A 136,471-nucleotide genomic window follows, 5' to 3' on the forward strand; every position below is an offset into this window, starting at 1 on the left:
CGAGAAATACTCGTCGACTGTTTTGTTGAACCCATCGAACTCCAAAACCGAGAATTCGGGCTTCCCTTCAAACTGTCGAGGCTTGAAGGGATGAAAGTCCTCGTACAGCAATTTCTTCTGCTTTGAGGGATCCTCCGACGCTGACTCCTTTGCCACGATATACCCTGGATGCCTATCGCCTACGGAAAGCTGTTTCCTGACTAGATCAGCTTCCTGCAAGACTTCCATGACCTTTTCGAGAAGCTGATCATCTTGCAGGACCTGCTCGGGGCGTATGCCCGAATCGAACTCTCTGACCGCAATCGCATGGTCCAGCAGGAGCGGCGGAAACTCAGGGAAGCCATGCGTCAATGCCTTCCTCAAATGATCGGCCTGCTTCTTTTTCGCCTTCTTCGGCGCAGTCTCCGCAGCTTCCGCCTCAATCGCCTTCTGCAGCGTCTGCTTCAGCCTGTCGAGCGATAACTCGGGAACCCCATTGTAATTCTGCTTATTCGTCACCGTATACTTCAGCCCGACTTTGACCTCCTCCTGATCGCCGCCCGCAGGCACCTGACGGAACAGTGCGATAATCTTGTATTCACCGTCCGTGAGGATGATGTTACCGCCGGCGAAAAATTCCAGGAACAGGTGGTAGAGGCCGTCGCTGAAGACGATGTCAATGATTCTGTCGGTCCCGATCTGCGAAACGGAGGTCACTCGTCTCGACTTGAGGAACTTGCGCAAGCGCGACACGAAGCCGGAGGGCGCGCTCGCGGTGGTGCGCGAATACTCGGTGAGATGACATCGGAAGCCGGAGTCGACAATGAACTGTTTGCGATGGTCTGGTTTGGCGAGTTTAAAGAGGAAGATGCGCTAGATGAGCCGGGGCAAGTCAGTAGTCGTCAAACCCGGTGAACGCAGCAGCAAATGCAGATGACTAGGGAGTGCCCTACCGAAGAAAGATCGTATATATTTGAGACGCGCAGGCTGGTCAGCGCGGCGTTGAGCTCCTGGGAGATGACCTTGACATCCAAAGATGAAAACCTCTGCTTCATCCTGGAGTCTTCTTTCCTCCCAATCCGTCCCTTTTCTCTGTCTTTTGCTTTTTTCTTTCCCGCAGAAATTCTTTTCCGAAAGACGCGACAGTTAAAGCTTCCGCGCAGGAAGAAAAAGGTCAGTCCCAATGCCAGAGAAAAGGAAAATTGTCCTTTCTATTCCCCTGTCGGCTTGAAATTAATTGGCAAGAGAGGGAAAGACAGAGCTATTCATTGACGCGCAAAGAGGAGGGGAGCTGACCCTCAGCAGTTTGTTCCTCCGTGACGTATGCGGGGCGGACTTTTTGGTGGGCGGATTTGGTTATGGATCAGACGACCGTCTGACTAATTCTATACAACGCAGGAGTTACCACGCATGGAATAATTATGGTGCAAATATCATTTTCAATTTTCATTTTCACGATTTCTATTGTTCAAGTGGAAAGTTTAGAGGTAGCCTTCTCCATGATCCATGAAAAATTCGATATCACAGAATGCGCAACTGGCTTGATTTTTGCAGGCTCAATAGAGCAGGCATGCTGTAGGAAGGACAAATGATTATAAAGGTTGTATCTTTGATTTCGACCTGGTATGCTTGTCTAGCATAGTAAGAGAGACAACACACACACATCGTAATTCTATAGATCATGAAATAGGCCTCTTTCACTGGCAAGAGAACATAGAAAACGCTCACAACGCAATCGGGCTATCAGAATGAAAAATGACAGCAAACAGACAGACAAACGGAAAAAAAAATAATCGCGCCAAGCCCAGCTTTTCTTGCCCAAAAGAATATAAAAAAGGGAATTAATGGAGTCTCATCAATCAACACGGAATGAAACCAACACAGAACTCTCCCTGGTGCCCCGAACAGAGAAACTGGCACAAGACGCTACAGTCCCTGCCGTAACCCCTCGGCCAGCCTCCGCTTTCCAAACTCCCATGCATTCAGCAGACCCTGCTCAGACAGGTCGATGCTCTTCATATTGGGCACGTCAGGGGGAGGAGCGCGGCTGACGCGCGAGGCGATGAGGACGGGGTCAGTTTCGAGGATGATGCCGTCGTCGATGATCTCGTCGACGCAGAGGGCGACAAGGTCGTAGTTTTCCACGATCGTGCGTTTGTCTGTTGCGCCTCTGTTTGCGAACTCGAGTCAGTGAGGATTCACACAGATAGATAGAGAGATATATATAAGAACAAATGGGGAGACGCACTTGAACAAAATCCCCAACGCATCCCGCAACGACAGCACAACATTGTACAGCAAAACCTCATTCTCCTCCGCGCTGCCCACCACATACAGCATCACATCGCTCTCGACCTTGAACACGACCACGCGGTTGTCGTACAGGATCACGTCGCTCGTCTGCTTGTTCGTCTTCTCCATCAGGCCCTTCTCGAAGGCCTTCTGCTCCTTCAGCGTCGGATAGGGGTTCGCGCCGGGGTAATTGGTCGCGTTGCCCGCCGGCGGGTGCGGTGGTGAGTAGTATTTGGCGAAGATGCGCGAGTGGTCGTCGGTGGACATGATCAGCACCGCATTGACGGCGAAGAGGGAGAGTGGGCCGGGCATGGTGGGCAAAATATGTTTTTCGTCCTAAATCTTCTTTTTTTTTTTCCTTGTTGATATGGCTTGACTGAACGCCCGGCTGATTGTTGTAGCTGGGGGTGTCTGATGTCTGTCTCCGCAGCGTGGCCGATCCCGCTTGAGCGAAGATGGTTGGTCGGTTGATTGGCTGTCTGCGGATGCGCCCCAACGTTGTTCCGGACAGCAAGACGACTTCAACTGTTAAATGATTCAATCTACACACATGACATGAAGACTACGGCTGACGTATCTAATAAACATGGATGCTATTTTGAAAGCCAATTTATATAATCGCACTCTCTGGAAACTACTCCAACAGAAACAACCCACGAAGAACAGGCTACCTCGAGCAATGACGGTTGCAGGTCCTCATGAGTAGAGTCAATTGAAAGAACAGCAGACAGCTGTAGGCAACCAAGGCAACCAACTGCCAGCCTTATCACGGCTGCAGCCCAAGATGCATTGGCTTGAGCGGGATTCCCGGCGCAAGAGGCTTCCAAACAAGGAGTAAGCAGGAGTAAAAAAAGCTATCATACATCACAGAAGGGGAACAAAGGAAATATATGAACATTACAAACAGTATCACATCAGATGGGTGGGTATTTAGCAGATAGAGTTTGGGAAAAAAAATCTCAACTCGCACATTCAGAGAGATAGATCAGATAGATCAGACAGACAATGGTGACATCACACGTAAGCTAAACGATTGTCGTGACATGCCAAGGAAAGTATATAAAAAAGAAAGTCAGTCGTGCGCAGAAATAGGAAATATATCAAAATCAACGTCAGCTTTGGACACTTTCCTCGTCTTTAGGACGGTAAAACCAGGAGATTATGCTGTTGCGATTAGCCTTTTTCTTGGTAGACTCATCATCTAATTCGTTCTCCTGGACGAGTCGCAGGGGCCGCAGCTTGTTCTGCTGCATCACAGCACCCGGATAGTTGGTCATTCCACTGCTGTTGCGGCTGGGAGGAGTCGATACAGCCCCCGTTGAGCTGACCTCAGCATTGGCATCGCTGGAGAGACTGTCCGAGCTACTGTGCCTTTTGCGCTCTGTCTGGCTACCGCTGCCCTGGGATGGAGCACGCCGGCCAGCACTCATGCTGGGAATGTAGCTGGAGCTAAAGATGCCGCTTTGTCGGGAGCCGGGTCCCATGGTGGTCGGACTCATGGGTCCGCCAGAAGAGCTGCGACTGCCTGCAGGCCCACGATACATCTGACCGACAACCGCGGCCGCCGTGCCGTCGGCGGGTTGGTCGGAGCGAGTCCTTCGGTGAGCGCGCACGGATTGGGAGCGAGCCAAAGGAATGCTAGGAGCCGTCTCCGGATTCTCATGGGGCGTGGGACCAGAGCTAGGTGGTGGCATGTAGCTGGTAGGACGGGGTCTAGGCTGAGGGCGGTTTGCTTGGCCGGTCACCACCGACTTGGCTCGTTGCAGAAGACCGGCAGGTTGGTCATCTTTCTTTGGAGGAGTTGGTGGAAGTTCCTTGTCTGTCTTTGCGGTCTTGGTGGTGGGCACCGGATTGTCACTCTTGTCCAGAATCGTTTCGAAGCCCTCATGCTGCAGGAGGCGGCCAATGATTCTCTCAATGTACAGGGTAAGGGCCTTGTTTTGGTCCTTGAGAGCCCTGATCTCTGCCTCCAGTTTGCGGATCTCCGCTGCGCTGCCTTCACCCACGGATTCGAGCTCCTCTGCCAGGGAACCCGGCCCGTTGCGAGATTGGGAACCTCCCGGAGAAGAGTGTAGGAAATCGCTTTTCGTAAAGTCACCATTCAACGTCTTTTCGCTCAGAAGCAGCTGGTAGCTCTCGTTGTCTTCCATCAAACGGGCATTGGCCATCCGGGCCTCCAGGAGTTCTCGTTCCAGCTCCTGCTGGCGACCACCGCCCTTGTTCTCCATCTCCACAAGCTTGATCTGCGATTCTGCCAGTTCCAGCCGTAGAGATTCAATCAATTTATCTTTTTGCAAGAGCAACTGCGAGTTACTCCGGGACGGGCTGCGCTCCAGCTGGGAGGAAGGCGCAAACTGTCCGTTATCGACATCCGGAGAGGATCGATTGCGAAAGCTTGCTACCCAGAGAATCAGCATCGGAGAGGGTAGTCTGAGAAGGCTATATAGACAAACTTACATGATCGAGAAACGTTTTTATCCCCCTCTGTGTTCGCCCTTTCTTTCTGGGCAAGAGACTCCTTCAGACGCTGGATGGTCGCCTGCAGCTCTTCCTCCCGACTCGCCTGCTGTTCCTTGTCCTGTAACATGGCATTGCGCTCCTGCTCGTGCGCTTGCTCGAGTTCACGCAGCTGGCGAGCGTGTTCACGGATTTCCGCATTCAAGGCTTCAATCTTGCTGTCCTTCTCGTGAGCCAGGTCCTCGAGCTTTCCTTGTTCGGCAATCGCCTCATCCAGGCGCATTTGGAGGACCCCGAGCTGCTTTCGATACTGCTCAGAAGCATCTTCGGCCTTCTGCAACTGCTCCTTCAGCTCCTCGATGAGGGCAGCGTTCTGTGCCCGCGCCTCCTCGTCGGACGAGTCCGTATTCGAGATCTTGGGAATACTAGACACGCTGAGTGTCGATCGACCGGGCTTGCGAACGGCAGCGCGTGCCGACACTGGCGAAGCGCGACCGGATGGCGTTCGTTGAAGGCCGTTGGGGGACTTGGATGGATTTCGGGCGTGCCCGACAGCAGGACTGTCGGTCGTTGAAGACCGGGGGCTGGCCCCGCTCCCGGTCCCAGTCGTCCCATTCCCGGGTTTCCTGGGTGTCGCAGACATGTCAAGAGACACCGAGGGTGGTTGATCTCGCTGGGATGCGTTCGAACGATCACAGGCTGCGTATCTGGGGGGTTGCAGGAGATGATCTGGAACTATGTGGTTCGATTTAAGTCTTGTGGCAATGATCGACCCTGTGGCTCAAAGCGGTGAGAAGGGCCGAGTTACGGCTCAACGCAACAATTGGTCGAGGGGTGCGTGAGATGGCAGAATGACTCTTGACTGCTGGACACACGCCGACCAGCTTGGAGACGATGAAAGGGGATCTGAAAGGTATATGATGATAAAGGGGCGGTTTATAATTTTATTATTCGGGGCCGCTGAGGTGGCCGGCAGCAGCGTCTAGTGATAGTCAAACGCGCTGTTTCCGTACGCACGGGCTTGACAGGCATACCTCCAGGAGGGAGTCCCTTTGCTGCATCTGTGGCTAGATTCTTCTGGGAGATGTCCTTATTGGACGGGAGTCTTAAATAACTCCTTGTCTGTCTTACGGGATACTCTGCGGTAGTATTATTATGATTATTATTAGCAAACTCCAATAACGCAAGTTATGATATGATGCATTCTTCCCCTGGGAATGGTGTCCCGGGGGCCGAAGTCCGCCCCAGGCCGTCAGCTTGGGATCAACCATGGACAGCAGGACAGACAACATTCCGCACTCCGCCACCTGGCAGACATGGCAGTGCTTTTTTCCTATTATTATTTTCCTTCCCTCTCACTGGTGGTAATGACAAGGAGGATCATGTCCCCGCCCCTTGTGTTCTGAAACAGGCAGTGTTTCTCTTGAGCCTTGCTTATCTCAATGACGCACTAAACCTAAATAAGAAGAGATTGCTTATCTAAGATCAGCATGCATCTGTTGCAAACAACACAAACAGCACAACCGAAAACGGCCGCTGAGAGCGGAACGGAGAAATATCCCGCCGGGCTCCCACGCCAAGCCCACACACCACTCGTCAAAAAAAACTCCGGAATTATGACTTCTTGATCCCACCTCCATCCAAACAACAACCCGGCCGGAGCGCACCCTTTTCCTGTCAAAAGTCTGGAAGTCTACTCAAGACTTTAATCGCGTCGAGATGGCCCCCAAGAAGACCAAGAAGTCCTCCGACAACATCAACGCCCGTCTGGCGTTGGTGATGAAGTCCGGAAAAGGTACGCTATAATCTGATGCAAATAATCGATTTATCGCTTAATGGCACGTTCTGATATCGAATAGTCACCCTGGGCTACAAGTCTACCATCAAGTCCCTCCGTTCTGGCAAGGCCAAGCTGGTCATCATCGCGGCCAATGCTCCTCCGCTGCGCAAGAGTGAGCTCGAATACTATGCCATGCTCAGCAAGACCCCGGTTCACCACTTTGCCGGCAACAACGTAAGTAGTTTCCCTGGTTTTTCTATTGAAATATCCCCCGCAGTGCTTTAATAGCCTCTACGGCTTCCCTGCTGCTGGGGCACCCTGCGAAGAAGCCGCGATGGTGGCTTTGGAGGGTAACACTCATGGCTGACTGTCTTGTGCAGATTGAGCTCGGTACCGCCTGCGGTAAGCTGTTCCGCTGCTCGTCCATGGCTATCCTTGATGCTGGTGACTCGGACATTCTCAGCGGAACCCAGTGAGGGGTGATGATTTATCGCTTGATAGCGTAATCCTACTGGAGAGGTTCATGTTAGATAAAAGAAAGCAATATATACCCCTGCGTGTTGGGCAGTATCTAATTGTGTCTGCTTTTCTTTGAATTATTTTCGCAAATCGTAGAATTGTAATGCGCAATGCGCCTCGACTTTCTTGATAACTGATTGAGGCTTAATAATTGTAATCCTGATGTAGTGATTGCTGAATAAGCAGACCGGAAAAAACTTGCCGGTGGAGTCGCTTAGGGTTTAGGGCTTTGCCACAAATGACTCGACTAGCGTCTTGCTTGGAAATCAAACCGGGACGGAACGGCCAGTGACTTCAAACCTCTCGACCGCCGTCCAACTTTCCATCTCCAACTCCCCATCTCATCGTTCGCAGGAAGTGCAGTTCCCATTTCCAGCAGTCAAGATGGCCCGTCGTCCTGCGAGATGCTACCGCTACTGCAAGAACAAGGTGCGTTTGGATCCTCTCTGAGTTGGATTGTGGGGTGCGACACGTCCAGACGACTTCTCGCTGAATTTTCTGAACAAATATACTCCGTACTTGGTCGAACAACATACTGACCTCGTCTAGCCTTACCCTAAGTCGCGGTTCAACCGTGGTGTTCCCGACCCGAAGATCCGTATCTTCGACCTGGGACGTAAGAAGGCCAACGTCGATGACTTCCCTCTGTGCGTGCACATGGTCTCGAACGAGTACGAGCAGCTGTCCTCTGAGGCTCTCGAAGCTGCCCGTATCTGTGCCAACAAGTATGTGCAGGAAGCCTGATTTCGATGTCGCATTACTAATACTTCGTAGGTACCTCGTCAAGATGGCCGGTAAGGAAGGTTTTCACCTTCGTGTCCGTGCCCACCCCTTCCACGTCGTCCGTATCAACAAGATGTTGTCGTGCGCCGGTGCCGATCGTCTCCAGACCGGTATGCGTGGTGCCTTCGGCAAGCCCAACGGCTCCGTGGCTCGTGTGAACATTGGCCAGATCCTTCTGTCGGTCCGCACCCGTGACTCCAACCGTGCGATCGCCGTCGAGGCTCTGCGCCGCTCCATGTACAAGTTCCCTGGTCGCCAAAAGATCATTGTCTCCAAGAACTGGGGCTTCACTCCTCTGCGCCGTGAGGAGTACGTCAAGCTGCGCCAGGAGGGCCGTGTCAAGATCGACGGTGCCTACGTGCAGTTCCACCGCGAGCACGGCCGCATCGAGGAGAACATCAAGCGCTTCCCGGAGGCGTACGAGAGTGTTTCGCAGGAGGCATGAAGATTGACGACCTTGACCTTTTTATCCGTTTGATGTCTTTTCGCCGGGCGGAGTTAACTGGTTCGGTCTGAGGTAGTTGTATTAAGATATTCCAAGAATATTTCAAGGATATTCCGACGGAGGTATCCGTCTGCAGGGTTCTACTCAGGAATGATAGAATCTGCTTGTATCTACTATTGAATAAAACATCTACCCAGGCAATCATCCGGACGCTACCTATATAAAGTATTGCAGATTAGTTCGTAGGCGGGTTATATGTAGAGAACATTCCTGACTCAGATTTCATAGAATGTGCTCTATGGTCCGTCAAGAGTTTAGCTGAAAGACATGACATGACATTCCCTTTGTCAATATATAGCGCATGGCCTAGTAACACAAGTACTATCAACAGCGTTAGACATCCTGCATAGTGATGTATTATACTACTATACTGTATATAAGTCAGCTACATCAGGTATGAATTCATCAGCAGCAGCATGAGATACATTTATCTGCAATGTACTCTATATAATCTCTTACAGTTGGATCACTAACGTTTGTACAGCACGTATATAAATAATCTCAAAGTATCTGACAACATAACATTACATACTTGGTACTCTCTAAATAGGCACAGTCACAGTCAGAATGAACAGATAATGTAATTCAATGTCTGTAAATATATCCATACTCCTTCTCTTGTAGGATAAACACGCTCCTACTCCTATCCCTTGTGTCCCTCTACTCGTCAATCTCTCCTCCTGCTGCTCCTACTACTACTATTACTACTCAACTATGCTATCATCCCCGCCCAGACACCCGAAATCAGCACACTCACGGTGACAGCTAGCCAGTTCCTGCCACTGCTCAACTCATCGGCTGAGGCATTCACTGACGGACTCGCGGACGACGACGTCGTCGTTGACGTCGAGCTGGACGATGACGACGATCCTGGGGCAGTATTCTTGCTAATAACGCCTCCTTCAACACTCGCCGGCGAGACACTCGTGCCAGTGTTCGCGGCAGCAGCTTTGTATGCGGCAAGGGTGTTACCGGATGAGCTGGGTGATCCATTAGCAACATGTTCGAATTGAATGGGTAAAAAAAAGGGGAAGGGAAGAGAAGAGGAGAGGGGATGGAAAAACTTACGGCGGATTGATCACCATCGCCATCCCAGCCTGGCAGTGCGACAGCTCCGTCTGCGAACAGTACAGCCAGATGGGGTTTGTGTCGTTGATGGTGATGGTGAACATGTTGTCCTAGAAGCAACACAATCAGTATCTATCTTATCATATATGTACGTAGTTAGAGACCAGGCAGTGGTCATGACATGACCCAATCCAATCCGATATATACAGGATCCATGATGTGTATGGGTATATATGTATACGTACAGCAACGCCCCCACTACTCGGCACAAACCCACTAAAAATCCCTCCACCAGTGATAGGTTTGCACGGAGTATCAAAACTCGACTGCACGACGGAATGATTGACCGGGTAGAAGTGGAAGTTGACTTTGTCGCCCACGGCAGCCGTCAGCGTGTCCGGTGAGAAGACAAGGCCGTTTTGGCCGACGTTGACGTCGTGGACATTTGTCGACGACGAGGAGGATGCAGCTGCGGAGGTGGTTGTGGCTGTTGCGGAATTGCCACTGTAGTCGTATTGGGCGTAGATAGTTGGTGAAAGGGAGAGGAGAGAGAGGAGGAAGAAGGAGGTGGATTTGAGGGTGGGCATAGGCATGGCCGGTGATATCAATTAGTGTATCGATTCAATTCAATTGAGTTTTCTGTCCGTGTCTTGCTGATATTGTCTTTTCTTTGTTGAATTTATATATGTAGGTATAAATAAAGATATAGTTTTATATATAGATCAAATGAGACAGTTCTCCGTGTGAGGAAAGAAAAGACACGAAAAGACAAGACAAAGGATAACGAGCTGCTTGAACGAGCTGACTATAAATAATAATAGATAATAATAAAAATAAACTGTATTTATATGCAGCATACAGTCTATACTCTGATCCGTCTACGTCAGGAAGTTTCTATTCTATACTACCTCAAAATGGTATATCGAGTATACCTAATCGAGAAATCTCTTCGTGGTTCCGATAGTCGGAACAATTACCTAGGTAGGCACTGCAATACAAGTTACCCCTCCTGTGATGCTGACAGTCTCTAGTTCGATATGTCTGTGCGCACAGCGTCGAGTATAGATCGTATAATTTCATTTGTATACGGCTGGATAGAGTCTAGATATCTAGTGAGTAGTCCCAGCATACAGCATAGCATATATGCCATACCTACCTAGGCAGGTAGGTAGTTGGTTGGGATATTATCACATCAGATAAAACGAAACGTCTTTCCAAATCTAGATCCTGGGGCTGTGCTTTATCCCCCACAGGATCAGCATAGCACCAGCACCAGCGTTAGCCCAGCATCCTACCTAGGTAGGCAGGTACCTAGCGGAGAGTCCATACGCTTTCATACTGGAAGACGGACCTCTTACTCGTTTAGGGAAATAAGCAAACAAATGATAAAAATAAACTGATGCTGGCTGTCTGTCTGCTGTGTAGGTAGGTACTGACCTGTGTTGAGTTGACAGCGGATGCATACTTCCGACTATTCTCTGCTGTTCTACTGTATGGAATGGTCACAACATAAGCTTACTTACTAAATTACTGTCTATGACATATTCTGGCAGCCAGACAGATAGAAACACGAGGAGAGAAAATCCCCGGCAGGTAATACATGTGCAATGTATAAAATCAAGTATAATAGTTCGTTAGTTACATCTAGTAAGTTAATATGGTATATACATACCTGTAAGTAAGTAAGGTTCTAAGGTTCTCTCGTTTCGTTCCGTTCCGTGTTGTGTCGTTTCCCCATTTCCAGTATATGCATTTCTTGGCTTACTGTTCTTATTTGGTGTGGTACACAGTATTGATATATTATTGATACTGATAATACTGATGGTGATCTTATTGGAGTCAATACTTTCTGTTGAATATTAATTAGGTAAAATATGAATTAGACACTGTCTCTTTCTCTGTTCTATTGACTATAGTGAATTTTCGCTCATTTGTGCAGAAGTCGACTTCAATTGCATATCTTTCCTTTTCTTTTTCTTTTTAATTTTTTTAATTTTTTTTTAACAGTGGAACGCTGATCCATCCATTTATTCAATACGTTAGCCATACATAGTGATTATCTGGCTCATCTAGAGATAGATAGATAGATAGAGATAATCATCAGCATTTTGTCCTGTTTGTTAAGTAAGCACACGTATGTATGTAAGTACAGTAGGTCCGGTATCAAATATGACCATACTATAATGACGACATTTGCAAAGCAAACAGTGGGGGATATTATTAACCCTCAAAATTTATTGAAGTCCCTGTCAAAGTCAAATAATCACACAGACTGCTGACACACAGACAGCTAGCCAGTCTAGACGGAGTCCGAGTCCGTCCCCAATGTGGCTGTGCAGGCAGACAGGCAGTTCCAGCGCACCCTGGTGATAACTTAAATCGGGAGGAACTCTATCTAGATAATCTATCTACCATGCATCAGGCATCGTAGTGTTGTGATGTAGTCAGTACTAGCACCGCTTATGTATGAGACTAGATACCTCTAAGTGCTTGATGAAAATCCACTTCAATTCATCCCATTAGTCACATATGTAATTTTACGTAATAATTTCCTTATTTCAAGATAATTAATTAATTAATTAATTAATCAATTGATCACTCAGTAAAGTTGATCTGGCAGCAGCCATACTTGAGTTCTTCACGTAATACCTAAAATGGAAAGATCGCTGACGGTTGGGGCCAGACGAGGTACCTAAGTTACCAAAACTAACCTTAGGTAAATGCTTACACTTACCTAATTGGGTAGTGTCCGAGCTACACAGTCCTGTATCTGGATAAGGAGTCGTGGAGATACCTAACTTACTGAGCTTCTACCTAATACCTAGGTATGTGCGTACCTAGGTAGTGAGTTAAGCAGCAGCTTAGTTAGGCAGGTAGATACAGATACCTACCTAGGGGACTATGTGAAGTAAGCTTATTATCATCCCACACACTATCCTAATATAGGTATCTCCTACTCTGATCAGATACATGTAGGACGGAGTAACTACGCAAGTTAGGTATGTACATTACATACATTACATGTAGTTAGGCAGTACTGGAGGTATCCATTCATATCGACACAGCACATGCACTCGGTAAATGCAGATGACTTTACTTATTTACGTACTTACCTCCAGTGATTTATCCTCTAGGAGTCAGTACTAGTAGATGAACAAGTCAAACACTGTCCTCTATACAAAGTATGTACTGTACTGTAGAAAACCCACCTTATATAAGCTCCGAACTGCCCTTGTCAGTTTAGTCAGTTAATGATTATCCACCTAGGTAGGTTAGGTAGCTATCAAGTTGTCGAGTTACAAACTTACCAACTAGATAGATAGTAGTATATATGACAAAGATCTTTACATAATGAACGTCACTATATATATCCTGCTTACTACCTATCCAACTCGCTAGTACCTACCTATGCACTTACTTACAGTATCGTACACTATTCCTGATTCCTGTACTCAGGAGAGCATCAGGGCCAGTGTCAGAATTCAGACACGTCAATAAGGTCACTTATGTATTGTCAAGACTGCTAGTATTCTTGACAGATCGACAGACCGATCTATCCCCATGATGATTAATTGGATTGGTGAAAGAGATACCCTTGTCTTCTCTTCTTGTATTCTATCATCTGTCTGCATTGCGGGTAGTAATCGACAACAGGCTGTGCATGCGCATGTCGTAGCCCATGTCCACTCATAATGCATAATACTGGATCGGGATAGATCATGCCTTGGCATTTTATTTCGCTTCGTTTCATCTTGTATTCTCTTGTTCTCGTTTCAATTTTTATTTCATTTCAATTCTCCTCTCCTCTTCTTCCGTGGCTGTGTCTGTCCCCCTCTCTCTGGCCTACCTACTGAATTAGTACCTAGATGCCTATTTATTATCATTATTCTTTAATTGATTGATCGACTGATTGACAGATCAAAAGGGAAGTTCGTGATTTCAATCAATCAATCGATCGATTGATTAATCACTTAATCACGTAGTATCCTGCACATCATCACCTCATATTTGCATCCCATCCAATCCCATCTTCATAGTCTACATAATTTAGGTACCTAATGAGGCGCAGCTTTCTAGAAATATTTGCTAGCACCTGCAAGGGAAGGAAGGAAAGGCATAAGCTATTATTACCTGTTCAGGAAGTTAGTCAGGGTTCCAAGTTCATAAGAGGAGAGAGTGTGTTTTATTTAATATAGTTATTTATAAATAGAGATCCCCTGTTCTGTGGGGAGATATCGGACATAAACACCAGACACAAGTACACATCGACCTACCTGTCTCCCCTTCCTACCTATACATCTATCTATCTACCTACCTACCTATCTCCCTACTTACTTACCGAATGGAGTTTTGATGCTTCACTAGTTGACTGGCTATTCTTCAACTAGCTTACTTGCTTACTTTTTTTTTCACTTGTTTTACTTTTCCTTCTTCCTTCCCCGCTGACGCGAAAGTTGTTCATCATCTCATTATTCTTTGTCCCTCTGTCATATATCGTCTGCTATTCTTCACTTCTTCTTTTCTCTTCTTTGCCTTGTGCCAATTCTTCGGAAAAAAAAGAAAAGGGATAATATCTACCTAACCTAGGTAAGTGTATAGACAGCCTATCTACCTGCTTACCATACTCAATTCAATAGTAAATACTGATGGTTTAAATAGCAGTGTTTATTCTTTTTTTTTTTTCCATTTCTCCTGAGGAATATTCGCATTTACTTGTCTATCGATTCACCTGTCTATTTGACTGTTCATTTATTTATTTATTTCCTGTCGATTCTTCCGATATAGTAAACCTAATAGATTGAGATTGCAAAAATGGGTATACTCAGCTCAGGTACGTACTTGCAACAGCGCCAGCACCAGCAGTAGCACCGGAATAGCACAAGAGATATATATGAGATAAAGACTGTACCGATGAACTGACCATCTTTCTGCTTACCAGCACAACGCACGCTGATGGCCCTCGCCGCGCTCATCATCCCACTGGCAACAGCATCATCATCGTCATCGTCATCATCAATACCAACAACCACACAATCCAGCACAATACACCTTCACAAACGCCTCCCCTTCCCCACCCTCAACACCTACCGCAAAGCCCACGGCATCCTCATGTCCATCTCCTTCCTCGTCCTCTTCCCCGCCTTCGCATTAACACTCTACCTGGTGCCGTACTCCAAGACAGCCTCACGCATCCACGCCCCGCTACAAGTAGCCACGCTAGTCCTCGTCGTGGCCGGTTTTGGCCTCGGGATCCAAGTCGAGCGCTCCTTCGAGCTGGCGAGGCAGCACCACCCGGTCATTGGCACGGTGGTGGTCGTCTACCTCCTTGTCTGTCAGCCGGTGATGGGGTATCTGCAGCATCGGTATTTCGTCCGGAGACGGAAACAGCAAGGCCAGGGGGAGGAGGTGACTGAAGGCACCACCAGCGTCTTTGGATACCTGCATCGCTGGGTAGGGCGTGCGATGCTCGTCCTCGGCATCGTCAATGGAGGGTTGGGCCTGCAGTTGGCGAGGAAGGAGGCTGGTGATCAGGGCGCGCCTAGGGGGGTGGAGATTGCGTATGGGGTTGTGGCGGGTGTGGTTGGGGTTGTTTATTTGGTGGTTGTGGTGGGTAGTGCGTTTGTCAAGTTGAGGAGGGGGAGGTCGAGGTCTGCCGATGGCAGGGAGAAGGGCCAATCGTCAGCTACTTCGAATGCTTCATCGGCGTGAGACGAAACTTCCATACCATATGGAGATTGGTTGTAGGGATATGTCATGACGACATGAGATTGCAAGACTGTCTGTCGGCAAATAAAGGTATAGGAGGATGGTGATACTGATGATAATCTTCTTGACTGTTTTATTTCCTGAGCGAGATCTTTCAATTCTGATTCATGACAATGTTGAAATATAACACTGATCAAATAACAACCTTTATGTTCGTGTATCATACCGCATTTACATCATGCAGAACATCTAGAACAGGCATCATACAGAGCCATGATTCTGAGAACTCCAGCAGGAAGAAACATAAACAAGGCTGTAGTAAAAGTAATGGGCAAGATATAGAGAGAAAAAAAAAGAAAGAAAGAAAGAAAGAGAAGGGAACAAAGAGGGGAAAAAGACGAATGGAATAGCGATGAAGAAAATAACAGTAGCAGGCTCCCAGGCCAGCAGAGAAAATATGCAACAAATAATATGCAACAAATCAAAATATAGATAAATATTAGACGATAAACATGAATAAAGATATGGGAGAGCCATAACCGCTCTAGCAATCATCTATACAATGAGACGCCCGGTCGTCACCAACAAGCCATGCAATCGTTGGAAACAATTGACCACTTGACAATGATAACTCCGTCCACTTCATCTGTAATAGTCCTAACGCCGAGAATGAATCGTGATATAACTCGACAATATAATCGTCATTCGTCATGTCATCCAGTGCATATATCAGACTTCACCCCATGCCCCCACACCAGCTGGCCCGCCTACAGACACCACTGCGCTGCCACTTCCGACACTCCCCCCGATGTCCCAGTAATTGCGACTCGAGCCGCTTCCAACAAGTGTCCGCTTTGCCGAGACCTTGGTGCTCTGGCTCGCGCAGCTTGAACTTGGCCGGCGGAAGTGATAGCGGGCGATCGGTGAGGAGGGACTCCCGCCCGAAATGATACCATGGGACTGTGTCCGCAGTTGCAGCTGGCGCTCGAACTGGGCCTGGTTTCGAGCTTGCGATCGGGCATAGGCACGCGCGACCAGGGGATGATGCTGGCGGATGACGGCCGCGCGGTGTGATGCGTCCTGGTCGACAGACAGCGTCGAATTGGTACGGTGGCCACCTGCACCTGCATTACTGTCTCCCCGTCGGAAGCGATTGCGGAGGTATCGGAAGACCATCCGCACATCCAGTTCACGCTCCCAGTACTCATGCTCCCGCTGCAGACGTGCAGACTCCGAGAGCGGCTCTTCAGTGGCATTCTCACAGACCACGGATTCGACAGGCTCCGAACCAACAACGGCATCTGGAGCAATGTCATCCTCTTCGATGCCCCATTGGGATGCGTGCTTGGCCGTCGCAGGGTCCCGCAACGTAGGAGTGAAGTGCGGAGAGAAAGTCGATGAGAAGATGTTGCTGCTGTCTGACGTGAACTGGACTGGTGTCCTAGGCTGGGGTTCGGTTTCAGATCGCGACACGGGAATACCAGCGTAAAAGTCCGCTGGAGACTCGCCGCTCCGCATGTACGTGCTAAACGCACTGGGGTGCTCCCAGATCTGGTGAACCAAACTGCCCAGTTCGCGAGCAATTCGCTGCAGCAACCGGTCTTTCCAGATGTCGTTGTCACCCGGCATGGTCTTCATATCTTTCATCTCACGGTCTATATCTTCGGGTTGAGCAGCCTCTGGTTCGTGTTCAGGGGTTGTAGTATCTCCCGTCTCGACTAGTGACTCTCCCAGGATGACAGACAGCAAAGAGTCATCAATCCCAATCAAGTCTCGAATGACCCTGCGCGTGATTCGGCGCCAGAAGGACTCTTCAGAGTTCGAATCTCCTTCGACCGACGGAGTTTCTGATGATGCCGTCGTATCCATGGCCCTCGTTTCAGAAATACTGTCCAGGACCTCCGTCCCAGAGCGCCAGGTTGCCAAGCTAGAACGACTATTCCGTCGCTGGTGTCGTCTCGTCTCCCGCTCGAGTTCTTGTAATAGAATCCTGCCCTGCTCCATCCGCCATTTCTCAATGCGTTGCCATCGCTCGTGCTCGGCATCATCTATCTCACGCTCCTGTACGGTTTCCAAATGCCATTGCGCGCTGGAGCGGCGTCGATGCGTGATGCTTCCCCGACGGTGCGGATTGTACTGTTCATACCGCCACAGCTGGTCCTGGACGAGCTGGTTTGACACGTGAAACGAGCCCAGGCCGTCATGGGTGGGCAGCACCGGGGGAGAGAGATCGGTCAGGTTGGAGTCGCTGAAGGCATGGAGGCCGTCATCCAGGCTATCTAATTCGGTAGCATCTTCCTCCAAGGCCTCGTCTAAATCCTCATCACCCACATTCTCCGATTGATTCCAGGACCCAAAATCGCTCAGTCGAGACAGGCCAGCTGTCCGGGGAGTGTGGTCGGTCGAGTCGGTGCGGGTGTGGGTGTGGGTGGTGGAGGGCGGTTGCAATGGGGAGAACAGAACCCACTCCTTCGAATCATCATCCTGCTGCTGGCGGGATTCTGCAAACGGGACCTCAAGAGCGGATGGCTGTGTTGGCTGCGAGTAGGATGCCTGGCGAGGGGGAGCCTGAGCGGGCAGGCGGAAGGCCATGGCGATAAGGCCGATCGATCAGCAGTGGATGAGATCGCGTTTCTCCAGCCGCAACAGAAAATGAAGACTGGAGAAGAAGAATCAAGGATGAGAAGAAGTCGATTTCACAGGAAGTCAAGACAGGAAGTAACGACGAGACGATGACCAGGTCAGGCAGTGGAGGTCATGTCGTTATTGTATGTCGATGTCGATCACTGACGATGATGCGGGAGCGGGTCCCGTGATGGGGCGATAAGGTTGAATCCGGATTAGGACCCAACTTTATGTAACCAGACAAATAACCTGGTGATAAGAATAATATCGAGATCTTCTACTGGAGAATCCTCAGCGTCTTTCTAGGAGTCGTTTCGAAGTAAACGACAATAATAAATAAATGGTACTTGGTTGATTGTGGATGATGTTTTCTCGCTCGCGTGCCAAGAATAAGATCACGGTGGAGAGCGGGACAATGATAAAGGTCTGTGATACTAACAATAAGACAAAAGTTCTGTTCAATAAAGCAGCTATCAGACAATATTAATAAAGAACCTTAATTTATATAAAAATAAAAAAAAAGACACGAAGCCCTTGGCCACCCCTGCTAGTGCATACCCCAAGAGTCCAGACAAGCTGAGGTGATCAGTCTGGACACTGACGTGACAGGATGGATGACTTCATTAAATCTGCAGGTGGTGTGACTCACCTGGATCGCTTTTCGATCGGAAGAATACGGATCAGCTTGTATATACCTCTGTTGGATTTATGGTAGTAGCCATTATATATATTCATCAATATGGCATTCAGACTCATCTGCTTAAGAATATTTGCCTGGCTGAGGGTGCTTACTGATGATGACTGCATGCTGAAGTCATGAAATAGCCGATTAGGTAATCAGGGTCCCTCAAGCGATTGGCTGTGGTTATCTTTGACAAGATGCCAGTAGAAAATCATTTATAATCCTGGCTGTATCCCGACCGACATGTCAGGTGGAGTGACAACTGGACAACACAACCAACGTCAGTCCAGAGTGAGGCAAGAGCCCGCTAAATTGTCGGATATGCCATCCGCCGAGCAAATCAGGTGATTCGTGTTCCTTTTTTCGGGATAGGGTGGATTATTAGGCGCGTCGATCTGGAGGCGGATCACTCCTGAAATAGGCTAAAAGTGAGGGGAGGATCCCGATATCGTCTAGCTGAAGGAAAGAAATACTGATCTACCATGCCCACACTCAGTGCTGACTGCATGAGGACGGTGATATTCAACAATATAATCAAGCTTGTCCAGATATTAATATTTCCACTCCATGAGGTCATTATTATTGTACTGTGGCGAAATTCCAGTCTCATTTGTATCGGTGTTATCACCGCCTGCCCTGCATTATCTTTATCCTTATGATGATTTCTTGACCTTTTTGAATCGAAAATACCTCCAGCAACTTTTTTTTATTTTTTTTTTAAAAAAAAAACATGAAAAAGAGGAAACTCTCCCCATAAATCGTACAGTACAAAAATTGATAAGCTTAACGATCTTCCAGCTTACCCCAGTATAGCATATAAAGAAGGATCTATTTAAGAAAGACCAAGGCTCTCTCTTCTCCACGTTCATGGAGGTACTATGATCTTCCATTCTATTTTATATTGCTCTTTTTCTCTTTAGGTAGTTAATATAAATGTTTATCTATAGTTCTTACAATGGTGTTATTAACCTTTTAAAAGAAAATCTACCATCTTCGTTGCACTCCTTACTATCAATACCAGCAATTGCCAGACTATCAATTCCTCCTATCTTCTACCAAATGAGGAAAGAGAAAGCAATCCCTTCCATCTATAATTCAATGCTCAAATTCACCCTAAGATACCCCTAAGTTTACTAATTCCCTTAGCCTTAGTACCGAGTAAACTTCTTTAGAATATGGATCATGAACTTACTTATACCTATTTCTAGCTAGTTAGAATATAAATAGCCCCTACTTACCTTCCCTTGTTTAGACTATGTAGTCAGATTAAGTGGAAGAATGTTACACACGTCTTCTCCTCCCATTCCTGGATCTTCCTGGAATTTTCTAACATCAATACAGCTCCGGTTCTCTCCGTCTGACTTTCATCAATTCCACCGCGATTCGCCTAGAGTTGTTCAGTTCAATAATGTCGCCTTTCTCTCAGACTTTCATTGGTAGCAGTTCTCTAGTCTTCTTATCTCTCAGCAGAGTCTATTCTCAACAAGGGCTGAGGGTGAGGCTGTCGGCTGCATCAGGTGCCTTCCTTCCTGCCTATTATAAGAAGCACCACGTCTCCCCCACGACATCAGTCAGTCAGCCAGTCTCTCTGACCAAGCACCACCCAATTTGCGAAGCTTCTCAAGCCAAGCACCTTTCTTTCTTTCCTTGTCACAGGCTTCTTTTCCCTCGCCTTCATGCTATATGAGCAAATTTACATTTACCGGCCAGCACTCGTGAAGAGCCGCCGGGGGAAGACAATTCCCCAATTCGTCATATATATATATATGATACAATAGCGAAAGAATAGAGGAAGGAAACCCTTCCAAAAACGCTGATGTAAGTCTTAAACCGCCTCTGAAAAAGTCCGCACAGGTGGCTAACCATTCGCGAATATTGACGAGGCATTAATATAATGATTTGCATGATGTCTGTCTCCACACTCGGCACTGCAGTCTGTCGAAGATGACGGAAAGAAAGATCCTATAAGAGAGTCACGGACCCAGTAAGTCTAGAAGAAAATGTCACTACATGGGAAGGAAGATACTAATAGTTAATTTGATCTTCAACAGTCACGTTTCTTGATCAAGTAATGCAAATCCTTCGGAGAGGGGGTGCAAGAGACGCTCTTAATAACAACAGAATGATGATTTTTAGCAGCACTGGGACCCTCCAACTGGAAAACCATGATCTAAACAAAGCAGTTGGAGACGAAACAGCAAACTCGCGAACGAGAGTCACCATACAAAGGCAACTCCAGAAGCAGGAGACCCAATGGGAGAGGAAATTTGAGAACCAGGAAGGAGGCTAAACGGAGAAGGAATTCGAGAAACAGGAGGACCAATGGCGAGAACGCAAAGCAGATCCGGGATTGTATAGGGAGGATTTGAGGGATGATTTCCAAGTTCAAATGGATCAGCGGAAGAAACAAGAAATTTGAGAAATACTTCTGGGGAAAGGTTCTCGAGAAAGAGTGATAAGGAAATGATCAACGAGACTGCAAACTTGCGAGAAGTTTGTCAATGTCTAGGAACAAGGCCATCTCTATCTTACCGTTGAAGCCAGCACTTCGCCCAAGAGGATGAAGGGGATGGATATGGATTGACATCGACTTTGGCAGAGTTTTGGTTATAATCAGCCTGGATTCTCATGATTCTAACCTTCTCTAACCATCATATTTATTTAGTCTCGACAAGCTAAGAGTTCAAGATCTTCGTTAATCATCTCCCTCGACAAAATATTGCATGAGATACTGCGTAGGAAATACAACAAGGAATGCAGGTAGTAAAGAATAAGCGTATTGGCAAGAAATATAGGTCGGGAGCCCGCCTGAAATGCACATGAAGAGCTATTATATATCATAGGTATAGGCCTGGGGCCAAAAGTCTGTCGACGAAAATGAAGACGATAAAACGATTGAACTTTTAGACTAGAACTCCTACCTGGTATGACATGAAGAAACAGTGATGAATAGAAAAGATCAAGAAAATACCTCCAAGAGAATAAGAGGAACAGGGCTGTTTTTTTTTTCACGCCCCAAAACTACTATAGCTAATTAGTGACTATTTCCTTTCTTTACTCTAGTAGGTATTTGCTTGGTTTACGGGTGAGATCACTACGACCTAGGACTTGACTTGTAGACGCTGACAAACAATTTCCAGACCATAACCCTGCTATCTTATACCAAACCAATTGGGGAGGAGAAGCAGGAGGCAAGATCTATAAATAATGGTGAAATACTTTAAATATTATTCTATTCTTAAATATGTCTCTTAGCTATAGTATTACTATAATAAGTTCTCACTTGGATTATGTAGTCAGATTAAGAGATCGTCATATATATCCTCTCCTCCTATTGCTGGATCTCTCTGGACTTTTCTAATGGCAATACAGCTGAGTTCATCCCTCGACGGAGTTACATTGACTCGGCTTTCCTGCCAGAGTCTAGACCCAGCCCAGGGCTTAGGGCCTAGGGACTACGATCAGGGCTTCCTGCCTGACCGTAAGAGGCACCACATCTCACCCATTGAGCCAGTCTCTCTGACCAAAGCACCAAATACCCGAAAGCTGCTCAAGCACCTTCTTCCTCATGCTTCTTTTTTTCCCCCCCTTGGCCTTGATGCTATATAAGAAAATTATGTTTACCGGCGGATTCTGATCGATCACTATCGTTGAGACCATTATATCCCCCTCATTACTGGCTCTTGTTTTCTGTCTCTAATTTTTGCAACGTTCTTTCTAACTCCGGCGAGTCTAGGTTTTTCTCTCAATGTTGTCTTGTTCCCAAGATCCGATCGTTTGTCTTGCAAATATTAAAGGAGAGAAGGACAGCAAAAAAAAATACTGGTTGTCTATAATCAGCATCTAAACAGACATATAAGGCCAGTTCATTTATTAATACTCTCTATAGATGTTCTAAAGCCTTTCTTTTATAAAGGAAAATATATTACTGCCCACCTATTAATCTTATTATATTCATTAATACTCATTTATTAAGGCATGTACAATATTGCAATAATTAACTGGCCATTGAATATGTACAAGCAAGGGTCAAAAGGTAAAAAATAACTGAATAGTTAGTTAGCTCATGGGATAATAACAAGCCCAGCCCCTCTTTATTTGGCAATGATCTAATTACTATATTTGAAAGAAGCTAGTAAGGCAAGAACTTCCATAGGAAGAAGTTGAGAAAATACGGAGTACTTGGGAAGTATTTTTGCTAGAAGAAGTTTAAGATCTTTATATACCTACCTTATGTAAAAGGTAGGTAGCTAACTAAGCTAAAGTTTTTTTCTGCTAATACAACCTATAAGATGTGAGATCTTGCCAGACTTAAGCCAGAGATGTACTGTACGATACGTGTTATTATAATATACAGGACTTTGTTATTGGTAATATGTAGGACCTTAGGTATGCATGTAGATCTACTATTTTGTCTTTTTTTTTGAAAAAAAATTTACTGCTTTCTTTCTTTTCTTTTTGGTTTTTTTTCCCCTTCTCTCTTTTTTCTCCGTTTATTCTTTCTATCTCTTTTTCTAAATAAGAAAGAAATGGAATCACTTGTTTCCAAAAAGAAAAAAAAAACCTACACAGTTATCTATCCCTCCACTCATTCGACTTCCACTTCGAAGTCCTCTACTCTAATATCTGACCAGTTAGTTCATGACCCTGCTCGCTCAACCAATATTAATACATATAATACTGGTCGGAAGAAACTACTCACAAACTACAATGTTTTCGGAGTCACTAATACCTCGTCATTCAGAGGTCAGGTCAACATTCCTTTACTACTTAGTCCCCCAGAAGGACGGATCACTAGTAAATTTGACCGTGATTTTTTTTTTATGTTCAAAGCTGTATGTACTATGTACTGATTTTTATTGCTACTACTAGTACTACGCCTAACTAGGAAATACATAGATGCCCATTTGAAAAGACTGGATTTGAGTAATTTCGGCTTGAGATGCACTCCCTGCTGCTAAGCTTGCTGCTTGTCTATATAAGGACCTAGGTAGTTAGACTAGTAAGAACTAGGCTGCAAATGCTGCCTTTACTAAAATCAATGACCGATTGGGGTAAATCCGAAGCTGAAGTTGCCTACCCAGTAAATAAAAGCTGCTTGCATATTTTGAACTAAACTAGTGATGAACTCAGCTCGAGGGCTTAAAAAAAGTGTGAAGTTGGGTAGTTAGGTCGCTGATCAGTTACAAGCTTACAACCGTGCCTGCCTGACTCGGACTGAGAGGCTGAGACATCCTTTCAGCTCAGCTACTGACAGCTAGCGCCGCATAGCCTTTAAATAGGCATATTCCCCTGCAGCTGAGCTACTACCTTCCGCCTCACCCTCTGAATAAATTGTTTCTAGTAATAAGGGAATGTCCTGTTCTTATGTCAGACCTTCCTCTGACCAATGCTCTAACTATGCACCAACATATTGAGAATACAAGTGTTATATATAGTTCATGTAATTCCTGGGAATGGAGTCTACTTTCAAGGCTGTTATATGAGTTCGGCCCGAACCCTAGCTGAAAACACCCCCAACTGATCCACTGGATGCAACGTTGCATCCAGCCAATTAGAAACCAACGATTCTGTAGCTGTTATCGAATTACGTACCACAGTCTGTTGGATGTATGTATGTATGTATTTAGGCAACCAGCTTGCGTCGTCAGGGACATGCTAGTCAGCAGCAGCTGGTGTAATGTTGTCCCTGGACTACCTCAAGTCAACTCAACAAAAAAAAAATTCTATCTCTCAAAGTCAAATGCTGATTTCATCATGTCAAGAGAATACGAACTCGTCGCCCGCTCATCGATCGATTTCGAAGAGTCCTTCAATGGAGCCCACTTTGACCATCACAAGCCCAACTATCTGCGATACCTGCTGTCGGCTCCCTTCGTCGGATACCGTCGTACAAGAAGTGCAGTCCGACGGAGATCCGTCTGCTCTGTTGTCTTTGCACTCGCCGGCATCTTGGTCACTGTGATCATCCTCACATTCATTTTCCTGCCGTCATATACACACTTGCCACCGCATTATATCGCTCTTCGGAATGCGGTGCGACAGTCGACAGCGCCCGGTAGGGGAAACCCCCGGGACGAGAAAGTGTTCATCGCTGTCAGCCTGTATGACAAAAAGGGAGATCTGGCAGGCGGACAGTGGGGGCAGACAGTTCTGGACTTGATCGACATGCTTGGCCCCAACAATGTGTTTCTGAGCATCTATGAAAACGACAGTGGACAGGCCGGCGAACGTGCCCTCGACCAGCTCGCCAAGCGTGTTGCGTGCAACAAATCAATTGTCTATGAAGAGCACTTCAACTTCACCAATTTCCCTACAGTCACCCTCCCTGACGGGTCGAAGCGCATCAGACGTGTCGAATATCTGGCCGAGGTCCGGAACCGTGCCCTACGCCCCCTTGACGAGCATCATCCTGAGATCATCCGCTACGATAGACTCCTCTTTCTGAACGACGTCTACTTCGATCCGCTAGATGCGGTGCACCTCTTATTTTCGACCAATGCGAACAACGCGGATGGGATTGCCACGTATCGAGCGGCGTGTGCGGTCGACTTCATCAACGCCTTCAAGTTTTATGATACCTTTGCATCGCGCGATTTGCAGGGTTATGGCATGGGACTGCCCTTCTTCCCCTGGTTCACCACCGCCGGACAGGGTCAAAGCCGGCGAGATGTGCTAGAGGGGAAAGATGCGGTCCGGGTGCGCAGCTGCTGGGGGGGTATGGTGGCATTTGATGCGGCTTTTTTCCAACGTCCTGAGCCAGCGAACGCAACGAGTCAGAAATATATGGGCCGGAACATCCCCGTGCGATTTCGCGCGGAACAAGATCTGTTCTGGGAATCATCGGAGTGTTGCCTGATACACGCAGATATCCAACGTCTGCCGGCGAACCCTGACAATGAAAAAGACACCGACACCGGCACATACATGAATCCTTTCATCCGCGTCGCGTATGATCGCCGATCATTCTCATGGCTCGGGATCACCCGTCGGTTTGAGAGGCTTTATCCCCTGGCCCACAACATCGCGAATCATGTTGCCGGTCGACCGCGTCACAACCCACGTCGAGCAGAAATTGCCGGGGAGGAGGTGCAGGAGAGGGTTTGGACGGGCAGTTCGTTCGCAACAGTCACGCGGATTGCCAGCAGCGATGGCTTTTGCGGGCAATTGGATCTGCAGGTTCTCGCTCCGCGGGAAGAGAATGGGGATGGTTGGGAATCAGTTCCTGTGCCGGACTAGTTGCATATGCGGTGGAGAAGGATTCTTGCCATTAGACTGTAGGTTCAAGTTGGTGGCATAAGGACAGAAACAGTATAAAGATAGTTCTTCTTCTTCTTCTTCTTCTTGTTGTTGTTGTTGTTGTTGTTGTTGTTGTTGTTGTTAGAGAATCTGTATATATTCATGATTTATGATTTGATAGAGAATACAATCAATCTAAAACAGGAAAATGCTCGTTCAGCACCGACATTGAAGGAAAATAAGGACCTTAGAGGAGGAATGTTAGCAGTTAGTTTACACTTTTATTATTGTACCGAAAAGCAGAAAGCTAAATAGTTGTTTTGATCTTTAACAATTACTTTCTTTTTGATTTTTTTTTTTTTTGATTTGATTGAGTGACACAAATCCTTCAGGGAGGTACAAATCCTTCACAGAGGGGAGCAAGAAATGCTCTTTAATAATAACAAAATGACGATTCTTAAGCAGTAGATCATAACCTTCTAAATTAACTAGAAAACCACGATCTAAATAAAGTATTAGACATGAAGAACAGAAAGCTAAACTTTGCAAATAGAGTACTACCACCTCCTCCCTCAAAGAGTATAATAATATATACTTAATTATGATTACAAAAAAGGAGTTCGAGAAAAGGGACGATGAAATGCGAGCATATAGTGTCGAAACAAAACAAATACTAATTGATTGCATAGATCAGAAGACAGATTTAAGTAAGGGATGGCTTCCAACAGACGGAGCAGCAGAAGAAATGAGAAATATGTACAGTATAGTACTGTACTTCTGTAGGGAAAAAAAAAAAGAGAAAAAGAAAGGGTTCTTAAAAATTAATTTATGACAATTCAGACAAAGCGACATGGGAGAGTGACAAGTGAGTCAGTTAACTGAGATGAGTAGTCAACGACTAGAAACAAACAAAGTGATCCATCTCACACCGTGAAAGCTAGCCAGCTTATCCAATAATTAATATTAAACTTATGGACGAAGGAGATGAATATTGATTCGACCTTGGCGGAATTTTGGGCTTATTATTAAATAATCAGCCTGATTTCTCACTATTTCTAAGCCTTTTAGCCATCTCATCCCTTTATTTATTTTAGACTTGTCAAGCTAGGAGTTCCAGTTCTTCTGTCAAAATAGATTGATTGAATTCATCGTCTCTACCGATAGAATGTTGCTGGAGAGATATATGGTGTAGGTAGGGTAGTTGAATGAATAAATGCATGTTGGGAAAATAAGAAAAAAAATATATAGGTCGGGAGCCCACCTGGAACGCAGATAAAAAGCTATCTATATAGCTGGTCCGTCCCTGGCATCATATATACATACATAGACAAGGTTAAAGATTTTTCTCTTCAAGCCAGTTGACCAAGGTACATACCTACCTAGGTAACAAGACCTGCGAGGTTTGTTTGTCCATGAGAATGTCATAATATATAAAATATACAATGATGGCTCTCAGGATCTCGCTGAGAGTTGTAAGAACGGATTAATTTCTGTAACTGCCTGACGGCCGATCTAATACTCAGTGTGCGGTCACGTGAGCCGAGGCAACCGGAGCCTCAGGCTCCAACATAAAATAATAAAAATCAAAATAAAATAATAATAACCCACCTGATGAGGAGCGGATTTCCTTTTTGGAAGAAACTAAGAAATAAAGTTACTACCTAGGTTAATCTTATATTGTTATATTATTCCCCATTTGGCATGCGGATCCGATCCGATCCCCCTCCATCTTAAAGGTACTCCGTATATAACCGTTTCTTCTTGTTGAACAATAGGGATGGAAGATTTATTTTTATCCATTCATTTATTTTTCTTTCCTCTTTGTTTGTTTGTGCCGAATAGACATCATTTAAAGCACCTAGTGTAAGATTCAATCCAATCGTGTTGATTTTCTCTCTTTTAAGATCTCCTGCCCATGACCCCGCGCCGCATCCACATCGCCGTCCTGGACACGGACGTCCCTGTGCCCACCGTCTACGCCGCGCGAGGGCTCTACAGCTCGCAATTCCGCGTGCTGCTCCAAGCAGCTGCAGCACGACTCAATGCATCAGGATTCTTCCCCGCCAACCGCCCGGTCGAAGTCCGCACGACGGCTTACGATGTGGTCGGTGGAGCGCTTCCGCATCTCTCACTGCTGAGAACACAGCCTCGGAGTGAAGCAAACGAAGAAAATGGTGACGAGGATCGAAAATTTGGCCCGTCAGGCCCCATCGACGCTGTCTTGATTACTGGATCCTCCGCATCCGCCTATCGACTGGACCGGTACCCCTGGATTGCACCCCTGCAGTCGTTCATCCAGACCGTGTACGCCGAGTATCCCGAAGTGAGGATCTTTGGGTCCTGTTTTGGCCATCAGATTGTTGCCCAGGCGCTGCTTTCGCGGCATCATCCGAGACTGAAACATGAAGTCAGCAGCAGCAGCAGCAGCAGCAGTAATTCTGACTCTTATGCCTACGTATCCGTTGCAGCCTGCCCGGTGGGATACGAAGTCGGCATCCACCCTATTACGCTGAATCCGGCGTTCGTTCGCTGTTTTCCCGCTCTGGAATCCTGTTTACCTCGACAGGGACACGGTCAGCTACAGTGGAAACTCCAGCTCATCCACGGCGATCGCGTCACGCTCTTGTCACCTGAACTACAGTCAGATGCTCTTGCTCTTCCATCCCCCTGGCTCAACCTCGGCAGCACACCTAAATCGCCCATTCAGGGACTGTACCACCCAGGCCGTGTATTGACCTACCAAGGACACTTCGAGTTCGATGCCTGGGTCAATCGCGAGACGTGTATTGAGTTCGCGAGACGAGAGGGCTGGTCGGAGAGTGATATTGCTTCGTATCTGAGGCAGATCGGGCCAGCGGCAGCAGCAGCGCCGGGAGAGGAGGGTACCACCGACGACGATGATTCCAAGATCGCGGCTGAAGTCGTGGTTATGTTTCTAGCTGGAGTGGAGGGCGATGTAGATGTCGATGACGATAAGCAGCGCATCAGCATCAGAGAGAATGCAGTGTCCCGGAATGGATTGATTACGCCGCCGTTGGGAGATGCAGATGCTGAGCAGTACTGAGTGATGGTATCTATAGGTATATAGATAGTTTTCCTTTTTTTTTTTTTCCTCCGCTTTTTCTTCTTATTAATCTTCTTACAGACTTTTTTTCTTTTTCTTTTTCTTTTTCCCTTCCTTTCCCTTCCTTTCCTTTCCTTTCGTTTTTCCTTTTTTTTTTTGAAGATCATGGTTGATTGCTTCTCGCGTGATGCATTTCAGCAATGTGATATAGATTATTTTTTCTTATTTCTTTTTTTTTTCGCCATACGTACTTACATACTTTCCATATCTGCATATCTGCACAGAATCATACAATACAAGCCTTAGACGTCTGTCTCGCTTTGATAGAAAAGGAAAAAAAAAAGAATACCTGGTCTATCTATGCCAGTTACTTTGGCAGCTGGATTTACAGAGTATGTAGTTTATATTTTTATTTCTTTATTTTTTTATTTTTATTTTATTTTTATCTCCTTTCCAGGTGGGCTTCCCACGTATATTCCTCACCATGTTTATTCCTTGAATATCTTCCTTCTTTCGTTGCCAGCTATATTCTTTATAATTGTGTATAGTAGTACTGTATGTACAGCGTAAAAGTGAGTTTAGACAGGGAGGTATGCAGGGGAAAAAAAAGACTGTCTCAAACAATTTAATTGCTTCATGATCGATGATGTCCTTTTCCAGTATATACTGTTTCTTATATCACTTTTAGTAATTGTGGCAGGATTCAAGAATATCTAATCTAAAAACCCGCGACTCATTGCAAAAGACATTTGGGAATAAGTAAGATAATACATACATGCATGCATGACAACGTGAAAACTTCCTCCAATTCATAAAAAAAAAAAGAGCAAGTAAACTACATCACTCCGCATCCAACGGCGCCACCGGCGGCGTATCATCAACCTGAATACCACCCCTCTTCTTTTCATCGCTGTCCCAGAACGGCAATTTCCACCCCCCCTCGCTCTCCGGCGTCGCCAGCCACAGCCGCATCAGGTGCCTCCGCGGAGCCGGCGGCGCGTAGTCCTTGTAGGAGGTGCGCGCGTGCAGGATGTGCGAGTTGGCCAGGAACTGGATGTCGCCGACCTCGAGGATCATGTGCAGCGCGAGGCGGTTGGCCGTCTCCTCGAGCACGCGGAGGGCTTCCTGCTGAGCGTCGGAGAGCGGGGGGATGAGGCCTTTGTCTGAGAAGCGGGTGAGGGAGCGGACGTAATAGGGGTCCCATCTGGAAACAGTTAGCATGACGAGTTGAAGAGAAAAAGGGGGCTACTCACTTCGTGTAAACACGCGGGTTTTCTCCCTTCTCTAGATACATCACGCTGGTTCTGATCCACTCTTCCTGCCCCTTGCTCGTCTCGCCCTTGCGGTCAAAGTACCAGATCGGCTCCGTCAGGGTCTTGAGCACATCCGGGCGCTCCTTGTACAGGACGTTATAGACGTGGTGCGTCGAGACTACGTCGGACTCGCCGCCCTCCAAGGCGCGGGCGATACACAGCAATCCGACGATGTCGGAGTCATCTGCGTGGAAGTATTGACTAGAGCCGTCAGCACAGTCCTGTCATTGTGACAATGTGTCAACCTACCGCGCGTTGGTCCGGTAGATGCGGACTTTATCAATCTGGGTCGAATCCTCGCCCAGGTCCTTGACATGCCCCAGCACGTGGCCCCGGCTGTTCTGGCTGACAAAGTAGCCCAGGTACGTCCCCAGGCCCATGTAGGCGACGGCAGACTTGTGGTTGCCCCATTCCTGCACCGGCAGGCCCTTGAAGAGGATGAATCCTTTGCCATTGAGCAGGTCGTCCCGCAGCTCCGCCAGGAAGCGGCTCAGGTTGGGCAGGGGGAAGTTGTCCTAGATCACGTTAGCAGGAGCATAAATATATGTACCGTACAACATATCAATGTCCAGCCAGGCGAATGGCATACCTTGGAGATGCCAGTCAACGGCGTCCCAGACGCAATAAACTGATCAGCCGTCGTGCTGAGCTCTTCGATCTCAGCCTCCGTAAACCGATGCGTCCATTTCTCCGGGTGGTCTCTGAATTCCTCGGCCGTCCAGACGGTAGGCCCGGTGATTTCCTTGGGGAACTTCTCGAACGGCTGAAGTAATTCGTAGATGGGTGGGTGCTGGCCAGTAGTCTTGAGGCCGTCGGGGAAGAGGTTCAAGTCGACCTTGCCCTTGAGCTGGTGCGGAGGGGTAGGCAGCGTCTCTACCAAGCCAGGGGCCATGGTAGTAGTTTGATTCAGATGTATATTATCTGTGGACAGCCCAGAAGAGTGGATAGAAATTGAAGAAAAATGTTGACGAGTGTGAGAAAATGAAAGACAAGACGTCGAGATTATTTATTTATCTCAGACCCCTCCTTCCAACCGCCGGTCGCCCTCCGATTGATAAGACGAGGAGGGGCTGCATCAGTGGGCAGGAGACTATCCTGTAGCTCAGGAACCAGACCGCGAAGTACTGGATGCAAGTACAGTACATGATGATTGGTTGTTGGAGGTGAACTGGTTGGCGCCGTGATCACGCAATTTACAGGCACGGTTGTGAGATCAACTAAGCACGCCATCCCATCCACCATTGGCAAGGACTCTGCATCTAGATCAGTAGAAAGGAACAACAGAAGAAATTCAGTCAACCGAAAGGGAAAGTGAAATGAGAACCAATCGCCGGGTTGTCGGGTCTGATTGACTATTGTCAGATCCTGCATGGATACCTTAATGGACGAGTATGTACTCCGGATACTCCGCATCGTAGATATCACGTGACATTATCGAAGACGTCAACTCGACAGGAATATTAATAGTAAGAAGAAAAGACAAGACAAGAAAGGAAAAGGAAATGGAGAAATTATATTGGCTAGAATAATAGAGACAGCCCCCGCAAGATTGCGACGACAGTATGATACCGGCGATTGATCCCGCTCGCGGAATGAAGTCCGATATCGACCCATGCCAAGAAGACCTCGAACTATTACCAGCCTATTTCACTACGAATAGCAAACAAAAATTCATTCCTTCTGGTATGTATTCAGGAGTAGTACATAGAAGCTCAGCCTGCTGTCTTCCTTGGCACTGCTGCGCTACCGGACATTTGCCTCTTGATGGTAGGAGAGATATATCAACCCTCCCTTTATACCTCCTCCACTTACTCTTTCATTGACGAAAAAAGGAAGCAATATTTTGAAAATGAAAAAAAAAAGGATGGCGTTGCATAGTTACCCCGGTGCTGTGCTGGTATTAGCACTTTCTACCTTATTTAAATAAATTTAAATAATAACTGCTCCTTAGGAGAGGGAACCTGAACGACTATTTAGCCATCTCGCCTAGGTATTTCCCTTTACCTAAATTAAATATCCTGCACTCTTGCACCTGTAGGAAATTACATTTTTATATTATCACCCTCAGACAAGTTCTGACGGGTTAAAAAAGGATATATGATTAAAATGCCAGACGTGAGGTGTAAATAAAAAGCTTGCTTTTTCCCTATATATTCTCTCTTGTCCAGGACACTTTGTTTTTTTTTTTTCAGTAATACCCTATACTAACAAATTTATCATGTATAAGCTAAGCTAAGTTAATGCTCTCTGCTTATATATATTTCTTATTTTTCTCTTCCTTCCTGTCTTTTTTTTTTCTTTCAAAACAATTAGATAAATAAAGCGAAATATAAAACTTAATATTAAAAAAGGAGTCATCTCAATTTACGCAGATTTTTAATTTCAATGAGCACAATAATTGGAAACAAGCAATCTATCCTTGATCGTACTAAATAATGTAAGTACAGTATCATCACACCTTTCTGATCTTTGATAAGTCAGTATAGTCTAGCCCATTTCTCTATGGACCAGGCAGTAGTACGTACTAATTATATTGACCTGACCGATCTTCAGACTTGTGGAACAATAAACGGGAAGGTACATGGAAGAAGACAGTGAGAGACATGGGAGTAAGGCTTGTGACTATTGAGGAGGACAAATAAGTGCCAGTTGATTTGTAGGTAACTATAAGCTACCTACCTAAGCGTTTCGTATAAGTATACAAAGCATATAATTTCAACAGTAATGCTAATACATAGTACTACATTGGGAATTAGATTTAAGGTATTAGGTGTTCGACAAGCAGGATCTTATTTTGCTCTGTTTCTCCGACCAGTAGGCCTTGCAAAAAGAAGCGTCACGTAAGGGAATATGTTTCTCTTAGAATTTGTAGTTCCTGGTAAAACCCCGCCTTTGAGGGACGTTGTCCAGGGTGTGCAGCAGCTAGACAGGAATGGCAAAGGGGAAAAAAAAAAGTTGCTCAGCTGCATCCAGCCAATCCATCTCTTCTGTTGACCCATGATGACTGACACACATCACTTTTCTGGAATGTGCCTGCATGTCCCTTGCCTTTTCCCTCTAGAGTCTAGATAATGGTTGATAGGATCTTAGATCTTACGAAGAGGGATGTACAGTACTATACTGTGCATTCATCACTGGGATAGGTTACATATATGGATGTATTCATTTATGCCTTTTTTCCCCCCCTTTTCTGGTTAATAATCCCACCAGACAAGGCTCTTTCAGGGCGATATCAGGGCTATCTCCTTCAATTTAGCGAAATTCTAATCCAGAAAGTTTCTTTGTCAGCCTTGACTGTATATTCACTTAATTGTCCCTTTCAAGCAGAAGGGCAAACTCACCGGCGTCCCCCATCCCGACGCAGCATCCCATCCCGGACCGGACGGAAACCCCGTCGTATTACAGCCCAGTGTCGACCCAGACGTGATGTCGTTAAACGCTTTGCCCGTCGCCGCCGCAGAGTAGAGCCACGGGTTCAGGAATCCCAGCGGCCGTTTCCCCGCCGCGATCCGGGCATCGTTCACGAGCGAGATGACCGATGCGAAGGTCGGCGTGGCTGCGCTGGTGCCGTCGACCCCGACGAACATCCCATCCACGAAAATGACGAAATGATATCCCTGCGCCGCGACGTCCGGGTAGGCCCGCCCCGTCGGGTTATACAACCCCCGGTACTGGTCTCCCAGTCCTCTGGTGTAGGCCGATACGGCTGCCTCCTGATACGCAGGTCGAGGGAAGTAATTCGAGTATCCGCCACCAGGAGAAAACCCATTCACCGGGTCGTATGCCACCACTTCGGGATTGAAGTCCATGGTCGCGCCGACGGTGGTGACGTACGGGCAGCTGGCTGGGAACATGGGCAGGAACATCGACGTATTCTTGCCATCGTTGGACACGCAGTCCCCGGCCGGTCCCACACCAGCGTCGCCGCTCCCAAAGAGCACGGAGACCCCTCGAGCGCCCAGCTGCGCGAACTGCCGGCACACGGCCGTGGCGTACGAGCGGGGCACCGACTGCTCTTCGTCCGCGTACGAGTTGGAGATGGTCTGGGGCAGCTCGTCATCGGGTTTCGCGAGGATGTAGTTGAGCCAGACCGAGTACGGCTCATTCGTATCCGTGGGCGTCCACAGGGAGGAAATAAAGGGCGGCGATCCTCCCGTGTTGTACGCGATGAGCGGCGTCGGATATGTGATGGCAATGATGGTCTCGGCATCCAGATCGCCCTCGACCGGCGGGTTACTCTCGTTGCGGCTCTGAGGATTCGGGCCATTGTTGACGATCTCGATGGTGAAGTTGAATCCGGCGGCCTCCGGGCGGTAGCGCTGCAGGAACGAGTTGACATCGAACCGGTTGTTCGTCTCATTCAGGAAGTTGTTCAAGGCGACCTTGTTCCGCCCGGCAGCCTGGGGCACGTAGTCGACCGTGCCGTAGAGCGTCCGCAGACAAAGCGGTGTAACCATGGTCGCGTTACAGGCGGTCTCCACCGTCGGGTTTTCGATCGAGTCGGCGGGGGCTACCTCGACCTTGCCCACCAGCCGGGAGAGAGAGCGCTGTGGAGAGGGTCGGAGGAACGAATTGGTGGGCTGGATGGAGACGATGTGCTCGTGGAGATGGACTGGCAGCGACCAGACCGGGGTGCGCACCGCGTGCGAGCCATCTGCATGCCGGTAGACCGAATACTTGGTGTCCAAGAGACGCTCGACGTCCGCCACTGGCAGGGCGACCGTAATCCAGTCCTTCGCGGGGCTGTACTCCAGATCGGCCGGATCCACGCCATGTTCCGACAGCCACGACTCGACGAGGTTGATGGCTTCCTCGGTTGGTCGGACCAGCTCATGGACTTCAGCAGCCGTCAGATGCTGGCCGTAGCGGGAATGGCCGGGGGTGGAGGCTGAAGAAAGTCGAACTGTGTGAGCCGGCTGCTGTCGTTCAGATGCGAGAGATGAATACCTTCATACAAAGCCTTTTCCAGCTCGTCAAACCGGTGCTGTTTCAGCCCGATCTGCAGCGCAATGGTGTGCGTTGGCGGTGCTGGGCCGATCTCCGTCCATCCTCGGGGAACAGGATGAAACTCCTTGGGACGATATGGCGAAGTGAGCGCCGACGCTACACTGGCCAGGAGGATGGAGAGGCTGCAGACCCTCATCTTAGCTCTGAACACGCAAGGAGGGGGAGAGAGGAAACGGGGGAGGCTTACCGCGTCTTTAAGTAAGGAGCGTAGGAACGCGGAGACGCGCTATGTAACGTTGGTAGGCAGGGAATTAACGGAAGATTCGCGGTGGAAATCGCCGATATGAACGGCAACTACTCCAGTACAGTCTCGATGTAAGTCGTCGTCATCTGGCATCTTGTTAATCGAGTTCGAGAATCACATTCCTAAGCCTTACTTACCCCAGTGGCTATCTGATCGGGAACAAGCAACAAAGTCACGCCTGCTTATGGAGTACTTGGGTAGGATTGCGAGAGCAACAGGGCTAAGAGAGATATAATCGCTTCTCTCTTATCTCACTGGACCCTGGAAAAGCACAATCTCTAGCCAATAGTAATCAAATACCTATCTGATAACACGCGCCTGAACTTTTTTGGGAACTTCAGAGCAGCCGGGTTGTTGCTCCGAGTGGAGTTGCGGAAACTCTAGCAACTGTTGCCACTAAATCTTAAGAGTGCTGCAGTATCTCCAAGTCGCGTGTAAATCACGCTCCGGGCTGTATTCTTTTCTTACTTCTTTTGTTTGCCATTAATTTTCCTGCGGAGTTAGCCAGATTGTAGATCTGGATTTTCATTTTATTTTTTATTTTAGTTTTGCAAATGATATTCGAATTTGGTTGGAACTTTAGACCAACCGTAAATCTATTACCCTACACTACTAAAGATTTCCTCCAGAAATTCAATGTTTGTACTATTTACTTCCCTAGTGCTTAATTCTTCACTTATAATAGCTGTATGGTTGGTAAGATCTGAAGTTGAAGACGAAAAATAAAAAATAAAAATAAAAATAAAAAATAAAAAAATAAAAAAATAAAAAAATAAAAAAATAAAAAAATAAAAAAAATAAATAAAAAAAATAAAAAAATAAAAAAAATAAAAAAAGAGAGAGAGAACCTACATATCTAGCCTGTTTATATTACTTGCGCCTACATATCGGAAAAAATGCTTTTGCTGCTCAATCTTGGAATCTTTCCCAGCGTTGCCTTCCCATATTGCAAATTTAGCATAGCATATCCGTCTCCCTGGTCATCATATCTGCTGCGACTTTATTCTCGTTGGATTTGCAAAATTGGGGCTGCTAATAACTCAGCGCGAGAATAGAGTCTTTGTATATGGGTAGATTGAGGAGCACTTCGAGAAAGGGGTCTTCCTTTAAGAAGATACTCTCTTTGTATATATATTTCTAGTCGTGACCTTTATATGTTACTGCAGAATCGCTTCTGGCAGAAGCAATACATATAGAACAGGTACGGGAGGTAGTTGGTAGGCCTCTACTGCTGGAGTCTGGCAGAGTAACAACAAGAGAGGATAGTTGTCATCATCTAATCATAACTAATCGCTATGACAATTACATATACAGTATCACCAGTGTTCCCCCTAGACTAGGGTTGTCTGTAAATATACCTAGGCAGTTATATATTTACCTGTGAGTTTAAACTATCTTACGGGAGGTTGCCACGGGGATGAATTATCCTATGAAAGAGAAATAAATTATAAATGGCTTGGTAAGAGGAACCAGCAAGGAATGAGCTTTAAGTGCAAGAAAGAACAAAATGTCCTTACAATATAATAGATGCTCAGAAGAACTAACTAGGACCGTGGATTTCAACACCTCGAAATTAAACGATAACAGGAAGGCTCTTTCCAGTAGAAGAGGGATTAGATTTTTTTCTTAAAAAAAATTAAAAAAATTAAAAAAAATAAATTAAACAAAGCGATTTTGCATACAACAGCTGGGATTCGCTACTTCACCCAACCAACTCCCATACTAACCAGCCAGTGTGTGACTTAACTTCTGTACAGCTGAGCAGACGGGAAACCCTGTTTCCCACGCCCTATGGTCGTATGTAATGTACTAGACACAGCTGGTCAAAGGGTTATATAGAGAGAAAGGGAGGTCGAATGTTCTTCCAGAGTATTTTTAGCTACTGTACAGTCTCCAAGCAGAACTTTCGTAAAAAAAAAAACCTTGCTTCTTCTTTAGTCTGGTGGCCCTGCATTTTCAACACGATAGATAGCTAGCCAGTTTTATATACCCTGGCTAGGCTAAATAAATTCAACCTGACTAGGCTATTTTTGTTCTATACCTGTGGTAACGGGTACTAAAATAAAATCTTACTTAGAGACTATATAGAGTAGGGATAGGTGTAGGTTGATATCTCACAACATTCCTGGTCTGATCTGAGATTCTCCTAGTAATCCACTAAACTAGAGAATTGCTCAATATGTTGCCAGGGCTATTATATCAAGAGACTTTTTCTGGTCATTATTGGTTACAGGATTGCCTGGAATACGTACGTACATATATGCACCTATAAAGTCGTCACTCGTCTGACTACTTCCGCGTGAATCGCAGCTGGCTCCTTGAGACCACCCATCTCCTTCAGAACCGTCTCGCGCGCCCTCTCCGACGAGACGCACTGGTAGGAGGGAAAGGCTCGGACCGAGACGCGGTTCTGGAACATCTCATCCAGTTCTTCAAGGGTCCGACCCTTCATTTCGGGAATGAAAAGGAAGAAGAAGACTGAGGCGTTAGTATTCTCACCCATATACAGATCAACACACCTATGTTGGTGTATACATACCAAATGCAATCGCGTTAGCCCCCGCCCAGATATAGCCATATTTCGCCCCCCAGTTGAGATTGTTCTCGTTGATGAAAAACGGCGAGCAGTACGAGATCAGCCAGTTGAAGAAGTAATTCAAGCCCGTCGCCAGCCCCATGGTCACCACGCGCAGCCGCGAGCTGACCACCTCCCCGGCCACCGGCCAACTCACCGTGCCGACGAACCCGTTGTAGAAGAAGTTGAACATCAACGAGAATCCCACCAGCGCACGCCCGGATGCTCGAGACCCCGGCGCCACGGTGTCGGCCACGGCAATGGCGAGCATGCAGGCCGCACAGGCGCCGGACCCGATCATCAACATCCCGCGACGCCCAAGCACCTTCTGCGTCAGAAACATGCCCACGGGCACGCCGATCAACCCCATCATGGTCGACAGGATGGACATCTGGAACGGCTTGTTGATGCCAGCCACCTGGAAGAAGAACGTGCCGTAGGAGATGATGAACCAGATGCCCGACGCGGCATGGGAGACGATGGCGCCGACGCAGAGGACCGTCCGGCGCAGATCCGTGCCTTTGAACATGTCGACGAACGACCCCGCGAGCTCCTTCTCCTCGTCGATGCCGCGCTTCATCGCCACGAATTCCTCCTCCAGCAGCTCGGGCGATAGGGACCCGGCGCGGAGCCGTTCCAGGGCTCGTCGGGCCTCGTCGGGACGGCCCTGCACCAGCAGCCAGCGGGGGCTTTCGGGGACGAAGAAGATGAAGACGCAGATGACGGCGGGGATGGCAAACAGCGACGCCAGCGGGATCTGATAGGCGAGTTTATCCCGATGCGTCTGGCTGTAGTTGTCGGCGATGGCGCCCAGCAGACTGCCGATATTCACCCAGAGCCCGAACAGCGAGACCAGCACGCCGCGCAGGTGCGGCGGGGCGACTTCAGTCGTGTAGACGTTGGAGAAGGTGATGAAGAAGCCATTCGCGAGGCCCAGGATGATTCTCCCCGCATACAACCCGCCCAGCCTGGTCGACGCGATCTGCACCGCGCAGGCCACAAACGAGACGAGCGATGCGATCCCGATGGCAGGTTTGCGGCCGAATCTATGCGCAAAGGGGCCCGTGAGGAGGGTGCCGATGATGGTGCCGACGTTGAGAAAGGAGCTGATCAGCTGCTGTGGCTGCGTCTGGATGTTCCATCCCAAGGGCATCTTGGGATCGCGATAGCCAAATACTTCCAGAAAGCCGACCATGGCCTGGAAGCCGGCGATGGCGGCGGTGTCGAAGCCATACTGGCAGTTGGCCATCGACATGACGGCGCAGATGAGCAGGCATTTCCAGTTGGCGAGGAGGGGGGTGTTGCGGGTGGTCATGTTGGAAGCAGAAGTAGCAGTCAGAAAGCTGTATAGGCAGCCAAAGACACTGAAGTATCTTGCAGGGAATGTTTCTGTATATAATACTCCGTACAGGGATTCTAATCTCCCCACATCAGCTACCTCCACTCGACGTCCTCCCCGACAAGTTGTCAGCGACGCCACCTTTAATTTTTTGGGTAAAGCTCTGCAATCTTATTTCTACCGAAATAGTATCCTACTAAATTTGATCATGAACTTTTTGTATTTAAAATGGTACATCCTATGACACCCCATAGCAAAGTCCCAAATAATACTGATTTTGATTATACTCCCACCTAACATTACCCCCCAAAATAGTCCGACTTTGAAGCCAATGTTGCCTTATAAAAAAAAAATCTACTACTGTATATAGTCAGATTGACTTTGAGATCTGCCTCTTATAAGGGGGCAAAAACTTATAATGATTCTTATTGGTATAGGATAGGTCTTTATGAGCGGCACAGCAACGTCAGTTTAGTTAAAATTGCCCTTTTCAGGGATAAATGAAATCCCCATCCTAACCTGAACTATTCCTTTTGAAGGAATTCAATTTAGCCAAACACGATGACAGAGTCATGCCGATATAACCGGCGGGGCTAACCAGAACGATGGTTGCTAAAAATCCACCGACTCCGTAATTTCCCCATAATCTCGGGGAGAAAATGTGGGAGAGAGATCAACTATTCGGATTCTCCCCGGATCTGTCCAGATTACGGAGTACTCTATAATCATGGAGGAATCTGGAGTCAAGCCCCACGTTCTCTTCTCTTAACGGAAGTACGCATCCGGAGAACACTCTTAAATAGGAAGTTTACAGGAGAACACGTTCTTGGATCGTGGCGGTGGAGAATCTTAGGATCTTGGACCCCACTGTCGCTTCGTTCATCAGTGAAAGGTATAAGGTTGGGCCAGAATATTGATGACCGGCAGTTGTTCTTGTCGCCAGATCCGATGCTTATCTTCACACGGATGACCTTGCTAGATTCGATTCTATGAATCTCTACTCAGATATATAGTCCGATTACCTGCTTGGGTTTCGATATCAGGCAATTTTCAAGCGTGACTTGACCATGGCCACTCCCCGTCGGCCACTCACGGCCTGCGAGAAGATCCTTCTTCACCATGCAATTGGCCTAGCAGAAGCCAACATCCAGCCTGGGCAAATCCTGCGCATCGCCCCAGACTGGCTCCTGGCATCGGAGGCAGCATGGGTCGGGATGGAGAAGACGTACAACCGCATCGGGCGTCCGCGATTCTTTCGTCCGGACAGGTTCTGGCTGGCGCCCGATCACATCGTTGACCCCCGCGTCAACCATCTGCCCAAGGAGAAAGCGGCGATCGAGGCGTGTGAACGCATCGCGACGGAGATGGAGCTGGGCGACAATTACAACCCGCCCAACACCACCATCATGCACACTGAGTTCTACCGGTCCCGCTGCCAGCCCGGCATGTTGGTCGTCGGCGCCGATTCCCATACCAGCTCGGCTGGCGCCCTGGGCGCGTTGGCGATTGGCATGGGAGGCACCGATACGCTTGTCCAGATCCTCACGGGCGAGACATACTTGGAAGTGCCTGAAGTCGTGCGCATCAACTTCATCAACGCGCCGCCCGTCGGACTCAGCGGCAAGGACGTCATCCTGGGCGTCCTGCGACAGCTGAAACGAAACACCGTCGCGGCGGATCGACTGGTCGAGTACACCGGCGAGGGACTGCGGTATTTATCATGCGACGCGCGCTTCGCCATCGCCAACATGACGACTGAATTCGGCGGGATTGGCGCCTGCGTCGTGCCGGATGCCATCACCAAGCAGTATGTCGACCGACGACCGGCCAAGAAGCACCGGTCCAGCAGTCTGTACTTCCGCCCAGACCCGAACGCCCGGTACGCCGCGTCGTACGACATCGATCTGGCGCAGTTGCAGCATTTCGTAGCTCTCTATCCGTCGCCTGACAACGTCGTGCCCGTCACCGAAGCCGAACTGCCGCCGCTGCAGGGCTGTTTTATCGGCGCGTGCACGACGACGGAGGAAGACCTCATCCTGGCCGCTCTCGTTCTGCGCGAGGGACTGAAGATGGGCCTGAAGCCCTGCGACCACGGTCTCCGGCGGGTTACGCCCGGGTCCATCCCCATAGTCAACCGTCTGAAGGAGCTGGGACTGTTGCAGGTCTATGAAGACGCTGGCTTTGTCATCGGCGCGCCGGGATGCAGCTACTGCGTCGGCATGGGCGCCGACAAGGCTGGTCGGGGGGAGGTGTGGCTGTCGTCGCAGAACCGCAACTATCGCGATCGCATGGGCGTTGGATCGATTGCCAATATCGCGTCTGCCGCAACGGTGGCCGCGTCGAGTTTCTCCATGACCCTGCAGGATCCGCAACCGCTGCTGGACCGGATTGATTTTGCGGCATACAACGCCAGTCGTGCGTTTCCACAGGATCAAGTCCTGGAAGAACCAACGTACATCGAGCCCACGATCGTGCCGTCAGACTCGTCGAATTCGTCGAATTCGTCTGCTGCAGCAACTCCCCCGACACGCAACGCCCTCCCTGACATCATCCGAGGCAAAATCCAGCGTTTTGGCGACCACGTCGACACCGACTCCGTGATCCCAACCGATCGATGCATGGCCCCGACCACGGAGCTCCTGGGCCGCGGCGCCTTCTGCTACACACGGTCGGATTTCTACGACAAGGCGCAGGCAGGCAGCTGCGTGGTCGTGGCCGGGAAATGCTTTGGCACGGGGTCCTCGCGTGAGCCCGCGCCGCGCGCCCTACAGGCCGCGGGGATCAAGGCCGTCGTGGCTAAATCATTTGCCTTTATCTACGGGCGCAACCAGGCCAACAACGGGCTGTTGGGAATCAAGGTCCAGGACGAGGAGTTCTACCGTCTGGCGCAGGAGGACGAGGAGATCGAGATCGATCTTGCCGCGCAGGTGATTCGCTGTCGGGGGAAGACGTTCACGTTCCGACTCGATCCGATAGAGAGACAGTTGCTGGAGTGTGGCGGGTTGATGGCTGTGTATCAGCGGTTTGGCAAGGAGTTGTTTCGGGAGTTGCAGGATGCAGCAGAAGAGGAGGAGAAGAAGAAGATCCACCTACCGGTGGAAGACAGTGGGAGGAAGGAGCTGGAGTGGTGAGTAGACTTTTTAGACTGTTTGTTTCTTCCTGATGCGAACGATGTGATATTGTATGCTATGATATGGGATATGTTATGATGTGTGCGATGAATGATATGACCGCTTCCATAGCTAAGGATTGACATACATAAATTCACTTGCTAAGAAGAGAGAAATACTGGAGAAGTGATATTCGATAGTAGATCTGTCTGCAAGCAGGTACAATCTCAACTTTGCGGGCATAAATATGAGGAGGAAGAAGCTTGGATTGTAGGAGATCTGGGTGAGCGGGCTTAAGAGCGAAGTAGCCAGCCCTAACCCTGGGCCCTAAGCCCTAGACCGGCCAGGCAGCTGACCTACGCCGGGATACAGTACTGTATCAACCAGGCAGGTAGTTTCAGAGAGCGCGATTCCTTAGACGAATGGATGCATTATCCAGTGTATACATCTACAGACAGGCTTAAATATGTCATATGTCAGCGTTTGCAATCTCTGCCCATCTACCGCGGACAATGAACCCCTAATTACCGGCAGTACTGAAACAAAGGTCTCGGATCGAGTCGAAGTTACTGGAATGATGATCTTCGCCTATATAATGGGTGTAGATGCAGTAGGGATCGTTCAGAATGTACCGTTATTCCAGATCGTTCGAATCCAGTCTTTACTGCAGTATCTATGTATCTCTTTGGAAGGTCTGTTTCCAATCCGAATTTTTATGGTTAGTTTAAATGCCCAATTACGAACCAAAAAACAAAACAACAAACCAGAATTCGTCTAGGAATACTAGTATAATATTAAGTAAGAGAGATCTAACAAACCAACTCCTAAAGCTAGAGAAATAAGTATAATAGTAATAATAATGAGTTACCTTTTCCTTCCTCATCTAAACCCTAATTTTCAGGGAGGGTAATTTTACAAGAACCTGCCCAGAGACGAGACTTATATAGTCCAACTTTAAATGAAAAAAAAAATTGTAAGATGTAGAAATAATATCACTATGTCCTCAATAATGGCCTTATTAATCCATAGGTAGGAAAGCATCTGAATGGGTAAACTAAACTACAAGCGGAGTTAGTTACAAGCCCTGCTAAGGGGAAACAAAAGGAGGATTTTCAGAATTTATTATATTAGGGGGTGATACTAGCATAGGGTCAGATAGAAGGAATATTTCTATAAGGATATTATTATAATGCTGAAGAAATGTGCCTAAGTTGAATCCTTACCAAACTACAAGGCTATATGGATATCTTCAGAGCTATAGGCATCATTCATTATATTAGGTCTAGCAACTAGAGGAGGATTTGTTAGGATTGCTGGTAGGCCTTGCTGTAAGTATGCCAATAAGTATATCTGATTTGCCATTCTGGAGAAACAAAAGAGACATTTAGGAATTTTCTTTTCAGAGTTACATGTTATTTGCCCTCCCACATTGGCTGGTACTCTGAGGTAGCTTTATATAGGCAGTCATCCGCAGAGCCGCTTAGCAGTTCCATACTTTAGATGGCTTTTTGGAGCGCTCCAACTATTAATACAGCGGCTGAATTCAATTTCACATTGGCTACAACATCTCAATTACGACTCTTTTCGCCAAATCCATAAATAAATGCCAATAGAATATTGTCTAAAGGCGTCAGCTCTGACAATATATGGAGTAAATGTACCATTAGTCACAAGGTCGACCAATCAGTGAGACTGTGTCAGCGACCGCTCTACTGAGGCTGCGAAAATGGGTGTCAGGTAAGCGCTTTGACCTGTCGCTAGAGGCATCAGGCCTATGAGACATATCCCTTGCGACGCAAACGATAACGAGGTTCAGTCCACTATGAGCGTTCGCGCGTTGATGCCTAGAACAGAGTGGTGGGACACTTGGCTGCTTCCTAAACAGAGTGGTTGCGTCGAGTCCCTGCCTGTGGGTAACGTAACAATTCTCTTTCCTTGCTTGTCTACAGCATGAGCCATCGGCATCTACTAAGAATGGTGCTAGTTGGCTTGGTAAGGCGCCTACAGAGTCTCTGAGTAAGGCTGCAACGTTGCAGATCACACGTCAGCGCTGGTCCATGCGAGCCAATAGATGCTAAAAGAATACTACAGCCTGTTCATCTCCCTTTCCGCAGGCAATGATCTTAAATCGGTATCGAAGGGTATCATTCTCGTATAGCTCGTTCAAGATGGCTCACACAAACTTGTCTATGGTATCACGTTCGAAGAATTGAAGCCCTATTTTTGAGCTTATTGTTTCAATATCTTTATGGACAAGTTCCAACTAATACAGTAATGGCGAAAGGGCATTATGAGGTGAAAGTTGATTCCTCATCAAATATATCCCAGATTCTTTCTTAGAGGTCAGGGAATTAATTCTAAGGCACAATGCATTAGGAATAGATTCTATTAACAGGATTCACCATATCTCCTTATATTGTTAATATTGCATCTTTATTAACATAAATGGCTAAGGAAATTTTGTAGCACCTATTAAGGAGACAAAACAGCATGTTCTGTCCAACTTACTGTTTAGCTTCTTTGCAGTATTATTGCTCTTCTATAAGCTATTATTATAATCTTATAATCTCTTCATCCATGATGGCAGAGTGGACTGGGTCAATCCTTCAGTATCAGTCTATTCTTTAGTAATAGGCAGGGCAACTAGAAGTAAGACTTATGGAATGGTTAGTAGGTTATTATTAATAATGTTATCTAGTCTCTAGTGGAATTAGCTCCCTAGTAGAATATGTCTTCTATTCTAGGAAAGCCTCTACTTAGATTAAGGCTCTGATATAGCAAGACATATTTATATTAAGTGCCTACCTAATGCAAAGGTCATATGGCCTTGAAGACTACTACTTTTTTTTGGATTAGCAGTGTATTAGGGTCTTCAGCATTTTTATATTATAATATATAGTATTTATAAAAACTTACCTAAGAGAAAAAGATTAAAAGGTAGGGGAAAAAATAAAAAAAATGCTTTCTATATAAGTACTAGATGGTTCAAGTAAATATAAAATAAGGTAGATGAATGCCACCTGAATATTGCCAGAGCCATGGCTGAACAAGGCGGTATGATGCTACCTCCACATATAACCACAACTGGTGAACACGACCATATTTTTGCTGTTGTATGTATCATATTTTTCATTTTGTTTATGTATTTTTTTTTTTCGTTTAAGCTAGTTAAGGCCATATTGTTTAACTTCCAGGAGTTAGAATCAACGTCACAACGTACCAGTACTTCTAAGCATCTATCATCAATAATAGGAGAGAATTCACTTCCTGCACTTAAAAAAAAATCCAGGAGACTATCACTATCAACATGCATAAATAATAACCCTAACTCGGAAAACATCCCATCCCATCCTTGCCATCCATCTGAGAGATCAGCTCGTACCTGAGTCAACGCGGTGCTGGTAGTCAAGTGATCCATATTATTATTATTATTATTATTGTACGGATGAAGCCAACACGCCTCAATACTGTCAGCGCCTAGGAGACCTAAGTGGTAGCCTTCGGAGAATTCGCTAAACGCCGTGATTTACAGCGCTGCTTCATAAGGCCAACGTCCCTTGACGAAATGAAGCTGTTCGCCTTCCATCCTTCTTCCTTCTTGTAGGAGATGTGACTAAGAATGGAAGTCTGGCCTCTTACAAGGAAGGCATCACCCGTAGAAACACGTTCTGCCTTCCACGTGACACACAGGAAGAATGCTTGCTTTGCATTGCTCGGCGGGTTTCCTGCGTCGCTCGGCCAGTTTGGAGAGAATTCGCCGAGCCAGAACAGAGTGCGTTTCTGATAGCGAGGTTTCTACATAGAAATTGACCACTACATCGTCCATACAAGCCGAGTGTGATTATTTGTTGACTGAATTGAGTATGCCAGGAATGCTGATTGTAATTGAAAGATACATCTCGCCACAGAAAATCCAGAAAATTGTCTTATATGTCCATCAATCTAGCATATATCTACCCCCAAATAAGGAACGACCAATTAGCTAGTATGTCAGGGACGCTTTCGCGGCCGTATACCGGATCAAATCCGCGATGGCGAGCGTCGTCTCCCTGTCACTGGGGAGGACATGGCCCTGGCCATGCTCGTAGAGCTTTGCCGTCCGTTGATCGCACAGCTTGGACAACCCCATGCTTTCATGACGCCATCGATCCTTCGTGCCCATGACATGGAGGCTAGGCACATGGATGATCTGGCCATCGACCTCGGGGTCGAACATCCTCGTCCCGTCCTGATTGAAGGGGAGCCCTCCGCAGATGAAGACGGCGAACTTGAATAGGTTGTTGCTGCTGCTGTTGTTGTTCTGTGGAGCATCTCGCGTCATCGACGAGTGGTGGTGGTATACCAGGAGGGAGGACGCGAGCGCAGCTCCTTGGGAGAACCCGACAACGCCGTCGAACGGGCCTTCTTCGACGACTGACAGGATGTATTCCATCGCCTCTTTTACGGTCTCCCGTGGTAGGTTCTGCTTCGTGCTGTCCCAGGCATACCACCCTCGGAAAGGGCCGTCGAACAGGGCTTCGACACCTAAATAGTTAGTGTCAAGAAAAGTGCTGAGATATATATAATACAGTACCTTCAGCTGGCGAGCTGTCGATTTCTCTGTCTATAAATTCGAACGAAACGGTTGAGTCTTTGCCCAGTTCATGGATCAGCGGACCTGGGCATAACCATCGTTAATCAGCGAGGAACCTTTTTTTTTAAAAAAAAAAAAAACAAAAAAAAATCGATCTCAACGGACCGAGCTGGATTTTGAATATCTGCGGAAGTTTAGTCGATTTTGCTTAGCGAAATTTCACAGCAAGGGTAGGGATGTACAGTACTTACCTCGGAAGTCGTTCCCGTACCATGGAGACAGAGCAGCCGCATGCTGTCAACTACTCGGGCAGGCTGGTAGATAGGGGTTCAAGTCTACTGTAGTGAATTCTCACGAGGCTGATTAAATGGGTGTCTCTGAAGTTGTATTGTAGTGGTGCTACTATCAGCTCAGCCTGGCCGGCGAATTCTTTTTTTTTTTAGAAAATTGCCCGAGCATTACATGGGTGATTCTCACTAAGTACACTTACCAGCCAACAAAATAGTCGAATGACCAGACCACAATACTGATCGTATGTCGCGGCGACAAGACTTTGAAGAATATACCTGCACGGCCACTGCCGAACTAGCAGTATCTATCTATCTACATATAATACAAGCCTCTCGAAGGGGGGTAATAAAGTCAGGTGACTAAAAGCTCATAAAATAACGTACTGTAGGCTATAGGGGTTTCTTATAGGCTTCACATAGGCCTTGCATCCCTAAAGCCTTATACCCAGATGCTCCGGACTTTCGGCCCTCCGCAAGCCTATAACGCAATGCTTTATAGAGCCTAAAAGGGTGAAAATCTAGTGAATAAGCGGATCTGACCAATCACATGTGCGGAAACCGCTTATTAAGCAAGATGTGGCCAAAAAAAACATGTATTTCCATTATAATAGAGTAAATAGATATCACATAGAGCTCGTAGAACAACTGTTGTGAAGCTATTCGCGCTTACTGGACTGTTATTTCTCTAAGCTAGGCTAACAACTAGTACACAAACTCCCAAATTCTTCTTCTTTTCTCACTGTTGAGACAGACCTCTTTATATGCTATCTAACTATAGGCTAGATCTGTATACAGGCTTCAAAGCCCATTATTTTATATCTCAATCTTATTAACTAGGCCACGAGACTAGTATTAGATTTAATTAATAATCGGCCTTGGATAAGACAATTGACTAGAATATGTGGCATATTGACAATCTATAAGAGCCTTATAAGCTCCCCCATTAGATATATCAGTAGAATCATAGTACTACCTTCTACAACACCACTAGAATAAATTAATAATAGTAACCTCACAGCGTCAGTGGTTGGCGATAGCTGCACCTATTCCAGCCCCCCAATTTGCAGATGTTGTATAGCGATGGGGTACTAATGAGGATATTCTCGGAGAGATACCGAATCGCACGGTTTCTAATAGCCAGGAGCAGCATGTCTGGTCCGGAGGGTTATTAAAATCATGGCATGATCCATTACTATTAAAACAGGGTAAGAATTGAAAGCTCCTTTCTATCAAAGGAGCAGGCCAAGGGTCAGAGAAAGGAGAGTAGAATCCCTTCTAGACGGCGGCTCAAATAATCGACTGAGATCCTGTAGGAGAACCCCCTTATTCTGGCCTCCCTAGATCTCTTGTAGTAAGATCTCCGGTAAAGTATGTAAAGAACCTTCTTAGAACCCTAGGAGGGACAGAGAACCCTTCAAAATAGAAACGATTCTCTGCTGGCAATATAATATACGAAATGATAAGCAAGAAGAAAGGCACAGACTGGCCTAGGCAGGCCGTTCTGCTGGCGAGAAGTTGGTTGTTATTGATAACTATCTACAGCCGACGGTGTTCTATATGCCTCCGCGAGGCATTACATAATTCTCCATTATACTATGAGCTTCCTATTCTTTCTTTTTATTTCGCTTTTATTTTCTTTCCTTTGTCTTTATATTTTCCGCTGTTGAAAATCTACTACCCCTATGATGAATAGTATACAAAGTAAGATCATTCGTGGTTGCCCATCCTTGCCATCTCAGCTATATAGAGAGGCCATTTCATTTTCCTCGGTTCTTTTTATAATATTGCCCTCAAAAACATACATTCCTTAATTACTTATATTTCTCTGGGAAACTATGGTTTCTCCTGAAGTCAAGAAAGGGGACTCTCGACCGGAGAAGGACCCAGAACTTGGTAGATACCTCTCCTCTTCGCTGGCCTTCGATCATATAATAAACAATGCTAGTTACTTACACAAGACACTAACAGAGGCCAATCGAGACATGTCGCAATCCTACACGAATGCCTTAGGCGTAAGTGCTGACGACTCCTCTATGAAACATGCCCTATCCATTAACAAACTTCTATAAAAGAGGCTTGTAGATTACATCATCATGCACAATAAATAAATCCGACCCATGGTCTAGAAACATTGCGTGGGTCCAATCACGTCATGTCATGGCATGTCATTTGCCGTCTGCTTCAGCCACTTCAGCCACTTCAGCCACTCGGATTGAAGCTCGTTCCAGGCCATGGTCCAGAACCGATTGGTCCACAGTGCTGGAACCCTACATTATCTAATTGATTATTATATAATATTTGCTGTCATTGTCATTAGGGTTGTAGTTCGGTTTTTTTTTTTGTCTGCTCTTGTGCTGTTCTCTCCGCGCAGCTCCCTCATCACATACTTGATATACAATCTGAATTTTTCAAATTAACGAGCATATCTGATATGGATATGTGTGCTCAATAATATCAATTGGTCGAAATGTGAATTCTAACCGGACGTGTGAACTGTGTATGTACATAATTATGAGTCCTGTGGAGTTGAATTGACCATGAAATTGATCCATTGCATTGACATTAATTAGGGCAACTAACAATGTCTTAAATTCATAAATCTTCAAAATTAAAGAATCCTCATGCTAGCACCCACTTCGCTCCATCTCAGCGTTAAATTAATTAACTCTGAATGGCAGGTTGAAATAATTTGGCCAGCGACCAGACCAGACCAGACCAGACCCAGGGCTTAGGGCAAGGGCTCAGGGCTCAGGGTCAGGGTCATTGCATTCGTCAGCGTTTGCGTGGCTAGGATACCTTTTTTTGATGACAATGACATCGAAGGCTGCGCCATCAATAAGACATGGCCAGTGGCTACTCATACTATGCTCCGTCTAGGACATCGGAACAAACACGAGGAAATAAAAAATGAAGAGTGGGAATTCAAACCCCTGAATAGACCGCCGATATTCCAGGGAAAAAAGATATTCCAAAGGGGAAGAAAAAAAAAAACCTGTTTATTATCCCTTCTCTTTATTCTATGGCCAGGTGTACCTGAATCAGTCACCAAGCTCCCAAACGAATTACATCCGGGCAACATCATTAAACAACATTGTTCATCTCCAAACCATCGTGCCAACTCCATATTTTAACATTGGCACAGATCATTCTCCTGTTTTGGAAGTCCATATTACTTCTTTTTGGAGGAAGTGATAGTCTGCAGGCTGCGAAAGCAGAGTTAGAGCCTCCGCTTAAAATCCCGGATGATGAGGCTTCTCGCTTATATTCAAAATAACGACACCTTGCCGATGCACCATCCGATCTGTCCGGGGCATTGAACTGGAACCCATGGATATGTTACCCTCCCATCGCATGGCAATTTCGGCGACAGCCAATAATAGAACGAGGTTGAATTTCGCTGTTCCAGATCTGTAAAAGCTTGTTCCAGACCCATTGGATCAATTTAAGGTACCTACTCCGTACCTAGGTCTGGAACGTTGTACCCTCCAACATTCCAGAAGCAAAGAAAACATCCAATATCTGGAACCGTGGCTTGGGGCAGCCAGGGACCAACCATACATTGGCTAATCTAACGAATCGATGGAGACGTGGCTGATGCGATCCATACCCTGGTTCTAACCTTCTGGGAATTTTCCGAACCAGGGTTCGTGATAATACGCAGCGCCATGGCTTGCGTTGTCCAGAATGTTTAGTTACCAGCTTCATAGCACACGATGATTTCAGGGGTCGGTTCGTCTCTGGAAAAACTTTCTGTGCATTTATATTAGAAGAGAGATGTCGCTTCTCTGAGTTGCGACATCTTTTTCCCTTCCTTTTATTTCAACCATCACATATCTTAGACCACTTCCACTCCTTTGTCATTGTATATATACTTCCCTCTGGTCACTCGTTTGAATTGTCTGCCGAACAGCAGCGATCAGCCTTTCTTTCAAATCGCTTGAAGCGAAGTCCACCAAGTATATCGATATTTACTTTCTGTACACATAACAGACATTATACCGCCAACATGCGCATCACCAAGTCCTTTCTGCTGTTCGCCGCCCTGGCCTCCGGCACTCTGGCCCGTATGCACGGTCATGCAGGGCGCCATGCCCATCTCAACAGACGTTCCGGTTCACCGTCTTCAGCGGCAGCTGCATCCTCACCGACGCCCGCCTCCTCCTCTTCCTCCAACTGGTTGTCAACTCCCGTCAACGGCATCTTCTCTACCCTAGGCTTCGGCGGATCAACCAGCTCCAGTGGTAGCGGCGACACATACGAGGGAAACGTCGGCAACCCCTGGGGTAGCAACATCATCGAAGTCTCCGCCAGCGATGCCTCGCAGTATAAATATGTGGCGCAGTTCACCGGCAGCAACACGGAACCTTGGACGGTTGTCTTCTGGAACAAGTACGGCCCAGACGGCAAGATGGACGGCTGGTACGGTCATTCCGCTCTGAGCTTCACTTTGCAGGCCGGCGAAACCAAGTATGTGGCCTTTGCCGAGGACTCCCAGGGCGGTTGGGGTGCTGCTCCGGGTAGCACTCTGCCCACCGACAAGAACGGCGGATACTCGTGCACGTGGGGAGAATTCGACTTCGGAAACACGGCCAACAATGGATGGTCTGGTTATGATGTTTCGGCGATTCAGGCCCAAGCTGCTGGACAGACGGTGCAGGGGATGAAGATCTGCCAGGCCCCCTCGACGGATTGTTCTTACATCACGACGAATGCGGGAGAGGTTGTCAATGCTTATACCCAAGCGACGGCTTCGCAGGGTGGTATTGGTGGCAACATCCCTGCAGGACCGGTGCGTCTGACTGTGCAGATTGATTATAACGGTTGATCAGTGGTCAGATTTGCATGTGAACATATAGATATACCTGTTTTGCGTTTGAAGAGACCAGCAGTCATTGATACGAGGCTTTTTGAACCAAGCTGTTGAGGTCTGACGCTGTCACCCTTGATTGCATAGAGCGATTAGCCTTCTCAGATGTACTGGTAGTTTGCCAGCAATAGCACTTTGAAACATCATAAGAATGAGGTCGCTATGATCAAGATTTTGTGAGTGCATGAGACCACACAAGGAAAAGACGGGCATCCTACCTTCGGCAATCGAGTTTGGAGCCGTCTCTCAGGCTTTCGAAGTGTCGGTTGTGCCTTAATTTTGCTGGTCAAATGCCGGAATTTATGAAGGTAATGGAGCCTTGTTCAATCGCTGCATCGTCAACATCAGAGCAAGGACGTACTGTCGAATCGTCTGTTTCACAGAAGCACGCCTTAGTGCTGTCAGTGACATGTCAAATCAAATCCCCCCAAGAACTGACTGGTGGTGAAGTCAACATGCAAAAGGCACTGTCGATTCAGAAATCATCTTGAACCGAAGATTAAAACGTTTGTCCAAGCTGTGAGATGCCGTCAACCTTGAAATTTTATCAGCACGGAGGATGTGACGTAATCAGCCCGTATTTACTTATAACTACTTCACGAGCATACTTCCTCCCGCGTATTCTCCCTTCGCCTTCACTTTTATCTTTTGGAATACCGTGAAGATGAAATTCGTCTAATTCCAAATTCGAGGGTTTCCGACAGCAACCAATAACAATGGACCCTGCGTCCGGAGCTTATGATTTTGTCGTCGTTGGCGGTCAGTGTTCCACGACCGCATCGCCATGATTGAATAAATAACCATCCATATCTAACGTGTCGATCAATATAGGTGGACCGGCCGGCTGCGCGATTGCTTCTCGACTTGCGAATACAGCAAAGAGGCCCAAGGTTCTGTTATTAGAGGCCGGTGGTGAGAGTTCAGACGAGACCCTCCGAGTAGACGGCAAAAGATGGGCAGCTTTCAAGAATGCGGAATAGAACTGGGGATATGAGACCTTGCCTCAGGAGCATTGTCATAACCGCGTCATTAACTACTCCCGCGGACGGGGTCTCGGAGGTAGCAGCGCGATCAATTTCAGCGTCTATACCGTAGGCTACCGCGATGATTACAACCGGTGGGCAAAACTCGTTGGCGATGACTTCTTCACTTGGGAGAGGATGAAACCGAGGTTGAAGAGTCTTGAAAGCTTTCATGGAGAGATCTTAACCAAAGAGAATCAGAAATATGCTGCACCCAGCCCATCTGATCATGGAACCCAGGGCCCTCTTCACGTTGGCTATGCTCCCGAATGGGAAAAGGATCTCCCGCATGTACTGGATATTTTTAAAGAAGCTGGTTTCCACCGCAATTTGGACCATAACTCGGGAAATCCTCTTGGGATGGGGATTGCGATCAACTCGGCATATAAAGGTCGCATGACAACGGCCGCAGATCTGCTGACAGGTCACCCGGACAATCTGACGATCCTCACAAATACGCCAGTCCATCGAGTGGTTCTGCAGGACAAAAGGGCAGTTGGGGTGGAGTCCAATGGCAAGCGCTGTTCGCATAGTCCCTCTGATGCGATACTTCCGTTCACTGAAACATTTATCTAGATCCGGCCACAAAAGAAGTGATCCTCTCGGCAGGCAGTCTCGACACGCCGAAGATTCTGATGCTTTCAGGGACTGGGCCTGCAGCCCAGCTGGAAAAGCGCCGAATTACTGTGATTCAGCATCTTCCAGCCGTTGGTCAGGGCCTCCGCGACCATGGTCTTGTGCCCCTCGTCTTTCTTCGGAAAGACAATGCCACGGACCGTGGTGCTTTCTATGGTAGTCAGGAGGCAATGGACACCGCGATGGATCAGTGGAAGAAATCTCACACTGGTCCGTGGACGACCTTTGCCTGCCAGCTGGGGATTGGGTATTTCAAGTCTGATAAGATCACAGCATCCGATGAATTCAAAATGCTCCCAGCCGACGAGCAAGAGTTCTTACTTCAAGACACCGTCCCCCATCATGAGTTCCTGACTCATTTTCCGTATCACATGTTGGTTCGCCATTGGCCTCAGGAGCATATGAATTATAGCTGCTTGCTGGTGTTTCTGCTTAATGGCCAGAGTCGTGGGGAAGTCACGCTCCAGTTATCAAATCCCGATGATCCTCTTCTCTTCGATCCGAAGATGCTCTCGCATCCTTTTGACTGTCGTGTTGCCGTGGAGGCCACCCGTCATCTCCTCCAGGTGGTGAAGCATCCTGCATTCATAAAGGACAATGTGGCCGAGCTGATTGGGCCGAGGTCGGAGTCTGAGGAGGATCTCTTGGAGTTCTGGAGAGAAAATATTTGTTCAAGTTTCCACATGACCGGAACCGTGAAAATTGGTAAGGTCGATGATGTCGACGCAGGCGTTGACAGCAAATTTCGTGTCTTGAGAATTGATTGTCTTCGGGTCGCAGATATGAGTGTGGTGCCCCTGTTGCCAAACAATCATCCGCAAGCGACAGCATATGTCACGGGCGTGTCATGTGCGGAGACCCTAATTGAGGAATACAACCTAGCCTGAGAAAGAAAGCACTCCATCAGTAGATATCTAGGAAAGTTGCCAGTCATCACCATTATTTACCATAGATTCGGGATTAGCTATGAATAAGAAATCCCAGAAGAATATCACACTGTGAAAAAAAAAAGGACCTCAATGCCTGTGCTGCGCTAGAGGGAGTCTTACTCGATTCCCGTAATAGCTATTCCCATACACAAAAGAGCTATAATATATTCCCTCATTGTTTCACCACGATATTTTCTTTTCTTTTCCTTTTCTTTTTCTTCTTTTACTATTCTTTCTCTTTTCTTAATATATATATATGTAGAATCACTAACCAGAGAGCACCACGAAGAACGACTTCATTTCACTACATGCAGAAAGGGTAAAAAAAGCTTTAATATTAATTAGATACATCGATACAATACAGAAGAAGAAGAAGAAGAAGAAGAAGAAGAAGAGTGAACATGTCGGCCAAACACACAGAGAGAGAGAAAGCCCCAGACTTTGAATTAGTTAGTGAGTTATGGTCTTACTTATTATATAGTACCTAGAAGGAAATAAAGGATCATATAATTTCCTAGTATAAAAGAATGTCCTCTAGAGCTACCAATAAATTATATAAAACACTCCCATATATTTGCTTAATGGTTTGCAGACACAAGACCGTCTAATGCAATTTCTGAACAAGAAAAGCTATAAAATGATAATTAGGTAGATCCATACAACACAGACGAAGAAGGAGAAGAAGAAGGAAAGGACCACATCTTGACAACACTAATACTAGGTAGAACTCTATCTATATTATATAAATAGGCATTCCTGCCCATATTCAATTTGATGTAATGCCATGATTTGATGCTCTATGAAAAATAAAAAAAAGGCGCTTGTCGTAGATGTTCTCATCAGTTGCCGGTTTGCACTGTAGCTCTGAAACCAACACACATATCTACCTTATTAATGAAAAAAAATCAGAAAAGAAAAGAAAGGAAAGATCAATTAGGTGAGTCCAAAAAATGTAACAGGAAAATTAAAAGCATTCGATTGAATAAAGATGATTCATCTATTTACTCGATATTGAATGCACCTTCCTCTTCCCCTCTTGATAATAATTACATGCCTTAGTAATTGCCAAATAAGAAGTTAAGAAAAAAAAAAGAAAAGAAAAGAAAAAGAGAATAATATAATTGTAAGAAATACTCTAGAAAAACGATACGATTATTATTATTTATCTTGTAAGTGAATATCATCACTAAAGTAGACGGCATTAAAGACGAAGACCGCTCCAGGTGTGGTCGATTAGGTAGTCTATAATTGCTACCTAGTAAGTAATATAGTAAGTAATGTGGCTGTCAGGCTGTCTGTCTGTCTGCTCTGCGTTGTTTTTTTATTCTTGCGGAATTTCGGACCAGCAGACCAACCAATTAATATATTCAACATATCTACTATTTCCCTCACAGAAAGAACTAGAATCATCTTAGTGGAGACCTACTTGAGCCTGTCTGCCTGACGTGACATGATGGATGTCTTCTGTCGAAATCAGGAATTGGGAATTGGGAATATCGGGAAACATTAATTAAACTAAATTAATAATTTAAATGGGACTAAAGACAAGGTTAAAGGAAACAAGCAATGACGGTGCGGTTAGTCTTGCGGTAGAATAAATAAGAATATATTAATTAATTAATTACGTAGCACTCTAAATGAATGGCTTTCAGAGGAGGACGCGTATGCGGCCCATTATCTCTTTCCAGGAACGCTATTTAGTTACTGCACTTATTTACCCCAGATTAATACCCCATACTCCATACTCCCGTACGGGCCGTACCTCTTTTCAGCCTTAATATGTAAAACGCTTTTTTACCTGCACGAATCGGCATTCATCCACAAGGTGGGGAGTACAGAGTACCTGAATGAATAGGTGATATTAGCCTAAACTCCCTATATACTATTACTCCGGATTGCACTTTTGTTTTTGTTTCATTTCCTTTCCCCACACGATAGGAGGCGGTTTCCGGGCCGGGCCGTTGCTAGTAGGCACCGTAATGTACCTACATGGGTAAACAGTGAGTGTCATGTATGGGGTAATAATTAGTTAGTTAGATTGGATTTGACCTCAAGCAATTGGTTAGTACAGTGCTATTTTCTTTCGTCTTGGAAACGTATAAATAAAGCAGATGTTGGAAGTATGCCCCTGAATTTTTATCTTCTCTGTCTGTCTGTCCCCAGTTCAGATTATGTAGTCTCTGACCCAATCCACTCCAATCAATCAATCGCTGACCAAAATGCGCCTCTCTTCGTCTGTAGCAATCGCGCTGGTCAATGCCGGTGCCGGCGCCGGTGCCTTTGCGTTACCATGGAAGTCGAGTCCGCATTCAACAGGAACAGCCAACCTCACGGCTCCTCCCCATCTCAATGATCTCGCGCATGCGCAAGGCAAGCTGTGGTTCGGCACGGCGGCAGATATTCCCGGTCCAGAGCAGGACGACACAGAGTACATGACGATCCTGAATGATACGAACATCTTTGGGGCGTTGACGCCGGCTAATTATATGAAGGTGCGTCAGTATAATTCCCTTCCTGGATAAAGGCTCAACTGACAATTCCAGTTCGAATACACCGAACCCGAGCCCAATGTCTTTAACTACACCGGCGGAGACGTCATCCTAGACATCGCAGAAGCCCAAGGAAAGCGCGTTCGCTGCCACAACCTCATCTGGGTCAGCCAGCTGCCCGACTGGGTGGTGAACGGCAACTGGACCGCCGAGTCCCTGACGGCGGTGATGCAGACGCACATCACCAACCTGATCACCCACTGGGGCAGTCGCTGCTACTCATGGGACGTGGTCAACGAGGCGCTGGCGTCGAACGGCTCCTTCGCGCCCAGCATCTGGTACGACGTCATCGGGCCAGAGTACTTCTTCCTCGCGTATCAGTTTGCGCAGGAGGCAGTCGAGCAGACGGGTGAGGACATCAAGCTGTACTACAACGACTATGGCATCGAGTCCCCCGGCGAGAAGACGACGGCGGCGTACAACCTGATCAAGGAGCTGCAGGCACGGAACATCCGGATCGACGGCGTCGGGCTGGAGTCGCACTTCGAGGTCGGCGCCACCCCGTCCAACGCATCGCAGGTCGAGGCGAAGCAGGGCTTTCTGGATCTGGGCGTTGATGTCGTCGTCACGGAGCTGGATATCAGATTCACAGAGGAGCCGTTCTACTCCGCGGCGGGCGAGGCGCAGCAGGCGCAGGACTACTATGACACGGTGGCGAGCTGCGTGGCTGTCGGCCCTCGTTGCGTCGGCATCACGGTGTGGGATTTTGACGATGCGTACTCGTGGGTGCCGTCTTCTTTCCCGGGGCAGGGAGGCGCTGATCTCTATAATGCGACCTTGCAGCGGAAGCCAGCGTACTATGCTGTTGCCGACGCACTGCAAGGACTGCCATGTAGCGTGTGTTAGTCGTACAGATAGGAGAATTCATTAGCTGCCTTTTTCTAGCCTTGACTAACCTGTATTAAACTTGCTTTTATGGCAGTTGAAATTGTAAAGAGTAGGCATTTTTCAAGCAATGCACCGCATTGCATGAAAAGAAAAAAAAAAGCCACTGCACCAAGTTTTAATGCTTTGTATCTATCCCGTTATAACGCTGAGTAGAAACACACATCTGCAGAAGTTCTCCAGCTGATTCAGACGTTTCACTGAACTGGCTGAAATTGTGCAATTACTAAGCTCGCCCTGATGCTGCTGACCGGTCGATCTTTAATCATTGTAGTTATGATGGAGTGTCATGGTATGAGCGAGAACGGAATCGGACACGAAGCTTGATTGATTGATTGCTGTGGCAGGGAGGCAGGCCATGTGACAGTGACACACACTCTCCTAAGCATTTTGGAGCAAGGATGGTCACCATGTAAGAAACTAATGCATTAGTGTAATTTACTGACACTTAATAAGAAGATGTCTCCTACTGTAGTTCTTCAGATCGGAGACTTTTTCTTTCTTTCTTTGTGGTCGATACTCTTGCTTCCTTCTTTGTTACCATATCATATCATATCATCTCAGATCAGATCAGACAGAATTGTATTATTAGAAAAGAAGTCAGTCAGTCAGTCAGACAATGACAGTTGCCCTCTTCTCCAGTGTCAAATCCCCTTGTAACATCCTCAGCGTGGATTCAGACAAAGTGAGAGCTTCAAGTTGCCAAGTTAAGTTGTGAATGACCAAAGCCTAGTGTTAATATCAAATCCTCAGCATAGACCGGACAAAGTGAGGGTTTGGTTTGGTCTGGTCGTTCCACCTAATGAGTCAGGTCAGGTCAAGTCCAGTTATGTTCAATACTTGGCATAAAGTCGGACAAAGTGAGGTGTTGAGGTCAAGGCGAGCCAGGTAAACTGAGCCATTTTGTACTGTTTTACTGTACATACATACAAAGAAAGCCATATTCTTTTGGAATTGCTTTCTTGGCATAAACTCGGACAAAGTGAAAGTTGGAGGTCGAGTCAGGTGTAAAGAGTCCATCTTCTGGAATTGCTCAGCATAAAGCCGGACAAAATGAGGTTTTCGTTTTGGTCATGCTTCCCACGGGTCAAGTCAGGTCAGATCAGACCAGCCAGGCAGGAAGCCCATTCACTCAGGAAAATGGATTAATAGATAGAGGGCGAATTTCATCAAGACTCCGACATATCCACAACCAACTTCCCACCACACCCGCGATGATACTCTGCCACGAGGTCATTCAGCCTCGACAGAGGGTACGTCTTGGTAACAGGGTTGATCTGATGCCGCGCCGCGAATTCCAGCATCTCCGCTGCCTGCCTGCGACTGCCGTACAGGCTCCCCACGACAGAGATGTCACGAAACACGACGTCGTGAGAGGACAGGTGGAATCCCGCCTTGGGGAAGGACACAATAACGCATTTCCCGTGGTTCTTGAGGAGCTTGACGCCGTAGTCGAAACTTTGTTGGCTCTCTGGCAGGATGATCACTGCATCGAGGCCCATCTCGCTGCGGTGCTGTTTGCCGTCGCGCTGGCCGATCTCTCGAGCGACTGCATCGGCGTCCTCGTGTCGGGCATCCACGATCCGGGCGCCAGTAATATTGAGACCCCGAGCCAGCGCCAGCGGCTCATCTGCGTTGTCTACGCCGAAGACTTCCAGACCCATCTTCGCCGCGAACTGCAGGCCCAGATGCCCCAGCCCGCCACCGCAGCCAACAATCCCAATCCGCTGGCCTGGTGACAAAGCGCACTTCTGGATTGCGGCATATATCGTGACGCCAGCACACATCATCGGAGCCGTCTGCACAGCCGTCATCCCATCAGGGACCGGGATGAGCTGCATGGCGTCGACGATGGCGTACTCGGCGAACCCGCCGTCGCGGCTGATGCCGCTGACGAGGCCCTTGGGACAGTTGATCGAGAAGCCAGGAGGGTCGGTGGTCGGGCCCGTGTCGGTGCGGCATTCGTCGCACTCTCCGCAGGCATGGTATTTGTTGCAGCAGACCGCAACCCGGTCGCCAGGACGGAACAGTCTCAACGACGCTGGAGGAGCAACGGTTGCGTCTGCACTCTGCTCATCTGGCACAGACACCACCGTCCCGACGAACTCGTGGCATCCGATGATGGGGAATGAGGGCGGATGCGGGGGCATCAGACCGGCGGCCAGCACCGCGTCCGTGTGGCAGAAGGAGGCCGCTTCGACCTTGATCAGGACATCGTGCGGCGAGGTGAGGGCCGGAAGGGGAATTTCGCGGAAGTCGTACGGTTTGTTGAATCCGTCCAGACATTGAGCTTTCATTGATGCGGGGAGCGATGAAGTGGTAGCGGCCATGGTGGTAGTATGTGTTTGTTTTGTTTGTCGAGCCAGCGACGTACGTTCATGAACGCCAGATATGACGGAAGAAATGAATGATTCAGTCCTTATTAATCACATCGACCTAGAATCGATTCCTGGAGATATACGTACCTAAAGTCCGTCAAGTCCGTCAAGTCCGTCTTATCTAGGTGTAGGTGGGGCAGCGTTACGACGAGCTTCTAGAACCCCGCACGTCCTGTAGTTTATAGTAACCCAGATTGAAGTTTTTCGAAGGAAATTACTTCAATTTACAACATCAATACGGTCTTTGTTGAAAATACTAAGGCTGTAACTCCTACTGTACAGTACATGCAATATATATATTGCAATGGCACAAAGATAACAAACCAAGCCGGTTTAGAACAACTCAAACTTGGATGACAGTCCTAGACTACATGCAGACCGCACATATTTCAAAGTATCCTACAGTACATATATATATACAACGCAGAGAATAATAATTATTAAAAACTGCGACTGCTCAGCTACCGCCCCAACACCTCCCCCACCCAATCCATCTGCACCGCACTCACGCCTCGCGCATAGCTGCGATTCGTAAACACAAACTCGGTGTACATGATGGCCTCGACCTTCCGGCCGAACAGCACGCTGGACGGGTGGATGGCCACGGTCTGGTTGCCGACGATGGTGCGGTAGCTGCCGTCGGGGACGAGCCGGGCGATGTTTGTCGAGAAGCCGGTTAGGAAGCTTTTCAGGATGGGGACGACGGAAGAAGAGGATGAAGGGCCGGTGGATTGACTGTTGTTGTTGGTTTCTGTCGTGAGGAGTTTGGCTTGCTTGCATTGGGCAATGAGTTGTTTGCGGACGTCCTGGTGGGATGTTTGTCAGTTTTGTGTCTGCGGAAAATGGAGGGTGGTAACATCGAGAAAACAGACAAACATACCATGACTGATTGCATCGCACGGTGAGAGACCATATGTCTCTCTGCCCACACTTTCCGATCCACATTCTCCGCCGCGTATCCCTGCACAGTAGCCAACATCGTCAAGTGATCGCCTTCTCTCCGGAAGAGGTCCCGGCGAGCATTCTCCGCTTCCTCCTTTTTCTCCTCTGACGTCGTGTTCAAAAAGATATTCTCGACGCTGAGACAAGATATGATGTCAATCACGTCTAGTAGACAACTTTGTCCGTACTCCGCAGCAGCCAGCAGCACCCTTCCTAATGGCGGCGTGAGCGGCAACTTGGCGATCTGAAGACCGATCTCGCTGATTTTCCCCGTCTCGTCGAGCGCCTGGATATTGAGGAGCTGGAGCAACGCCTTCTCGAGAGCCTCTCGCGGCGGCCGCGTCAAGAAAGGAAAGTTCATAATATCGTCCACCCCTCTGGCTTTCATGGTCAGAATACTTTGGCTCAGATCGCACCGCAGGATCTCCGGCGTGTTGGCCTCGTCAAGAGCCAGATAGTCCTTCTCCGTGTAGAGTCGGTAACATTTCCCTGGCGCTTCTCGTCCCGCTCGACCTTTCCGTTGAATCGCAGCAGATTTCGAAATCGGCTTGACCAGCAACGAATCGAGACCGAGTCGCGTGCGGAACTGCTTCATCTTGGCTTTCCCGCAATCTACCACATACCGGACTCCTGACACGGTGACGGAAGTTTCGGCGATATTCGTGGCCAAGATGACCTTCCTGGTCCGGGGAGGCGCCGGGACAAAGACCCGCTGCTGCGCTGCCTGGGGAAGAGCAGCAAACAAAGGCAGAACGAGAACTTTGGGCAGGGCCGGATCCATCCCAATCGCATATTCGTTCACGAGATATTCCAAGTTCTCCACCGTCTCCTGCCCGGTGAGGAACACCAGGATGTCTCCCGGCAGAGGCTCCTTGTAGTGGATTTGAAAAATGACCTTGAGAGCGGCATCCACAAAGTCGTGGACCGGCTGTGGAGAGTAAATGACTTCAACGGGGTATTGGCGACCTTTGATATGACATATAGAGATCTGGTTTTCCGAGTTCTTTGACTCCGTAGAATCGCGTCCTTCTGAGGTAGCACCATTGGCGGCAGAACTCGAATCGTTTTGAGAATTGCCGCTGCTTTTGACAGCATCACCATTGAAGAATTCGACCAGACTTTCCATATCAGCCGTCGCACTCATGACGACCACCTTCAGCGGCACACCGCCGCGGCCCTCTCCCTTCGAAGAGAGGATCTTTTTCAAGAAGCCCAAGACCAGGTCGACATTGACGCCCCTCTCATGGACCTCATCCACGACCACCGCACTGTATTTCGTCAACCACGGGTCATGCAGCATCTCTTGGAGCAGCATTCCCTCTGTCAAGAATTTGATCCTGGTGCTCGGCGACGTCGACGTATCAAAACGGACCGAGTACCCGACTTTACTCGCGGGAGACGAATTGCCCAGGGGCGTGCCCATCTCTTCGGCGACACGTCTTGCCAGCGAGATAGCTGCCACTCGTCTCGGTTGCGTGATTGCGATGCACCCGCCCACGGTGGCCTCTTTCCGTGACCCATCTTCTTGCGTGATCTTGACATTCTTCGGGCGACACCAGGCCTCGTCGACAAGGAACTGCGGGATCTGCGTACTCTTTCCGCTTCCTGTCTCTCCCACCAGCAGCATCACATTGCTGGTGCGGAGTCGCTGACGTATTTCGTCCGCGTGCGGGAAGATGGGGAGGTTCTTGCGGACATTGTAGAGCGCCTTGGCTTTCTCTTTCAATGACGGATGGGGAACGCTCTGTTTCGATTGCTGTGTAGGCTTGTTCTTTTTTGCGATCTGCGAGTTACCATTGGGATGACCGTTGGCGCTTTGCGCGGGTGGAGGTAGCTGTTGTGACCCAGCGGCGCATTTCTCTGCCGTTATCCTCTTCTGCTCACGACCGGATTCCCCATGAAATTCATCTCTCTTTCGCTTCTTCCTTTGCTGAGGCTGCTCATTAGTCTGTGACGGTTTTTCCTGTTGCTTCTCCGCCTCAGGCTTCTTTGCGATGTGGGGTTCGTCGTCGTCAAATCTCGTATGCACCATTTCCGGCATCTTCACTCAGAAGCCTCTGGAACGGAACAATGAAACGCCAATCCAATGATAAATCATGAATTGAAAAAAGAAATACAAGACGGTCTAGAATCATAAAACAAACATGCTGGGGTATCTAACTGACCAAGTGAGGATGCTGCAGAGTTGCCAGGACGTGCAGTTCGGCTCCCCAAATATTTTTTTTCGGGCCCGAGCTAATTGCGGCGCGCGCCAACTTTAAGCTTATCGATAAGCGATAGCTGCACCGCCCGATATAGACAGCACCAAATGCTCTGCTGCATCGAATTTACAATCCAAAGACGCTTTCAGGTCGGGCGCATTTCTCGTATACTGGTTCTCAGGAAATCCTTTCAGCAATCCCAGAAAATGAGATCCCTTATTATGAGGTCAGTAGTGATTATAATCTGACGGTCTGACATCGCGGAATCCAATGAAACTATATCTCATCATCTCTCTCATCATGTATATACATTGTATATATACAGATCTCGAGTATATGTACATAGAAAAGCAGGTCTAAATAATTCCAAATCATGCAGAATCACCAGAATTCAAACCAGATAACGCCAGAGCCAACTGAACGTGTCTATCACCAAAAGACCCGTCTAAGAAGAGACAGAACGAAAAAGGTCACTCCATTCCCCAATCCCTGACCCGTCTAAAGACAAACGCACGGTCATTTCGTAGGCCGAATTCGGCCCAGTCGTCGGTAAGCTTGTTATAGCTCCAGAAGCCCTTCCAGATTAGTCTGGTGTTTTTGGACACGTTGGGTGGTGGCTGGTTAGAACCGGCGTGACGGGCAGAGTTGGTGGAACGAAGAGATAGATGAAGGGTATATGTATATTTGGGGTCGACACCCTCCGTTTCCACTACAAGATCTCGGGGATCCTGCCCCGAGGTCGCATCGGTTTTGATGGACGGAGGGCCCGAGCCAGAGTAAGACTGCTCTGGAATGGTCTGCTCGTCGGGATTCGCCGGCGCTGGACGGATGAGATGCCATCGCCCCCGTAAAGCGTGCTTCAAGGTTGCCATGGCGGTCGCAGGAACTGGATTCACCTGCGCCACAGCTCCGGTGGAGCCGGACTCGGACTTCTGACGTTGGTGTTGATGATGACCCTGATTTGTTGCCCTAGCAGCGGCCATATTCTCCTTGCTGATGTAAGGAACCACCTCTGTCGGCTCCGTCGTGGTGAGCAAAGAGATGACCGAGCCATCGGGGTAAAAGCGAAGATAACGATAGTAGGTCACGATGTGGATGGGTGAATTCCAGGTGATGTTTTGGCACGAAGACGCCGCTCCAGGCCGCGTGTAGTTGACCGTGCTGATGTAGATCCCCGTGAATCGGATCCGTGGGAAAGTCTGGAAGACCTGACTCCAGGTCGACAGTGGCTTCGGAATCTGCACCGGGACCCCACGAGGGAATGGCGTGAAGCGCGGGCCCAGCGTATGGAGGGGGTTACCGGTCACGTCGCAGCCAAACGAGTAATGCATGCCCGCAAATCCAAACTTGCGCCCCTGGCACAGGCTCTTCCAGATATGCTGCTCATGGGCAAAGTGGTATGCAAAACGTTTACACACCAGCGCCATGCGACAGAACGAAGCAGGATCCATGAGAGCGACATGTTTCAAGATTTCGATGAGGACGTCCGATGGAACCTTAGAGATAGGACATGGCGGTGGAGGTGTGTTCTCGATTAGGGGCTCGGCCTGCGGAATAGGCAAATTGGCAAAGGAGAGAATAAGCTCTGGTGTAGACAACGGTTCGCCTTCTTCCCGTGCGTCAGGAGTGTCTTTGGCGGTCGCAGCGGAGAGATTCGAGTCTTTGGACGGCGGCGCCTTGGACGAGCCAAAGTGTTTCTTCCGGTATGTTTGATCGACGCTAGAGTCGAGCTGTAAGCCACGTCAGCGATGAACGATCTGCAGCCATAAAAATGGCCATCTCACCCTGTATGCCTTTCGATAATGGCTCAAGCTGTCCCCCAAGTTGCCCTCCGCCTCTTTCTGCACCGCTTTTTCGAAGTGCTCCAGCGCCGAACGCGGCTCTCTCTGCGGAGCACGCTGAAAAGTATCCTCATCCGCAGTCTGAAGGCTCAGCTGCCCTACTTGTTGGACAAACTCTCCATAGTTGTGTTGCCCAAAATCCTCCTCGTAGGCGTCTTCCTTCCGGTCAGCAACCTCGTGGCGGGTAGGTGGAAAGTGCTCTTCCCGGGCGGAGGACGACACGGACGGCTGGGATGGCGGCTTCGAGGTTGATGCAGCCTTCGTTCGGCGCGACACTTCTTCACGCCACTGGCGTCGAAAGGACTCGAGCTCGGCGTTGTCCTCCATCTCGGAGCAAGCAGAAGGGTCAAACTCTATGTTGAGCCAGCAGGGAAATAACCATGGATGGTAGCGGTGAGCTTGTCCGGGTGATAAGGATGCGGAGTATAATGGCGGCCTCGATCTATGGCATGTCCATGTCGACCTGCACTGGGGATATAATGCAACCCGACTACTACACCAGAGGTAGAAGCTCGGTATTGATACCGGGTAGAGTAATCGGATGGATGTCTTGTCGATAAGCAGAACGCGATGCTTAACTAACGGAGTAATGTTTAGGGCTCTCGCCTCCACCGCCCGGGGCTGCGGAGGCTGGTTGGCCGCTATCTCCGAGGCCTAGCCTCTTCAGCCACAGCTTCCGTAAGCGCCGCAGGAAAGTTGTTCGGCGACGGCATCTTATCGTGGAAGAGTCATCCCGAATTTCTTCTCGCCTCCTCTACGCAATCCCCGCAAAAACCAGTTTTCTACGTGTCTGTGTGCTTCATAGCGTGGTCTGGCGACATAACCCCTGCTGTGTTTTGTGACTGGGCGAATGAATGTCCGCTGTCTTGTCTGAGCCGGTCCGCTCAGACGGACTTCGGGACCGCTCTGACCTGGTGGGACATGCAGATGGCATTGAGAGACAAGAGTGGAATCATTATGAGAAGCCGGCGATGGCTTCTTCCAGTGCAAATAGCGGCCCATTAGCGGCCAATGGAGGGGTAGATATCGAGCAAATTTCGGCCAGCCAGAAAATGTTGTCCGCCACCTGGGGCAGCCTGTTGACTTCACTTCTGGGTACGTTGTATCATTTCTGGCGATGCCAGACGAGCTTCAAATAGAAATTCTATTTTCTGAAGAATTACTGACACAGTGGCACAGTGACACCACTCGATGTCGTCCGTGTGCGTCTTCAATCTCAGACCAACGCAGCTAAGCCTGCTCCTCGGTTTACAGTCCATACAACAAACGCATTCAAGGAGCTTCCCGCGGATCTCGGGGTCACTGCATGTTGTCGCGAAGTCTTCTGGGTGGGAAATAATGCAGAAATGTGTCTGGTCGGGAATGGATCAGTCCGCCGCGGTCCCATCGTCGCTCTCGACTGTGCGGTTGAACAAACGCGACAACGGACATTTACCTCGACGCTGGATGCATTGCAGAAAATCGCTCGCTATGAAGGGCCCTTGACTCTGTGGCGTGGCCTCAGTCCAACTCTCCTGATGGCCATTCCCGCCAATGTCATCTATTTCACAGGCTACGACTGGTTACGTTCCGATCCTCGAAGCCCCATCCGCCGAATCGTCGGTGATGCCTATGCGCCCTTGGTGGCTGGATCACTTGCAAGAATCGCAGCAGCCTCCGTCATCAGTCCGATCGAAATGTTCCGGACACGACTACAAGCGACGCCAGGCACCGGAACGGATCATTTCCGAGCTACACTCAAGGGGCTGCACCAGATGACTCAGACACAGGGCTACAGTTCTCTCTGGCGGGGCTTGACCCTGACGATGTGGCGTGACGTCCCCTTTTCGGGCCTTTACTGGTGGGGATATGAAGCTATTAGAAATGCTCTGACCGATCTGCGGGAGAAGGCACACTATGGCCAGGGTGAATCTCCTACTGTCGAGCATCGTCGAAGTCGTCGCGCATCCCAGTCCCATCAGAACTCGACCTCGACCTTTGTTGACAGCTTCATCGCAGGCTCTGTCTCTGGAGCAGTGGCTGCATTGGTGACAACGCCTTTTGATGTTGGCAAAACGCGTCAGCAGGTCTTCCGACACAGTGGTGACAGTGTCTCTGCAACGGGGCCCGTACGCGATTCAGGACCGGCCACTGCGACAAACGGCCGACTCGCCTCGTCAGAGCTGCGCCCAGAGCAGCTGCCGATGCCCAGATTCTTGTTTCACATCTTTTGCGAAGAGGGTCTCTCGGGTCTGTTCAAGGGGTGGGTGGCGCGATGTCTGAAGGTCGCTCCAGCGTGTGCCATCATGATCTCCAGCTATGAGATCGGAAAGAAGATGGCGCAAGGTGTCAACGAGCGTCGTCACACTACTGAGGCAGAGGGAGACGGCGTTTGAACAAGGACGGAGATTTTTTTTTTCCCCCTCTTTTTTTATTTGTTGTGTTTTGATGACGGAGGCCTGGCTATGGCCTCTTATAAAGTCGGAGTTCACCGGGTTCATTTTCCTCATCTTGCATTCCCACCTTGTACAGTGATTTTTGCTTTCTCCTTTTCTCATTGCATTGTGTTGATCTGCGTCTGATGAGCCGTGATGAGTGCGATTGCTCATAAATTTTCACCTGTGCAAACACTTTTTCTCTTTCACATTCTACAGCGGTGGCTTTTTGCTTTTCGTTGCCAGGTTATCTCGGGACTCGGTGTCCGTCTCTTCCGCGGGGTGATTGGAAGGTACGCCGGGCGCGAGCATTGGATAGACGTGTACAGTGCACATGTATGTACTTCTAGGTGTGGTCTGGAGTATATGTCTAATGGGAGCTCTCTCCTCTCCTTCATTGTTGCCAAGTCAGGTGGTATATAACAAGTAGGTAGTCCAGTAGTACCGCTTTACCTAAGTTTCCCATTTACAAGGTAGGTACCTATCTGATGATGCTTACAGAGTACCTACTAGGTGAGGTTGCTATTACGGGGTTGCGTCCCAGTGTTTCCTTCTCTTTTAGGTATCTGGGTGCCCCCCACGTCGTGCAGCCAATCAAGCTCCCAATTGCTCCTCCACAAAAGAGGAAAGAGTTAATCTATGGATGACCGTTTCTACACTATCTTTATTGAAAAGAAAATTATCGTGCATTATCTCTCTATCCCTAGAATGAAGGCATAATATCCCCGTGTCAAGAATGAATGGTCCTCCGCAGCTGTGTGTGGAGCCGGTGCCTCCGACTGTGCATCTGAACTTGTGCGCGTCTTTGCTCGCTCACCGCTGGATTGGGCAGCAACGCTCCTCTGTGCCATCCTCTGTCACGAATCGCATCCATCTTCTCCTCATGGATGCTGCCAACGACAGGTCGAATGAACTCCGCGGACTTGGATCTAGAGCAAACTCTGCTACTATCCACCTACTAAAACTGCATACCCCTCCCAGATGTGTCGTGCATCCAGGGGCCTCAATAGGTTTGTGTCCAAAAAAAGTTTCTTTGTCTTTTCGTTACCGTGAAAAAGTTTTTCTCTGCGAGAGTTTGCCCCTCTGTTCCAACTTCCGACCCAGGCACGGCGATAAGCAATCAGCAACGGCTGGTGGAGCTTTTGCTGACTTCGCCACCGGTGCGCCGGACCTGCCGAAGCTTGGGTGAGCTCCAAGCTGAACCTGGAGCTGGGGAGAGCTCAAACCCTGGCCCTGGGCGGAACCTGAGCTCCAGCTGGGCGGAGCAGCAGAGGTCTGGAAGAGGTATCAGTCTCCAAATAAGCATTCAGCTCATCATCGAGCTGAGTGCTGTTTGCCGTCTTTTACTGGATATGTACTGTTACTGTACGGGTTGATCTCGGTGCCGAGGCAGATAAAAAAATTTTTTTTCTTGCAGCAAAGCTTGCTGGGTGGTCGAGTCGCATGCGTCAGAGGCGGTCTCTGCGCGGTCCCCAGCATAAGCTTTAAGGACTGTGCATGCAAATCAGAGAGTGAGGAGGAGCTATAATTAATTGCTTTTTTTTTTCTTCGCCCGCACCCCAATTAATTGTGGTCTCAGGTCTGCCCGCCATTCTTGGGAAAAGGTGGGCGAATGGGGAGACCCGCCAGGAACCCCTCCTCGGGCTTTAGATACAGTAGCGCCATGAAGCTATCACTAACCTAACGGGGAACCCCTCAGCACCTCGTGCTTCCTCCCGTCCGGATCCCGTCCAAGGTTGGACGAGTCAACGTCTTAATTATTATTGATATGAGGTAGTCATCACTTCATGTACCTAGCTGTCTAGCTTGTTCGTCTCCAAAAGGATTAATTGATTGATTGATTGGATCAGACCGATCGCATCGGGGAAACAGGGCAAATGCCGGGGTGGGGGCGCCTATCGATAACAAGTCGGAGCCGGAAAGGAGGGGAAGCTCCTGCTGCACCATACCAATAAGGATACTGTCGTTATGACTAGACAGTCAATCATCCGTGTGACGTCTGAACGCATGCTTCCGACAAGGGCAATATTAAATAAAAAAAATTCTAAGAAAAGAGGATCACCGCTAGCAGTATGTTCCGCATTGGGGTGCTACTGCCCTATCAGGTCACGAGGGGCATGCAGCGTAGCCGAGTCTCCTTCCTAGACAGGACGGCAGAGCGTGTGCGTCTCGTTCCGGCAGTGCTGGAGCTGGTCGTTATTCTTATGAAACTGCTTTTGCAATGATAATAATTCTGCGCATGAAACAGTCTCCATCCAGTTGAAATAAGCTAGGAAGCTCCTCCACCCAGAAACGATTAATTTAATAATATCCGGCTGGAGCGATGGTCCGCTGGCTAAGCCTCGTCACCATCCCCGGTCGGACCCTTGGGGCACTCCTGGTGCCGCCCGCCGAGAGTCGACCTAATTACTTCTCCTTCCCTGGAACCCTGCCCGCAGAGCTTAGCTTCCTCCTCTTCTTCCATCCCAGACCCGATCAGCAGCGCATCGCATCGTCAGAGCATGCATCATTGCAAGCCTTCTCTTTTCTGCACAATTGACATTCCATCGCATTGCTGTGTGCTGATCGGATCGGATCGCTTCCTCCAGCTCTCGTGGGAAGCTTCGTCGCAGCTCCCCTCCTCCACCACCCCACCTCCCAGAGCCGTACATGCAGACCATGCCACCACGAACGTCCTTGACCAGCTCCTTCTCCGTGTCGGATGCCAACAATGAAGTTGTCTGTCCGCTGACCAACAATGATGGTTCCAATTGTCGCAAACGATGTCTAGGAGTGAGTCGTCCTTGTTGTGCCGTTGCTTATCGGTCCTCCGACGCCGTCTTCTCCAACCCCCCAATCGAGGAGATAAAATATTATACAGACTAATTTACAGTGGTTGACAATGCTTCCTCTAGGAGAAGCGGTTTCGCTCCATGCAGGAGCACATCCGTCGGGCTCACCCCAGCCACTACATCCCCAAGCTTCCCGCGACCGAGGAGAGCTTCCTCCTGATGGTCAACACCCCGCTGGACCAGCGAGCGCATTTGAATCCCCAGAATAATCCGAATAATCCCGCCACTCAACCCAAGAAACATCATGGTCCGTTCTGTCCCGTTTCACTGTCGCTGTGGATGCTGATGTCGGACAGCTGTCTCAGATCGGGACATCTACGTCGCAGACGCCAGCTCTCCGGTCACCCCGCGCACCATCGACGATGCGCATCCTGCGGCGGCCACAGCTGCTGTCGCGCTCGCCCAATTGCACCACCATCGCCTGGTGTCGGATTGGGATTCGGAAATGGTGCGCATCAAACTCATCACGAAAGGCTACAGGTTGTAACTCATCTCGACAGGATGCTCATTCGGACAACGATATCGGCAGAGATCGCATGCGATCTTCCATTGAACTCCCTCCTCTGCGAGATCATTTCAAGCAGGACTCCTTACCCCCATTCCAGCCGTCCCGGCCTCGCGAGCTGTTGCCCTCCATCCTGGGACATTCTCCACCCGGCCGGTCGTCGACACTGCCGCCCATCCAGCGCAAAGACAGGATTCAGAGGCCGCGAAAGTCATCCATCACCCAGAATGCTCGCAGACCAAAGCATGAGCGCAGGGGATCAAAGGAATTTGGGCGACGACCCAGCCTCGGCGATCGGAAGGCGCTCTCCGCTGAACCGCAGACGGCCGCATGGGCCCAGGGCAAGCGATGGGAGGACCTGATCGAAGCGGCCACCTCTGCCACCGAAGCTGACGATGACCGCGATTTGACTCCGGTGAGTTGTCCTGGATTGATTTCCGGTCTAGTTTGATCCCTGATCGTGTCAATTAGGTGCCCCGTTCGCCTTCCGTCTCGACCCTCCTCAACAGTGCCCCATCGATCCACTCAGCTGCAAAGAATCGTTCCTCGTTGCCTCCATCGTTTCAGTCGTCGTCGGGTCTCCCGCCGCCGCATCGCTCATTCCAGCCGCTGTCCTATACCGCGTCCCCTCTGCAGAAGTCGCTCACTCCGCCGCCCTACGAGACGCAGCGGAGTCGCGATAGCGATCTCGAACCGTTTCCATCCATCGAGTCGTCCCTCGATTCGGTCTCGACCAAGAATTTCCACATGTCGGCGGCCGGACTAGCACCGTCAGTCAAGTCGGATTCGAGTCCGTTGAACCTTCCCCCGTCATCGCACCTGTCTCAAAACCACACCCGCCCTCAACATCGGTTCTCCAATCCGACGCCGTCCTCGTTCCGGAACCGAGAGATCCAGATCTACTGTGCGAACTGTTCCCGCGCGTGGCCGTTGGCGGAGTGTTATGCCTGCACCGAGTGTATCTGCGGAGTCTGTCGAGAGTGTGTGGGCATGTTCACCAGCAGCCCACCAATGTCGATCTTGAATCCGACGAGTAGTCCTAGCAGCAAGCCGCCAACAAGCGCCGGCAACCACAACGGGCCGACCAGCTATCCCAATCCGAGAGGATGTCCCCGGTGTCGAACAGTGGGAGGCAAGTGGAAGGCATTCCAATTGGATTTTAGGTGAACCCCGATTCTCCCTTCTTTCGCATCTCGTTTTTTTTTTCTTTTTTCTCCTATGTGACGACTTGTGATGACGTTTCCATCTACGTTTGCCCAATGCTGTAAAATTTGGGCAGTTATGATATAACCATTTACGACATTTCACTCTTTTGCTCGGAGGAGTCTCGGGCTACCTGTCAGTTATCTACTGCTTCAGTATACCGTGATACCCTGGTGTACAGAGCTGTGGCGTTTGTCTTGCCGTCATTTGGTGGAAGCTTGCCCGAGCGGGTCAGGCTACTTCTCGGGCAACGCAAGAGACAACCAGGCTCAAGCTGGCCAAGGAGGAAATCTATGACTTCGACTATACACGTTGAAAAGAAACGGCTGGTCTTTTTCTTTTTGGTGTACCCTATTTGGGAGGGGAGATTGATTTTGGTTTGATGTGTTCCGCACTTGATGGACATGAAGCTGGATATTGTATATTTGATCATTATGACATGACGACTATATTCAAAAGATTTGGATGAATGAGATACTGATGCTGATGAAACCGAAACTGTTCTTGCCCAGCCATTTCGACCTGAGCAGCCTAGAAGGTATTCCTGCTCGGGGATATATGCCAGCGTCTGGAATGCAGCTACAGACAAGATCTGCATGCGTTATATATGCCATGCACAGGCTTCTCTCTGAGAAATCAATTACAATTCAGTATTGGTCTGATTTATTCATCCCAAACCACACTGCTCAAGCCAGTAGATTCACCAACCGTCCCGGGACTTCCAACCTGCAAAATCGCGAGCAGCGCTCCAAGTTTCCCCGTCTTCGGATCTCGCCTGACAATGGCCACATTGGACGAAACCTGATCGCCGATCGCCACCAGATCGCCCGCCTTGTTGATGACGAACGTCCGCGGCGTCTTGCCGTAGGAGGGCGTCAAATCGCGGAACGCCAACAACCCTCCCGTCTCGTTCGACACGGTCAACGTGGCCATGGAATCACTGCTCGGTGGGAAGGCTTCGTCATTGCGGATCGACACGTAGACGTTTCCCCCCTGGAGGCGGATTTCGCCGACGTTGGCTGTGCGGGGGATCGCTGTGCCGGTCGGGTACGGCGTCACGACCTGCACTGGTTCAAAGGAGAGGCAGGAGGACGAGTAGGAGACAGCATAAGCGGTAACCGTGTTGGCGAGTTCGTTGACGATGTACAGAAGCGGACTCGCCTGATTCTCACTCTGACTCTGGGTGGTGGTGCTCGTCCAGAAAACACCATGTCTTGGTCCATCTCCCGGCTTGACGGCAAGGGCATCACACTCGCGCAGCATGCCGCTCGTCTTGTCAATAGCGTACACACGCACAACATCAGCGCCCAGATCAGGCGACAGGACGAACTCGCCCGTCGGGTCGAGGAAGACAGCGTGCGGGTGGGGAGCGTCCTGGCGCGAGGGAATAGGACCTGGCTGGGGGAGGGTATATTCGAATGTCTGCAGGGCTGACGCGTTGGGCGTGAGGGGGAGCGCGAATGTCGAGAGGGCTGATCCTTGGCTGTCGGACGTCAGTAGACGTTTCGTAGTCCCTAGTACAGTACATATGTATGTACATGTATAGTACAGTGTATGTCATGCTGTATGGACGAACTCACTAATGCGCAATCGCAATATACTTCTTCCTCCCACCATCATCCCCCTCATAGAGGACACTAGCAACCCCACCAGCCCTCGTCTCCGTCCTGACCAGCTCAACAAGGGACCCATCACTCGCGGCTGCCAGCGCAGTCAACGAGCCATTGGCACCATGCTCAAACGCCTCGTCGCTGCAGAAGAGCGTGCGCGAGACAGCATCGAAGGTTAGCCAGGAGGGTAAGGCGCCGCAGGTGCGGAGGGAGGAGGTTAGTCTCAGCGAAGCTGAGGAAGGAGAGTCAGTGAGGCTGTGGCTGTGGCTGTTGGTGTTGGTGTTGCTGTCGAGGGTGAGTGTTAATGTGTATATGTAGCCGGTGTAGTGGGATGCGTAGAGGATTTTTTGCTCCTGCTGCCGTTGGTGGTGCTGCTGTTGTAGCTGCTGTTGTTGGGTTGGAGTGGATGAGGCTGAAACAAGGGATGAAGATGGAGATAATAAAAATAGGGGAGACAACCAGAAGAATAAAAAGGATAAGGATAGCAAGTGAGGGTACATATTTGTTGATTGATTGATTGATCGATTTGAACAAGGATAATAAATAATATAATATAATATTATAATATAATTAATATAGTACAATGTAGTTTGTTATAGGTTAGCTCTCAATAATGAATGAATAATGTAAGGGATATGTACTGTAGGTAGATGGAATGTTGCTGTTGATTGTAATTGTACATAACTGTTGGTTATGCATCCTCCCTCCAACACAAGGCGGACCGGACCGACTTTTTAGTCTCATTTAATATATTTTTTTTGTGTTGCTTTGTTTCATTTCGGGATTTTGATCTGGTCTGGTCTGGTCTGGTCTCAACTCGGCTCAACAATATTAACGTCTGTGATATCTACAGTACAGTTATATATATAATAAGCCAATAATATATATGCATGACCGCTAGACACCAAGCAGCTAGTTCATGTTGGCGCTTTTTGTACAGTACATACATATACTAATGAATATTCGAATGGGCTATAGTGGCGCGGCTATTACATGTCATCAATCAATGAATTCAATTCCATTCGATCCAATTCAAATAGTGATCGGATTTAATTAACTACACATAATTTAGATCTAATTGAAGGGGATTTGGATCCTGGGTTAATTATTCTCGATTATTAGTACATACTTAATATCCATAGATCTATATAGACAGAACGAAAGTAAGGAATGGTATGCATTGCATGCATGTTTAGGGATATATGATGTACTGTACTGTACGCAGAATTGAGTGAGGTACACTCTAATCCTCCGTATGTAATATATTAGTGGCTATACACTGTAAGACCACGTAGGTACTGTATGTAGCTACGGATATGTTGACGTCTTTCCTCCATCGGCATCTAAACTGTCTAAACTGACCTGTTTTGTCAATGTCTACCGGTTGTTGATCCTAGAGATAATAATAAATAATAGTAATAATGACTGTTGAAGCTGTGCCAAGCTTGTCTTTTTGGCGGGGCTGTCCAATCAACCCCCCTGTCTGAATCAATTCTTCTTCAAACTAGGTAATACATACAGCAGGCACTTCACGACACTCCTCCGTGACGATGTGCAACGACACGGGTACCACATATTGTGCAACAGCTTCTGCTTCATGGGAAGCCTGAAAATCCACAATTTCAGCCAGCCAGCCAGCCAGCAGTCATTGAAACGTCTGGATGTACTGTATGTAGCTTTGTCAGTGTTCTGCAGATTATCTCCTTTAGTCTTCTTTTTTTTTCTCTGACTAACTAACGTGTCTTTTTACGGGGGGCTTAATATCAAATTCACCTAGTTTATCTAACCCTATATATACTGTATATTGTCATCTGAGGTTCTTCGAGTACGAAATGAATTGTATGCAGCAAGGGAGGAAGACGGAGAAGAGGGAGAAGGTGATCGTCAAGACCGAGTCGAGTCGTTCAGACACCGAACGCATATAATCACATAGATCCACGGGTATTTTAAAATCAAAGCAGTTCCAGTTTTAACTAAGCAAGGATAGATCCAGATCCTCGCGCGAATATTCACTCGTCAACTATTATTATTTCTTAGTGGATGAGGATGAGGTTCCAGTCCCTCATGCCGTCCTCTAGCAGTTTTTGATGGATGATAATCCGCTTGCTAAATTTACATACGTGTCGAATACCATGTATGCACTATGGCAAGGCTAGAAAAAAAACAAACGGAGAGTCGGACAGACCTAGGTTTGTTGCCAGAAGGGTTTGTTGGTTTGTATGGTTGTTGGTTCTTGAAGCAAATCGCTCAAGGTGAAGAAAAAACTGAAAGCACCATATCCTGGCAATCCTATGTAGAATTCAAACTCATCTATATTATGTAGGTAGGTATGTACGTGATCCTGCAGATGTTCAATTTGAGGGAATGCCGTGATTTGATTCTCTATAGAAAGAAAGAAAGAAAGAAAGGCTTAGATGTTCTCACATGAAAGCTGCGAGTTGCCAATTTGTATGATATATGCACAGCAGTATGTACTGTATGTACATATATACAGGCCTACAGACATGGCCTATAGGCTATAGTTCTAAAACCGGCACATGTCTGTCTATCGCTGATATAATATACGTTATATGCATTATTATATATCCAGGTAGGGGAGAATAAAACCAAAATCAGATGAGCTTATGGTTTTTGTCTTTCCTTTCCTAATTCAAAAAAAAATATTATGGATTTTTAATGTAGGCAAAACAAGCCAAAACGTCCAAGGTTCCGGGGAATTGAAATCAATCATTGTTAGGGAAGTCTGGTGTTTTTCAAAAAAAAAAACAAAAAAAAATATAAAAAAATAGGGAAATTAAGGTGTTTGAAGAAGATGATTTATCTATTCAACTGAGATACCCAAAACGAAAAAAAAGACAAAAAAGTACTCCAAGAGGGAAAGGATTTAGAGCAACTTAGAATTATTGTTATTATTAACTAGTTTCTTTAAGACCTAGAAAAGTAGATCTAGGCAAGGTAAATATACTATATTTTTAGAGAGGCTTTATTTATTTAAATTTAGTTAATATCGAAGAATAGAACTTATTGTTTCCCCCTTCGTTTTTAACGTTAGATTGGTTGACACTTGCAAAGAAGAAATCATAAAAAATATTTATAGAAAGAATTAGAATTGTCTTAGGGGGCCTTGCTAGATATGATGTCTTTTGTAGAAATTAGGTATAATTTAGAAATATCAATTAAAGCAGCTTAAATTTAATATAAGGTTTAAAAATAATATTGTCTAGTCACTTCTATTTAGTAGTAATAATATATTAATTGAGTAATTGATCACATGATATTGTATTCTTAATTGCTCTTAGAGGGTCGCACATCTTTTCTAGGAATGCTGTTTATTTGTTTATTTACTCCGTACTACATATGTACTTCAGCCTTAATATATACATTGCTTTTTCTGCTGCATGAATCGGCATCCATCCATGCATCACATGGTGAATGGATTATTTATTAATATTAGCCTAACGTCCTATACTATGTTATCTGCTGCACAAGAGGATGTGGTTTACAGGACGCTGCTAGTAGGTACTGTAAATAGTGAGTATTGTACAGAGTAGGTAAAGCTTGAATCTGAAGCAGTCGGCGTAGTACTATTTTATTTTATCTTGGAAACACATAAAGACACCGGGAATTATGATGTATGTCCATATCTTTTCACTCATATATCCCCAGTTTAGATAGCCCCAGGTCCAATCCAATCAAATCAATCCTCTACCAGTGTGCGTTTCTCTCGGTCTATTATAATCGCTGGCAAAAGGGATAGTTTGACTATTCTTACCAGACTACGTGATATATGTAAGTCAGACAAAGTGAGGGTTTGACCTTTACCTACTTACACTTGCAGCAGAGAGGGCAGGTCAGGTCAGGTCAGATCATACGATATGTAAGGTGGACGATGCGAGCATTTGGGTCTTAGCAGTAGTCAGAGGTAGTGGGTTTATTTAGCATGCTGGCAGGTCAAACAAATCATCAACCATCCTTGATACCTATCTACCTACATACTACCAGGTTATTCCTTTATTGGAAGGTTGACGATGGCACATGACCCATCTGGGAATTCCAACACTTCCACGTTTCCCTCCTCCCTTTCAAATAAGAGTAAACTTCTATTGAGAAGCTCTGAGCTTACTGTAATGATCTCCTCTACCAACACTAGTATCTTGATACGCTCCCTCCTAGGACTTCGCTGTGTATTGCACCTAAAAGCTTGCATCGAGGCTTAAAACCGAGTGGACTACCAGCCTATGTAAATGAACTCATGTGGTTTTTGGTTCAGTCAGTGTTCGTCTGGTCGGTCGATCCAAGATCCTTGCCATGATGGATGACCTAAAGCAATACACGGTCCTCGCATGAATTTGAGTTTATCTCTCATGATACTTTCCACTCGCCCTTGTTTAACAAGAGGATCGATATGATCAATCGAGCTGGCGATATCGATCTATATACGGGCGATGCCATCTTGATCATGACGATGGTCCTGAAGGGGAGACGAGAGAAGATCAAGATGTCATCTAGATCCCTTCCTCCCTCTCTCATTCACGAGGATCGGATAGGAGAGGATAGGAGAGGATATCAAGAAGATACCTAGATGGTGAGAGAAGAAGAAAGAAAGAAAGAAAAGAGGAGAATATCATGTGTTGGCAGCGGCATACCATACCATATCATATCATATCCACTTCATCTAGGAGAGTTAGTTACATGCCTACATCTGGTCATCAGCTTGGATGATTATGAGCATCTGTCGCAATAGTCACGGACGGTTTCTATCTTTTCCATCCAATCCGACAAAGCGAGCCTAGTAATTTCTGGAATAAAAACCCAGTAGCAATATACTCAGCGAATTCAGTGGAAGGGCTTTACCTGTCTCTTCGTCTATGCACAACATGACATGACATGACAGCATAGTGACTTTCGGATCTATCTCTCTATCGATGGAAGGGAAGAGAAGGGAAGAATTGATGTCATTCCGAACCAATTCCGCGAGTCAGTTCTTCCAGTCTGTCGGACCTGATTAGATGAGCGAAAACGATGGAAAGCCGGAACTTATCGGGTATCGTGCAGAGGTAGGTTCCTGGACCGATACGTCGGAACCTACGTAGGTAGATCGGTAGATAGATGTCCTAGGGAGGTATCTGTACCTCCATTGGGAGAAATGCGCATGACGATTTCCTGACTGCTGATCGACTTTCCGCTAATTTCCACAATCTTGTCTTGTCTAGGTTGATATCAAGTCACTAAACCCTAAAATGTATGTACATGTACCTGCAAAAAAAAGGAACAAAGAGGCGAAACGCCTGTACTTGGTACCTTACACACCTCTACATTAGGTAATGTACATACCTTAGTAGGTATGGTTCCTAACTTATCTCGTTAATCACCCGTTTCATCATTCCCGGCATATCCGTCTGTCTCAGGTTTGACTTATGATAAAACTAAGGTTCTTCGGCTCAAAACGAAAATGACCACTTCTCATGTCATCGCTAGCGAACATAATACACAATACATAGGACAGAAGTAATGATGACCTACCTACGTAGTACTCCTCGACTCCAAAGGTATATATATCAATTTTACCACCTCTTTCGTTGTATCTCTTTCTCTCTCTAGATTGTCGATAACAACGATTCATACATAGCTACTACTGCCTACCGATCTAGCCACAGCTGTCAATAACAATTAACATACCTTTTTATTCTTTTAAACTTCAACACAGTCAACATGGTCCCCTGCACCTGCAGCGCTTGCTCCTGCCCTAAGGGCTGCAACAATTGTAACTGCACTTCTTGTGGTGTGAGTGTCATCTCTATCCCTTGCGAGACAAGGGGAGAATTAGCTGCCCTGTCTTTGAATTTTTCTTCGAGTAATATTGATTTGCTCACGCTTCATTCCGGCATATAGCACTAGGTCACTTGTGACCAAGTGACGGACGCGACTCGACCTGACATGACATGGGCATATATGGATCGATCAAAATGAACTCGAAGCAAGGCATTCGGCTGCTCGTTAGGTTGGTATTTCACTGCCTTGCCCGTCCTAGTTTATTTAATGTCCTGTCCTTGATCTGATCTGTGTCTAATCTTGCATACATATTAGTCCATATTCCTGTCATGTCTGCCAAGTCCATGTCGGGCGTGTCTCCTGGGTGCATGAGTTTGATTAATCCAAAAACAGTGGCGTGTGATGGTGGGTTCATGATCCATCATTCGTCATTTTAATTATTATGTCGTGGTGAAGAAAATAGAAAATGGGGAAATAATAGAATTTATGATGATTACATTCGCTAGACTTGGTCTTTTTTATCAGGATCGTATTGGCGTAAAAAAGTGGCATAATTCATAACGTAGAATTTATGTAGAACTGAAATAGTTCACAATGATGTTCAAACGAAAATGAAGCAAGATATGCTTGGAACATGGACCAAGAGATATCAAATTGTTTCATGAGACAGAAATGAGAACGGAAATAATACAGACAATCAACATGTGAAGGCCGTTAAAAAAATAAATCGATCCGTGAACATCTCAATAACTACAACAAATTCATGTCCCTCAGCAATCGGTAGACACCTCCGTTTCCTCCGTAATGACTAGATCCGGCTTTCTCTCCAGGAATACTCATAATGGACCGTCCCATGCGCTGATTCTTGGCTGCAGCCTTGAGCACCTCCTCCGTGATGCACGGGTATTTGTCACCGTCGACGACATGTTTCTTGTGTCCAGCACCATAGAGATTGGTTAACGCCGCTCGAACAATTTCGTCAGTTGTTACCAAATTTTGCTGATGATCTAGGAAGACGTGTATGCATGTCACGTCGTCAATGCTTTTAATAGTTCCGGCGACAGCAATCGGGACTTCGCTAATTTTCATATCTGGAACAAGATTCATGATTGCCTTTATGGTCTCCAGAGCGTATCATGAGGATATTGCAGCCCTCCGTAATTCGCACAGTGCACTGTTGACTCGGAATATATCGGAGTATCTCGTGTGGTTCGTTGCAATTCCGCAGAGCCTCTATCCATCTCCCCCCCCCCCCCCCGGCGGGTGGAACAGGAGACAGATTTTTGCGTTCACGCGTCATAGCAACACCGCCCAATTTCTAGAACAACATGATTGGCCTTCTTCGCGATGTCCTTTGGTTGATTTTCCCTGAACTCATATCCCGTATAGAATAAAGTTATATCCAACGATGCTAGGCGTCCGAGATCATTGGCTGTCACTGGGTATTTCGTTTTTAATGGATTTCGCCAGCGTCTTGCAGAGGACAGACTTTCCCCGGTCTGGGGAGCCCGTTATCCATAGAAAATCCAAATTTGTTGAAAGGTCCTTCAATTCCCTAAATCGCTCCCTATTGATTTGCTTTAGTGATTCATTCCCTGCGTCGATTATGCAGTGCCCAGTGTTCCAGACCTCCCTTATATCCTGCTTCAACACATCGACAAGCTGAATCCGAGAAGTCGGATTCCCTGTCACTCTAGATAAGTGATTCGTTCGATACTAAAGCGAAACAAGCAGAAGTCACTTACAGAGTGCTGCTATGAATTGTTTGATATGATGCACGACTTGAATATGTTAATCTATTTCTGATCGGGAAGAGAATTTCACCAGCGAGAAATGGTCCCTGAAAAATGGAATCTTGATAACCTCTGACTCCGCTAGACCGATTTTTGTGGCTGACTCTTTCGTCACAAGACGCTGGCGCGTCCCATTCTTGCTTATGCTTCCATCTTCCCCCTTCTATACAGCAAAATAGTATTAGCACAAAATGGAATCCAAGTTTGGGGGCAAATTAACGGTTGGCTGCCGATGTTACTCTAACAGTGTGACTCAAGTGACGCTCAAAGATTGCCACCGCCGGAATATGGTGGCCCTTGCAACTCTCTATAAATCGTCGTGCCAGCGTTTTCAGATAGGGGGTCGCTTCAGAATCTTTATCAACAATCAAATCCTGCACAAGTTGCTCGTTGGGTTTGTTTTCGACGAGCGTTCTCAGGCTCTCGTTTCTCAGTCCAAGATTAGGTACACCAAAGAATATAAAACAAGCACAGTCTCTTAGCAGATTCAATTTATCGGGATCATTTTCACCTTCTCCTGCTCGAACAAGGGCTTAGGGGATTAAAATCTCAGATCGAACGCAACCCACGTCAAAGTACTGGTAAAGCAAATTACCTCTTTAACCACCAAACCTCCCAAATCATGCGCGATGAAAATAATTCTCCGGTTGTAAGACTGGATTTGATACGTGAGATGAGTTCTCCAACAAATTAAGGACTCCCCATACCATAGTATATCGACGAAATGCCACCACGGGTCGAAGGAAATGTTCAGAAATATCTGCGATCGACAACTTCCAATCATCTCTGCTCAGGGTTGTATCATAGCCGTATAAAAGCACTCGAACATTAGGCACATCCTGTGGGAGAAAATCGCGCAGCCAAACATCGTGGCTATTTGTAGCCTTCCAGGACTCCAACAGATGGCTTCCAAGACCCGGTACAGCAATGACCCTTCCATTCGCCTAATTAGCATTGTTAAATACTGGATTCAACTTCGCCCAATGTGGAATGCCTTACTCGACAACAGGCTCCGTCTGAACCGGGCTATCAAAGATCGGGGTTATTCCCAAGAATTTCGTGTCAAAGATGAGATCACCAAGCCGGATTTGCTCGACTGTCCCCTTGTCTAGGGCTTCCAGTTTCGCGGGCAGAGATGAAAGGGTGACACAGGCACACGACAATGAAGACGTGATATGAACTAATGAAAGATCAAGCACCTGCGCGACGTGATTGTCGGGATTCGCAGGTACGAGACCTTCTATTTTCTGTTTGAGAGCACTTTTATCGAAATCTTGTGGAATCTCCCGAACGCGGACCACTCGTGGCTTTTTCTGTTTTGGCGCAGGGTCTGCACTCCGCTTCTTCCAGAGTCGGGGAAAGAGTATTATTATGATGATCAGTACGGTAATGATTGTGATTGTTAATAACGCTATAGTCGAATCAGTCGATAAAGACGATGAGTTCGATCGATTCGACAAAGAACTAGAACTTTTAGCTTGACAAAACTAAAAACGATTGTTGGAAAAGCTCAGAATAACGAGAATCTGAGCTGATTATAAGCCCTAATCCAGCCAGGGTTGATATGATTCCGTCCCCTTCGTTGTCTCGGGTGGGTGCCTCCTTCGCGGCGAGATCACTTTGTTCCGAGAAGTTGACAGATTCTGCTCTTCAAAGAAAGACAACGGGCAAGAGCATCGCGATCCTGGTGAGGGAAATTTCCGTTGAAATTTATCGAATGACTGCCCTCATGGAGTAATACTACATGTACGTTAAGGCTGCGCCATGGTGTCAAGGCTGAGACCCCACAAAAATATCAAGGGCACATACGGCGCCAAAATTCTCAACGTCGTTGGCTAAGAGGTTAAGCCGTCATCACAACTAAGATGGATCGACACTAACGGATGGCACGAAATCCATCCTGTTGGTTTCGTCCGGCGGCTTCAGCGCGAAGCTTTTCCGTTGGTATTGACAAATTGGCATCTGTGCCCAAGGGAGATCGTGTTACCATAAAGCGCGATGGCTATGCACAAGGCCGACATGTCTGCCCAACGAAATCTTTCAACTAGGCGCCCTAGCCATGAATAGGGCTAAGTGGACTAGCATTGAGCCTCATGATCCATGCAAGAAAGCCCAACCTTATAAACCTATCCAGGTGTAGAGAGAATGTAAATATTCCACTTTTCGACTCGTAGGTGCATCCCATGATAGTGAGCCGAAAAGGATATAACAGACAAGCACGCTGTTCCTGAGATAGTTTTTCGATTAAAAAAACATTGGGGAATAATCATAGTCGTTGGAAAGAATGCTTTGTCCTTTCAGCGTTGATAGACAGCTCTGTTTCGAGCTCGACAACCTCACAGCGGAATCGATGCAAAACAGCTCGCAGCATCTGCCCGGGTATCCACGACTCAAGCTGTGCGACAAGAATGCCATTTTGGATTTCCTAGAGCAGGAGCTGTGCTCCCGGGATCTGGATCGAATCGCTGACAGACTGTGGTGGATGTCGAAGCAGGACTCGGCAAGCATCTCTCCGCTCCATCGACAAAAGGTAAAGAGAAGAAAAGTCATAGTCACGGAGGATCCGAAATTGCACCTGGTCTGGATGTACGACCGGATCTTCATCAAGCCGCTGCCAAAATACCTTCTCTCCCACAAATTCTGGGACGTGTATCTCTGCCAGCTGGATTCGCCTCAGACCCGTGGTCGGGTGGATCGAATCCGCAGAGCTGCACTGGGGTATCTGCGAACGTATTACCATCTGGTGCGCTATGAGTCCGATTTCAGAATGGCCATGGGCCACGGAGACGCGGGCGCCGAGAATGCTCGTCTTCTTCCATCGGGAATCACCTGGGAGCAGTTCTGCGCGTTCTCGTCAGACTTCCCCAAGATTCGAGACAGCGATGTTTCAGGGCGTTACGCGTACGGCGAAATCCGACTGACGCGTCTCAACTTCTACGCACCGCTGCTTCTAGGACGAAGCCATTTCCAACGAGTCGAATATCAGTATGGTGCTTATTTCGCCCGCCTGTATCCGCCAATGCTCTTTGTCTTTGCCATATTCTCGCTCCTTCTCGGTGGCTTCCAGGTGGTGCTGGCTGCCCAGCAGATCGCTCCCGTGGTTTGGGACCAGCACGCCCTGCTTAGTACGGGTTTCTGGTTCAGTGTTGTAGTCATTTGCTGCCTAGTTGCCTTGATGTTGACACTGTTTTGTGTCCTGGTCTTCAAGATTGGGAGGGAATGGAGATACGCGATCCGAGATCGCTTGCGGAGTTTGGAGGAAGGCGCAGAAAAGAAAGTTTGACGAGAGTACAGCCATGTGTGTGAAGCACGTGGTTATCCGAGAGAACGAAGGGGATGGAATCATATTCACCCTTTCAGGATTCGGCTATACTCTGATTTCTCGTGATTCCGATCTTCTTTAACAATCGTCTTTAGTCTTACCAAGCTAGGAGTTTAGTTCTTAGTTAGCCAGTCAAAATAGATCATCTTAGATTTCATTTTACGAATTGGAATCAACAAGATTGGTCATCTCATCTCACGCTTTCCATTCCAAGGACAACATCTGGGGTATTATCTTCATTACTAAGAACAACAAGCCAGCTATTACGGAGTACATACATCTCAATACTCATCGATCATCAATTACCGCTGCGGTATGAGCTTATAGCTTCCTCCGCTCACAATCTCCAATTTCCCCTGCGCAACCATCCCAGCGAGGAATTCCCGCAACTCCTCATTGCTAAAGGGGAAACCTCCCGGCACAGCGATCTTTAACATCATGACGATGCGTTGCAGTGGCAGAGGGCCTTGATTGGTCAACATGCCGACGATGAATTGCCAGTATAAATTCATTTTCTCCATGGCGGCTGCGTTGGCGGACTCTCTCGCCGCCGCCGCTGCTGCCGCGTCCGCAGCAGCCGCAGCGCTGGTCTCCGTCGAAGAGTTTCCAGCCATGTCTGAATCAGCACCGCCTGCCGCGTCTCGTTCTTCTTCATTAGGGAGAACCTCGAGGACGCGGAAGGTATCACGCTGAACTTCAACAAGAATCTTCTTGCTCACCCAGAAAAGACAGGCGCTACGTACAAGAGAAGCGGGCATCTCCAGTTGGTTTGACAGCTCTGCAACGGTCTTTGTCACCGGACTTGTAGAGGATCCCGTTTCGCCATCTGAGGGTGACTGGAATGCGTAAATCACAGTAGCTTGCCAGGTAGTCACCTCATCCGTAAAAACTCGATCTTCCAGGTCCAATTCGACGGTCACTTGACCAAGTGCGTTGAGCCATGTGAGCTTGCGTGACTGTTTCAGAGATTCAAAACCAGCAGCATATCGTTGCTGCAAGGAGGCAATCTCATCCGGAACCTTGAAATTTTGGTCTTGAAGCGTTGGCCAGAAAAAGCGTGAAAGGATCTTGGCATGCAGTTGTGGGATTTCTTCGGGCGGCTGCTCGGCTGCCGCCATGCTCCGGTCAGGCGTCACAGGCCGTTTTCCGGTCAGGCCCTGGTCATTCCTAACAACTGCGTCAACTCGTTTCGAGTCCAGGACATCTCGCAGCATGACTTCACACGCTTGCAAAGCCCCGTCCCCAAAGCGAACTTTCAGCAACTCCAGAACTGACATCTCCTGGTCGAAATCGGCCCGCTTCTTAAGCAGACGCTCAGATAAGAGATTCTGCAGCTCCTTCACAAAGGCCTCTTTTGATTCAAACAGGCTGATCAGGCTTCCAATGACATCTGCTCCCTTCGACTTTTTGTAGTCTGGTGCTGCATCGATAGGATCTGGCATCCAGTTCATGTCATCCCAATCCAGCTCTCCAGAGTCGAGCTGAAGAGATCGTTCATGAGCTTTGGACAATTCAGCAGATAGCTCGATCAGGGTATCGCCGTTAGATACCGTATTTTGTCCCTCCGTGTCCGGCGCGTCCGCTAGGAGACCGCTGACGATCACTTTGATGGTGTCATCGCGATCCCTTAAGTACTTCCGAATTGGCCGGGCAATTCTATCTAGAAGGACTCCTTTCGGATCCAAGAGATTGAATGCCCGGATGATCGAAATGTAAAGTTGCAAGATCTCGACTGTGGAGGCTCCTGGGTGTAGGAGCCGTTGATTAAGCATGCCGATGAACGAAGAAGCCAAGGAGAACCTTGCGGGTGGGTTGTTTGCATACTGCTTCAGGTCTTCGATCGCTCCACTGCTCGAGTCCCACTCCACGATCACGTCGAAAAGCTCACTGGTGCGAAGTGCGCCCAGGCGAGCGATGGCGATTTCCTGCCATTTTCCGACGTCACCCAGGCTAACATCCAGCTGACCGTCAACTCCTCCCTCCACGTCGTATGGCTTAAAGATATTCAGCACTTCCACCACAAGCCTGGCAAAGACGTTTTCCGTCCACAGTCGCAAGTGTTGAACAACGAGGGACGGTGCCTCCCACTGGCCCGTGTACGTGGCCGTTATAAATTCAGTCATCATATTATTCATGACCCTTGCAAAAGCTTTCTGCCCCCTTTCGCCGCCAAGTCCCACGTCCTGCACGCCTCCAAGTAGCAATAGCAGGCGCTCTCTAGCTGCAGAGATTTGGACATCTTCGCCTTCTGTCATCATTTGTATGCGAGCAGCTTCTGAAGGCTCATCTTTCCAGACACGATAAGAGGTAGAATACTTCCGGTCAAGGTCCATGTCATCGCCGTCATTCTGATTTCCTGTTTCAGAATGGAGTGCTCTCTCTTCCTTTGCGCTCTCGATTCCCAGAATCACAGCAGCACCATTTGTGAGATCTGTTGCAAGCAGTGCAGATGTTTGAGAGGAGGGTAGTGAGTAAGCGACGATGGCATGGAAGCTTCGTCGAAGCTTCGAAAAAGCGGCCTCCTGGTCTGCAGCATCTAGATGCTGCACCACAAACCTCAAGAAAGGCGTGTAGTAAAGTCGCTGTGCCGATTGAAGGTACCCAACGATCTTGGACAACAATCCATCTTGTGCTGGACCCTCTAGAAGCTTTATTGTCTCAGTCTCGGAGCCAGTCTCGAGAAATGTGTCATGTAATACATACCTGTACAAAGCTGGCTCTAAAGTTCGTCAGGAAATGTCGGCGCATCTCATTTCCATACCATTCGACCAGGTCATGCTCCTTGAGACCAGCACGCAGACGCCTTCCACGAGATGATGGTGCTAGCAAGTACACTAGGGCATCCGAAATCTCTCGTGAAGGGAGGCTGGAAGGATCCAAGGGCGTGGCAGATTGCGCTCCATCGGACTCCCCAGGTGTTGTTAGCACCTCAAACCCCCTATCTGGAATAGATAGAAAAGTCGTCGCAGTATGCCAAGCTCGATCCCACGTGATTTGCTCTGGCGACGATTCTCCAATTTTTACATCGTTCTCATTGTCAGTGGTGGATGGCCGCGAGTATTGCTGGCCTTGAAAGATACTAGCAGTAGTCCCTGGGGGCGTTATCCCGAATTGCTGGGCCGAAGCAGTAGACGTACTCACGGGGGTAGCAACAGGCGTGGGAGCGATGTCTTTCAGCGACGTCGGTGCAAACACCGAGTCGAAGACGCGCTTGCGGCTCATTGAGAGGGGGGCATTTTGAGACATTTTGCCAGAGTTGCCTTCCCCTCCAGCAACATCATGCTTTCTGAACAATCTCCAGTGACAGTATCTGACCGTGTTTTCGTCTTGGTGCTTGAGATAACCTCCCCTAGATACCCGTCGCTTCCCGTTCTCTTTTGGCAACCCGATGATGCGCGATCTCGCGGAGTTGCATGTGCCAAGAAATCACGAAATCACGTGATCATATAGAGCGATTATGTAATCTAATGTGATCACGAGACTATACCAAAAATAGTAAGTCCCCGCTGTGCCAAGGTTACGAGGTCCCGGGTCGGGAATCCATTTTCCGACCTGTCAAAATCCCACAACCAAGCAGTCCAACCCGATAAACAACAACCGCAAGAACAACATAAAGCTACCTAGGTACCACCTAATCTACAGTATAAGTATCTTTGTGTGCATATTCTTAGGACTTTTTTACTGTTCTAACTTGCCGTTGTATGTGTACGTAGAGAAAGAAGCAGCATGAGCAGAGAAGACTGGGGTACTCCGTATTTGATATAACGTTGAATTAAAATTAAAACACTTCTTTACTCAAGCTTGGCATAGCCTTGCATTACGTACTCCGTACTCCGTAGATATCTAATGGGAGTCGGGACAGTACCATGGGGCTACCTAACGAGACAACCAATAGTGGTTGACTTATACCAGTTCTTGGCAGTGACGACAGGAGAAGTTGTCTCAGTCGACACTATCCGACTTCCGATAAAGTGGTTATTGTCATGATGCTTCAATGTGAACCCTGTTCTAAATATCATGTTAATCTTCCCGTGCCTTTTGACCTGGCATGAAAATCACATCATGTCCGTATACACAGCCATCATCATCGTGTCTACAGGGGTATCGTAACCAAAAATTGAACGACATCTGGCAACAATAATCTGGCAAGTTGGGACATCACGTAGAGATGGGAGAAAAGCGCGGAAGTCTTGCATCAACGTAGTCCATAGTCCAGCGGGTATATATAACGCATCGACAGCAAAATCGATCGATGAGTGAATGCTCTTTTCTTTCGTGGAGAGTTTGTCTGCTGCAACCGAAGCTTCGTGATGATCGCAGTGGAATGATCATGCAGACTTCCCTCCATCCACCTTTTCCCACTCGCTGTCGGTACTCACATACCCCGAGCTCTCCCTGCGCCGTTCTCTCAACGCTCCATCCTCGGATGGAACTGGAGAGCTGAGAGCAGCAGCAGCAGTAGAGCTTGTGGTATGGGACGAGCTCGTAGCGGGTCCTCTGCGTCGTCTGTTCCCAGACACGGCCTCCGTCTCCGTCTCAGAGTCGGTACTATCAATCCCACCAGCCCTTTTATTCTCCTCGGCGAGCTTGGCTTTCCGTTGTTCCTCCTCTTCACGAGCCCGGATCTCCTGGATTTCTCTTGCGAACCAGTTGATCGACCACCACAAGGCACCAGACAGGAACGACAGCACGACGAAGTGAATGCTGTATGTTGCGATCAGGAGCACGAAGAGAAGGACTTGCAGAGCCGCAAAAGTGGCGTTGGTCGCGACGAGGAGGGAAGGGGTCGGGCCGGGAGTGAAGATGCTGGACCAGAGGTCCTCAACAAACGAGGTCGCCATGCTGCTGGTTCAGAGTGAATCTGAATCTAGAAAGAGGGCTCTTCACAGGCGCGGTTAGCATGTTGCTCCTGGTCCTCGGAAACCGGTTTCCGAGCAGGGGGTTGACCTACGATCACTGAGGCAGCAGCTGTCGCGAATACAGCGACCAAAATCACTCTGATGACGATAAAATGAGGCAAGGAGAGCCCCGACAAGCTTTCGGCAAGCTCGATATCACAGCAGAGGCCGACTTGGCGGGGAAGAAAGGCGTTGAGGATGCCGTCGGCAATTGATGGAACGGGTCGGGCAGCCTTGCGCCTCAGTGGAGCATGGAGCACCACTTCCCCAAACACCCTGCGAATTGCAGCCTGATCTTGGTTAGATCTAGGAAACGGGCGGAAATACACCCCGTGGGGAAGATAATCGGCCTGGAGAAGCGTGGTGAGGAGTTGACCTGGGGTATGCGGGAGATAGGTTGTCACGCGCAGGATTCTGGTGTTGCACTTGCACCTGCGCACGTCACCGCGCGGGGTGCCGCACTGCCGCCCGCACTAGCTGAGCCTCCCTTCATCACTCACACTTCCTGGGTGGCTGCTACTGCTGTTGGCTTGAGGCTTGACACGACGTCATTGCTGTCGACCATGACAGGGCTTGGTTGTCACAATTCATCCAGTTGAGGAGGAGAAGCCATGTGCTGCCTTCTGAGACCATCTGCACTGAGTGTCGCATGCTCTTCCCCTTCTTGAAGTCCGGTTTCATAGCAAAGCAATGGCATCGAGTCAGTTGGTCCTTTCTAATGGGAGAAAAGGATGCTCCTGTTTGTTGAAGCTCTAACACGAGCAGGGTTTAGTCTAGTCTCACCCCCTCACAGGCTCAATGCTGAACAGCGCCCAGAAGCCTTATTACCATTATACTCGGTGGCGCACCGAGTAACTCCAGGCGAAAAAGCTTTTCTGCCTGGGCCTGCCCAATTGGCAATTGCCGCGGTGGGAGCAAGTCTCCGAGCCGCTCTTGTCTGCAGATCAACGTAATGGCACGGCTGACTCCCTTTTCTCTCTCTCTCTCTCCCTCGAGATTCGTATCAATTATTCCCTGCTCCATCTAGACTTCGCTCGACCTATTGAGTGGAATATCGTACCCTGGATTTATATCCAAACCATCCATCTGCTGCACGTAGACTCGACCTGGATGTAGCTCCTATCATACTCAAATCGTGACCGGAACAGAAAGGGCCATGATTGTAAGGAATCATGAGATCAACTCATTCATTTGTTTGAAACGCTGTTTCTAGCATCTTCCTTCCAGCAGCAGCAGGTCGTAACTTTTTTGTGATGGTGAGGCAAAGACCTTGCCTGTTGTAGTTGGTGGAGACTGACGGTTCGATAACATTCTACAATCTCATTCACGCATTGAAGCTTGAGCAGTCCCACCGCTGCAAGTAAAAAACGTTTGATTCGACCTCTGATTGAACAATTAACTATATGCTTGGTGGACATTGCCCACTCGACTCTTTGCCGTGCCGGGCAGGCGGTCAATCCAGCATCTGGTGATTCTCTGGCTTTCAGCTGGATTCTTTGCCTTCGTTCCACGGCAGAATTGCCCTTGTTGGAAAAGGCGAGCCTCCATCTGACCTGAGCCCCTCGCATTGACGAATCATCGTCCGTGGAAGTAGTCGGGCTTTGTCCGTTCAATCTGGTAGGCATGGTTAATTAAGTTATCAGATTGAAGGTTATATAAACTGCTCCCGCGCCGCCCTGTAGCCAAGTACATCTCGGCTTCTCCCCAAGCCGTAGGCCACCCTCGACTGGCAACCTCATCCCAATCCCAACCCAGCTCGTAAGAATCCCCAATTCCTGGAGCATGGCGACGGACAACAAGATCGACACGAAGGATTCGGTGCTCCCACCGGAGTCCCCCTCCCTTCAAGGGGTCACCCATCATGCGGAGGCGGTCTTTGGCAAGGAGACCTATGGCCCACCTGGCATCCGGGGTCTGTTCCATAATCCTTTTGTCTTTCTCTGCGCCGCGTGTGCCACTCTGGGCGGTATGCTGTTTGGCTATGACCAGGGTGTCGTCTCTGTCATCCTGGTCATGCCGCAATTTCTCGAGAAGTTTCCTCGCGTGTCCGCGACTGCGTCCGGCGCTGGTTTCTGGAAGGGTCTCATGACCGCAATGATCGAGCTGGGAGCTCTGCTGGGGGCTCTGAATCAGGGTTGGATCGCCGATAAGTTCTCGCGCCGATACTCGATCATCGTCGCTGTCGTGGTCTTCACCATCGGTTCCGTCCTGCAGACGGCGGCTCAAGACTACGCGATGTTGACGGTGGCACGTTTGATTGGCGGTATGGGCATTGGCATGCTCAGTATGGTGGCTCCTCTGTATATCTCTGAGGTTAGCCCGCCCGAGGTGCGCGGAACGCTGCTGGTCATGGAGGAGTTCTGCATCGTCCTGGGCATCGTCATTGCCTACTGGATCACGTACGGCACCCGCTTCATGGCGGGAGAATGGGCTTGGAGGCTGCCTTTCCTGCTCCAGATGATCCCGGGCTTCGTCCTGCTCCTGGGCGTCTCGATGCTGCCATTCTCTCCCCGCTGGCTCACTTTCAAGGGTCGCAACGAGGAAGCCCTGGCGAGCCTGACGAAACTCCGTCGACTGCCCGCGTCTGACAAGCGAGTGCGTCAGGAGTATCTGGACATCCAAGCTGAGGTGCGATTCCACAAGGAAATCAGCGCAGAGCGGCATCCGAATCTGCAAGATGGAAGCCGGAAGAGCAAGATTCTTCTGGAGATTGTGTCCTGGGGCGACTGCTTCAAGCGGGGATGCTGGCGCAGGACTCACATTGGAATTGGGCTCATGTTCTTCCAGCAGGTATGTATCACCTGACCTGGCCCGCAGCCTGCGAATAGGCATGCTAACAGATACGAAAATCAGTTCGTCGGTATCAATGCGCTCATCTACTACTCTCCGACATTGTTCGAGACCATGGGTCTCGATTACGACATGCAATTGGTCATGTCTGGCATTCTGAACGTCACCCAGCTTGTCGGTGTTGCCAGCAGCATCTGGACGATGGACAAAGTCGGACGCCGTCCGCTGCTGCTCGTTGGATCGGTTCTCATGACGATATCCCACATCATCATTGCCGTCCTGGTCGGACTTTTTGACAAGGACTGGCCTGCACACCGAGCCCAGGGCTGGACCAGTGTGGCGTTTTTGTTCTTCTACATGCTGAGCTTCGGAGCTTCCTGGGGACCGGTGCCTTGGGCGATGCCATCAGGTGAGCAAAGTTCTGATAGTGTTGATTGCAACCGACAATTGTGTACTGATCGATTACCGCAGAAATCTTCCCATCCTCGCTGCGCGCCAAAGGTGTGGCGCTGTCGACCTGCTCGAACTGGCTGAACAACTTCATCATTGTAAGTGGCTCTGCTTCACTCCCTTTGAATTTATAGGTCATTTGACTGATTGTCGATACTGCAGGGTCTCATCACGCCTCCACTGGTGCAGAACACCGGTTTCGGCGCTTACACGTTCTTCGCGGTGTTCTGTTTGCTGTCAGGGGTTTGGACGTTCCTTTTCATTCCTGAGACAAAGGGACGGACTCTTGAGCAGATGGATCACTTGTTCAGGGACAATACGAGTGAGTTCGAGGAGGCACGCAGGAAGGCCATCGAGGCTGAGCTGCTGCAACAAGAGCACCAATCTACCGCTGGGCAGGTTTGATTGAGAGAAGGGATGCCGGCTGAAGGGCGATGTCAGATCTATGACTGACATTTCGACAGCCAACAGTCCCGTTTTCTGTTTGTCTTGTGAATTATGAAGCATGTGTTCTCTTCCCGTTGAGTCGGGGACTCTAAGGTGCCGTATCTTCACTTCAATTTCTCGAGAGGGCGCCTTAAGCTGTACATAATGCATAATGAGACATGAACATGAATTTAAAATGCCTATTTCAACAGGAAAAATAGTAAGGTAAAATAAAGGAGAGAAGGACATCGAAGTTGAGCTAGCGGCCGACTATTTCAATATTATGTAGGTATATAGGTACCTAGACTGTCGTATCTTGCTTCTTGCTGCCATATATGTATAGTCGGGAATAGTTTGAACCATATACATCCTTTTCATATATAGGAGATGCAAGTATAAACGTTAGCAGTTAAATTTGATGGTGTGAGACACCTGCCTCTGAGGATAAAGAGAGAAATAATATATCTTTTTTATCTTATTGACATTATATATATATCTACACTGTTCTATGCACGTGTAGCTGCCTATATTCTATGGGAAGTCACCGGCAAAAGTTCCAAGAAGAAAAAAAAAACAAACGACAACTGCCACAGTCTCTAATCAATTAATTTATACCTCCAGACAAAAGAAAAGACGGAAAGAAAGACGATGTCAATAGAGAAAGAAAAAAAATCTATCTATTTTGACTAACTAGAACTACAACTCTCAGCTCGACTAGACTAAATGAAGACAATAATTAGAGAAGATCAGAATCAGAACCATTATTAGGTCAGAAATTAATTAGACTAAATATACAGAGAGAATTGACCGTTCTCTAAAAAAAGAGTAATGGATTCCTTTACTTCCTTTCTTTGTTAATGACTCTATCTTCGTCTTCTTCCTTTTTCACCTACATGAGGCTGGATTCATAGTACACCTTTATAATCTACTATACTATATCATGAGAATATATTTTAGACTATCTAATCTAAACTATCTACCTAATAATTTGAGATTATGAGATTTATGAGATTATGGCAGAGAAATACTATAGAGGTCGACCATATTTTAGAAAAAGCTTTTACAAGAATCTGCCCTCTCCCCTGTTCGGTACCGTGATATCTCATCAAATCAGCCTGAGATAAGGAATGGCATATTTCTGATCGGCAGTACTTTCTAGATCTGCGTATTATTTGATCATTTGTCAGCGTTTGGGTCAAAATACATGCATGTACTATACATACCTACCTAGGTACTCCGTACTATGCCTTCAAAGGAAAAAGTGTCAACCAATCACTTCGAAGCTGCTATAAGTCATTAAATCAGGTGTTTTTTTTATTATAGTGGCAGGTACCCGTCTCCAGTAACAGTTTTGAATTTTTTGATGGAAACGATCTAAATAATTTCGGAGGAGTCTCCTGTTAGTTCATTGTATCCATGACATGCACTTTTCTATCTAAACAAGGCCAGTCTGCTTAAAAAATCCTGATATGGACTATCCTATCCCGAAGCCCAACCTTGCCATGCGACGGGAGACGGAGTTACCATACACAGTAGAGTCTGGTGCGGAAGTCTGGAGCGGGATGGATTATCATGGATGATCGACTAACTAGCGTAAGCCATCGCTCACTTCTCTCCATTCAGTGCCCCAATGATATTGGGTGTATTGGGTGTTATCACGATTCACTTGCCGTCTTCAGACCCGCTCCTTTGTGAGACTGGAGTCTCTGCATCTGCCATGATAATGTTAATAGTGATGAATCATGACAGACTTTGGCATGGATGGCAACCCTTTCCACGGGATTTTTGCAGGCAAGGGACAAGAATGTCAGAAAAGCAGGCCAGAGAACCTAGTAGACCTATGTGTAAGGGGGGGGGGGGGGGGGGGGAATACGCAAATACTGCATACAAACACAAACATCACCTTAACTGATGTCCTTGCTGTAACTATACGTCAAGCTATTTTTGACAAAAGAATGTCTGCAGTCCAACATTCCAGCGCCTTATATCAACGGCGCCATTATCACACAGTCATAATATAGACGCAGGCAGCTCAATCAATATTGCATGATATGTTTACCTAATGCAATGCGTGCCCTGGCCCCCAACAGCAACATGCGGCAATAATTTCGCGTACAGTGGTAAAACCCTGAGTCAGCGTCTCTAAAATTATGTTCGATAGGGGTCTAATGAGAAAAAAAATTTTTTTTCTCAGCCTTTTTTGTTGCAAGAAAGCAATACTACCTCTATCGGCCCCCACATGGCCAATTTGCAACGCATGAAAAAAGAAAAAAAAATTAACCAACGTGGCATGGGCACAAAAGTAATTACTTTTCTTCACCCCCTTTTTCTATCTGTCGGAGGAGTTCGGAAGCTTTGATTACTGATATCTAATCAAAGAAGAACAGGGGGTGGCAGAAGAAATGCTGATTGATGTACACGAACACACATGTACCTGTTTTTGGAAGAGGATAGCTACCTAGGTACGCATTACAGAGATATCAGGGATATCATTCCTACATGCACAAGTGCAGTGTGCCGTCATAGGCTATGCAGAAGCATGTAAAGTAGATCGTTAAGAGGAGAAATATTTTCTTTAAAAAAAAAAAGTAAACAAATAGACAAAATATAGAGAATAGAAATATATGGCAACTTAAATTAGAATTCCGCATTGGACAGCAGTAAGAAAATAGAAATTTCAATGTCTATAGTGAAAATATACCCTCTTCAAGCAATAATAGGTCTATTATGCATCCGACCTCAGTATCTACTACGATCAACGTCGCAGCGAGTTCGTCTGTGGCTAGTGCTGCAGATGACGGATATGCCGATGACAATAATCCCGACAGACTAAGCCACAATTTTTTTGTCCTTTTTTTTTTCTCTGAAGAAAATCTTCTTCTTAGGTGGTAGTGGAAGTGCCGACGTGCCGAATTCTGGCTCGTATGTTTACCTACCTAGTACCTGACTCAGACCTTAGACTAATCACGAAAAGGGATAGCTTCGTCAGTATTTTAGGCAACGGTTTAATTAAATCAACAAGTCCGATGAGACTCCACTGGACTAAGATCTGGAGACTGTTTATGAACCGGGGATGACATGATGTCAGCTGAGAACCCGGTTAGGGGTGCTTCCGTACCTATGTACGTGAATCTAGATGATGCTGGGCTGGATGTGGATACAGAGATATTGTTATTATTGCAACAATGTTATTGTTATTCCTATACGCCATAGATCTAGAATCGCAGTAACGTGCAAACTGCATGGAAACATCAGACGGGCCATGAACGCCAACCGAGTTTCAAGATCTACATCATGTCCCTAAAAACAGGACATACGTTCAGATGGACAGTAATTATTCGTCTTTGTGGAGAAGACGATGGCTGACTCCGATTATGACGGAGTATGCCGAGTGGACGATAATATCAACGATCGAAGCTAAAGCAAGGAACCGTGCGCAGAATGAAGAATGGCCCTCACGTGACTGAATGCAACCGCCACGGTGTCATGTCTCCAACGGTCCAACCAACACGCCAACTCTTCAGCATCATCGGAAGAGTCCGACGCCAATGGCGACTCTCACCAGTCTGCCAAACTCAAAATGCACATCTGCATCATCTCCGGCGCTGTGGAGAGACGCCGGACCAAAAGCACCGGAGTCTCTGAGGCATTCTCGTGATGAATTCGACCACAGTTCCACAATCTTCTCGTCTTCGGGGCCTCTGCGAAACTGTACAGGCAATAGTGGTTGATTTGATCTGATCTGAGAACATTCGACGTCTTGCCCTCTGGCCGGCTCAAGGTTACTGTGGGTTTCCCCTACGGTCTAGTCCGCTCGGTACGTCCGGGGCGTGGGGGCTGAGAGAGAAAACAGAACTCACGAAAATACACGTCGAGATTCCCGTATTATTGCTCTTTACCATTACAGAAAGAATACAATATACTAGATTGGGATGACACCGTTCCATTTAAGATACATCTCTGTCAAACCCATGCTCAACTGGTCGGCCATCATCCGTTGCTAGCCTCTGCTGCCAGGGACCCGATTCTTCATATGAATAACTGCAATGCAAAACGCAAGAGCAGCCCCCAATGCCGTCTCACTTTTCCTAGCTGGTTTGGGGCTGCTCATGCCAAGTTATCCACTCACCCTAGCTCCATTGGGTTACCTGGGCGTAACGGTGAGGCGTGATTTTTCCGTCTCAATGTCCACCGGCGTTGAAACCAGGGGCTTGGTGCCTCTGTTTCTATGCATAGATAGATTTTCATTCTCCCTGAGCCAATTGGAGTCTTTAACCTATTGTTCTTTCTCCTGGTCTAGTCAATCGGCAGCTCGTTCTGCTTGACAGGACCAACCTTGTCTGCCGGCAGCATGGCCATTCGACGGACAGCTTGCGAAATCTTTTAATCCCTCTCCTCTGGTGGCTTTTACGTCTCTCGGCAACCGCCGAGAGAGGCTCAGAGAATCTGTGGCACTATTTCAGTTGCCTGGAAGCTACCCTGACCTGTGGCAGTGAACGGTGACGTTCGCGTTCGGGATATCATTACTGCTCGTCTGCATGGTGGGGGACTTTGATGAGAATTTTTTTTCTCTCTGCTTGAAAAATTTTTCTTCTCTATGCGTTAGAATACTTGCAACCTTCTTCTTATTAAAAGTCGAAATATCGCCACTGGGAACACTAGAGCAAAAGAGTGTGGAAAGCACAAGTGAAAGTATGTGTCTTGTCTCTCATTCAGCAAAGGATGACATATTTCTATGCATTTGCTATTGCCATCGCATCTTACCAAGCACTCATGTCTTCCAAAAGAGGCGAAAGCTTACGCGGGTATAGATCTCATGGTTGCAGGATCGCGGAGGAATCATCGACATCAACCGAACCAGAGTTCCATGTGCTCGATCCTTCAGGAGGAACGTTAAGCTTAGAGAGCCCCACGCAGCAGCAGCAGCATCATCAACAACAGGCCTTCTTCCCCGGATTTCAGTCGTCATCGTTTCCAGGACTCCCAGTTGACTTGCAGGGAGGATTGCAATTGAGCCATCTCGAGACAGCCTACGCCACTACTGCCATTCCAGGACAGCAACAGCAGCAACAGCAACAGTCTCTTCCCCAAGCTAATCTGTACGAGGGATCGCACCAGCTTCAGGGTTCATTACTCCCACTTGGGTCGGTTCCATCTGAATCCAGTCCGGCAAACGACTCGACTGGCATTCCTCGTCAGTCACAAGTATTCGGCGCGGAACACCCCAGGTGTGTGTGACCAACTGTGCTTTCTGTCGAGCAAGTCTAATCTCTGGGACCGTTAAGCGCTCTCGTTCTTCTCCCACAATCCTATTCCGAAGGAAGATCGTACATTCCTGAGTCAATGTATGCCGGCTTACAGAGTAAGTTCCCCTGCCTATAGGTGTTCTGCCAGGAGGCGAAACTGACAAGTTGCAGCCTATTATCCGTCCAGCATACCCTCTCTGCCCAGTCAGCAATTTTCTGGGAATGTAGAGAGCTCCTTGTCACCACCACAGCCGTTTCTCACCTCAAGTGACTCGACGAACATGTTCCCGCACAATAACCGGCAGCCAAGTTCTTTCTCTCCTCATCAGGGTCAATGGACCCAGTATGAGCGCTCCGTTGGTCGAACACATACGCCTGAGCAACCGTCACGGAGAAGACCGGAACAACCTCTGCCCCCATTTTCTGCGCCCACTGCGTATTCATCTTCCCAGAACCCTGTGTTTCCAAATGCCCCCTACCCCATGGGCGTGCAACAAGGAGCAAACCAGCAGTTCTATCCTCCGTAAGAATACCAGGCAGATTGAGGGATGTCGAACTTGGGAACTGATACTTGCATAGTTCCGCAGCCTACAACTTCAACCAACCCAACTACGAATTTCCTCAACCCTCCTTCGTCCCGTGGGTAGATGAGTCGCGGTTATCACCTGGGTAGCCGCTGGAGTAGGCTAACATGGGGGAATATATATAGGTCCACACCTTACCCCATCACGACGAGTCCCGAGTCACGGATTCCCGTAGCACCCTCACCATTCGTCACCCCCAGCTCTACCGCCGGCACTCCCGAGCCAGAAAGCCAAGTTCGCGTGATCGAATCCCGACCGAAACCGCAATGTTGGGACCACGGCTGCAACGGACGCGAGTTTTCCACCTTCAGCAACCTCCTACGACACCAGCGCGAACGCTCGGGGGCAGCGGCCAAGTCGGAGTGTCCACACTGCGGCGCGGTGTTCACGCGGACCACGGCCAGGAACACGCACATTGCGCAGGGAAAATGTAAAGGTATCCGGGAGTCGACTGAGTGAATGTATCCTTGGACCAGCCGGTTTGAGAAATATTGCATTGGTCTGCATTGTACTGTACAATTACGAGTTCTTCTTTTCCTTTTTCAACAATATTGGAGTTACGACGGGATCCAATAGTGCCCTAATAATTTAAATTTACTTGATTTGACTTGCTTAAGGGGCCCTTTTTCATTCACCCTTTCTATTTGCAGAAATAGCAACTGTGATGCACTGTACATACCTGACAATCTGCTATGATGATCTTCCATGCTGTTATTGTAGCTGTGGCACAGATATGTACTGTAATGTACCTAACCCAACCCTAACCTTCTTCTTTCCTGCGCGTCTGTTCTTCTCATATATCTATCCCCGCTTTGCTTTTTCTCGTAAGAAGTGTTTGAATTTTCTTTGAAAACATTTTCTTGTCATTGGCTAATACTACCAATAGTTCTCAGTGTTTAATTAGGTAACTACCTCTGGAGGTAGGTGCGGAGTACCCCTCTTAGCCCGTTCCTAGCAGCCTATCAATAATCTTTCATTACAAGTCAGCTTGCTGCACCGCTATTTCTTGCAGAACTGTTTATAAATTGTCAGCCGATTCCTCGTCTCAACGAGATAAAGAGCTCCCGGGCTCTATTGTGAACTGGGCTACTCTGGTGAGTGTGACCTTGTAACCGGGCCTGCTTCCCGCTGACATCGGTTTAGATGCTCAAATCTCTGATCGAATTTGTGTTTTATTCAGCAGCTTCACAATGTCAGTCATATCAGGCCAACCTCCCTATACAAATGCGGCCATCTCCGATGGTGATGAAAGCGTAACTTCCGACGAAGAGGACGGCAAGAAATTATTATTCTCTGCTGTAATAGCGAGTATACAGCTAGATCACCTTCCTGGATTCGCTTCCGCGGTTCGCCGGAAAACCCATCAAGACAAATAGTGGGTCGAACCTGTCACAGTCGGTTCACCCGTCTTCGGCTCTTATCACGTTCTCTTCCCCGTGGACTTTAGCGATGCGTGTCGCTGGCTTCTTAAGGTCCCTGCCACCGGAACGCGTGATCGATTTGGGGAGTCCGCTGCCAAGGGTTTGTCATCGGAGACATTGACCATGCAGCTCTTGCGCCGCGAGACTACCATTCCTGTACCTGAAGTATTCGCATTTGATGCTACATTTGACAACGAGCTTAATTGCCCTTTCATCCTCATGGACTTCATCCCCGGCGTGTCATTGTATGACTGTTGGTTTGATGAGAATTCGCCAAAGGAGGTTGTCAAGACACGCCGAATACGAGCCTTGACGGATATTGCAGCTGCTATGGTTCAATTGGACAAGTTTGAGTTTGATCAAGGGGGATCAATCTGATTCGATGACTATGGCCTACCCTCGAGCATTGGGCCCATCCGATGTGTTGACAACCAAGCTATGCTGGACCGCCTCCGGACGGATGATCCTGACGAGACAGCAATCTATGCTGAACTGGGCCTTTTTGCAAACTCAAGATCATTCTATACTTCGATGTTGGATCGCCGACATGAACCGCCTTCTCTGTTTGGGAGAGGCCAGCTTCAACTTTTGCGAATGTTCCTCAACTGGATCCCGGAACCAAGGGACGGAAGGAAGGAGTTTGTCCTAACTCATCCAGACTTTGATATCCAGAATGTCATTGTCTCAAAAGATGGTCATTTACGATTGATAGACTGGGATGGCGTTGCTGCGGTCCCGCGAAGTGTGGGCAATGAGAGGTACCCAAACTGGCTGACACGGGATTGGGATCCATCTATGTATGGTTGGAAGCCGGAAATGGAACAAGACCCTGCGCCAAATGGGTTTTGGGAAGACTCACCAGAGACACTCGCCTTTTATCGTGCAGTCTACAATGATATTATGAGATTCTATCTCCAGAGTAGCTCTACCGAATACCTGGATCGAGAGGACCGCTGAACCTAACCCGCAATTCTCTCATTGCTGAGAACCTGGACATTGCGGCAGGGAACCCGTTGTGCACGAGTGCAATCTTGGACAAAATCTTTGGTAAAATCGTCAAAATACTTGGCAGACACCACGAACTGGGGAATAAAATGATGATGAGCATGAACCGGACGACTTTTATTGATACGACATCGCATGTGCCCTCGCCGAAGGAAATCTTGATTGACGCCGCATAGGGCTTTTTGAAAAAGGGTTTTGACGCGCTTCTAAACGGAGAGATTGAATGAAGGTCAAGGAATGATCCTTGAATATTTTCAGAAGAATATTCATTTTGCTTTTCTATAACTGGTAATAGCTGAGATCACTTTGCCCTGCTAAGGTTGAGATGGTCGACTGGTTGCTAATTGGGTACTTACGTACCCTGTAATGACATGAAGTAAATTGAAGAATATTAGGTATGAGTATGCGTGTAGACACATACTACCAATTTCAGTATGTCCTCCATTTCACTGTTCTAATATTCTCTGCGATAAAAACCAGTCTAGAACATTATTTATTCAACAGGGCATTCATCCTGCCTGAGGCGTCAAGGATGCAAACTGTGGAGTTGGAACTTCGAGCACGTGCCGAGGATCCCCTCACCTGACTTCTTGGCATGACTGGACGATATGACTGTACTGACCTCTGGTAGCAATCCAGCATTACAACATCATCAACCACCGTCCATTTTCTCTTTTTTTTATCTTCCATCATCATACCTCCGTTCTTTTTTCATCAGTGAATACCGTTTCTGTAGAGACTTCATCATGCTGATGTCTCTCTACTAGACAGTTAGCTTCCAACATTAGTATTCTACCTGCTTGTTCAACAGATCTCGACCTGGGCAAGATCGTTGCAACGCCTGACATTGTTGATCTTTAGTCCAAAATGATTCATTTAGTACACCTATCTCTGGGTTATGCATGTTTCGAGCGTTTACGTGTCTCACAACATTCATTATACGACATACGGCTACTTTATTTAACATTACGACGGTGAAGGAGATCGCTGTCTAATAAAGCCATCCATTGTTCGATCTTACCTGGAAAAAGAACGGATCATAGCAGATTCATATTTGGTGCTCCATCCACTGCAACTGACTGAAAAGTCTTTTCGCCGTCATCATGGCGTCAATCTTCACCTATGATCCTGATCCGCCCCGGGTATCCTCGCCATGGTCTACTTCGGGATCGTCGACCCCTCAAGGAGCAGCTCCGGGGGGCTCTCGCGGGGACTTCTTCAGGAGTCGGATAGATGGCCGTCTAGATTCTGGTGATTCAGATCAGTTGGCAGATTATGGCATCACGAAACTCGAGCCAGAGCCTCAGGAAGGTCCTACGGAGTATAAACTGCATATTCTGCTCCGCCCTCGGAGACTGTACACGGCCATGTCGACGGGCCATCTCGTTGGGGGCTCGTATCATTCCAGGTCTAGCCTTTCACCTTCTGTTGCAGTCCAGGCCCACAACCCTGAAACTGCTCCCAGGTCTCCTCAAGCTCCATCTGCCTATAGCCGCCAACAACGGCTGCAGCAACTCACAACGCAGCTGTTATGGCGCTTGCAGCAATCGTCTCCATTTCATTCCTCTTCGACTGCCAATCTGGTCCTTCCGGTGCTTCCCGAGGCAACTCCCAAGCTAGGAGTTCCACAGAAGCCCGCTCGTCTTCTGCCCGGACTCGAAGAGAGTCAAGGGGCACTCTACGAGATAGGTGTAGCGGATGATGGTACCTTTGTCGGTCTGACCGAGGATGAGTTAGATGAGAGTCTGAACAATTTACGGGCGATGGCCGCCAGTTTGGGTTGTAAGGTGGAGGTCCTCCGGAAAGTAATTGTTGGAAGCTGTGAATGGACTGAAGAAGTCGACCCTTCCAAGACTCATTCGGAGCGCCTCTGGGTTGCGGAAGCTCTGGTGAGCCCAGACCTTGAATATTATAGCTTCCAGTCATTGAGAGACGAGGGTCTGAAGCAGCTGAGCTTGGACGAACCATCGACCACCCCAGAGGAGGATGCTCCCGTAGAGAGCGGCTGTTCGCGCACTGAGCAGATTCGCATCTCTATAACCGGACCAAGCGCTGCTGGAAAATCGTCGCTTCTAGGTACCTTGACGACATCAGCGCTTGACAACGGACGGGGGAAAAGCCGACTGAGTCTTTTGAAACATCGGCACGAGATCTCGTCTGGAATCACCAGTTCTGTAGCTCAGGAGCTTATAGGGTACCGCCCTATGTCATCGACCTCTGGAGACACCGTTGACGTGATCAATTATGCTTCCGGAAATGTTGCTGCTTGGAATGACATCCATGCAGCTTCCGATGGCGGGCGTCTCGCTTTTGTCTCTGATCTCCCTGGGCTGACACGATATCTGAAATCGACTTTGCGAGGATTGATGAGTTGGGCTCCTCATTACATAATTCTTTGTATTCCAGCCAACTGCTGTGGGGACGCCACCGCTCAGGGCGTCGCTGATCAAGCTCCCGAGATTGACCTGTGTCTCGCATACTTGGAGCTCTGTATCAAGCTTGAAGTCCCCATATTACTCAGTATCACTAAATTGGATATCGCGTCGCGTTCGAGTCTGAAACAAACCCTTACCAAGGTCTTGTCTGCGATTAAAATGGCAGGGAAGAAACCACTGATGCTCTCTGTGACCGCCGAAACTGCGGAACAAGCTCCCAATCTGCAGAAGATCTCAGCTGCAGATTGTCAGGAGGCTCTCAAAACGGTAAACGCTGTCAACGGTGACTGGCCCAATGCGATACCAATAATTCTGACCAGTGCGGTCAATGGTACTGGTATCGGTAAACTTCATGCTTTCCTCCGGTTTCTTCCAATACCCAGGACGCCTCCGTCGAGAATTGTGCGTCCTCCTTCGAACACGTCTCGTCAGCACACTCCTGTCGATGTGTTTGATATCGATGAAGTATTCGCTATCCCCCCGTCCAAAGTCTATTCATCCGCGGAAGAAACACGACAGGAAAATAAGGGTGTTGTATTATGCGGATTGGTTCGTCATGGGAGTATATCGATCGGCGATGAACTGGTCGTTGGACCGATTGCAATTGATCCGCGGGCTGAAGATGGCGGTACTCATCACGCTTCCAAATCCCGGTCGTTGCAGGGTACAGACAATTCACTAAATGACTCTCCACGGCCCCGTTCGTTCAGGAGCAGACCATCCTCTGGCGACTTCTCCACATCGTTTGCTCAGGCGTCGTCTCCTGGCAAATCTCGACATCCAAGCCACGCCGAATGGCAACGAGTTCGTGTTGTCAGTGTCCGAAATCTGCGACTTTCAGTCAGGACGCTCATGGAGGATCAAGTTGGTACGATTGGGATCGAACCGATCGCACCGGGTACGGGAAAAGAAGCTCCGGGGCTGGGACGGCTGCGAAAAGGGATGATTCTCGCCCAAGCTAGGCTCCCACAAGAGAAACATGCAAACACTCTTCCCCGTTCGCTCTCCTTCTGCACCGGATTCGTTGCGACATTCCCGGCCAGTGACTTCTCATCCCCGTCATCTCCGCCTCTGATCCTAGGCGGAAATGCCATCGTCTACATCGGTAACATCCGAACCGCGGCGAAAGTGATCTGTGTCGCTCTCGCCGACGGGGATGTGGCCTCGTCACCACCGTCGCCTACGGAGCCGGACTTTTTCAATTTCGACGGAGACGACGACGACAAAGAAGGGCACAAGGACAGTGCTACCCGTCGAACACGCCCTGAGAGTGACAAAATAATCGACATTTCTAGTGCTTCTGGCCATGAACGTATCAACATTACGTTTTCGTTTATCTCATCCGTCGAATGGATCGAGGTGGGCTCGCTGGTGGTGGTGATGCCGGGAGCTACGACTACGGCGTCCGGTAGTGGTGGACCGGTGACACTCTCCGGTCTCGAGGGGTTCGCGGGAAGGATATCCGATGTTACCATTGGCGAGGAAGCTCCGGAAAAATAAGGGCAGCAATCTGCCACTGTATATTGTGTTTTGATTGAATTGGCATTTCATTTGCTTCTGAGGTACACCGTAGTGTCAATAAAAACTAACAGAATCGGGATTGCTGTATCATTCGCAGGGATAAAGTAATATTATAGTTCATATATAGTTCTGACTGGAGCTTTCCTTCAAATGAGACGAATAATACTCAATTTAATTTGAAGGCTTTACCTGGAACAGACTGTGACTGATCACTGGTACGCTAGTGCCGTACAAACGACCTCGACAAAGAAAGTGGAGGCTATCTCCGATCGGGCTTAGCACGTGAGATCTGCAAGTTTCCCGCCGCTGCGGGTCCGGCATTCCCCAGTGAAGTATCGATTCCTCCGTCCGGAGAACTTAGTGACAGCCACAGCTGGAGCTGGAGCTGGAGCTGGAGCTTTTGAGGCAGCTCTCCACGCGACAGCTTAGCTGATCATCCTCGTCTGCAGGTCAAGGAGAGACCGACCTTTCCCCAGATGATCCTGTTGGGCCTGCGATGAAGGGTGCCATCGACGGCTGGGCGTGACGACATTTCTCCAGGCTTAGTCCCGAGCTTGGCATCCTCCCAAACTCCCATTGTCCCATGCCGAAGACCTGTCTTCTTCATCGTGGAGGAGCACAGAACTCGTGACGCCGACATGGCCGAGACCGACCTGGACGACGATCTCACATTCAGCATGGAGTCTAGGAACCTATCCGAGGACGATGAGGGCAGCGACGGTTCCTCAAGCGCGTACCACCCCGCTCTGGCCGAACAACCACAGAATGCAGACAAAACTGCGATTTCTTCTCCAACGGGGCCTGGTCAAGTAACTGGCTTTGCGGGTTCAAAGAACAATGCAGAAAAACCGGTCTCCTCAGAGCCTTCGAGACGGCCTCTGAACTTGCTGGATTTACCAATCGATATCTTGAAAGAAATTGTCAAGGAGGTCAGACGGGATTCCCTCGTATATGCCTAGGTGTATAATATGGATAATGTTGATAATGATTCAGATCACTCATACCAACGACCTGACGTCGCTCGCCCTGACATGTTCCGCCCTGCATTCGCTGGCCGTCCCTCATATGTACTCACGGTTCGATATCGTCTGGCCAGAGACGGTGACCGCTGCGGAACATCCAACCGGCGTCGATGCTCTCTCCTATGGCCTGGCAACGCTGGTGATGGGGGAACATGTCTTCAGGGAGACCCCTCTGCGCCCCGCTTGGGCTACAGCCCGCTCCTGTTGTCCTCATTGTGGTTGCAACAACCCAAACCACCAGACTGCAGTGCCAAGTGTGTCTCATGCTAATGGTCTGGGGAATCTGCGTCTCGGCAACTACTACGCTCAGTATACCCGGAAGTTCTCCGTGGGCAATGGGCCGTCGATGTGGGTGCAGGAATACTCGATCACGAAGGAGACAGGCAAGATGCTGGGAACGCTGGTTGCGCTGGCAGTCGCGAGGATGGTCAATCTCGAAACATTCATCTGGGACATGCCAACAGGTGTGATGCGAGACGTCTTCCTTGCTCTTGCTTCGCTGGCCGATCGACCTGGACATGAGTGTCGTTTGGAGCATGTCTGGGTCCGATGGCACGACAACTCCGAGAATCCCACTGCACGAGCTATCATACCACCACCTGCCAACTCTTCCAGTCCTATGCTATCCTTGTTGCAGCGATACGCGCATGTGGAATTCCCTACGTTTTCTGTATTACCACCTCTGAAGAGCTTGAGTGTGTTGGACATCGATGAGCCAGCATATTTGGAGGAGATGGCAGTGCTCATCGAACGCTCGCGGCACAAACTTCGGGAGCTCCGTATCGGCATGGCGCTACGCTACAGCCTGGACGACTGGGTCTTTCCGGTGGAGAGTAGGCCAGTTGCGCCAGATCCATCACCCCGGCGGCCTACTCCCGGTTGGCCGAGGGTGGGAGGAGTCCTTTCCATACTTTTGAGCAACAAGGATGAGAATCAGGCGGGTGTGCCGAACGAGTCGTCTAGCAAACGAGGTAAACCGGCTGTCAGTAAAGGGCACAACTCGGAAGCTGCAAATGCCTCGGCCGATGTCGTTCAAGGAGAGCCAAATGTCAACGCGCAGGAACTTGCGTCTGCTACTCAGCAGTTAATAGACTTGACACTCGACGACAAAGGCCCAGAGCCAGCTCCAGTAGAGACGCCTTCCAATGTGATCGAGCAGCAGGTAGAATCCAAGGTTCAACCGGTCTCCCCGCCAGCAGTGCAGAAGGAACCATGCTCAGACTCGTCCAGCCCCACACAGACACCGGATACCAAGCTCAAACTGGAGGTGCTTGAGTTGGAACGAGTCTATCTTGCCCCTCCAGTGTTGATGAAAGCACTGGATTGGCGCCGACTCACCACGCTTACTCTGCTTCGTTGTGAAGAGCATGAACAACTCTGGAGAGCTCTTCGTCGACAGTTCTCGCCCACTATACCGGAGAGCCCAAAGTCGGGACATTCCAAGAAAGATACGCACTCTTCAGTGCAGTACCATCTCAAGCTCAAGCATCTGCATACCGACCGTGTCTCTCCATATCTCCTCCTCTTCTTGAAAGAGACCATTGCGCCGAACAGCCTAGAGAGTGTCTTCTTCCAGGAAAGCAACCTGTACGAATCCATTGTCGGAATCGAAGCGATCTATCGACACGTGCTGCGTCGGCAGAGGCTTAGCCTGAGGAAGGTTCTGATCGATCGTTCGCGGAGGTTCGAAGCCAACCCGTCTTCCAACCATGGCCACTGGCGGAACTGGATGCTTCCTCGGGGGGCGCTATCGTTCGTGACGAGCGGCCGGATGCCTCAGCTTCGTGAGCTTGGCATCGGAATGGATCATCGCGATTGGGTTTGTCTTCTCTTTCTGGGTCCCTTTTTTTTCTGCTTCTTCTTCTTCTTTTTTTTTTTAAGTCTTGCAGCTGACTGTATAAACAGCATTTCTTCCTCCAGAGACTGCCAAACATCCCCCAATTGCGAGCTCTCTACCTGCCCAATATGTACGATCCGACACTCACGAATGATAAGAAGCATCGGGAGTTGGCACTTCAAATCCTGGATATCGTGACGCTGCGACCCGAAATCAAGCTGTGCTACATTGGGATCGAGACGAAGTGTTTTGAGATTCTCGAAACCAGTCCTGTGAAGGAAAAGAGGGAGCGGTCTGATGACGCGGACTACTCGGACGGTCTTGTGTCGGAGAGTTCCGAAGCGGACAGCGACGAAGCCGACGAGAACGAGGACGAGCAAGACGACGATGACGGGAGCACTCCGGGGCAGGGGTATGACTGGGAATCGAGTTCCGATGGTGTTTATGACGGTTATTCCGAGGAAGACGAGCAGAATGGGACCCGGTCTGGCGTGACGTTCAAGATCCGTGAGATTCTATTCTATGACGACAAGATTTCGATCTTCAAGGCGCGACATTGTCGGCTTTGACTGGAAGATTTCATATCTTAATGTCTTCATGGTTTTTCGGAGCGGAACGGCATGGTTATGGCTGGTATGGCATGGTACTACATGGGTATGATATGGGTTGATGGGTAATGGAGATTGTGCTTGACGATTTACGAGATACCAGCGCCAGCATACATGTATCTGTCAGGGATTTCGTAGAATGGTAGCAACGTTGAACTTATCTAATACTGTTTTTTCTTCATTTCTTTTTTTTCTTTCTTTCTCTCTGTCTTTTATTTTATTTTATTTTATTTTATTTTTTCTTCCTGTTTCTGGTACTAAAGGTGATGTGCTCAACACTATCATCGTTGCCAATGCCATCCTCCTACAGGTCACGTGAACCCCACCTCAAACTAACCTGAAGCTTCTTTGAGCCGCGATATTATCTACGCACCAAAGCTGCGGCGTATCGCGGGCACTCCAGATCTCGTCTCGTCCCTCGCCCCCTCACCTTTCTCTAACCAAGTCTATTTTCTTACCTTACATTTAATTTTGAGTCCTTCTACGAGGTGAAGAGGTTCCAGGAGCTTCTGCGCTCCTTGTCCTGTCAAGATGAAGCTCGTCCGGTAAGTCGAGCCATGGCTTTTCGCGTCGATTCAACACGCATGCGGTGTACATGTCGCGCAGTTTGCTTCGGACGGCTAGATTTTTCTGGATATATAAAATATGAAGAGGAATCTTTTAGCTGACTTTTGTCCTGCGGTACAGGTTCCTGATGAAATGCATGAACGAGACGGTGACGATTGAGCTGAAGAATGGTACGTACCGTACCTGCACTGTTTCTTTCTTTTTTTCTCCCTGGTGTTGATTCTTAACTCGTGTCGCGTCAAATTTTCTTTTCACACGGAATTACCTTTCTTACGTTCCGTTTGGTTGTTATATTCCGAACAAGCGAACCTCAATTGACCCCTTCTTCTGCTTATCAGGCACCATCCTCCACGGCACCATCGCCTCAGTCTCCCCTCAGATGAACACGGCCCTGCGCACAGTCAAGATGACGCCCAAAGGCCGGGATCCGATCTCCCTCGACACGATCAACATCCGCGGATCCACCATCCGCTACTTCATCCTCCCGGACAGTCTCCCGCTGGACACGCTGCTCGTCGACGACACGCCCAAGCCCAAGAACAAGGCGCGGAAAGAGGCTGAGCGCGGCCGGGGGCGTGGCGGTGGTCGTGGTCGAGGACGTGGTGGCGGTCGGGGACGGGGAAGAGGGCGCGGTTTCTAAACTGTCAATCAGTCAGTCAGTCGATCCGAATGCATGCAATGTGAGCTGGTGGACGAATGTGGATGGATGGGTTGATTGGTTGATTATTCCTTTGCTGCTACCTGCATTTTTCATTTTGTTCATTAATTCTGGGGGAATATCTTCTTTTGTATCTGGTTTCGTTTCTTTTTATTATCATCGGCGTGTCTCTGCCTGTGTGTCTGCAGATATTAGAAATTCCTGATCCGAGTTCTGGTCCTGGTCCTGATGATCCTTTTGTGTGAGTTGAATGGTTGTGCATTGCGATTATTGTGCATCACAAAAAAAAAAGTCCCTTCTTTTGTCCCTCTCCTTATCGCCAAAGCCATTCGAATTTTTGTTTTATTCTCTCGACTCGAGAAAACGAGAGCCAGAGCCAGGGTAGGCTGCAATTGCGCTGAATGAATGGATGAATTAATGAATTAACTAATTAATTGCCATCTCAACTCGATCGATTTATTTAATTCAGTTCAATTCTTTCCGAGGTCACTGTCTCACTTTCTACGAAAGATAACTACATATGTACCTTACATACATACGTACATAGGTAGGAAGTACTCCATACAGACAGGCTAGGATATTTTTTTTCTTTAATTACTTGACTATTAACTACTCCGTACGGAGCTCTGTATTTAAGTCACATTAATAGTTACCAGGTATCGAAATTCTCCGACACCTGCCACAGCACGTGCTGGCCGTCCCTCGTCTTCAGCATACAGTAGGCTATTATTATTATCGCTTACCTACCTACCTAGGTACGGAATACTCCGTACTCGATAATCACTTACCATCGTGGCATTGCCTGTGGCACTGGCACTGTCAGAACTTTGTAGCCTAGCATTGCCTAGCAGGCTGTGCAAGTTTATGTAGGTAGGCTGTGCAGTGAGTCCGTCCACGCTAGGCATCGACAGGCATTGATCAACGTGGGGTCCAAGAAGTTGTATCGTATCTACCCACCAACCGGGCAAGCATGAGGTTGGTTCATCCTGGGGGGGCCAGTGCCAGCAAATCAAATCATCTATCAAGACAGATAACTGAGAAAAGATTTGACGAGATTGACATGAAACTGTTCAAACCTGCATGATGGCTGTATTGTGGCACAGCGGCCCTGGCGCGGGAAATTAATCAATTCCATGTCTCCAGGGTTGCTAAACCTAATACTACGCCATACTAATAACTGGTCTGCTCGTCAAGTACGGAGTACTATTTTTAAAGTGGTTTGAATCGATGAGGATATAAAAGACATGCTGTCCATTATTATTACCTGATCTGGATAATAACACCATATGTATTGTCTTGGTATCTCTATCTACTACTCCTAAACATCCTTTAAATAATATTTCTGGTAGGACTGGACCTACCACTACCATCACTGCCTCAGACAAAGAATATCTAATAGCTACCAGTCTCAACCCAACCTACTCCGTACTATCTTACGACTTACGACTACTACATACAACAATCCTTCAAAACCAACCGACTAAGCAACCGAAATTCCTCCTCGATCAATCAATCAATTACCAACCAGTCTGAATTGACACCACACCACATATCATATTCGTACCTATACAACAACCCTTAAATTAAACTCCTCGCTCCGCTCATCTACCTAACAAAATGTGCTTCCGCTCCAACGACAACGAGTACTACCCTCCCCCCTCCCAGCGATACAACATCCAGCAACAACAACAGCAGCAGCAGCAGCAGTATTACCCTGGCGGCGGATACAACAATAGCAATGCCTGGGCCGCTGAAGATTCCTATCGACGCGAAAAGGCGGCCAAACGCCGACATCGTCGGAATCAGAATATTGCTATTAGTGCTGCGGCGGGGGTTGCGGTGAATAGTGGATGCTGAGCAGAACAAAATCGATGCGCCTGCCTGTCTGTCGCTGAAGGTGGACTTCATTGCAGTCGTTTCTCCGGGATTTTTTTTATTTTTCTTCGATCGATTGATGAATCGATTCGTCTAGTCTGGTCTGTGGGAAGGATTGAATTGAAGGGACGAAGGAGTTGGTGGTTCTTTGAACGGTTTTGCAAAGTCGATATTTTTTGTTCTATTCTGTTCTTGGGAGGGTCGAGTTGATGCTATTTGTATGAACGGGATGATATATGGCATGACAGTCTACCAATTTATTGACGTCGAAGCTTGATTGTATGATACTCTACGAATTTCATGAGCAAGACAGAAAGAACAGAGAACTGGTTTCTCATTCGCGGTTCATTTCACTTTCATCCCTTCTATTCTACATTATATTAAAAGAATGTCATTTTTTAATGCTACTCCTCCCGCCAAATCCTCACAATTACCAACTTCTCCCACCCCGCCTGCATCCCACTCCGACCAACCGTCTCAGCGTTCCATCCCTCCCCGCGGAGGCGCGCTTTGACTTCTTCCGGCTTGTTCTGCGCGCAGAGCAGGACGTACGCGACGCCCCGGTGCGGGTTGAGCACCGTCGGGATCGCCTCTAGGAAGCGGTTGGTCGTCTCCATCCCGTCGAGGCCGCCTGCGTACGAGAGCGAGAGGAGGTACGAATCTCGCTCGAATTTGGCGGTTCTAGACTGAGCAGAGGGATCGCTGTCTTGTTCTGTAGATGATGATGGTAATGGCGGGACGTCTGGCGTGGGTACGTATGGTGGGTTGAACAGGAGGACGTCGACGCTTCCTGGTCGGAGGGGACTGCACAAGTCCGCGGTCAGAGAGGCGATGAACCGGGTGTGTCCATCTTTAGTAGATTCAATTGAGGCATGTGCATCGTTTTCTGTCCGTGATATGGATGTATCTGTCCCTTCTTTCCTCTTCTCATCAATCGCAGTGAGCACGGTTTGTCGCGCCGCCCTGCAGGCATCGCCATTGACGTCCGTCCCCAGCGCTAGGATATCCTCTCTGCCGAAGATCTCTCTGGAGTTCGCGGCCGCAAAGGCCAGTACGACCCCCGATCCGCAGCCTACTTCGACGACGAGTGGTGGAGGGTCTGAGTCCTGACTCGTAGATGATGAGAACCGATGTGAAAGCCAAGCTGCCTCTGAAGGGGAAGACAGCGTGTCCAAGAAGAGATAGGAGTCTTCTGCTGGCTCGTAGATGTTGTCAAATGACACGTGGGATGTTGATGGTGTTGGGAGCATTTTATCTTTTTCTTTTTTTTTTGCTTGCCAGGTACCCTTTCAATTCAGTATTTTCAATGTCGGCCAGGAATATTGCATCGACAGTATTCAATTCACTCAATTGCAATAGTTGAGATAGGGAGCTTGTTTTCAAGAGGGGCAAATAGGTGGTGGACTTTGAATCTTCAATTGGACTTGCTTGATACTGCAATCAATTGTCTCTTGAAATCAAGACATCGAAGTTCAATAGGACAGCAGTGAGCAGAAACAAAGACATAAAAAGAGACAAATGCTTATTCTTCTAGAGACTCCCGCAGATCAACTGCTGTTCCACAAAGCATGGCGTGTTGTATAGATTCCCGAGTAGATGGGAGGTGGATGAATATTCATTCATTCCGATTGGGTGCGCGGAGCTGGAACTTTTTCCCGCCTCGGTTGAGACATCAACGTTAACATGAACTCCATTACTCCGTACTTCGGTTGTATCTTGTCAATTTACAATCCAGATTTGTTTCTACCAAGTAAATTGTTTTCCAAATGAGAGCGTTTCACCGTCTTCTCTTCGCCACGCCATCCTCGCTCGGCTCCAAAGCCAGCTTGACGTCTGAACCGCTCGCCCTCCTCCCCCCGATCCACCTCTACCGACGCCTGCTCCGTGTGCACCGCAAGAAATTGCCGCCAGAAATGCGCCTGTTGGGGGACGAATACGTCAAGAGCGAATTCCGCGCCCATCGGAATGTCGAAAATCCGATTCACATCGTACGGAGCCTGTCATGTTCTATTCAGTACTGCCTGGGTAGAAAACTGACGGTTGTTTATTCAGGTCGGGTTCTTGACGGAGTGGCAGCTGTACGCCCAGAAGCTAGAGGGCGATTCGTGGCAGGGCGAGAAGCTGGACAAGGCCAAGCTGGATAAAATGAGCGGTTCGTGTTGTCTTGCATTTGGTTCAAGTCGAGCTTTCCACTAACGCAGATCCATACATAGACGAGCAGATTGGCCAACTCTATGAACTCATGAAAACGATTAAGAATAAGGGTGAAGATGGAGAGAATAAATAGATGGTCAGGTGGAAGGCGGTCACTGGCTGTCAGTATGACCCCAGGGCTATCTGCATGAACACGTGAACCACGTGAACTGGTCTGTGAAGTTCGATATTGTCTTTTCTTGCTGTATTACTTTTCTGACACGATTTCAGACCAGAATATACCTGCTTTGTTCGCAAATCTGACCCTATATTGACCAACGTCACCGAGTCTAGCCAGACCCAGTCCGTCTCTTGTCTACATCTTCATCGTGCTGCATTGTACAATGTGCTATGTCATCCGCTGGACCTCCCACTCCTGCAGCCATCGCTGGCTATCCATCTCCTCGCCATGCACCGGTCCCCACGGCGGCTTCGATTCCTGCCCGCAGATCTCCAACAACCGCGTCCGGACCGCCCTGACCGTCGCATCGTATCCTGCGCCGCGACGGTCGTGTCCTGTGTGCCATCTGAAAGGCAATTATGACGGGAATCAGATCCGGATGATCAAAGACTCGGAATACGAGGTGAAATTTGGATGGAATCCTATTGACCGGCAACAGGTGGGGCACTGCTGCAGTGTGATGTGAGTGAGCGAGCTGGGGAGAATTCGGTTTGTACTGGCAGTTGCCGAGGTGCTGCTTAGAAATTAACGATTTGTCTGTCATAGAGGATACATAATGAGCGACAATTACATTGTTCGGGTGATGTGCATGTTTGCAGATGAGAGGTCTTTCTTTTTACCCTGAAGAGAATATTGTGAGAACTTCCAATCACATATCGTCAACATTCTTGCTCTGTCGTGTCAATGCCAATTAACGAAGGACCCGTCTCCTTTCATAGCGCAATATAGCAACATTGACAGCCCTTTTGTCGTCAATTTGATAATCCAAGTATTGTTAACCTCTTGGACAATTTGACTGGTGCTGAAGCGTTGCCTGCAGCAGATACCGACACGTCAGACTACATGGCCGAGCTAAACTAGACTAAACTTGATATCTCAGGCGTAGTTCATGCAACGATGCATACCTGGATCCTGGTTGACATGCTTCTCTAAGGATGGTTTCAGCCATTATAAAAAATGACAATCATCGGAGGACTCCGGCTGAAACAAAGCATATTCAGTTTCCCACTCTTGTGTGTTTATAAACCGCTACCAAAGAAATATTCTTGCTTTCAGTTTTTAACTTCTTTGACGCTTCAATGGATTATGAGCACTCTCGGGATGCTTTTCGCGCGCCAAAGCCACCGCTGCCCTACACTCCCGGAGAGGAATTCTGGGCTCTCCCTCATATCCCTCCATAGACTCCAGTTCGTGACATGGACTATACCTATGAAGCTTTCGAGGAAAGCAGGACAGTCGAACCCATTGAGCGCTGCATTCTCCATCCACCAGTACCTGGGGAGACAGTAAGGACTGACCCTATTCACCTACGAATCATCGAACCAATTCGAACGGGGGATCCGCATAAGGCCCAGGTTGCTTCAGTTCAAGTATTATATGCCCAGAGGATATGTCCCTTCCAACAAGTGAATACCTTGTCGCCAAGTTCTATGACCCCCTCTATTACGATCATGAGCAGGATGACGCGGATCCCTTCCTCGTCATGGACCTAACTTACACACATGAAGTTGCGGCCTATAACATGCTTGAGCCACTCCAGGGAACCGCCATACCTCGATCCTACGGCTCATTCACGCTTGAACTCTTGATCCCAAACAGAACAGCTGCTACCCGTCATGTCCGATTCATCCCGATGGAGCTGGTGCCAGGTGTCGACATGCAAAAGCTTAATCCTGCCGATTTCTAGCAGGAAACCCGCCAGAATCTCATGAGGCACATCATCGATGCAGAATCCCTCATATATACCCATAACGTTCACTACAGGGACGTCCATCCGCGGAATATAGTGATCCTCGAGGACAGTCTTCACAAGCCCAGACTCGAAATGCGGATTATCGACTTTGGCCACTCGCAGCATCGAGTCCCTTCCTGGGAACGCTGGTTTATCCCCGAAGAGGACGAGAAGACTTTTCTTCCGGGAGTTTACATATCGCCCCTCCTCCGCTGGCGCAGATGCCGGATTGGATTTGAAGACTGGGTTGACTAGGATTGGAGTGCCTGGCTGAACCGGGAATACAAATGGACGGAGGCTTCTATCACTGATGACATGCGAGAAGTTTGGGGGCCACTCTAGAAGAGGGGAATGGGGGGAATGAAGGCTCTTACTTAGGTTAAGATTCTTGGAAAGAAATTTCCTCCGATATCGGTGCAAATATGCGTGCCTTTTTCTCAATGTTCTTTGCGTTGTTCTTTCTTCCTTTGCTCTCATTTCTTCTATTTTGTTTCTGCGAACTAGTCTGTCTGATCCTGTCTCACTTTGAGCGAATCGAATGCCCTTTTTTTTTTCTTTTTTGGACCTGCCTTGAGTCTCATAATCTACGAAGCGATTTTTCTTTCACGTTTAAATAGTCTTTGAATTATATTCGTTGTACTTCAGGAAATGTCACTCACAAAGAGAGCATCACGCGAGCTTGTTCGAGCTTTAACTAACCAACTGGGATGCAATAACTTTTATAAGAGACATATATAGTAATCAGAAAGGTATGCCACCTCTCTCTGTTAGAAACAGCTTCTTCCACCTTTTTCGTTTCATGTATGGATGTATAGGTAGGTCCTAGGTCGATAATCAAGCCGACTGGGTTGAGGGTCCGTACAGAGAATCAATTGTCCAGAGAAGGCAGGCAGCTTGAAACGACAGATAGGTCATTTGATGGTTTGTTCATTCGTGACATTGAAGTACTGTACATACAGGAACTTGGTCTTGCGTCCGCCCTTGATCATGGTATCAATGTCCATTCATCATCAACCTCGAAAGCTCTTTTATAGACCTCTTGTCACTTATTTTATTTTCACTTATCTTGCTTTACTTCACCATCCAAAAAAGGGGAGAGAAAGAAAATATTCACATACCTCTATCTATGTTGAGATTGCTGTGTTGACCCCATGAAATCTGAGAGATTATGAGCCGCAGATTTGGCGATGTAGAACGACATATTGATTTCTACATGTGATATTCGATGACAATCCTGTTCTGAATCACTTTCATTGGCTCTCTCAGATTTGAGGGGATATCACAGTGCTTGCTCTCAGACTGGGTCCCAAGCTGGAGTCAGCAGAAATGCCTTCTGAAAGTAAGCTGCCAAAGCTCAGGCCGTCTGATCGAGACTTACCGGATAGAACATGAGGCTTGCCTATGTCGCTGTGTTGGCGCACGCGATACCTGGTTCAGATTCACCAAGAAGTTGATGTCATGGCAACATGTTAAGATATTTAATTATCATTATGAGGCTGGACTGCAGGCAGATATCAAGACGTATAAGTTCTATGTCACCTAGACTAAATATCTCTGTTCATCGTAAGTATAGATGATATTAGGCCTAGACTCTAAGGTTTTCGTTATTCAAGATATCCTAGGATACTCCTATCACAGTCTATGAATCCAATCTTTTCTTGGTTTCTATAACTTTTTAGTCTTTTATTAAATATTTATCTATGGCTATAGCTGGATAGCTTGGCTATTTATATTTTGTACAACTAATATAGAAAGATATCCTTTCTAAGTACTGTACAGTACAGGAGTGCTTTCTTTTCTAAGACCTGAAAAAGAGATCAAACAGGCTGCAACCCTGTATTTGCCACAGTCTATGATATTCACATTCTATTCTGATTTTCACCTATGACGGACTTAAAAAAAATAATAATAAATTCCTCTCAATCCTACCGATATGAACCCTAAGGAAAACTAACCAACGCAGCAAGGAGAACTTGATTGTGGATCCTCCGCAATACCGATCGGAGATTCGGAGGAGAAACGTTTCCAGCTTACGGCTGAGCGGGAGCCAACTTTATAATCAAACTCAACTAAACTCGATCGAGTAATTTATATAAGACTTGCCTATACAACCTAAGTTTTGGGCCTCTGGATAATATTTCCCTTATATTTTTAATTTTTGACAAAAGAAAAAAAGAGTATTGTACATACTTGTATAGCGTAAAAAAAATGTCTCGTTTTATTTATTCATTTTTTTAAAAAAATGATATTCAGTTTAGTTATATCCTGAAAGGTTCTACAGTACGGAGTACGTAGATAAAATAAAGAGCATACCCATGAAAAGGCAATGTCAATCCTTTTTTTCCCTTTTTGCATTTTTGCGTGAGAAAAGTACAGTACAATACGATCACATTAGGTGAAAAGAAAAAGAGTATGATAAGAAGGAAGACAATTGCATTGAAACAAAAGAGGAAGTTCTTTTGTTTTTAAAAAAGGAAAAGGAAAAGAAAGAAAAAAGAAAAAGAAAAAAGAAAGGGATTGTGTACCACGGCAGGTAAGTACACAGGCAGAATTCATGGATTTGGTATAGTATGCTATACTCATAGATATATTATAACTTTTGCAATACATATTTATTGTAGTGACTTCAGTAAAATTGAAAGCTCGTACAGATTTTCTTGTTTATTACAATACCTCTCACTGCCTGCATGGAGAACAGGGATTGTAAAAAAAAAAAGAAAAAGGAAGAAAAATCGAACCCCCTGTCTAGTCTGAAGAAAGTCATAGGACGTAGTTACTCTGGCAATAATAAAATAATAAAAACGACAATAATAATAAATAATAGTAATGCATAATAATTATCATTATCCTCTTATAATGATTTTGTAATGATAATCGATGAACTAATAATAGGAGTTGGGTTAGTAGTTCGGAGTAGCAGTGGACAGTCCGGTTCTTGGTCCACCAATGTAAGGACCCTGCAGCGAACTTTCAGGGACCTAGAATAATCGTAACTAATATCAATCACAGCTCGAGTTGAAATTGACAGCAAGTCCGTACTTGCGCACTCGTACAGGGTCCAGATGCTGATGGTCATGTCTCTAGTAGACCCATGACGAAGAGGAATTAGCATAATCCTAGGAAGTGAACTGACTAGACTAAAGCATGTCTCCTCTACTACTCCGTAGCTACATTGACTATCGTACCTGGATAAAATCCAACGGAGCTCTTCGGCTACAGCTGTTGAACCCGCCGTTGCTGGCCCACCATCTAATGATAATCCGCCTCGCTCCGCAGCCCTCGATTAATTACGCGGCGACAGCTCCAGCAGGACGCGTCTACAAACTAGGGGATTGGTTGAGCTGACGCCGGTGCCACATCGGTTGTTTCTAGAAGGCGTTCAGTAGATGGATCCATTGAGACGATTATGTAAGGTTGAAAGAAAGAAAAAGACCTACCATACCAACATGGAGATAGACGGAGATAGATGGAACATTCTCCACCACTGACAGTGAAAAGTGCGTTCCTGCGTTGCGGAAGACTACATACGGAGTACTCGTGTCTGGGTCTGCGAAGGTCCGATTTTCGGCCAGTTTGTATGAAGATCTAGAACTGTGTAATCTACATAGTTGCATGCGAATCATCTCGTTATAAAGCTTAGTTAGCACAGAACGTCTTCCTGACAGTCTACGGGCTACTAACAGCTTAGTTGGACGATGATAGATGTCTAACGGGTTAGATATGTACGGAGTACTGCGATGTACTGTAAAAACAATGTTTCAACTGAAGAGATCCACTGGAGCATTCTCCATCTGCCGTTATAATGCTTGACTAGCTGACCATGCCCATTCTAGAAGTGACTAAATTTTAGTTGAGAATACTAAGATCGACAAGATTCAACTTGGCAGTCTCGGAAGGCTAACCCTAGTTTCTACTGGGCGAAATTCTTGAGCATGCAGGATGCCATGCAGAGTGCAGATTGGAATACTCCGTATAGTACTCCGTGTTGAGATTTACTCCGTATATTGCGACTTCTAACTGATTGGTCTTCGATGAGCTCCATTTTCGCTGGTTCAAGACTAACCCATAACGTCCGTCCTCAGCGTTTACGAAGCAGACGAAGGAAAATAAGAAGCATACGAAGGAGCTGGACCAAGAGCACGCGAGCACTAACCAAAGTCCAGCTACAATTACATGTAGCTGTCAATCGACGATCTTTCGAGTCTCGACTCGGGGTCTGTCCTGCCGGGGCATGTTACCCAATCAGGAAGGCTACCAGCAAGACTGAGGACGCTGATGACAGTTGCATCCTGACAACACTCCGACCTTCGCTTCTTCCATTCAACCACACAGATAGTGGCTTTCCTAATATTCGTCGATCTCAGATGTCTTTCTCCCCTTTCTTCTTTCTTCATTTTTGTTCCATTCCAGCTGGGATAATGATGGGAACAGCAGGCTCTCATCCAAGGACGACCACAGACTGACCTCAGTCCTGGTTTCACGCCCTGAGAAGCCTCGATTCAGCTCTTGAAAGATCTCGACATCGCCAGCTTCTAACAATTCAGGAAGGCATCGGTTTCCCGGTGTTGCCGGCGGCCCCGCTGCCCCGGGGTGGGTCTGCAAATCCACAGCTCCAGGCACAATCTGTTGCTATCTCGTCGCAGCCGACTCTGGGGATCTTCATCCACCCGACATGGACCACTGTGCCGGCGGAGCCGGCTTCCCGAATAGTGAATAGTCACGCCCGCAAACGGCACGACCAGAACGTTCAACCCAGGCTGATTGTATCATCGAAGAGAACGAAGAACCATTGTATGGCGAGTCCTTGATGCATTACGCAACGCGGGTAAAACCCGCCCAAACCGAACTATCACCGACTAGCGGGCTCCATGCATTATCAAATCGCCGCCTGCTGATATCCCTTTTATTCAGCCTTGAGCAGGGGTACTACAAAATAAAATGGAACGCCGAGAATCATTTTCGATGGCAAAGTAGTGGTGTGTTGTCTTTCTCGGAAGGAGAGAGAGGTATGTTACCACCGCCGTTCCTCTCCCATGCTGTCACTCACACAAGCCGAACAGCAGGATAGCTACCACCAGCCATGACGCTCGAAAGGATCAACGGATATACCGCGGAGGAGACCGCCATCCTCGTGAGCAGGGCAGGCGTCCAGAGAGAGGCGCTCCCTTTCTCCACGCTGGTTCTCAAATCCTTCCTGGGTGGTACTTTCATCAGTCTGGGCGCGCATTGCGATCTTCTGGTCGCTGCGGGATGTCCAGGCATCCGGGAGAGCAACCCGAGCCTCGCGACCATGATCGCTGGTTTCACCTTTCCCCTGGGTTTCGTCCTCATCATTCTCTGCAATGCCGAATTGTTCACGTCGTCCCTGTTCCTCATGACCTTCACGACGCTGCAGCGGAAGACCACGATCCTGGGAATGATAAGGGTCTTGGTGACCGGCTATGTCTTCAACTTTGCGGGATGTCTCTTCATCGCTGGCTTCTTTTGTTGGTGGGCTGACACCTTGTCGACCGATCCCATGAAGAGCTACGCGGCCTTACAGGCGGAAGAGCGCGTCAATGTGCAATGGTCGGTGAACTTCCTCCGGGGCATTGGCTGCAATTGGTTCGTCGGTCTGGCCGCGTTCCTGGCCATGTCGAGCAACGACCACATCTCGAAGATCTACTCCATCTGGATTCCGGTGTGGTCGTTCGTCATCTTGGGCTATCAGCACTGCATCGCTAACTACTACCTGATTCCCATCGGCATGTTCTACGGGACCAACTTTGGAGTCGGCAAATTCATTTACCAGAGCATCATCCCCGTCACGCTTGGCAATATCATCGGAGGCGTCATGCTCAGCGGTTGCGTCTTCTGGTTCCTCTATGGGCGCAATGAGCCTATGGGGCTGGATCAAGGAAAGGAATTGACCAAGGAGAGAGATGCCCCGACCGGGGAACCAGACCTTCCTGCCAGGGGATCCGAAGCCGGAGTCAATATGGTCTGAGTGGAATCGAGGAACTGTGCAAAGTATTTCGATCAATCTGCTGTCAGTTTCGCAGAGACGGACCCGTCGGACGTACTTTGAACCGTCTAACTTTACTGGACCGTTCAGTTGACCTGAAACAATATGCGAATTTCTCCTTCCCCCATTTCCCCATACAATACAGGTATATATCACCCTCCAAGCTATGCATGCATAGCCTATTCTCTCTGCCAAACAAACGAATAAACTTGCATTATTTGTGTCTTTTGTGATAACCCCGATTATGGTCGTGCTTGAAGGACCAGTCAACGGAACTTCTGCATTTTCATCAATCCTATAGCGGTTCCCTGCATGAGCGGGAAGGTGTTTGTTTCTGTTTTTAGCGTTCTGTGTATACTACTGTCTAAATATCTATGCACAGCCGCTGCCAGCTATGTATATATCTGTACAGTACAAATACATCAGGTAAAAAGAAAAAAGAGTATGATAAGAAGGAAGAAAATTAAATTGAAACGAAAGAGGAGTTTTTGTTTTTTTTTTTTAAGAAAAGAGAAGACCGTGTGAAAAAAAAAAAAGGTAAATAAATGTCAAAAGAAAGGCTTTATTTAAGCTTATCTCTAAATAGCTATCTTAGTTTTACGGGTGAGGAGGCTAAAGGAGAGTTTGTAAGTGTACAATATATAAATGACAAGCCTTAAAACCCTCGCTCCCCCGGGCGGCTTGAAGGGGGTAACAAAGTCAAGTGACTATAAAAAGATTTTATAGGTAGAAGCTTATAAATAACCTATTATATAGGCTTTGTAGGGTTTCTTAGAGGCTTCACACCCCTAAAGCCTTATACCTAGATGCTCCGGACCTTCGGCCCCCCCGCAAGCCTCTAACGTAAGGCTTTTATAGAGCCTGAAAGGGTAAAAGTCTAGTATGGTATTTCCCTATAGGTTCTAGGCTTCACAGGGGGTCCCTGGGCTTCATGGGGGCTCAATAGGCTTGCTCTATAGGCTGTAGATTGTAGTGTCAACTGCTTTGGAATGATGCTGACTAATCAAAATCTAACTTGATCTGCCTATCTACATGAGAAAATGAACCCCTATTTACTCCGTGCAGACCTTCTGAGCCCATATTTTCCTCCCTCATTAGGAAATTACTTGCTATCATGATTAGTCAAAAAGAATCCATATTATAAATCAAAATAAGTGCTGATTAATTACCCTGGTTTGGTAATTCGTGCATAAGCAAGGAGGTCAGCATTCAGGGAAGGATGATACCCCTGTTATCCGGTTGACATGAAGGCTTTGGGATTTGTAGGAGTACGCAGCAGATTTCATTTTTGTTGTGGCATGCTTACATAAATTTGTCAACAGGTGCTGACTAAGAGGGTTCTGACCACGAGCTTCGCGGGGGGCTTGATGGTCTTAAGAAAATTGTCTTTCTTTTTTACCATAGCAACAAGAAAATAACAACCGGACAAAACATGTAAAATTCTTTAGAAAAAAAAAAAGGGGGGTTGGCTTGTTGAAAAATTGCAAAAACGACACCTGCAAGATTCGAACTTGCGCCCCCGAAGGGAACACATCTCTATTAAGAATTCAAGTGTGTCGCCTTAACCACTCGGCCAAGGTGCCTGATTTACACAGTGGAAAGAGAAAAAAACGTCCAATCAATGAAGTTCGCAAATATTTCAAACTGGGGAATCGGTCGGTCGGGCAACTAGTGTTCCCGCTTTGAAGTGCACAGAATCCGCTTATTCAGAACATTTCGACCAGGTTAGTACCTCTACAATAGGGAAAATCGATTTCATTCGTGAGCATGGTCGTCCGATAGTCGTATGAAACATCCTTTTTTTTTGTTTCCCCAACAAGGGCCCAAACCCCGCAGGTCTTCCTCTCCTTCTTTCCATCTTCTACTGCAGATTTAATGCAGCAATGTCCTGACCGTGCTGCTTGATATTTTCTATATAGGTTTAGTGCACGCCTCGAACCTGGCGAGGTCAGGGAAGTGGCTAAACCCGAAAGGCTTTAGGTTAGGTACCTATATCAGAAGTAGAAGCTACTACCTCGTGCCTGAGGCACGTGACAGATGGGTGCACGAGATGCGTCGGGTGGTTGCTGGATTACGGAGTGCAGTATCTGCAGGGTCTATTCTCGTCAGAAGAGCAGCTGTAGCTGTAGCTAAGCTATAGCTCTAGCTGTAACGAGCCTGGAGATTTATTTACTCTATCAACGACACGACTTTTGTCTTGATTTTAAAGTGAGTTCGTTGCCATACTGGGTAGAATAATTTCTTCTTCTTCTTCTTCTTCTTTATTTGTTTTCTTGATATGTCCTTGAAAAAAGAACCCTTTAGGGAAAATCTGACTACTCTGTATACAATTTGTCCTTGAATTTATCCGATGTTTCCCCTCACTATATAAACTAACGATTCCCATAGAAATAATATCTGACAGTTTCTAGGTAACTGTTGAGGGGCCATTACATAGTAAGACTATATAAATTAAAGTAGCCATAGTAAAAATAAAATAAAAGGGTAAAAACCGTGAATACCGATTGGATGGTTATATTCTGTACAGAGGACAATCTATCGATATAAGCTACCCAGCTATCCCCACATTTCTACCTGCTACCTATCTCGGTAAGGTGGTTCGATCTCATGGCTGACTAAACCCAATTCAGACGAGGACCTTCCATCCGGATTCTTTTCTGTTCCCCGCGCCGTTCCCCACAGGTCATACCATTCGTCAATTCACGCCCTTCCATCTACATGGATCCATCCAGGAGGAGTCGGTGCGCATAAATAGACTTATCTTGAACTGTACAGACAATCCCTTCAATATACAAAAATCCAACACAGCTATATCACCTAGTGGCTCCTGTAGTAACAAGTCATTATGCCCGGCTCCATCCTCGAAAACATCCACGACCCCCCCATCCCCGCGCCCCAAGCCCACCGCCACAACGCCCCGACCCTGCAACCTCGCCACGACGTGCTGAAGGATGGCTCGACCTCTGTCACGCTGTACCCGGTGATCGACGGCGCAGCGAGTCTGCCGTCCGGACTGGTGAAATTCCTGCACCGAGAATTCAGCGCCGAGATCGAGCGCGGCTGCACCTATCCGATGGAGGAGCCCCTGTCCCTGGAGAAGTTTGCCGAGTACTGGTTCGGGACGTTTGCGGTAGTCGTCTTGAGAGGGAGTGATGAGAAGATTAGCCGCGAGGAGGAGAGGAACTGGGAAGAGGAGTGTCTGGGGACGTTTTATATTAAGCCGAATTATCCGGGTTAGTCTTTACCTACTTACTTACTTACGTGGTTACTTACGTTGTGAAAGAGGGAACTGCATGATATAGTTTCTCTCTCTCTCTCTTTTTTTTCTTTTTCTTTTTTAGTTTTCCCCTTTTCGTTCTGCTTATTTCACATTGTATCACGATCTATGCTAATACTAATGCTATACAGGCCGCTGCTCCCACGTCTGCAACGCAGGCTTCCTCACCTGCACCGCTGCCCGCGGCAAAGGGATCGGCCTGGTCATGGGGAGGACGTACCTGGAATATGCACCCAAATTGGTAAGTCCAGAAGCCTATTTACACGTAGCCATACTTTAGTCCCTACTTTATATAGTGTGTTAGAATTTTTGCCATCTGTCTGAAATCAGAATCAGAATAAATTTCACCCCTGACGAAATATATATGCCTGATCTAATCATGACTGACCACCTGCATACAGGGCTACAAATACTCCGTCTTCAACCTCGTCTTCGCCAACAACCAAGCCTCGATCCGGATCTGGGACAAGCTCGGCTTCACGGTGCTGGGCCGGGTCCCGGGTGCCGCGCGGCTGGCGAACAGCGACGAGTTGGTCGATGCGTTGATTTATGGGAGGAAATTAGGTGATTGACCATGCAATTAATTTGATTGAAAATGATAGAAGTGTGACTTTGTTTTTTTTTTCTTATATTATATTATATATTCTCCTGGCAGCTAGGTAGCCATATGCCTAGGTATATGTCTATATATTTTGTAGAAAGAAGAAATGTAAGACACAACTCTTCAGAGTTCCGGGCATGCAATCAATTGTCAAACTCTAGACTTGACTGCCTGTTAATTATCGATATTCATGTACAGTTCGGAATAGAAAACTAGCTCATTTAGGTCACATGAAAACCCCTAACCCTAGGAATAATTATCTAGTCTATGACAAGTTAAGGAGGCTATTTTCTATACTATCCCTAAAAAGCTTACTGTGGGTCCTCAACTTGGTAAGAAGGTTTACGCTAGAGGGTTGACCGCCTTCCTATCTGGGTGACCGTCTGTCCGAATTCGAAAAGTTGATATCAATATCACAGACGACGTCGCCTTCCTAAGGATCCTGTCTCTGGGTGTAACCTGGGTGGAAATTTCTCCAGTGCAAGGACCGGAGTCATACATGAGTCGCAGAAGCCACGCCTGCAGGAAGGCCCAAAAAGGGTTGAGAAGCCATGTCTGTGGTTGTTTCCCGTGCAGTTGCCTAACTTGCCCGTCCTAAATTCAGGTGACAGGACAGAATGTGCCTTTTTGACGCAGCTTGAAAATTTCTTCCTCTCCATGCTTCTCCTTTAATCGTCGTTGCAATGGAGGCCAAGCGCCGACGAGTTACTCTCGCATCTCAATACGAGTATCCGCCCATCCCAGAAGCAGACCAAGACGTTGGCGGGACATATCGATCCCGCAACCCATGGCACCGCAGACTTGTTCCTGGTAAGACATGCCATTATTTGCCCCTAATATACTTACAAATGTGAATTCTGCTGACCTTGGATTCAGTCACAACGCGTACAGATTGGGGCTTTGGTGATGCTGCAGCATTCCGGGCGGGACTAGTTGAGGAGATCACGCCAGAAAATGAGCAACTGATTCGAACACACCATCGTGCCTTCGCCAATGTTCCGCTGGTTTATGTAGTGGAATCGGAGTTCGGACCTCCGCTTTGGCTTGTCTGTTCTCCAGTTTCTGAGATAGAAGCTGGAGGCCGCCCCATCCACCTCTGACCTGCCGGCCACGAGGAATTCGTTTCCGATTCGATGCTCCCGTTGAGATCGACGTTCAGCGTCGACTTCCATTTCAGAACAGACCTTAACCCCAGAAAGTTCTTGACTGCTTCGCATCTGGACAGTCTTAGAGAATTGTTTCCAAAGGCAGTGGGAGTCCAAATCTTTGTCTCTGGGTTTCTGGTGGTTCTATTCAAGAGTATGGTTCATGTCGCAGAGGCGTATCGCACACAGTGGCCTCTAGAAGTTGGAAGTCTACACGTGGTTTTCGATGTTATGAACATCCAACTTGCCACCGAACCGGTCACGACTGGATTTCAAGTTGCTGTTATGCCAGATGCTGGCGAATCTGCAGGTTGCCTTGGCCTAAAACTCAGGATGCCACAGGGTCAAGAAGTTATTACCACAGTCACACATGGTTTTGTCAAGCGACCCGATCCACTCAATGCCCTTAAATACATTGGAAGCTGGATTTTGAGCGCAAAGGAAGCTCTGCGTCGGTTTCGTTCCCCACGCCCACAGCCTCAGGCTCCAGCTATTGGGATGCTGAGGAAGCCTCCTTCGGGATCCCCTATCGGAAAGGTGGTATGGCTTGTGGGTGGGAACCGAAAGATAGTGCGATAATCTGATCCTATTCCAGAACTCTACTTACTCTTGATTCAAGATAGGAACCATTACTCACACGTATGATCGTCCGTCACGATCTCTGCCCTACCTACAAGGCTATCTTCACGATCTCTCTCTTACCACTGATACCGCTCTTCCTGAGGTGTCAAGTCCTCCTGGCTATCCTCGCATTACAGAATGGGCGAGCTATTCCGAGGCATTGAGTGGATCCAGAGTCTATGCCGTCCGTCTGAACGCATCCGCAGGCGTATGGAGGGTTATAGACGGCACGTTAGATACATCGGCTCTGCGAAATGCCACTGTGTGTGGCACACAGTACATGTGGGACACTACGTATCATACACAAAATGCATGTATCCTCTGGCGGACTTCTGAACCGGCATCTCCTGCTGACAGTTGGTCTGGTTCCGTCTTGTGTCTTGGAAAGCCATCCGATCCAACGTCTCAAGCCATCATGTTTCAAAACTTTCAGATTCCTTGTACATTACATGAAACTGACCCCCGTACCGCCAAGCAAAAGGCTGGAATCATCAAGGGCGATTTCGTGCTTCCATCTGAGATTCGGGCATCCGAGATCCTTACAGGTGAGGGGACAGACACTTGGGATAACTTCAACTCCGCTCCAATGAGATTCAGGGATGTTCCAAGTGAAGAAAGAAGGTCTGTCTCTAGTCCGTGACCTTTCCATTTGGGACAACATAGTTAGCAGTCAAGACAAGTTGCGGTATGCGACGTCGGAGCTTGTTTCGAATGCCATGATCTTCATCTCTAACTCCATGCAATTCAAGTACATGGTATCAAATAATGCCTTGAAGTATATTGCCTGAAAAAAAAAACATGCCACGTAGTATTCATTATCGTAACATTCACTGCGCCATTAGGTACTTTTTCTTTTAATTTAATTGAAATATCATTGTGGGTGTTACGCCCTTATCGGTCTCCACCCCCCCCCCCCCCCTTCTCACCTTCCTCACCACAACACCATACTGACCATCGATACTAACGTATCTTACCAGTCTGACTTCCTCAGCTAGGAGATCCCTGCTTCCTTGTGTGTAGATTATGTACTGTACGACACGATGCAACCCATACATACATCTATGTATGTCTCTGTATTCAAGAATTGGCTGGCTGGGCTGGGCTGGAGAGAAAAAAAAAGTTTAGACCTTTTTGTTCTCAACCCTAGGAAATTAAGAAACAGAAAGCTCAGAACAAATCCGTAGAACATGTTAATAATCGAGCAAATCGATCATGTGCGCTTCATCATGTACATACCATACATTACATTACATTACATTACATTACATATACGGGGTAAGGCTGAACTTAACCTACCTACTTACCTACCTACCTACCTACCTACCAACCTTAGGTAGGTAATAATAGTTCATTTCATGGAAAACAGAAAGAAAAAAAAAAGTCGGAACCAAACACATCATCGTCCACTAATACTACATACCTCTGACACAAAAACAAAACCTAAGGCGTGGTCCCAAGGAGCAGGGGAATCGAAATTATGCTACTAACCAGTGTGACATATAATTAACTAAGAGGGTACCCGTGTACCTTCACTGGAAAACTACCCTACCTAGGTACAGTACTGTACCTAAACCTAGAGGGGATGGATGTACGCATTCGCAACTCGATGAGAGAAGAAGAGCGGTTTCATGTATCATTCTTGTCTACCTCAGTAAGTTCTTCTGCCGTCGATGACTTCGTTCCTTATGGAAAGGAAAACAAGGTATGACAATGACAATGACAAGGCGATGTATTGAATAAATAACCTGTATGATCTATTTACAGCAGCTGATGACATGACACGGCATCTTGGTTGTCCGGAGGAAGCAATGGAAAACTAGTAAGTAGTAACGCCCGTCAAGACAGACACAATGTTTGAGACTCGAGACCGATATCTTCCTTCCTTGACCAAGCCATGCAATGCACTCCACCGAACTTTTTCTTTCAGAAGGAAGATAACCCAACTTTGAGCATGCCCCAAGTCAACTGAACAGGCGCCGCGAATATCATTCGCACAACGGACAGACAAGATAGAGGGAATAGGTGAGGTGGCAAGACAAGAGCCTACCGGACGCCAAGGCCATGTCATACATGCAAAGAAAAAAAATATGAAGAAGTGAGAAAGTCCGATATGAATAGTACTAAAAACAATACCCATATGAAAAGACTCGCAAATATATGCGAACAAAACGAGACAAGACAAGACAGACTGCATCTGGGGAATCGAACGAGACAAACTGAAACTAGACTACTCGAGCAAGCAGTTGGCGTGACATCACATAGGAGAAAGTACAAGGACGGCAGAAAGAAAAAAAAAAAGGGAAGGTAATACAAGCTGGAAGAAATCTGGCAATAAAAGCGACAGAGGATAGTTTCCAGAGAAGAGAAAAAAAATAATGTGATGTAATGTGATGTGATGTGAGAGGTTGGCTTCGAGATGAAGATAAACCACCAGAGAAAGATCCTCAATAGAGATTCGCAGACGAAATGGTGGATTACAAGCAGATACGCTGAAAACAAACCCAGTCAAAGGGAGAAGGGCCATGAATAAATAAACAAACAGACATGTATTCTGTTCTGCAGGAAAGAAAATTTCGTCAGGATCATCTGAGATCATCTCCATGGAGGCCGTTCATCAAGTCTCGAATGGCGAGCCTGCTGCTTGGGTTGAGGAATCAAACTGCTGCGCCGACTGGAGTGGCCCAGAGCAGTCCCCGGTCGGGCTGGCTTGCTTCCGTCAGCAGTCCCTCCTCCGTCTTGGTCGACTCGAGTGGCTGGCGTCCCCGCATAGCTTTGTCGACTCCGAGGGGTCGTCGCGAGGCCTGAGCAAGATGGCTGCTTCCGAAGCTTGCTGTACGACGGCGGTTCCAGAACGGAGCCCATGGACGACTTCGACCTGAAACGTTCCGGGGTCGGCGACACAGTCAGCCGGCTGGCAGGACGGCTACTAGCCACGCTGGGGGTCCTCGCACCACCGGGCGAGGTCGCACGACCCAACGGACTGGGCACCGGAAGGGTCGACGAGACGGATCGGGAATTTCGAGGAGGATTTGGCTCTTTTCGGTAGGGAGACGGAGTGGTGAGAGTAAGGGGCTTGAAGTTATGACCGACGTCGAGGTCGTTAGTGTTCGCACTGTTATTCCAGCGCGGTTTGCTGGGTGCGGGAGTCGCCGAATGACGGCGCGCAGCCCGCGACGTTGACGTCGGAGTCACAGACAGGTTGCTGTGGTGGCTCGACGTCGGGGAGGTGACTGACGCGCGAGGGATGGACGACTTTCGCACGTTCAAATTCGTCGACGAGCTTGGCTGCGGCAGACCAGACAATCGTCGGGCTTTCGTGGTCGAGGTCGATCGGGTGGTGCTACCGACAGAACTGCCTCGTCTGCTAGAGCTGCCAACATTCTGCGTCGAACCACGCATGCCACCGTTGCCGTTCAGGATGACCGAGGACGCCGGTGAGCTGCCAGGAGTGCCGACGGCGCTGCTGCCTGTCGCAGGACTGTCCATCGTGATGATACTGGATATGGAATCGCGAAGTTGTTGGCTCTTGCTGATGGGCGTCTCCTCGAGCAACGAATCCATCACTTTCATGCTCGCTTTGAGAGCGTCCACCCTCGATTTCATGTCCGAAAGCAACGTCAGGATCTCCCCGTTGACCGTCAGGCGGTCGTTGACGCCTTTCTGGATGATCGACATCACTCTATCGATGGCCGGCACGTAGTGGATCTTCTTGGCCTCGTAGCTCTCGATTTTCTTCATAATAGTCGTTGGATTGTTGACGTGATCACCAGCCTCCAGCGACTCCTGCAGCTTCCCAATGCTTCGTTCCACCGACTCGCACATCTTCTGCGCCTGTCGGCCGGCGTTTCGGAAGACCAGGATCCATCGGTCCTCGCCCAATTCCCGCCTCAGGGCTTCGGCGTCGGTCTCGAGCTTCTTGTAACTCTTTTCCAATCTCTTCCTCCGATCCTCTAATTCCTCGCAGGCCGTTGGAAACAGCTTCTCCGCTCGCGATTGGAACATCGAAATTCGCATGGGAAGAAAGTCCAATGAAGCCCTTAGGGGCTGCATGCGCGCAAACAACTGCATCAGATTCGCGTCGTCGTGAGGGTTATTCGTAGCAGAAGCGGCGGTGGTGTCATACGTAGAACTCGTCGAGAAGGGGCCCAGACTGATTCGCTTTGTTGACGATGACGTCCCGTGATATGGCGATTCCTCCACGATCGTCTCAAGCTCGTTGATGTCTAACCCGCTACTGGGCTCGGCTTCCGGCTCAGCGGCCAGAGTCTTGTGCCTGTTTTCCTCCATTTCAAAGATCAGCCGGCTGAGGTTGTCAATTTCCAGACCAACATCGCCCAGGACGACCGTCCACAGTTCCTCCCATTCCATGGCCAGCTCCACTTGTTCCTTGACTCCTTTGAGCTGTGACCTGATCTGGGCCCAGTTCTTCAATGTGTTTTCCATCTGGGACACGATTGTCCTCAGATCATCGGCGGTGACGTTCCCAATATCGTCCCGCAACTGCACTTCTTCAATAGCCTTGACGTAGACATTGACCAAGCTCTCAAACTTCGTGACGGCTTTATCCACTTCATCCAAGCCCTCCCTTCCAGCTGCCGCGGCCCATTCCACGTCGTCTTCTGCATCTAACCCATTCAGCACTTCAGCAGCCTTGTTGATCCATATCTGTATCTGTTCTGCGGCTCCATTGAGGGCCTTCACCGCAGCAGGGGCGTTCGGAATGGATGTGATGCTCGACTTGAGTGTCGACGGCTGCGGAAGGTTGATCGAAGTGAGCTGGGACAGTTGGTTGCTGAATGATGCTCGAGAGAAGGAGTAGATCGACTCTGCACGATGGAGACCTAGAGGGTTGAAATACGATTGTACATTCGCCGACGATGGTGTCGACGGTGCAGGAGGCGTGTCTTTAGGGGGAGGGGGCGGGGGCTGATCCGCATCTTCAAGGGTGCTGCGTTTGAGATATTCTTCCAGGTCCGTAGAGTTGGACTCCGCGGAAACGCCCTGCGGCGCCATCACCGGTTCAACCGCGGCCATAGCCGGCGCAGCACTCTGGGATACACTGGCGTCGGTGGGATCGTCAGAAGAGTTCACAGCTAATTCCTGTGTAGACGTAGTTGTAGAGTCCGTAGGATCGGGATGGGACGCAGGTTTGATCGTGACGATTGGATCTTCAATAGGCGATGCAAGCGTCGGAACAGCTTCCTTCCTGTCCTCTCTTATCTGCGAGGTCAATAAACCGGGGGCACTTCTCTCCCGCTTGGTCAGAGCTGGGGTCCAAGCTCGGCCCCGTTTCTCGATTTTGATGGATAGGTCCTGGTGGAGACTGTCCAACTCCCGAAGATGTTCCTCCGGGATCCTCCCTACCGCACTCCGGCTGCGAGACGGGGGCGAAGAATTTCTGGATCCGTCCAGTAACTTGACACGCGCTGCCAGGCCCGGGGACAGTCGACGAAAAATTGACGTGCGAGGCGGCTCGTCTGTGGGCTGATCCTTGCTGGTGCTGCTGTCTCCCTTCGACTTGAACCGTCGGGACAAGGCGCTGGGGACGAGCGTAGAGGATGGAGAGGATTCCTGCTTCGGCGAGGTTGCAGAGGGGGAGGAGGAGGATGGGGACAGCTGCGGAGCGGACAACTTCTTGGTCAACAACTTCAATGAAGAACCAGCTGCGGACACAGAGGCGGTGGTGTTCGTGCAGGTGGATTCTGTCGTCGTCGTCGCAGGGGAGCCAGAGCCGGGGAATATCGCGGGCATGGATACAATGCTCCTGCAGCAACCTCCCGTACCCTGAGTCCCGTCTGCGTCTGCGGATGTCGATGCTGCTAGCGAGTGGAAGTGGCTGATGGCAGTGACCGTGGAGGTGATCGGTTGAGCTGGTGGCGCAAAGAGGCAGCGAGCGCCAGCTGGAATGTTGGCGGGAACGCGTGGGCGTGCAGCGGGCTCACACGGCCCCAAGACCCGATACGACCTGAATCTGTCAACAACGGGCTCGAGGACGCGCTGTCGGATGGCGAGTGAGCGACTGTACCGATCTACATGGCTGGGCAACACACTGAACCGGCTCGTCAGGAGGAATGACAGTAAAGGCAAAGGGAGGAGGCGCACTCCGCGTCGGGGGGCGGTCTGGGCATCCCAGCGTTCGCTGGAGCCCATAATTATTTTTAAGCAAACTATTGAAAGCGTAGTCTCGAATTAGACCAAAACGATCGTCGGATCAGACCTTCCATGAACTCTTCAGAACTCTTCTACTAGAAAGCATTCTGTTTCTATATTATCTCTCAAACATAAGGCTTCCCATCTGATCTGATTGCCTAACTGCCAGCACAGCCTCTCGCCTCCTATGGGACCAAGTAGTTCGTGTGCTGGATATCCCTCATGGCGAGGAGGTGGGTCTATATACTACTATACGGAATCGTATGTATGTACATACATGCGTGTGGAGATAGACTGGGTTCCAATCAACGCCATCCACGGTTAACGAAACGGGTTCGAAACAATCCATTTGGATCGGAAGTCAGTATCCCATGTTGCCTCGACAGAACGCCCGGAACATGCAAAAGGCCCTTGTAGGAAATGAACAAGGTAAAGAAAAAAAAAACAAAAACTGGTGAAATGAAAACGGGTATCTAGTGAAACGAAAAAATGAAGCTACGTGGTGCCAATCATGTCGAGTCATAGGCAGAATAATATAATGTCAGCGGCCATTCTCCTCGTTTCAGACTCCTCCAGCCAAGCCATCTGCTTCGGGAGTCACGGAGGCAGAATCGTGAGCTGCGGACGCTTTCGGGTCGTCGCGCCAGTCTCGTGTCATCTCCTCGCGAACCCCTTTGCACCAGGCAAGCAGGGCAGCATCAAACTGCCGCCACGCGTCATCACTGGTGCCGTAGACTACGCCCATGACGTCCATCTCGAGTTTGGTCTCCCAGCGGAGCTCGGCTGCTTTCTTCCAGTATCGGATGTTTTCTGCCCGACGGTAGGGTTTAGCGATGTCCTCGTGGAAGCGCTTGATCTCGCCGAAGAACCGTCGAGACTTCCGGACCGCCTGATTGTGCATGCGGACGAGATCTCGACCGTCCCGGAGTCGCTCCAGCATCGGCGTCGGCAGGGGGCCGTCATCCGGAGGCGTCCACGGAGGCAGCGGGGGGCCCGCGCCTTTCATCAAGGTCTGGAGGAACAGTTCTTCGCGTTCCCGCTCCCGGCCAGTCCAGTCGCCGTGCATCCATGTCCAGCCAGCTCGTTCCTGGGCCTCCAGCTCCTCCAGACGGCGCTCCTCGTCCAGAATCATCAAGACTCCTGACATCCAGTCCAGGATCGCCGCTCGTTCGTCGTTCCTCAGACCTCCCGCAAAGTTCCGCTGGGCCCAGCCTTTCAACACGTCCAGGACCGCGAAGAGCTCCTCTCGGAGAGTGTTCTCACTTTTGATACTGTGTAGGCGATCAGGTCGCTCGTGGGCGGTATAATATATCCGGGCTGCTCGAATGGCCAGCGTGACCACATCCAGAATTTGCATCCCTTGGACCTCATACCAGCCCATAGGTTTTGTCGTAGAGTTCGCCGAGGGATCTTGGCCGGACGCCGAGGCTGCAGGTGTCCCCTCAGGGGGCGGTGCAAGAGTAGTTTGCGAAGACTTTGAATTCCGACGCGCTTGGGCATCGTTTGCGGAGGCTTGGACACTCAATGAGGCTTTGTCCAGCGCCTCAACCAGGTCCTTCCGGAGGGCCTGCAAGTCGGGTGGAGGGGGAACGTTGTGTGGTTTGACGCTGTAGGTGCTCACTGTCGGAGGAAGCATGACTTCATCGTCATCATCGAAAACGGCGCCATCGTCGGAATCGGCAAACTCCTCATCCGGACTATCGACCAAATTTTCTCCAAACTGAGGGCCCTGCTGACCGTCCTGCTCATCTTCCGGCGTGAGCATGACCTTCGGGACCTCCTTCTGCCCTTTCTTTCCGGGGCGCATCCCCCGCCCCCCCTTACCATCCAGCAAGCCCGTCCTTGCGAAGTAGTACTGTAGGTGGGCGATGCTGCCCAGACACATCACACTCTCTCGGTTTTTGGCCGATTCCGCGAATTCGGCGCCGTGAGTGCGAATATAGCCCCGTCTTCGCGAGGCGGTGGAGGCGGAGGAGATCATGGAATATCTGTTATCTCCCGAGTTGCCGGAGTAGTTGGATACGGATGATACCGTAGAGAAGGTACGATCCGGCGAGGGACATGTTGAGGCAGCCGGGGTGACGGAGATCGAAGGAGAGGGCGACGGGGAGCGAAGAGATGACCTTGACTCGGTCTCGATGTTGTCCTCCATGACGTGATCTATCTGACTGGCGAAGAGGCAGAACGAACGGCTGAGGAGAGACTCGGCTCGAGATTCTCTGAACTCTTAAGAGGGGGAATTTCGGCTGTTGAGGATAGAATAAGAATGTTCTGGAACAATTGTGATAATTCTTCTGTCATTCAATCCCACACATCCACATCTGGATCCTGGCAAGAAGTGCAGTCGACGGTGTAAGATCGCAGGCAGTGTCGT

General features: G+C 48.2%; 40 protein-coding genes and 1 non-coding gene across 41 annotated transcripts; 23 read left to right on the top strand and 18 right to left on the bottom strand.

The window, feature by feature from the left end:
• Positions 1-1,905: 1,905 nt before the first annotated feature.
• Positions 1,906-2,583, bottom strand: VTN77DRAFT_6520 (uncharacterized protein; the record flags this gene model as incomplete). Its single annotated transcript, XM_069422808.1, has 2 exons — positions 1,906-2,149; positions 2,228-2,583. The coding sequence occupies 2 exons, from the start codon at positions 2,581-2,583 to the stop codon at positions 1,906-1,908; spliced, it is 600 nt and encodes a 199-aa protein (XP_069281430.1).
• An 800-nt stretch (positions 2,584-3,383) lies between these two features.
• Positions 3,384-5,371, bottom strand: VTN77DRAFT_6521 (uncharacterized protein; the record flags this gene model as incomplete). The annotated part of the gene is made up of 2 exons (XM_069422809.1): positions 3,384-4,669; positions 4,729-5,371. 2 exons carry the CDS (start codon positions 5,369-5,371, stop codon positions 3,384-3,386), a joined length of 1,929 nt encoding a protein of 642 aa, XP_069281431.1.
• A 1,076-nt stretch (positions 5,372-6,447) lies between these two features.
• Positions 6,448-6,984, top strand: VTN77DRAFT_6522 (60S ribosomal protein eL30; the record flags this gene model as incomplete). The annotated part of the gene is made up of 3 exons (XM_069422810.1): positions 6,448-6,523; positions 6,588-6,742; positions 6,889-6,984. The coding sequence occupies 3 exons, from the start codon at positions 6,448-6,450 to the stop codon at positions 6,982-6,984; spliced, it is 327 nt and encodes a 108-aa protein (XP_069281432.1).
• A 427-nt stretch (positions 6,985-7,411) lies between these two features.
• On the top strand, positions 7,412-8,255 carry VTN77DRAFT_6523 (60S ribosomal protein uL16; the record flags this gene model as incomplete). Its single annotated transcript, XM_069422811.1, has 3 exons — positions 7,412-7,456; positions 7,577-7,752; positions 7,802-8,255. 3 exons carry the CDS (start codon positions 7,412-7,414, stop codon positions 8,253-8,255), a joined length of 675 nt encoding a protein of 224 aa, XP_069281433.1.
• A 772-nt stretch (positions 8,256-9,027) lies between these two features.
• On the bottom strand, positions 9,028-9,976 carry VTN77DRAFT_6524 (uncharacterized protein; the record flags this gene model as incomplete). The annotated part of the gene is made up of 3 exons (XM_069422812.1): positions 9,028-9,295; positions 9,384-9,493; positions 9,629-9,976. The coding sequence occupies 3 exons, from the start codon at positions 9,974-9,976 to the stop codon at positions 9,028-9,030; spliced, it is 726 nt and encodes a 241-aa protein (XP_069281434.1).
• Positions 9,977-14,336: 4,360 nt separating this feature from the next.
• Positions 14,337-15,092, top strand: VTN77DRAFT_6525 (uncharacterized protein; the record flags this gene model as incomplete). Its single annotated transcript, XM_069422813.1, has 1 exon — positions 14,337-15,092. One exon carries the CDS (start codon positions 14,337-14,339, stop codon positions 15,090-15,092), a length of 756 nt encoding a protein of 251 aa, XP_069281435.1.
• Positions 15,093-15,818: 726 nt separating this feature from the next.
• On the bottom strand, positions 15,819-17,681 carry VTN77DRAFT_6526 (uncharacterized protein; the record flags this gene model as incomplete). The annotated part of the gene is made up of 1 exon (XM_069422814.1): positions 15,819-17,681. The coding sequence occupies one exon, from the start codon at positions 17,679-17,681 to the stop codon at positions 15,819-15,821; it is 1,863 nt and encodes a 620-aa protein (XP_069281436.1).
• A 6,472-nt stretch (positions 17,682-24,153) lies between these two features.
• On the top strand, positions 24,154-25,635 carry VTN77DRAFT_6527 (uncharacterized protein; the record flags this gene model as incomplete). The annotated part of the gene is made up of 1 exon (XM_069422815.1): positions 24,154-25,635. The coding sequence occupies one exon, from the start codon at positions 24,154-24,156 to the stop codon at positions 25,633-25,635; it is 1,482 nt and encodes a 493-aa protein (XP_069281437.1).
• Positions 25,636-27,550: 1,915 nt separating this feature from the next.
• VTN77DRAFT_6528 (uncharacterized protein) lies at positions 27,551-28,699 on the top strand (the record flags this gene model as incomplete). The annotated part of the gene is made up of 1 exon (XM_069422816.1): positions 27,551-28,699. One exon carries the CDS (start codon positions 27,551-27,553, stop codon positions 28,697-28,699), a length of 1,149 nt encoding a protein of 382 aa, XP_069281438.1.
• An 840-nt stretch (positions 28,700-29,539) lies between these two features.
• On the bottom strand, positions 29,540-30,904 carry VTN77DRAFT_6529 (uncharacterized protein; the record flags this gene model as incomplete). Its single annotated transcript, XM_069422817.1, has 4 exons — positions 29,540-29,903; positions 29,953-30,213; positions 30,262-30,527; positions 30,602-30,904. The coding sequence occupies 4 exons, from the start codon at positions 30,902-30,904 to the stop codon at positions 29,540-29,542; spliced, it is 1,194 nt and encodes a 397-aa protein (XP_069281439.1).
• Positions 30,905-33,233: 2,329 nt separating this feature from the next.
• Positions 33,234-35,155, bottom strand: VTN77DRAFT_6530 (uncharacterized protein; the record flags this gene model as incomplete). The annotated part of the gene is made up of 3 exons (XM_069422819.1): positions 33,234-33,275; positions 33,354-34,900; positions 34,960-35,155. The coding sequence occupies 3 exons, from the start codon at positions 35,153-35,155 to the stop codon at positions 33,234-33,236; spliced, it is 1,785 nt and encodes a 594-aa protein (XP_069281440.1).
• Positions 35,156-37,529: 2,374 nt separating this feature from the next.
• On the bottom strand, positions 37,530-39,153 carry VTN77DRAFT_6531 (uncharacterized protein; the record flags this gene model as incomplete). Its single annotated transcript, XM_069422820.1, has 2 exons — positions 37,530-37,741; positions 37,803-39,153. 2 exons carry the CDS (start codon positions 39,151-39,153, stop codon positions 37,530-37,532), a joined length of 1,563 nt encoding a protein of 520 aa, XP_069281441.1.
• A 1,091-nt stretch (positions 39,154-40,244) lies between these two features.
• VTN77DRAFT_6532 (uncharacterized protein) lies at positions 40,245-42,308 on the top strand (the record flags this gene model as incomplete). Its single annotated transcript, XM_069422821.1, has 1 exon — positions 40,245-42,308. One exon carries the CDS (start codon positions 40,245-40,247, stop codon positions 42,306-42,308), a length of 2,064 nt encoding a protein of 687 aa, XP_069281442.1.
• A 3,961-nt stretch (positions 42,309-46,269) lies between these two features.
• Positions 46,270-47,153, bottom strand: VTN77DRAFT_6533 (uncharacterized protein; the record flags this gene model as incomplete). The annotated part of the gene is made up of 3 exons (XM_069422822.1): positions 46,270-46,811; positions 46,861-46,944; positions 47,132-47,153. The coding sequence occupies 3 exons, from the start codon at positions 47,151-47,153 to the stop codon at positions 46,270-46,272; spliced, it is 648 nt and encodes a 215-aa protein (XP_069281443.1).
• A 4,003-nt stretch (positions 47,154-51,156) lies between these two features.
• VTN77DRAFT_6534 (uncharacterized protein) lies at positions 51,157-51,975 on the top strand (the record flags this gene model as incomplete). The annotated part of the gene is made up of 1 exon (XM_069422823.1): positions 51,157-51,975. One exon carries the CDS (start codon positions 51,157-51,159, stop codon positions 51,973-51,975), a length of 819 nt encoding a protein of 272 aa, XP_069281444.1.
• Positions 51,976-53,674: 1,699 nt separating this feature from the next.
• VTN77DRAFT_6535 (uncharacterized protein) lies at positions 53,675-54,562 on the top strand (the record flags this gene model as incomplete). The annotated part of the gene is made up of 1 exon (XM_069422824.1): positions 53,675-54,562. The coding sequence occupies one exon, from the start codon at positions 53,675-53,677 to the stop codon at positions 54,560-54,562; it is 888 nt and encodes a 295-aa protein (XP_069281445.1).
• A 4,645-nt stretch (positions 54,563-59,207) lies between these two features.
• On the bottom strand, positions 59,208-60,368 carry VTN77DRAFT_6536 (uncharacterized protein; the record flags this gene model as incomplete). Its single annotated transcript, XM_069422825.1, has 1 exon — positions 59,208-60,368. The coding sequence occupies one exon, from the start codon at positions 60,366-60,368 to the stop codon at positions 59,208-59,210; it is 1,161 nt and encodes a 386-aa protein (XP_069281446.1).
• Positions 60,369-60,877: 509 nt separating this feature from the next.
• Positions 60,878-63,399, bottom strand: VTN77DRAFT_6537 (uncharacterized protein; the record flags this gene model as incomplete). Its single annotated transcript, XM_069422826.1, has 2 exons — positions 60,878-61,222; positions 61,297-63,399. 2 exons carry the CDS (start codon positions 63,397-63,399, stop codon positions 60,878-60,880), a joined length of 2,448 nt encoding a protein of 815 aa, XP_069281447.1.
• A 630-nt stretch (positions 63,400-64,029) lies between these two features.
• On the bottom strand, positions 64,030-65,727 carry VTN77DRAFT_6538 (uncharacterized protein; the record flags this gene model as incomplete). Its single annotated transcript, XM_069422827.1, has 2 exons — positions 64,030-65,289; positions 65,344-65,727. 2 exons carry the CDS (start codon positions 65,725-65,727, stop codon positions 64,030-64,032), a joined length of 1,644 nt encoding a protein of 547 aa, XP_069281448.1.
• A 527-nt stretch (positions 65,728-66,254) lies between these two features.
• On the top strand, positions 66,255-67,775 carry VTN77DRAFT_6539 (uncharacterized protein; the record flags this gene model as incomplete). The annotated part of the gene is made up of 2 exons (XM_069422828.1): positions 66,255-66,495; positions 66,580-67,775. The coding sequence occupies 2 exons, from the start codon at positions 66,255-66,257 to the stop codon at positions 67,773-67,775; spliced, it is 1,437 nt and encodes a 478-aa protein (XP_069281449.1).
• A 775-nt stretch (positions 67,776-68,550) lies between these two features.
• On the top strand, positions 68,551-69,003 carry VTN77DRAFT_6540 (uncharacterized protein; the record flags this gene model as incomplete). Its single annotated transcript, XM_069422830.1, has 1 exon — positions 68,551-69,003. One exon carries the CDS (start codon positions 68,551-68,553, stop codon positions 69,001-69,003), a length of 453 nt encoding a protein of 150 aa, XP_069281450.1.
• A 1,723-nt stretch (positions 69,004-70,726) lies between these two features.
• VTN77DRAFT_6541 (uncharacterized protein) lies at positions 70,727-72,317 on the top strand (the record flags this gene model as incomplete). Its single annotated transcript, XM_069422831.1, has 4 exons — positions 70,727-70,892; positions 70,942-71,093; positions 71,146-71,565; positions 71,622-72,317. 4 exons carry the CDS (start codon positions 70,727-70,729, stop codon positions 72,315-72,317), a joined length of 1,434 nt encoding a protein of 477 aa, XP_069281451.1.
• A 172-nt stretch (positions 72,318-72,489) lies between these two features.
• VTN77DRAFT_6542 (uncharacterized protein) lies at positions 72,490-72,951 on the bottom strand (the record flags this gene model as incomplete). Its single annotated transcript, XM_069422832.1, has 1 exon — positions 72,490-72,951. One exon carries the CDS (start codon positions 72,949-72,951, stop codon positions 72,490-72,492), a length of 462 nt encoding a protein of 153 aa, XP_069281452.1.
• Positions 72,952-73,016: 65 nt separating this feature from the next.
• Positions 73,017-74,463, bottom strand: VTN77DRAFT_6543 (uncharacterized protein; the record flags this gene model as incomplete). Its single annotated transcript, XM_069422833.1, has 2 exons — positions 73,017-73,836; positions 73,934-74,463. 2 exons carry the CDS (start codon positions 74,461-74,463, stop codon positions 73,017-73,019), a joined length of 1,350 nt encoding a protein of 449 aa, XP_069281453.1.
• A 9,349-nt stretch (positions 74,464-83,812) lies between these two features.
• On the top strand, positions 83,813-84,811 carry VTN77DRAFT_6544 (uncharacterized protein; the record flags this gene model as incomplete). Its single annotated transcript, XM_069422834.1, has 1 exon — positions 83,813-84,811. One exon carries the CDS (start codon positions 83,813-83,815, stop codon positions 84,809-84,811), a length of 999 nt encoding a protein of 332 aa, XP_069281454.1.
• Positions 84,812-85,152: 341 nt separating this feature from the next.
• On the bottom strand, positions 85,153-88,096 carry VTN77DRAFT_6545 (uncharacterized protein; the record flags this gene model as incomplete). The annotated part of the gene is made up of 2 exons (XM_069422835.1): positions 85,153-87,498; positions 87,554-88,096. The coding sequence occupies 2 exons, from the start codon at positions 88,094-88,096 to the stop codon at positions 85,153-85,155; spliced, it is 2,889 nt and encodes a 962-aa protein (XP_069281455.1).
• Positions 88,097-89,178: 1,082 nt separating this feature from the next.
• VTN77DRAFT_6546 (uncharacterized protein) lies at positions 89,179-89,691 on the bottom strand (the record flags this gene model as incomplete). The annotated part of the gene is made up of 1 exon (XM_069422836.1): positions 89,179-89,691. One exon carries the CDS (start codon positions 89,689-89,691, stop codon positions 89,179-89,181), a length of 513 nt encoding a protein of 170 aa, XP_069281456.1.
• A 1,839-nt stretch (positions 89,692-91,530) lies between these two features.
• VTN77DRAFT_6547 (uncharacterized protein) lies at positions 91,531-93,393 on the top strand (the record flags this gene model as incomplete). The annotated part of the gene is made up of 4 exons (XM_069422837.1): positions 91,531-92,538; positions 92,602-92,947; positions 93,010-93,086; positions 93,151-93,393. The coding sequence occupies 4 exons, from the start codon at positions 91,531-91,533 to the stop codon at positions 93,391-93,393; spliced, it is 1,674 nt and encodes a 557-aa protein (XP_069281457.1).
• A 5,364-nt stretch (positions 93,394-98,757) lies between these two features.
• Positions 98,758-99,703, top strand: VTN77DRAFT_6548 (uncharacterized protein; the record flags this gene model as incomplete). The annotated part of the gene is made up of 4 exons (XM_069422838.1): positions 98,758-98,776; positions 98,832-99,183; positions 99,240-99,299; positions 99,370-99,703. The coding sequence occupies 4 exons, from the start codon at positions 98,758-98,760 to the stop codon at positions 99,701-99,703; spliced, it is 765 nt and encodes a 254-aa protein (XP_069281458.1).
• A 1,400-nt stretch (positions 99,704-101,103) lies between these two features.
• On the top strand, positions 101,104-101,622 carry VTN77DRAFT_6549 (uncharacterized protein; the record flags this gene model as incomplete). The annotated part of the gene is made up of 1 exon (XM_069422839.1): positions 101,104-101,622. The coding sequence occupies one exon, from the start codon at positions 101,104-101,106 to the stop codon at positions 101,620-101,622; it is 519 nt and encodes a 172-aa protein (XP_069281459.1).
• Positions 101,623-102,773: 1,151 nt separating this feature from the next.
• VTN77DRAFT_6550 (uncharacterized protein) lies at positions 102,774-105,605 on the top strand (the record flags this gene model as incomplete). The annotated part of the gene is made up of 1 exon (XM_069422841.1): positions 102,774-105,605. One exon carries the CDS (start codon positions 102,774-102,776, stop codon positions 105,603-105,605), a length of 2,832 nt encoding a protein of 943 aa, XP_069281460.1.
• A 659-nt stretch (positions 105,606-106,264) lies between these two features.
• Positions 106,265-109,054, top strand: VTN77DRAFT_6551 (uncharacterized protein; the record flags this gene model as incomplete). The annotated part of the gene is made up of 3 exons (XM_069422842.1): positions 106,265-106,555; positions 106,620-108,467; positions 108,554-109,054. 3 exons carry the CDS (start codon positions 106,265-106,267, stop codon positions 109,052-109,054), a joined length of 2,640 nt encoding a protein of 879 aa, XP_069281461.1.
• A 570-nt stretch (positions 109,055-109,624) lies between these two features.
• VTN77DRAFT_6552 (uncharacterized protein) lies at positions 109,625-110,300 on the top strand (the record flags this gene model as incomplete). The annotated part of the gene is made up of 3 exons (XM_069422843.1): positions 109,625-109,638; positions 109,781-109,830; positions 109,999-110,300. 3 exons carry the CDS (start codon positions 109,625-109,627, stop codon positions 110,298-110,300), a joined length of 366 nt encoding a protein of 121 aa, XP_069281462.1.
• A 2,297-nt stretch (positions 110,301-112,597) lies between these two features.
• On the bottom strand, positions 112,598-113,443 carry VTN77DRAFT_6553 (uncharacterized protein; the record flags this gene model as incomplete). Its single annotated transcript, XM_069422844.1, has 1 exon — positions 112,598-113,443. One exon carries the CDS (start codon positions 113,441-113,443, stop codon positions 112,598-112,600), a length of 846 nt encoding a protein of 281 aa, XP_069281463.1.
• Positions 113,444-113,959: 516 nt separating this feature from the next.
• Positions 113,960-114,480, top strand: VTN77DRAFT_6554 (uncharacterized protein; the record flags this gene model as incomplete). Its single annotated transcript, XM_069422845.1, has 3 exons — positions 113,960-114,181; positions 114,246-114,345; positions 114,407-114,480. 3 exons carry the CDS (start codon positions 113,960-113,962, stop codon positions 114,478-114,480), a joined length of 396 nt encoding a protein of 131 aa, XP_069281464.1.
• A 6,899-nt stretch (positions 114,481-121,379) lies between these two features.
• Positions 121,380-122,285, top strand: VTN77DRAFT_6555 (uncharacterized protein; the record flags this gene model as incomplete). Its single annotated transcript, XM_069422846.1, has 1 exon — positions 121,380-122,285. The coding sequence occupies one exon, from the start codon at positions 121,380-121,382 to the stop codon at positions 122,283-122,285; it is 906 nt and encodes a 301-aa protein (XP_069281465.1).
• A 1,508-nt stretch (positions 122,286-123,793) lies between these two features.
• On the bottom strand, positions 123,794-123,886 carry VTN77DRAFT_t26. Its single transcript has one exon. It is a non-coding gene; the product is annotated as a tRNA-Ser (tRNA).
• Positions 123,887-125,148: 1,262 nt separating this feature from the next.
• Positions 125,149-126,152, top strand: VTN77DRAFT_6556 (uncharacterized protein; the record flags this gene model as incomplete). Its single annotated transcript, XM_069422847.1, has 3 exons — positions 125,149-125,536; positions 125,712-125,821; positions 125,982-126,152. 3 exons carry the CDS (start codon positions 125,149-125,151, stop codon positions 126,150-126,152), a joined length of 669 nt encoding a protein of 222 aa, XP_069281466.1.
• A 712-nt stretch (positions 126,153-126,864) lies between these two features.
• VTN77DRAFT_6557 (uncharacterized protein) lies at positions 126,865-127,281 on the top strand (the record flags this gene model as incomplete). The annotated part of the gene is made up of 2 exons (XM_069422848.1): positions 126,865-126,991; positions 127,058-127,281. The coding sequence occupies 2 exons, from the start codon at positions 126,865-126,867 to the stop codon at positions 127,279-127,281; spliced, it is 351 nt and encodes a 116-aa protein (XP_069281467.1).
• Positions 127,282-127,314: 33 nt separating this feature from the next.
• Positions 127,315-128,587, top strand: VTN77DRAFT_6558 (uncharacterized protein; the record flags this gene model as incomplete). Its single annotated transcript, XM_069422849.1, has 2 exons — positions 127,315-127,896; positions 127,946-128,587. The coding sequence occupies 2 exons, from the start codon at positions 127,315-127,317 to the stop codon at positions 128,585-128,587; spliced, it is 1,224 nt and encodes a 407-aa protein (XP_069281468.1).
• A 6,072-nt stretch (positions 128,588-134,659) lies between these two features.
• Positions 134,660-136,249, bottom strand: VTN77DRAFT_6559 (uncharacterized protein; the record flags this gene model as incomplete). The annotated part of the gene is made up of 1 exon (XM_069422850.1): positions 134,660-136,249. One exon carries the CDS (start codon positions 136,247-136,249, stop codon positions 134,660-134,662), a length of 1,590 nt encoding a protein of 529 aa, XP_069281469.1.
• Between the last annotated feature and the right edge of the window lie 222 nt (positions 136,250-136,471).

The sequence above is a fragment of the Rasamsonia byssochlamydoides genome, assembly GCF_041956645.1.
Source record: "Rasamsonia byssochlamydoides strain NRRL 3658 unplaced genomic scaffold VTN77scaffold_5, whole genome shotgun sequence".
Taxonomy (NCBI): domain Eukaryota; kingdom Fungi; phylum Ascomycota; class Eurotiomycetes; order Eurotiales; family Trichocomaceae; genus Rasamsonia; species Rasamsonia byssochlamydoides.